Below are 131634 nucleotides of genomic sequence, written 5' to 3'. Positions count from 1 at the left end.
ATCGGCATCACTCTACGGTCATTTATTTTTTGGTATATGTCGATGATGTTGTCACTGGATCAGATCCCCACGCCATAACACAGCTTTTTCAATTGTTAAGTGTTGAATTTCCTTTGAAGGACCTCGGTGAACTTCACTATTTTCTTGGTATTGAGTGTCATTGAAATCCCAATGGCTTATTTTTGTCTCAGAAGAAATATGTCTTGGATCTTCTTAAAAAGACCAACATGACCAATTGTAAACCTGTGACCACTCCCATGTCCCCTTCCACAAAGTTATCTGTGTTTGACTCTACTTCCATGGAAGATCGCACACTGTACAGAAGTGTGGTAGGGAGCTTACAGTATCTACTCTTCACCCGACCTGATTTGGCATTCTCTGTCAATCGCGTATGTCAGTATATGCATGCTCTGTGCATTTCTCATTGGCAAGCTGTAAAGAGAATCTTACGATACCTAAAACACACTTTGCATTATGGTCTGGTTATTTCGTCTTCCACTTCACCTGTTCTAGCTGCCTTCTCGGATGCCGATTGGGCCGGGTCTCCAAATGATAGGAAATCTACTGGCGGTTATTGTGTGTTTTATGGTGCTAATCTCATTTCCTGGAGTTCAAAGAAGCAATCTACCATCGCCAGGTCTAGCACAGAGGCTGAATACAAAGCCTTAGCTAATGTCACGTGTGAACTCATATGGGTTCAAACATTGCTATCTGAGTTGGGTGTTTTTCTTTCTAAGCCTCCAATTCTTTACTGTGATAACTTGGGGGCTACATACTTATCAGTAAATCTTGTCATGCACTCTCGCACAAAGCATGTCGACATCGATTATCACTTTATTCGGGACAAAATTCACAATAAAACTCTTCAAGTTTCATTTCTATCAAGCAAGGATCAGATAGCAGATGTATTCACAAAGCCACTGAGCACAACTCGTTTTGGCACACTCAGGTCGAGCCTCACAGTCCTTCTAGGACTGCTGGACTCGCAGGTGGCTATAAACAATATCACCACACCATCAGAAAATAAAGAAGGCACTTCAGCAAATGGACAACGCTGCAAATGATGTCATTCGGAATAGTATGGAATAGCTATATGTGTATATATGTCCCACGAATACCTTTCTGTTATAGAGAATATGCTGTACTCATTTGTGTATAAATAGACTACTGTGCACTGCAGAATAAATAGGAAAAATACATTTGAATTGTTTCTCTCAAGTCTACTTTATTCTTTTATTACTCTGCTCCTCTCTGTTTGTCATCACATCGAAACCTTCAAATCCCCGACACCCTTCCCTCCATGTTCCTTCAAACCCTCAACAAGCCCCCCTCCAATGTCTTCCAACATTGTGGCTGAATCGGTAGTCAACTTTGTGTGTAGGTGGTATCCAAAGTTTTCTCAAACTGAGTTCTAGTGTTTGCAAAAAGTAAGCATTACATAGAATGTAATAATTTTTTTTTTTTTGGATTACCTGGATGCAGAGTATGCATAAAACTGGATCGTAAATTTGACTTGTAATTAGCCAAGACACGTACATGGGATTAACTTTCTGTAGTTCGCTAAGAAAAAATGAAAATGTTCATCACTAAGACCAACCTTTAGACCAAGCTTTTATGGAACTGAATTTAACTTAGTTATTGGATACCATTGTTGGGAAATGAGAATGCAGGAGAAACTAATAAGATGATTTTCAACTTAATTGACTAGCTAGCTTAAGAAGAAAGCCTTATGCTTGTTAAATATTTAAAAAGAACTGATGAACTGGATCAAATAGGAATGAGTTTTGGGGGCAATTGAATGGGGCACTAGTTTGGAGAAAATGAAATGGTATTATTGGGGGAGCGGAAAAGATGATGGTCATCGCGGGAAGCAAATAAGCAAATGAAAAATCATAACAAAGAAAAGGAAGTTAAAATACTAATAATAATAATAGAGGAGGCAAGTGGGTGTCTATGTCAAGCAGGACTTCAAATTGGAAAGAACAAGATGGTTTCTTAGAATTATTCTATCACCCAAAAAGAAAAAAAAGGGAAAAAGCAATAGGAAGAATTCCCATTAGTGGAGGTTCCTTAAGCGAGTTTCGAGCAATTGCAAGGCGTGCTTTTTATGTGTTAAAAAAATGCATAGACAGTACAATAACAGTAATTCAAATCCCTTTTTTCCTTAATGTGTTAAAAAAATGCATGCAAAAAATAATAATTACACAATTTTTTTTTAAAAAAAATTATAGATAAAATACACTAGTGGCAGCCTGAGCCCCTGGGAAAGCTCCCGTGGCTATAGAGCCACCCCTAAACCAATACTTACACGGTGAAAGATGACGGAAATTCTCTGCATACTACTACATATAAAAGAAGAGAATTGTTATAGGTACACAAAAATTATATAAAATAAATTTATAAATAGATATTATTTTATGAAATTTTTTAAATTTATTTTATAATAAAAATAATTTTATAATTTAATATATTATATCAATTTATAAATTTTTTTATATAATTATTTTACGACTAAGATATTTTCTTTTCGAAGAAGAAAGCACCGCGAAATGGCATATCAAGTTGGGCCAAGCTGGGATGCACATGTGCTCTCATTATAGGTGCCAATCGAAGAAGAGAAGGAAAAAACGCCTTCCCGCCTGCCTTTTTAGAATCTTCCTCTCTTTGATTAGAGGCTTGTCGTTGTGCCCCCACGCCTACGGACCTAAACTCAATGACTCATAAATGTCCAACTGTACTAGATCTTGGACACTTCGCGAACGACAAAAGGGAAATTACTTGGTAATAATGCCTCTCCTTACCTTTATCGTCTCATTTATTTTAATTGTGCAGTCTTAACATAATTGAATAACTCCTCGCAAAAATGAATTTTATGATTTCAACAATGATATTGATTTTATTCCCAAAAATGTATTAAATTTATCAATAAGTTTTTTTAGAAGCTTCAAATGTTATTTTTCTTTTGAAAATTCAAAATTTATTATTTTTAGTATATCAATAACTGACATATTAAGAAATGAATTTTTTGTAAATTTTTCTTAAATACATTTTAAAGGACAAGTTTGGAGAGTAAGATGAAATGAGAATTTTGTGAATAGTAATAAGATAATTTATAAATAACAGTAAAATAGTTTGAATATGTTTTATGAAGTTTTGGAAAATGATAGAGAAAAAATTGAATAAAAAATATTATAAAATTAAAATATAGTTTTCTAATATTGCTTTTATTTAAAAATTTAAAAAAGTTGAATTATTTTTTATTTTTTATTTGAAATTTTGAGAAAGTAGTAATGATTAATTTGAAAGTATATGTGTTTGGGTTGGTTTGGATACCAAAACTCAAACTATCTCAACTCATCTTATCTTATATTATAATTACAACTTTTATAAATTTTTACATAAATTATAATAAATAATTTAACTTTTTTAAATTTTAAAATAAAATTAATATTAAAAAATTCTATTATAATAATATTTTATTTAATTTTTAATAAAATATTTTATCTTATCTCATTCGAATTGTATAATCAAATAAGATTATTTGAAAATTAAATAAAATAATATTAAAAAAATAAAAATTTTGAGATAAAATCTTTTTTCAAACAAATCCTTAAGATTTTCTATTTAAAAATATAAGTTATAGGGAGGACCGAGAGGAGTCAACGTGGACGGAAAGCGCGTAACGATCTGAAACCGTCAGTTTCCCATTTGAAATCGGACGGCTCCAAAGCTTACAAATACTGACAGAACATTCTCGAACTTTAATCCTTACACTATATAAGCTGTGCTCAGCCCCGCTCGCCTCTCTTACCTTCAAACCTATCCAGCTCTTTTCTACCATATTTTTTTAGCTCTTACTTTCCTTCTTTCGATTTTATTCTTTTCGTTCCGTCGGCAGAGCCATCATAATGGCCGGGAAAGGAGAAGGCCCAGCAATCGGGATTGATCTCGGAACTACGTACTCGTGCGTGGGAGTTTGGCAACACGATCGCGTAGAGATCATCGCCAATGACCAGGGTAACAGAACAACGCCTTCCTACGTTGGCTTCACCGATTCGGAGCGTTTGATCGGTGATGCGGCCAAGAACCAGGTCGCCATGAACCCCATCAACACCGTCTTCGGTGAGATCTGAGCTCCTGCGTCCTATTCCCTTCGCTGATTCTTAGATCTTAATTCCTATGTTTATGTTTGCTGATGTATTTCTAGATGTGTGTCAGTTTGCCGAACGCATATAGATCTAGCTTTCTTAATTTGGTTATGTAGGCAGTACGTTCGCAATGTTTTTTCTATCTCAGCTTTTCTTGTTTTTGACTTGTCAGAAATTTGCTCGTTTGCAGTCGGTAAATCGATATTTGTTTTAGGCTATTTTCTCTTTCTTTATAATCGTTCAGATTTTCATTGCTGAGCTAGTATTCCCGTGGACTTGTTTTATAGATTAGCAAAAATCTATCTGCATAATAGTGAAGATTAGTTTCTTTTATTATGTGTCGTTTGAAGAGGTAATTATTCATAATTGATAAGTTGTCACGCGTATTACATGGTTAATGCTATTGCCTCGGTTTGGCAGGAGCAAGTAAATAAGGAAATATATTCGAGAATAAATAATTGATAAAATAAAAGTCGTTTTACATTTATGTGAAATTCTATTTCTTATCTTTTTGTTGTTTAAACTGCTTGTTGAATGTGGAATCGTTAAGTTCTAGCTAGCAATTTCCAGGAGGAAAATTTTGATTTACATCTGCAATTATTTAACTGAATGATGAAAGTTATTCTCGTTTGTTTTGGTAGTGTATATTTTCTTCATATGAAGAATAATAAACTATGATTCATCGAAACTGAAATGTCTAATATTCGCAATTACCTATCTCTGCAGATGCAAAGAGGTTAATTGGCCGGAGATTTAGTGATGCCTCAGTTCAGGGTGACATGAAATTGTGGCCATTCAAGGTCATTCCTGGCCCCGGTGACAAGCCGATGATTGTGGTCAACTACAAGGGTGAGGAGAAGCAATTTGCTGCTGAAGAAATCTCTTCCATGGTTCTTACGAAGATGCGCGAGATTGCAGAGGCTTACCTTGGTTCGACAATAAAGAACGCTGTGGTCACTGTACCAGCATACTTCAATGATTCTCAGCGTCAGGCTACAAAGGACGCTGGTGTCATTGCAGGTCTCAATGTTATGCGTATCATTAATGAGCCCACTGCTGCTGCCATTGCTTACGGTCTTGACAAGAAGGCAACCAGTGTTGGCGAGAAAAATGTCTTGATTTTTGATCTTGGTGGCGGCACGTTTGATGTCTCTCTTCTCACTATTGAAGAGGGTATCTTTGAGGTGAAGTCTACAGCTGGTGACACCCATCTTGGTGGCGAGGATTTTGATAACAGAATGGTGAACCACTTTGTTCAGGAGTTCAAGAGAAAGAACAAGAAGGATATCAATGGCAATGCAAGGGCTCTTAGGAGGTTGAGGACAGCATGTGAGAGGGCAAAGAGAACTCTTTCTTCCACTGCCCAGACTACCATTGAAATTGATTCTTTGTATGAAGGCGTTGATTTCTACTCCACCATTACTCGTGCCAGATTTGAAGAGCTCAACATGGATCTCTTCAGGAAGTGCATGGAGCCCGTTGAGAAGTGTCTGAGGGATGCCAAGATGGACAAGAGCACTGTCCATGATGTTGTCCTCGTCGGTGGCTCGACCAGAATTCCCAAGGTACAGCAGCTTTTGCAAGACTTCTTCAATGGTAAGGAGCTATGCAAGAGCATCAATCCTGACGAGGCCGTTGCTTATGGTGCTGCAGTCCAGGCTGCTATTTTGAGCGGTGAGGGTAATGAGAAGGTGCAGGATCTCCTGCTCTTGGATGTCACCCCTCTTTCCTTGGGTCTGGAAACTGCCGGTGGTGTCATGACCGTGTTGATTCCTAGGAACACTACGATCCCAACAAAGAAGGAACAGGTGTTTTCTACCTATTCCGACAACCAGCCTGGTGTGTTGATCCAGGTCTACGAGGGTGAGAGAACAAGGACAAGGGACAACAACTTGCTCGGTAAATTTGAGCTGTCAGGAATCCCTCCTGCTCCCAGGGGTGTTCCTCAGATCACAGTATGCTTCGATATTGATGCCAATGGTATTTTGAATGTATCTGCGGAGGACAAGACCACGGGTCAAAAGAACAAGATCACCATCACAAATGACAAGGGTAGACTCTCGAAGGAGGAGATCGAAAAGATGGTTCAAGAGGCAGAGAAGTACAAGTCTGAGGATGAGGAGCACAAGAAGAAGGTGGAGGCCAAGAATGCACTGGAGAATTACGCATACAACATGAGGAACACGGTGAAGGATGAGAAAATCGGTGCCAAGCTTGGATCAGATGATAAGAAGAAGATAGATGACGCCATTGAGCAGGCCATCCAATGGCTGGACAGCAACCAACTCGCGGAGGCAGATGAGTTTGAGGACAAGATGAAGGAGTTGGAGAGCCTCTGTAACCCAATTATTGCCAAGATGTATCAAGGTGCTGGTGCTGACATGGGCGGCGATGTAGATGATGATGGTCACGGTCATGCCGGAGGAGGTGGTGCCGGCCCCAAGATCGAGGAAGTTGACTAAACTCTCTGCTGGGCCCTTCCGTCTGTCTTAAAGTTGTTGTCGATTCGTAGCTTTTTATTATATTTTTCCTTTCACCTATCGAATTTTGGGGCTTTGAACTTGATCGGTATTTTTGTTCAAAGCCAAAGTTTTATATGTCCTGTGCTACTTCCATTGATTTAATTACTGTCCCAAAAACAAAAAGTTTAGTAGCCAGGCTAAGTTCTATACTTATGGAATATCAAGGTCGATTCTTGCCCGTATATGGTTTCTTTGTTTTCTTTATTATAATTTCACCTTTTGTTTGGAGGTTTCGTAGTTACCATTACTATTATATTTTGGTGTTCCACAGATTTTGCGTTTTTATGAGATCTTTTCATTTTATATATATAAGCTGCATGTGGCAGTCATAAGTTCCAAGTTTAGTATCTAACAATTTCTTGAGAGTATTTTTAGTAAATAGGAATACACTTGATCGAATATATATGCTCAAATGGGGTCTTTAAAACATAGTTTGTCTATTCTAAAGGGAGCCAGGCTGCGGAGGTTCAGCCTCCCGGCCTACAAATTACTAATTCAACATCCAACCCCAATTTAAGAGGCGGCGCAACCTATGTTGCCAGCCCAGTCTGGAGCTAACAATTAGACAAGTCTACGAGATACTATGGAAGTTTTAACTTTTTTGGTCGACCGACATTAAGGTGATTTTATATGATTTATGAATAATAAATAATAATAAAATATTTATAAATAGTAATAAAATAATAAGAGTGGAGGAGATGCTGTTCCTCTCACCCTCTCCTTTCTATTCATCATTCACTTTTTGGCCACCTCCCAGCAATATGTGTTGTAACTTGTATCATCATATTCTCTCAAGTTGTAATACAAGTTGCTGCGTTGCAAAAAGGGGAGAACGTGTGCCTCCCACGTTGCCCACCGTCAGAGCTCCACACGCACCGAATCTTCAAAACTTATCAGCCACGCCCTTCCACAGTCGATGCACGAGTCTCATGGTTACTGGTTAGTAGATATCTAGTTGCTTTTCAAAATTGGACAAGAAGTCAGGATCTGAGAAGGCAAATGTCTCACGTTAAGTACGATATTAGATTGTCCCAAAAACTGGAACTTAAATAACTTATGACTAAATACATTCATCAAAATTGGAAAAGAATTGGTATATTTATGAAAACATCTTATAAAAATAAATCTATAAATTGACTTGTCTTAATCTCTTTATGTGATATCTTAAATTTATTTTACAATAAAAATATATAATTTTATAAAATAATATATCATTTCAAATTACGTCAATTTTATGAATTTATTTTTACGATATATCTTTATAGTTAAGATAGATGAATCTAGTTAAAATATCAGTAGTAGACTCAATAAAGTTTGATCAAAATTTAACTAGAAAATTTACTTTTATAAATTTAGTTAACCACTTTTCAACAACACCAAATAATAAACTCAATAGGTCTATCACTATTTTATTAAAATATTAATTTTGACCTTTTCATTTATTTTAATTTTAATTATAATTTGAATATTTATTCGTTATTAAAAAATTACATAACATTTATATTATTTCTACGGATAAAATTTTTTAACGGTCATATCTCTAAAATGGATATCTTTTTTTAGCTTTATTTTTTCCGACAGTTATATTTTTAACAACTATATTTCTCCAACATATATTTTCTTAAGGCTATATTTCTCCGACAGTTATATTTTTTAACAGTTATATTTCTTCAATAGTTATATTCCTCCACTATAAAACATAACATTTCTTCAACAGTTTCATTCACTATGAAACCTTTTTTTTTTTCATTTTCTCTCAATGGATCGCTTGATTGTTCACAAAATGATACTTATCGATTCAGATTCTGATGAAGAAATTGAGCTAGCAAGACAATTTCTTTTGGAAGAAGGATCAAGCTCACATAGTTCTTCTAAAAAATCATGTAGATTCATCAGACATGATCGATTGCAAGTCTATCAAAATCTTTTTCTCGACTATTTTGCTGATCCTCCAATCTATCCTCACAAAAATTTTCGAAAGAGGTTTCGAATGATTCTTTCTCTATTTCTTCATATCCAAGTTGCGGTAAAAGTCCATGAATCTTACTTTATCCAAAGACGAGATAATTCTAGAAGGTTTGATTTTTCTTCCCTTATCTAAACCGGTGGAAAAACATTACCATATAAACATATATACATATAGGCAGCAGAAAAGGAACGAAAAAAGAAAGCGAGATTGAGAGAAAGCTGGAGCCGAGATTCACACCTTTCTCTCCAGCGAAACTTGACGGAGAGATTTGTTTTTTTTCTAAAAAGAAGTCACACCTTCTCTCTCTATTACTATTATATTTTGGTATTCCATAGATTTTGCGTTTTTATCAGATTTTGTCTTTCTATATAAGCTGCATGTGGCAGTCTTTAAGTTCAAGTTTAGTATCTAACAATTTCTTAAAAGAGTATTTTTAGTAAATAGGAATACACTTGATCGAATATGCTCAGATGGGGTTTTTCAATCTTAGTTTTGGGATTGAAATAAACCTCGTATTTTAAATTTTGATATTCCGATTTATCAAAATAATTAGATTGATTGAAACATAGTTTGTCTAGTCTAAAGAGCCAGACTGCAGAGGTTCAGCCTCCGGACCTACAAATTCCTACCCCAAACGCCCAAACCCCAATTAAGAGGCCCAACCTATATTGCCAGAATAATGATAGGTTTTGTTACTCTCCTATCATCTTTTTATTATTTTTATTTTTATTTTATTTTATTTTATTTTATGATTAATGAATTGATTTTTTACAACTCTTTCAGTTTATTTATTTATTTATTTATTTTTTTACTTAATAGTTAAGAAAGTGATTATTAATAAAATTATATATATTTTTTAATTTTCTTCTTAATGATTAAAAATATTAAAAAATACTCTAAAAAATAATTAAAAAAATAAAAATTTTAAATACATTATAATAATAAAATAGTAGTAAACGGATGGTAAGTGCATGATCATCTATATGGCCAACCCATAATAGTCTCAAGCTAACAATTTGACAAGTCTACGAATATTTTGGAAATTCCAATTTTTTTTGTTGATCAACGTTAAGTTGATCTTAGATAATTAATAAATAATAATAAAATATTTATAAATAGTAAAGGATTAATATGAGTGGAGGAGTAGCTGATGTTCCTCCCACTCCTCTCCTGTTGAATCGGTTGATCAATCACTTTTTGGCCACCTTGGGCAAAATGTGTTGTAACTTATATCAGACCATCTTCTCAAGTTGAAATACAAGTTGCGGCGTTGCAAAATGGGGTGAACGTATGCCTCCCACGTATTACCCACCGTCAGAGCTCCGGATGCACCACTTCATCAAATTCATATGCCTTGAGATAATCAATGCCATACGACGCCGTTCTCTTGCCTCCTACAGTCCTACGGCTCTACAATTTGAATTCGAAAACTAAAAGCGATTTCAGCGCGATATGACCTGCCGTGCCCGGTGCCCAGATCCTTTTTATAATTCTCAAAAATGGCTTCTCAAATCCCTTACTCTGTCGCCGACGACAAGGACCTCGACGACGCAGCTTTGTGGGCCGTAATCGATACCGCCGCAGCCTCTCACTCATCCTCCAAATCTCGCAAGCCTCTCGCAATCAAATGTCCCAATTTCCAGCCAGTATCACCAATCTCTAACCCCGCGCCGCCGACAAAGTTTACTAGAAACCCTAGGATCCCTAACTTTGCTGACTCCGACCTTAGGATTTCTTCCGAAGGCGAGGTGGTGCAGGAACCATGGATTTATCGCCCACCACGCAAGGTGGCGAGGACTTGCGCTTCCGTAGTGAGCGAGAGTAGTCCTCTCCTCGTGGTCAGGAATGTGCAGCGCACGCCCACCACGCCTGCGTATTCGTCTCCCGAAGCGCATTTGTCTCCGGATATTGAAAGGTTCGGCGTGAAGGAGATTAGTGCTCGTTCGGAGGGCTCCCCGGGGAGGTGTGGGTGGAGCGAGGACCTAAATATGAGGCATAGCTTGTCTGGGAGGTTCCCTTCGGTTTCCCTGTTTAAGGAGTATCAGAATGCAGCTATGGCGGTAATTAGTTTAATTTAATTTAATTTTTTTTCAATTGATTGTTTTCAGACTGGTATTCCTTGCATACCTGTTAATGTTACATGTGCAAATAATTTTTTGTTATGCTGAATTGCTGATGTTAATTATGAGAAATTGGGTGTTTATTTAATTTTTTAATTGTTGTATATTATAACAGAGTAATGAATCTAATAAAATGATCGATTTGGTGCTCTGCAATGGTCCTTCGCTCATCACGATCTTTATAAATGTGTGATATCTGTGTAAAATGGTACACTTTTTCTTCTTCGGTTCTGGCAAGGAAACTTTTGAAAGTTGAGCAAACTTTTCTTTCCGTACTTAAACTCTTACAGGGATAACTTATCACTTTTCTGCATTTTCAGACGTGTTCTGCAGCGTTTAAAGTTTGAGGTTCTGAGTTTCTGATAGTTATTTGTAAGGAATGAACTCAATGTATCTGCACATGCACAACATAGTGACAATTGCTACGCACTCTCAAAAATCACATGCCACAAGTAAAATAATCCAATGGAATCCCGGCATATTGATGTAGTCAAGTGCTGTCTTTGTCATTCCATGGACAGATTTTGGAGAAAACTGATTACACAATGATTTCTGGGAATCCTTTCATAAAAAAATCAGGTAAAAGATTATGGGTTTCTCCTTTCTTGCTGATTAAATATGAGAACAATCAATGTAACATGGGGCATCTTTATTAAGCAGGCTGGAGGAAGATATCATTCTATTTCAATCTCTCTTTTGAAATCAAAGATAAGACAATTGAATTTGATGAGAACCGTAATGTTCAGCGTGCTGAATTTGTGGTTCGGGCATACATGCAGTATGTTTTCTAGCTCTTAAGGATAAAGCAATACCTTCTCTACTGTATCTGATAACCTTCTCTACTATATCTGATATATTTTGTTCCGTAATTACTATTTTTCTGTACTTTTTTCCCTAGAGGTGGTAGGTTCTCAGATGGATGGGGCTCGTGTGAGCGGCGTGAGAAGAGGTTCGTAAAACCAAATCATGATATACCAAGTACAGCAGAGACCAGAGCCAAAAATAAAGCATGCCAGGTGCATATTTCCTTCTACCTGTTGGCTTCTGACTAATTTTGTTTTCTATTCAACAAACAGTTCTTTTTTTTTTTTTTTACCCAAATGACACAACTACACACAGTAAGCTTTGATCAAGTTCTGTTGGTGGCCTTAGGTGGTGAAGCAAGGGTCCTGCTTCACCTTTTGGCTGTTAACCACATTGTTATGTGTAATAATTTACATAACAAAAAGTAGCTTTGATCAAGGTGAGCTTACCCTAATGTCATAATCATGCGCTAGAATTGGCCAGCTTAGCTCACTTAGAGTCATATAATATTGTTAAAGAGAAATGATATTTACAGTCGTGATTGTGCAAGCGGCGTGCAGTCGCTTTGAAAAAAATGAATTACTATGGGACCCACATGAAAAAAAAACTAACTTTTTAATCGTGGACCCCACTCTTTTTCAAAACGATTGTGCGGCGTTTGCAATTCCACGACTGTATGTAGTATTGCTCATTGTTAAATTGCACCTTTGATGTTATTTCTTCTCTTTTTGTGAATCCTGATAGATTCTCTAGGTGAGATGGACTGAGTTGTATGGGTTAGTAACTTACATTTAGGAGTGGGATCTTACTCCAACGAAGTCGGAATCCAGGACTCTGAGCTTCTATTCTATTGTGATTCAGATTCGTTTCTAGACTCTGACTCCAAATCATAACAATTTCAACTATGCTCCGCATGCTTGGAATCATAATGGAGTTGGAGCCACTCTTTAGAGTTGATCCAAATAAAAAAAAAATTGCGTACTTGCACAAAGGCAAACCCAAAATCCTAAATGAGCAAAAATCAAGCATGCAAAGCAGAATTCACAAGCACAAAGCACTGATCACACAAAATTAAAGCCACAAATTTAGCATGCTTCAGTTCAGTTCCATGGACAAATAGAAAGTAAAAACTCGCAGAATTTCAAGACACAAGAACAAGTAAAACCTACAAATTAGATTTGTTAAAACAAAAATAAAAAGAAGTCTTGGGTCTTATGAAGGATGAGGAGAGAACTTGCTGATAAACACCATGAGAAGGGGATCACGAGTGGAAGCTGCGGATTCTGCAGCTATTCTCGGTGTGAAACCAATGCCCTCATGTGGTGGCATTCAGTATTTGGCATCAAAATCAATGCCCCTCATGCGGCAGCTTTCGGCGTTCAACATGAAACCAAAAGTGTGTACATATATATATATATATATATAGAGAGAGAGAGAGAGAGAGTGATTATGTAAATACAAAAGTGTGATTATGTATTGGGCGACAAATGGTACTAATAGACCACCTCATAGAAATTCAAAAGCATGCTAGTCACTACAACATTTCAAATTTTGTTCACTGAAGCAGCATTATTAATACACAGACACATGTAATAAATTGTTTTCAAATAAATTGGAGTTGGGGTTCAGGTTTTTTTCCGAGTCTTGATGGATTCTGAACTTTGTCACCCACTTATTTTTAGCAGAGCTTCTAAAATTCCAACTCCTCTCTAAACAAAGTTAGAATGGAGGTTCAAGTAGAGTTGGAGTTTTGCACAAACCTACTTACATCGTAACTGAATTGATGCTTAAAACTTATTAAGCTGATTGTCATTGATCACTTCATTTTTTGATTGACAAAGACCTTCGCTCCTTGTTTATTTGGGACTCCAACCTTCGCCTCTTGTATATGGGAGGGAGGAGATCCCATTTGGTCCAAACTCCAAAGACCATTGACTTTACCATTGGTCAATGTCTAGTCAAGTAGACAGAATTAGTAAATTTTCTTCCCTGGAGAAGAGTATCCTAGACATAGAAGTATGTGACTTGATGGGTTCTTGTGTAGAAACTTTCTCATTGTTTCTTAAAGCTTGCTTTCTGTCAAGTGTAAACTTTGTGTTAAAAAATTGTGATAGCCCCACTGTGTGAAGATAAGTTAGAGCTTTGTTGCAACGATTATGGATGGCGCACTAATACAATGATTTGGGATAGATTTTTAGACGCAAAGATGACGATTTAATATTATTAGTTGAGAAGTAATGCAATATTGCGTTAGATGTTTCCATGCCTCAAAACTTCAGTGGCTGAACTGTAGTTGGCTCAAATACTTAGCTGTTTGAAAGAACAATATGAGGCCGTCCCACTGATCTCATCAACTAATTCTCTGTGCTTTGACCCCAAGGTGTGTACACTTGGCCAGCAAGCTGAGCTTGCTGGTTTGAATTCCCCATCCCTCCTCCCCTAGGACCACTCATCAAGAAAGAAAAATGGAAATGAAAACACCTAATGCCTCGAGCTTCGCCATCTTCTCCTTAGCCAACCAGCAAGCTGAAAATGGAGCTTCACCATCTTCCAGATGCGCTTTTTAATTTCCAGTCCTATTCTTATGGTGATATCCGTTGTCACTTTGCAAGCATGATTTGTATTATTCATGCACTGCTACTTGCTGGAAAGTTATTTGTGATGATATTAAAATATCTTGCATACAATTGACATTGTTTTGTTTTGTTCTTTTGTTTTGTTTTGTTTTTCATAGCACACTAGAGGCTGGCCCGCTCTGTACAATTTGAAGCTTCCTTAGAATCACTTATAAAGTTCAATTTCACCTATTAAGTACTATAGGACTTAGCACCCATAACTATCTTTATAACTACCCACTGTATCTGGGTTATTCATATTTCCCAATGTGAAATTCAGGTGTTACATAATGGGTTATGGATGGATGTACTCATTCAAACAATGTTAAATTATCTCATTGTCAGTATTATGGAATATTATTGCATGAAGATTAGAATCCTCACATTTGCAGGACCTGCTTGGAATTGGAGAATATCGACCCGGTGCAAGCCAAGTCCAGCGATGACAGGATCAATCTTGTATCCAGTTAGCATTTCTAGTTTACTGAATCTTCGTTGCTCTAAAACAAAGAAAAAAAGGGTCAGATTGCATGTGGCATTAGCAAAAAGCTCTCGGCAGTCAAGAAATGTGCATTGAATTTGATTTGATCGAGAATTGTAAAGGAAAAGCAAGCAAAAGTTTCAGTCTCCATGTGCTTGTTGAATGTGGAGAACGCTGCCTAATTGCTTCTTTGTGATATTGATGACATTGAAGCAGAAATATTTTCTTTTTCCCTTTTTCCCCCTTTCTGGGTAGCTAAAAGTACTGGGGGGTAAGCCTGGTTTTTAATTCTTTTTAACTTTTTATTACTAACTGTCTGAGTATTCAGCACATTTTACGACGTCGGTGGGAGGCTGAATTAGGAGATACCGACCGGAGTTTTTGTCGGATCAAAAATGAAAAATAAAAGGAGAGAGAGAGAGAGAGAGCTCGCGGGACAAAAAAGCAAAAGGTGCCGTTACAAACACCGGATGAAACAGTCGATGTCTACCAAAGCAGAACGGTTTCCTTTTCAATTTTTCAGTCTTTAAGCGTGGTGTCTTCTCCTCCTTTCGCTATCAAAAATGATAAGGCCAGAAAAACCAAAATTTTAAAACATAATAATTTTATTTTTATGTAAAATGATTTATACAGTTCGTTCTGTGATCTAAACGAAAAGACCAACATTTTCATGGTGTACTTTATTTTTTTTGTTTGTAAGGGAGTGTGTGAGACTTGTGAACTTTAAATGGTATTTAGCACAATTTTTGTTTTTAGTTTTCAAAAAAATTAAAAAAAAAGTAATATTAGTTATAGTCATGAGTTGTATAAGTTTTATACACTTTTTTTGTTAAAGAGTAGTTTATTCTTAAAAAAAAATTATTTTTTTCATGTGAATGTTATATTTATTCATTTTATTCAAAAAGAGTAAGTGATACTTAAATATTTTATAATTGTAAATGTCCTCTCTTTAAAAAAAATGGATATGAAGGATTGAGAAGAATTACACTTACTAGGTAACTTTATTGAAGGTTAATTTCTTTATGCATAAATTCATTTTAATGGAAGTGTAAATTGTTATAAAGAATGGTAGTTTTAGCACTGAATAAATTGCAAGAATTAATTGAGTGTTTCTATATGGTGTCAGAACAGGTTAACCTATAATCAATGATGGGTTCTTGCGATTTACCCACGATGATGATACAATATATACTGGCCCACACGTGAGGGGGCGTATTGAAGAGTCCCACATGACTTAGGAATAAACTCATCCTGAATTTTATAAGGAGTTACTCTATTCCTCCTATTAGGCCTTTTAACGGAAGAAATTGGGTGTTTCTATAGTGTCGATTCAAATATATTAAAAGAAAATGGTATGTAGCAAACTTTTATTCAACTCTTATATGGTTTGGTAGTAAGATGAGAATTTTGAGTTTTAAGATGAAATATTAAAATATTATTATTGTTTTAGGATTTGAAAAAGTTAAAAAAAAGTTAAATTATTTATTATATTTTGTATGAAAATTTAGAAAAGTTATAATAATGAAATGAAAATTTTGAATTTGAAATGATCAACCAAACCGAAAATTTACTGTCTGTCGTGAAACAATTCTTTTTAATGACAAATCAGGTTGTGTCCAGAAACAATTCAAATCAATGGATTAATAATAAAGCCTTTAATTTCTCCAATATCATGAATAGAGAGTATAATCAATAATGTAGGTATGTAACATATTAAGGATGTGATTTTGTAGAGACGTATTAAAAATGTATTTAGATAGAAGAAAATCTATAACTATTTTTTATTATAATTTGACAAATTACTTGAGTTGTCTTGATTTTTTATATTTTGTGAAACGTCACTATGATTTTAAATTATTTTTTTTATATTAAGTTGTTTGGATTATGAGAAATTATTTTAGAAAAATTATTTATTTTCAAACATTATTTAAATTCTAATTTTTTTTTTCAATATAACCTGATGACATATAGTCCAATTCAATATTTCGAAATTTTTTTTTAAATATAAGTCCATATATTGCACATCACATTTTTTTATTTTTTATTTTACCCAATATTTAATATATAAATAATGAGTAAAAAAATTTAATTAATTAAGAAGAATAAATTTAAAAATTTTTTATAAAATAAAAAAATATAATATATAATGTGTAAATTTATACATAGCAAAAGTAATATTTTGAAACCTCCACCCTTTTATTAAAAAATCAAAATCAAAATCAAAATCAAAATCAAAAACCTTTTATGGGGGTAATATGGTAATTTAGAGAGAGAATTTCCTGCCACCCGGTCCCCACCCTCTCAGTGTCTGAGTGGCCCACCTCTCTGGCCCTGGGTTCCCTGTAACAAGGCGCTTCCCTTTTTATCTCACTCCCGTACAAAGATTATTCGCCCTTCTGTGATCACCTCCCTCTAGGCCATTCTGTCTGCCCAACCACGATTTCGTAGAAAGAAACGGGTACAGACATCATTCTCTCCATGAATTTTTTTTTTTTTCCTTTTTTTGTCTCGACTCTATTGTGCTTGAATCAGGCAATGCGATTTTGAGCACAGCTTGCCATTTTCAACTTTCTTGTGCATCTTCTTCTACTCTTCATCCATCTATCGAGTCCCTGCATTCTGTTCTTTGCCACTCGCTTTCTTGTTCTGTATCTATGGAGTAAAATCATTGTAATTTTTATTTATTTATTTACTTTCATGACCATCTTTTCTATGTTATCCTCTTCTTTTGCTTTATTCTGCTATGACTTGTCAGAATAGGGAACGATGGTACTGGAGTGGAAATGACAGTTCATTCTTTTCTCTGAGGTGACCTCGCTAGACTTCTCATAGTATATCCGATCTGTCCCAGCTTTCCAAATCCTTCGGGCTAGCTTGAGAATCATGGCTCGTCAGGTATCTCTCCCTCTCTCATACACAAACACTGAGTAATGATACTAGGTTTAGATCAAGTGACTGGTTTTGAATGCAGGAAGAGGGGTGGCCTCTGGGGTTGAGACCACTGAATGCGAGAGTTGGGTTGGCGAGAAATAGTGATTTGTCTGGATCAATCTCCTTCAGCACTTTGTTCACCGGTTCTCCCACTTGTTCCTCCCTTTCTTCTTCAGATCTTGATACCGAGGTCAGTATGATCTTTCCCAACTGCAACTCCTCCAAAAAGAAAGACAAAAAGAACATGAGAAGAAACGAAAACCCAACATGATTCTTTAACCTATACCTGGAATTATCCCCCCTCCACGATGACTTGTGGTATGCTTGTTTCTTCCATGACTGTTTTTCTTCTGCTTGCAAACAGTTTTTGACGGGCATGATATATATAATACAATAAGAAGCCAAGTTTTCCCTTTTATTGGTATGTACGGTTGTGTCTACTGGGAAAATTTTAGATATATATGTTGCTCGGATTTGACGCTAGCTCGTAAAAGAAATACACTTTATATTTATTAATTGTTGTACATGTAAATTTAAAATTTTCAGACAGCATTTAACGCACAATGAATGACTTTTAGTGTGATTTGGATAGTAATAAAAATGAGTGATTTTTAAAATATTTAAAATGAAATAAAATATCATTAAAATATTATTTTTTAAATATTATTATTGATTTAAAATTTAAAAAAATTAAATTATTATTATATTTTATGTAAAAATTTAAAACGTTATAATAATGAAATAAAATGAGAAAGGATTGAAATTTAAGAGTATAAATCCAAATAAGGCCTTAACGAGTAGTGAATTTTTCATGCTTAACTATTTAATAAATCTTTTATAAATACGTGTTAATTAAATGAAAGGTACTCTTGTCAAATAATAATGCTTTTACAACTAATTTATAAAAAAGTCTCTCTATTAAAAACTAAATAAATTAATAAAATAGATTTGTGTCTATTAAATTTGCCTATCTCATATGCATGTCTCTATGCCTCTCTCTCTCTCTCTCTCTCTCTCTCTCTCTGAAATTGAGGATCGGAGATCTCATCATGTATAATTACCGCACAGGCTATGGGTTTTTATTTTCAAATATATATCATGACTACAATAAACATCTACGTTTCCTACGTGTGCTCATGTTCATGTATGTGTGGATATGTGCAGATAATTTATCAGTCTCCTGGTCATTATATATATATATATATATATGTAGTACTTTACTCTTTCCACATGGTTTTCTATATATGATGGCGTTTAATTAATATATGTATACTTGAAATTAGTGTTACTTTAGTCTTTAGATATGAATCTCATGCTTTGCAGTTTGCATTAAAAAAATGTGTAGTGCTACGTACGTACGTTATGCTTGTCAATACTCGGCTTCAGCTTATAAAGTTCAATGTAACGAAAACCCAAGCAAGATACCCAAGTTATTTTCATATTTTTACAGACAGTAGTGGCCCAGCTTTTCATAGAAAATCCCGTATGAAGATCAGTATTGTTTTCCAACAAACATATTTACCATGGTTTTTTCTATTTCTGACCCTCTTAAACATTGTACACAGTAATGTTTACATGAATGATCTGTACCATTATTTCCAAGCCTATGGTAAAATGTGCATTAATTAACTTGATACCTGAACAAGATAACAAAAATGACGATGTACATCAATCTAGACATGATCATCACTACAACTTGGAAATTAAACTACTTTTGTGTCTATTTTATATGGAAATTATTAGATGCTAGGATTGATGACAATATTATTATGAGTTTATTTTTATAGAATTTCTTTGTCGATAAAGCATTTTTCTTTACGTGACTATGTTGTCCACAAATCTTATGTTGTCCAAGACTATCTAATAATGATATTTGTTTGATATGGTCTTCCATGCGGTGTTTGCTCTTCAATGTGATTGTTTTCAGTCTACCGGGTCATTCTTCCACGAGAAAAGCATCACGCTTGGCAGCCTGATTGGAGTTTCTAGCATTTTAGAGCTTCCACGACGATCAACGAGGGGAAGAGTAGCAGAAACCGTGAGAGACAGAAACAACAAAAACGTGTACAAGCCCAAGCTATGGCTGTTCTCACTCTGCTCAAAACTCAACACTGATGCCGTGAACGCCAGCAATAACAGTACTCCATCTCTTGGTCACTTTCTAGAAGCAGAGAGGAGAACGGCAGGCATATACAGAAGGAATCTGCACAGCCCAACCTCCATTGATACTAATGCACCTTGTGATTTCTCATCCACCCTCCCCATTTCCGATGCAAACTCGTTGTTTGTTGGTGGCCAAGTTGCTCCTCAATCAAGTTTTCCATTGGATGAGAAAGGTGGTGGATCAAAACAATCCAAAAATGATTTTTTAGAGGCCGGCAATGGGTATGGGATTCCATTACTATTCTCCTGCTTGCGTGGATACCTCATAAAATGATAGACTTCAATCTGTCAATGAACATTACATTTTGTTGTATGTTTGTCTTGGGTCTAGCTAATTGGTTCCTTAATTGTCGATGCGTCGGATTCAGATGGCGGCGTTTTTGTTGTCAGGAGTACGAAATTCTAAGGCCCAACATGTTGAAAAGGAGGGTTTTTTTGGCTTATTTATATGTTAACGTGTGAGTAGGCAAGCGGCAACTTTGACAAAGAATTCCGCATAGCTTTAAAAGTAGTATATATTGTTGAATAGGCTGTCTTTCAAAATATTCTTGGTGCTTTGCCCATTGGAATGCGGCCTAAAATCAAAAGAATGGAATTATATAGGGGAAACCAAAAACGTTTTTAAAAAGAATCAAAGCAAGTAAGTAAATTTGAGATCATATGAAAATTTTTATTTTTTAATGGTGAATTTTATTTTATTTTTTTAAAGACAACGTGTACAGCTCTAAAGTAGAGCCAAAAACTATCAAATTATCAATGGATCAAAATATAAAATTCAAAAGAAAGTGTCACATCAGGCGTGCATTCATATATATATATATATATATATATATAGATATATATATTTGTGCTTGAGGCATGCATGCTTAACCAGCTTAGAAATAAATAGAAGGGAAAAAAGGAAAAGAAACTGAAAAAATAAATACACTAGCTTGGAAAGAAATAGTAAGTCCAGATTTTCGGACCATTAGGAATAAAAACGTGCATTGTTCATGACATGAATGAAATCCATACACTTTTCATTGCTTTGAGCTCCACAAAGCATTGCAGGAGTAGAAATCAGCCCTAGAGATGAGTAGATAAGCATTGCTGTAGCTCGGCTGTTTCAGGTCTTAGACCCCATTTCTTAGTGGATTAAACAGAATCCTCTCCCGGCCAGTTTCCATCAGTAGGATATACAGTAGGTCTACTTCTCGGGAGTTGTCTATTTTGAATTGCCCAAGATGGTTGAGCAATCAAAGAAAATTGACTATATTTTCTAGGAAAAATAGATTCTGAATACTTACCTCATGATGAACATCGACGCGGACTATAATAGTATGACTTGAATGAAGCTCATCTTGATAGAATGGAATTCATCAACCTAAACTTACCCAAGGACCCTTAACTGCTCTATTCTCATATTCTTTTAGAATATTATGATATATATGAATTAAAAATGGTGTTTGATATTCATACCCCATCCCCATGTGGGTCTCAGTTCCGAAGCAACTTCAGGATTTCCATACTGCCCCACTCTGAGAAACTAAGTCCTTGAAGTGGTTGCTATTTCAAGGCTTGTCAATCACCACGTTGCACTCAGCAGCAATTTTTCCTGGACTGATACCACCCAGTCTGGTGAATGAGCCCATGGCAGATAAGCTCTTGAAACTGCTGCTGCCTTCACTGAAATTTGACTTCCTTGATCTCCTTGGCTTCGAGTTCGAGGGACTAAATTCAAGTTCTAAATCATTGCTAGTTTCAATCTCGGCAACTACCAGTTGGGTAATGCTACTTCTGCAAAATGGGCAAACTGGGGCAGTGGTGCAAGCAGCCGTAGGGTTGGGCTTCTTGTGGCAGCATAGGGCTAGGATGCAATGAGCACACATTTGATGACCACATGGTCTGACCTCAATTGTGCATAACTGGTCAAAGCATATGCAGCATAGCTCCACATCGCTGGCCTGTTTGAGAACATTTCACCATTAAATAAGAAGCTACATGCAAGGCTTAAGAAACATACAGCTCCATAATTCACTACTTCAGAGGTAAAGCTATGCTGATAAATGTGCTTCTCCTGCATCCTGGGCATTCCTTCATCGAGTCCATTTAAAAAAAAAAAAAAAAATGGTTCTTTACAATGTTAACAGTTGAAAAACACACAAAATGGAAAAGAATGCTGATTGGGAATTTTTACAGCATTTGAACACAGTACTTGCACTGCCAAAATTCTGCTAGAAACGATTTCCATGCAAATTGACTCAACCTTAAGAATCTATTTACAAAAATGCAGCGTATTTACAAAAATGAACAATCTCATTCGCTGGTGTTATCCAAAGATCCTTGGTCAACTTGGATTATTCATACTCGTACAAATTAAATCAATGCATATTTATTGATGTCACATTTCTTCAAATTAATTGTAAAACATACACCATCTTAAGAATGGATAATTATACATTTTTATACAAACATTCTCAATAAATTCTTTGTTGTTTTACAAGTAACATCCTGAATAAATTCTACCAAGAGTTTTAGGTTTTCGTCAAATGATGTTTTCAAGGACTAAAATACATAGAATTTACATCACAATTATCCTTCTACCGAAAAAAGGGGATATTACCTCAGACGCAGTGTCATCAGCTCCAACAATAGAATCCAGAGATGGAAGTGAGTACACAGTCTCCTTTAATAGGGCCTTCTCCCTCTCCATGTTTGCTTCCTTCAAGGCCGTCTCTAACAATGTTTTTGCCTCTGGATTGAGCTCACTGATGAATTTTAAAGGTGATGGCCAGACTAGAGGCTCTGCTGATGAAGGATCCAATAAGGCTGCACAAACTCGATGCTTGTGTTTCAGTGCAACCGTGTATGGTATTCTCCTGCAAAAATCATTCATTTTCAAGTTTCTGCAATAGACCTTCAAAACCAAAAATTCTCAATATGATCATTATACAATGCAAACTTCAAAAAATTTAGGACAAAGGTAAACCACATGGGAATAAAATCAAGTCAAACTCCAAAAAGTGTTCATAGCACAAAATCATTTTGAGTGCATTTTTGTGAAAAATGAATTATTAGTTGCTGCAAGGCCCATGAGGTTCAAGTCGGTAGCCTACTCGTAAGAAAACAAATTCACACGCTGCCACTCTCCTCATTACAAAGAGATTTCCTGTATTTAGAGAGTTAATACATAGAAAGCACGAATCAGCTTTTGGATGATACTAATTGGCAAAGTTTTTGACCAAACTAACCCATTGATACAAACAGTCCAATGGCAACAGGCAATTTACTAAAGCCTTGGATAATCAAAAGGGAGAACTGCTAGTTTTCAAAAAGTAGAAATTCACCCTAGTCACTATGAATATCTTATTTGTGCAGTCCATAGTCCATACAGATATGGTCCGAATTCTTAATAGAATAGCTTCTTGGATGTATTTTTCTGAAATATAAAAGTACGGCCCCAGGAGAGGGTTTTCCAACCATTGAATTAATAATCACTGTATTCAGTTCTTCTAAAATACCCTTTTGACCCACACATGTGCAAGGAATCAAGAAGATCGAATGGGAGTTCCAACAAGGCAAGCAATAATTACAAACATAGCATTAAGAAGCAAAATTATAGTTGATCCAAAAATTAAACAAGCTCATAAGTTAGGTTAATCACAGTGATTGATGAATCCTACCCAGACGAATCTACTTGATGCCTATCTGCTCCCCAGGCAAGCAATTCGCGGACACATTCCAAAGAACCACCACGAGCTGCTAAATGAAGCGGTGTACTTCCTAGGTAGCTGCAGATCACGTTACCTTCATCAATCTGAGTGACAAATGATAGCTATTTAGTCACAGGGATAGCAACGCCTCAAGTTAAAAGCATTACCCATATCCACCAGTTGAAGCACAAACAAGAGCCCCACTGTCTAAAAGGATATGAACGCACTCAGGCCGGCTTTGCCGAGCAGCTAAATGCAGTGGAGTTGCACCCCCGCCATCTCTTATGTTCACAAATCTTGCAAATCCCCTGCCCAAATATCAGCCAATGAAAATCAATCAGCAATGATGTGAATCAAGGACACAGAGAGACACGCAGAGAGCGACAGACAGACAGCCAGACAGAGGGTGGAGAGACGAACCAAGAATCTGAAACAGGGGTGGAATGAGCAGCAGAAAGAATAGCTTGCAGGCAATCTGAATGGCCATAGTAAGCAGCATAATGCAAGCAGGTTCTTCCATGTAGAGAATCAAACATCAGTATCTAGTAAATTACACAAAAAACCCATGATCAATACCGATTTATTTTGATGCTCAAGTAAGAAGTTTTACCGAGAAAATTCTCATAACTAAAATAAGAAGCAACATACATTCGCTCCTGCTTGAATAAGCTTTTGCACGCAAGAAATCTTCCCATGCATTGCCGCCAACATCAACGGGGTCTAATCATTCGCAAACAAAAAGAATATTTAAACAAAGCACGCAAACACACACTTTTAGTATGAGACACATTAAAGGATAAAAAGCTGAACCTGTTTATAGCGGTTCAATATATCTGGATTAAGGGACAGGTCCAAAAGCGCAGAAACAACCTATTTTCACATCAGTTCAGACCCAAAACCCAAATGAAACCATGAAAATTCTCCCAAGAAAATGAAAGATAAAAACCATAAACCATCAAAACAGAAAGAAAAACGAGGAAACCACCTAACCCACCTCGATCCGACCATTTGAAGCCGCCACATGCAGCGCAGACAACCTCCCATACCCACTAGTCTCTTCCAGGACGCTTGGGTCTGCGTCTACCATAGCCTCAAGGCGCTCAACCTCACCTTTCCCAACCGCACCGAACAGCCCACTCTCTTCACGTTCTCCGCAGCTCAGCGCCTGCCCCATTCCCTCTCCAATCCTGTTTTCTTCGCTCAGCACATGGAGAGGTTCTCCCGGGACGTTGGTGACGCTGGGCAAAGCAATGCAAGACAGGGAAAGGAAGGGAAGGGCAGCAGAGAACAATTCACCGGATCAAGTAAAGAAACGCAATCTTTTTATTGGAGTAGCATCGTAGTTTGGACCTGCCCGAATAGATCTCGGGTAGCTACACCCCGTGTGAGTGATTGACTGTTCATGTCAGAGATCGGGCAGGTTGTCAGATATTTTCCTCGGTCAATTTTCACATTATTTTATTTTTATCCAATAAGACTCTGCCGTCTGTACTTCTCATTTTTCCAAATTTGACTGTTCCCTTATTTTCCAGCCCCAATGTTTTGAAAAAAAATCACATCCGTTGATCTTCCACCCGTTGTTGTTCATAGCCGCCAGATCATTCTATTCCGTAACATGTAAAAATACATTTATTTAATATTTAAAACGTTTGAGTCTTCAATTATTTTTCCTCACATGTTATTACGATATAAAAATAATAAAATTCGGAAGAAATAATAAAAAATGGATATTAAAAAAGAGAGGAAAAATAAAGACATTGTTAGTCTTAGGTATCAACTTTAATTAGTGTTGGACAACAACCATCCTTTCTTTATAGACTTGTTCCTCTTTCGTGTTTGAAGAAAATCATCAACCTTGTTGTTTTATTTTTCTCTTTTTTCTATTTCATTCTTCGGTCAATTAATTACAGCTCTAAAGTAAAAGGTGTGTCATATCAGGCATGCATGCTTCCTTGCTTTTTATTGCTTTTCTTTTTTTTCTTATTTATTTATTTTAATTTTTTCGATGTGCCTAAGGTGGTCGTATGGGCAGTTTGGTGCTTATAATATCATATAGTTTTCAAGTGTTGTTTTGTTAGGAAAAATGAATGAGAGATTGTTTCGTATAGAATAAGATAAGATATAGGAATATTATTATTTGCACTTATATCAATGCTACATACAGTCGTGGAATTGTAAATACCGTACAATCGTTTTGAAAAAAAGTGAGGTCCACGATTAAAAAGTTAGTTTTTTTTTTTTATACAGATCCTATATTAATTTATTTTTTTTCAAAGCGACTGCACATCGCTTGTACAACCATAATTGTAAATATCATTTCTCTTTACACTTATTGGTAGGTGATGAGGAGAATCATGTGTGTCAGTGTTGGCACTAGGAGGCCATATTCAAATGTCACAAATGTCAAAGCTGGATTTTTTTTTTTTTTTTTTTTTTTGTAGATGTTTAAATATAGTTTGGATAGTGAGAAAATATAAAATAGTTTTAAATAAAAGTTAAATAGAATATTATTTTTTAATATTATTATTATTTTAATATTTAAAAAATTGAATTGTTTATTATATTTTATGTAACGATTTAAAAAAATTATAATAATGAGATGAAATAAAATTAATTACCTTCACTATCCAAACGGGGCTAAGGAGGTTTGAAACTTACACCAATAAGAGGAAGCTTGCCATGTGTTGTTAGATTTCAATTTACACTAATAAGAGAGATTAATTTGATGGTTTTTTTAAGAATTTTAAGAAACCCAATCTATATTTGAATTTTGCCAACTCTAATTTATTACTAATTATTACATCCATTATTATCTCACAAACATAAAATTTAATTATTTTAAAATTTAATTTAACCCAAAATTCATGATCTCAATTTCCGGCTGCTTTTACATTTCTAATATCAAAGCAATCATAGTATCTTTTTGTCAAATGTTTCGTCTTATTTTTTTCACCTAATGGCTAAAAACAAGAGAGAGCAATACACATCCATTTAAAAACAAACAAAAGGCGAAAAAGAGAGAAATTGTGCCATGTTAGCAACAGTACTTACAGCTCGTCTAGCTTTGAAACTTTTCCAAACGTATCGTTCAACTAGTTATTCAGTTGATTATGACCAATTTCTCGTAGATTTCTTGGTAATCTACCAAGTAAAACTGAATCGAAACAGGTTCAAGGTTTATATACAGGTATTTGAGATGAGTCGTATGAGAAATTGAATATCACCACCACTACTAAAGCCATTGTGAGAAAGATCTCTCCTATATCCTATGATAAGGATGAAGATCCCCTGTCTTAATATAAGGCTTTCCTATTACATAATTCATTAACCCGTGATTAGTGTAGTCTAATTTTTTTCCATTTATTTACTTGATTCTTTTCATTCATATGTAATCAATCTCTATATGTAATTTTCATACATAGATGTGTAAATACAACTATATAATGCAATAGACTCACCAACTCAAGGTGTGTGGTTTTCAAACATTCTCATGATATCAGAAGACCTTGCGGATTAACCTCCATCGATCCTTCTCTTCAATGGCTGCCGAGTCCACTCTTCTGCCCTTCAACACTCTCATTCACATGGTCACAATAAAACTTTCCTCTTCCAACTATCTTCTGTGGAAGAGCCAGTTGCTTCCTCTCTTAGAAAGCTAAGAATTAATCGGTTATGTGGATGGCATAGTTACGCCTCCACCTCGTTTTGCTCCTGTAGATTCTCAGACGCCAAACGTCAAACATGTGTCGTGGAAGAACACAGACCAATAGCTTCTAAGCCTTCTCTTGTCCTCTCTCACTGAGGAGGCTATGGTTGAAGTAGTGGGCCTCTCCACCTACCGCGAAGTTTGGGTTTCTTTGGAGAACACTTTCAGCCACCGTTCCAAGGCCCATGAAATCAAACTCAATGATGATTTAAAATTGATGAAACGCGGCACTAGGTCTACTTCTAAGTATGCCCATGCCTTCAAAGCTCTTTGTGATTAGCTTCACGCAATTAGTCGACTTGTTGATGGCACTAACAAGGTGCACTGGTTCTTTCGAGGTCTTGGCTAGGAATTTTAGAGCTTCTCTATGGCACAAATGGCACTTACTCCCCTCCCATGTTTTGCAGACTTGGTGCCCAAGGTAGAGAGTTTTGAACTCTTTCAAAAATTATTGGAACCTACAGCTCCCACTCCGGCAGCGTTTACTACCACTAATCTCACCTCTGCGAAACTGACTTACAAGAACTTTTCTTTCCACAATCAACAAAGTCGCGGTGGTGGCCATGGCAAAGGACATGGGCGTTCCTTGTGACGCCCCCAAATTCCGTTTGGGATTGGACGGACATTTGAAGCGTCGAGACATGCAACACAAGGTTACCTGCCCCCGTTCATGACATATAAGATGCAATAATCCTAACATGCATCTAACATTATGCAATATTCGCAGCGGATAATTTTTTTTCTTTAGCAATACTATGCACCAAACTGAAAATATCCCAATACTTAAAACATACTTCATACATAAAGATCCATTGAATAACTAAGATCACAGCACTATTCCAAAATAGTTATGATCCAAAAGTACTGGAGATGCAACTCCATTGTACAAGTAGTAATTTAACTACTATATTAACATTAACGACGCACCGTCGTTCAGTCGACTGTGTCTAGTTGGTCAGCTCCTGATCCTCCTTCAGGTCCTGTAACAAGATCTACCATACGGGGGGAATGGTAGTTGGGACTACCACGGTGAGATTTGATTACAAATCTCAGCAAGTTAACAAAAAACTTCCATACAGACTAATGATGCATGGATGACAGTAAAAGCATAAATGCATAATCAAATTCATAAGTAATTAAAGCATAACTTAGTGTACAACATAGCATAATTGACATAGCTTAAATTGAATCATGAAGTGAACTTGACTTAGCATGAACTTGCTCTGAAACTTGAATTAACATGAAAAATACATACTCCACAGTTGTTGTGGCCCCATGTATTCTACGTGTAAATACATACTCCACAGTTGTTGTGGCCCCATGTATTCTTCACAAACTTGACTTAACATTAAAAATACATACTCCACAGTTGTTGTGGCCCCATGTATTTTACGCATCACATTTGTAGTTAAATACATACTTCACAGTTGTTGTGGCCCCATGTATTCTACACAACTTGACTTAACATTTAAAAATACATACTCCACAATTGTTGTGGCCCCATGTATTCTACACAAACTTGACTTAACATGAAAAATACATACTCCACAGTTGTTGTGGCCCCATGTATTTTACGCATCACATTTGTAGTTAAATACATACTCCACAGTTGTTGTGGCCCCATGTATTCTACATAAACTGAATATACTCAAGATGAAACGTGACTGGATTATGAAAGGACTGAAGCCCTGACGTAACATAACGTGACTTGAACATAATTTGAAATACATAACCAACTTGAGATAGTAACATTTCGTAACATGGCATAACATATAACATACAACATATTTAGCATGACATATTTGTAATGTATAGTAATACATGACAGAATATATTGTGTAACAGATAAAAATTGATGACAGAATAAATTCTGTATAATAGACAATTACATGATAACTTGGCATGGCATGACATATATGATAACATACATACATACACTGTAATTCTTTTACTTAGCACACATACACAGTAGACTCCTAGTAAGTTAAAAGCTAACTTACCTCGATCTCCGCGTTTCTTATAAAACCTCAAGCGCGATCACGAGGAACTGTAATTAATGATTCTAAAAGTTAGTACTAAATCACTAATAATTTGAAATATGGAAAAATACTAACTTAAAGAGTAAAATTTCCATTTTACTTTCTACATGTAGGAAAATGACCGTTTTACCCATAACTTAAGAATTTTGCATACTAACTCCAAAAGTCACCAAAATTTACATGCCTCATGTAAATTTTATCCTCAACTCAAATATCAATTTAGAAAAATTTAAAACTAATCACAACTATTAAAACTCCATAGGGCCGAAATTCTCATATGCTATTTCTATTGATTTTTGTTTCCAACTTGTTTTGATCAACCTTTTGATCTATGACTTATAAATATGTGATCTTCAAACCAAACCATCACATGGTTTAAAAAGATGTCCTAAAACATATATAAGCTTCTAATTCAAGATCACATGGTTAAAAATTAACCAAAACATAAATTTAGCCAAGAACATCCACACTTTGGCTTATTTGAATATCTCTTTGCATAAAATTTCATATCTTTGAAACTAATATCAAATATCTTCAAAATAATAATATAACATGTATATAAGATGCTTAGGATCCTCCAATAAAATTATCAAAGTCATTAGAATAGGTTTAGACCACCAAAGAGTTAAACTTTCTCAAAATAGAAACTGTTTTTCTTCTTCCAGTTTCTAAGTTTCTAAATCTAAGCAAATATTTCATCAAAACCTTCAATCATGCAAAAATCCTCAACCAATAGTCATATATACATGTTAACAATACTCCATAAAAATTTCGGACCAATATCTATCCATTAGCTTGGTCAAAAACTCCAAACTATAACATATTCTCCAGTTTATCTTCCAGAATGACCTTTTTATAGTTTACACAATATTTGACTGACCAAATGATCTTCAAATGGGGCAAATAAGATATCCATGTAAACTAGACTCAAAAAGGAACAACTTATATGAAGGAAACTTTATGATAAAACACTTACAACAGCTTCGAAATGGGCATGCAAAAGAACTCCTAAAAGCTGTCCGAGAGAGAATGTTTGATATTCTTTTAAAGAAACGTGTAAATGAAGATAAGTTCGTGGGTGATGGCTGGAGATGCTTATGAAGAGATAAGGGAGATGATAAGGCTGGAGTTGAGAGTTGAGTGTGGTTTTCTCCTACCCAAAATATCTATAAAATATTATCTCAAAATATTCTATCTAATAATATCTATAAAAATCAGCTCAATATATTTTCCAAATATGGAGTAGACTTGGAAGAGTAAGGTGGCTAAAATCTTTCTATGTGTATTTTAAATCTCTATTCTTAAGATATTTTCCAAATGTGTATTTTGCTTAGGTGTCATGATCTCACACCTTGATTTCCTTCACAATTCCATCTAATGGTTTCTCTTTATGCCAAGTATCTAATACTATTCATTATATGTGGTTAAGATCTTGCCAAGTGTCCAAATAAAATATCGCTATCCTAATTTGGACATTTCACACTATGATTTTGAAAACACTGCGCTCAGTACATTTACCGAGGTTACTATTCACTCCAAAAATAAACGTAATAAACTTAGTACTGAAAAATTCTAAATATTCAATTAAGTCTAGTGGTGTAGACTATAATGTATTCTAACACTTTTAACTATCTCAAATAATTAAAATCGCATTTCTGGCACCATAGTGAGTGATAACACTAACTATGTTGACAGGCTAAAATTTATGCGATTAGTCGATTCGTGTAAACTTACAGAGTTTTCACGAGGTTCCTAAAGTCAATAGAAATTCCTTAATTGAATTTCTAGCGGGCTGTTACATTCCTCCTCTGGAAGGAGACCACCACGCTGCCAACAATGTTACAAGCACCATGGTCAAACCTTAGAAGCTTAGTCAGCTGTAGCCCTCACTTCCTCATGCTCGATCTCAGGGAACGATACCTTAGACTGGTACTTAGACACAAGGGCTTCGGCCCATATGACTCCAGCCCATTCCATCTTGGACAAGTTCACTTCATATACAGGTAAGGATTGTGTTATTGTCGGGAATGGTGCATCCCGTCCCATCACTCACACTAGTAAAACTTCTCATCACCCTGATTTTCAATTATTAGATATTTTGGTCGTTCCTCACACCACTAAAATCTTTTGTCTATTAGTCAATTAACGACTGATTTTCTATTATCCGTTATATTTACTAATAATTTTTTCATTGTTCAAAATCGTCAAATGGGAAAGGTGGTGGCAATCGATAAACGCGATGGTGGCTTATATGTGCTAGAATGTAGAAATTCCACTTTTGTTTCTATCCTAAAAAATAAATCTCTTCATGCTTTGTATGATTTATGGCATACTCACCTAGGACATGTGAACCATTCTATTATTTCTTTTTTGTATAAAAAAGGACAACTCTATCTTACCTCTTTATTGCCATCGCCTGTGTTATGTGGAGATGCCAACTTGCAAAAAATCATCGTTTGCCTTATTCTCGCAATGATTGTCGCATGTCCAAAATATTAGACCTCATTCATTGCGATATAGGGGGTCCCTCACCTATCAAGTCAAATTTGGGTTTTACCTATTATGTTTTATTCATTAATAATTTTTCTCGCTTCACTTGGCTTTATCTATTGAAATTGAAATCTAATTTCTATAATACTTTCCTTCAATTTAAAAAATTTGTAGAAAATCCACACTTTGCACGCATCAAAAATTTTTAAAGTGATGGTGGTGTAGAATTCACTAGTAATTGTTTTCAAGCGCACCTTCGTAACTCAGGCATTCATCAACAACTCTCATGCCCATACACACCTACACAAAATGGTCATGTCGAAAGGAAACACTGCCACATGACTGAGACAGGCCTCACCAGGGGCGGAACTAGGATTTGATGTTTTGGGAGGGGGGGGGGAGGAGGCGATTGACAAAGTGTATGGTATATGTGAGTGTAAATAATATGTATTTTTTACACATGACTATATAAAAAATAATAATCATACATCATCAAATTGTACATAGAAAATACATGTCTATAAATCATTTTATAAGATAATTTTTTGTAAAATTTTCGTAATTTGCTAGAGACTATTACAAAAATAAAAGAACATTAAATATCAACTTATGATGACCCCTTCAAATTAAGCTCGACGACGATTTTTTATGGAATAAAATTAATCTATTATATTCTCTAAAGTGAAATTCTTGACAATTTATTTCTCAATATAAACTAGGAAATGAACTGTAAGAAACTCATTTTCCATTCGAATATGCAATCTAGTTTTTACAAGTTTCATGGCAGAAAATGCTTGCTTAGTAGTAGCAGCAGAAATAGGAAGAGTTAATACTAGATGAATTAAAATGTCAATCAAATAATAAATTTTTGACTTTTCTGAAATTTCTAATCCTCTACATAGCTCAGATAATGTAGACATATCTTGAAAATCTAAATGCATCATCACATCAAGCTTATAATACTGTAATTGAATTCTCAAAAAGAATTTTTCTTATTTAGTAAAATCCTATGGATAAAACTTCTCAACCAATTTATATAGATTATCAATTTTAAATTATTTGAATGCACCTTTAGGGTTTAAAGCAGTATTAAGAATGAGAAGTTCCATTGTATAGTCGTTAAATCTATTGTTCAATTCTTGCAACTGAAAGTCTATTGTAGTAGTAAATATATCAATCCTAAAATGATGCTCCATTGTTGTCAATGACTTATCAACTTGACGACAAGATTTGCCTCGAGCTCTAGTATATTGGTCATTCATATCAGGAATATTCATTTGGCATTTTTCACAAAATGGTTTAACATCAGTAAGCAAAGACTCCCGCCCATCATCTCTAAGCTTTTGAATAAATACTTTTGTTATTGAAACTAAGCTTATGGCACTCACAATATCTTGAAAATTTTGTTGCAAAGATTGGCAAAGTGCATTAGTGATTCCCATGATTTTTTTATTATATGTAATATCAGAATAAATTCAAAAGATGTTAATACCATGTAGGCCGCTTCAGCATCACCACGTTGAGAATAATTTGATCCCTCATTTGAGATAGTATTGATAAATGAGCAAGTAACACCGAACATCCTCACCAAGCTACAAATAGCTAGATTGAAAACGAGATCCCCACCTAGTATCTCCAACTTATTGTAACGTACCAATTTGATTTGCCCATTTTCCAGTCTTAATCTCATTGGAAGATATCAAATTTTCAATTTCAGCATCTTGAGCATATTGTAATTCATCATTACGTTTAGAAGAACCAACAACAATATTGATAATGGATGTCAAATGGACAAATAACTTATGAACATGTTTGGCTTCTCTAAATGCTGCAATTAAAACTAATTATAGTTTATGAACCTAACAATGCACATAATATGCATAGGGACAATATTTAAGAAATAAAGCTCATAATCCATTCCGTTCACCAAGTATATTATTTCCTCCATCATATTCCTAACCGTAACGAGAAAACAAAACACATATCTCATTTTTTAGAATTAGTGTCATAGTATCTTTGGCATCCACAATATGAAAAAATTAATAAAACCATCTTTATCAACAAACCTCAAAATGATAGTCATTTGTTCTCTTTTAGACTCATCCCGAACTTCATCAACAAGAATACAAAATTTGGCATTCTCGATTTCTTCACGAATCACATTTCGCACTTTATTTACAAATATATGCAAAATTTCCTTTTAAATTTTGGATGATGTATATTTGACATTCTATGGAGCATTTTTCATGACAACTCCATTAACTTGATCATTATAACTTGCCAGAAGTTTTATCAGCTCAATGAAGTTACCTTGATTTTTAAGTTAGAGCTTTCATCATGATCTCTAAAAGCACAATCTTGGAATGTAAGCCATCAAACACTATCTATCAAAGTTTTGAGCCCACAACTGATTATTCTTGCTCTCTTGTGATACTTGTTTTTCAACTAACTTGTCAATATATCTTGACTAATTTATTAGATCCTCACAACATTTTATAGCATTTTTATGTGGTGAATTTGGATCTCTCCCCACATGTCCTATTAAAAGAAAATTTATTCTATCATTCACTTTTTTCCAAATGTCAAAACCTTTATTGGTAAATGCATCTGATCCTGGATAACCCCTCGATTTCTTAGCAAAAACATAGTATGGAAGATAAAATACAGTATTCTTCGATGGCAAGTACTCCAACCAATTTGAATATCTTTGAAACCAAGAAAATTGAAATCAATGACGTTTATTGCCTATTCCTAAAAATGGATATTTTGGGTTGATATGGACTAGTTTTAAGATAGGCACGTCAAATCTCATCTTGTAGGTTAGTAGGAAATTTTCATATTTGTAAACGTAATCCTGGATCACATTCCAAAGAGGTAACATCCATCTCTTCAAGTTGGATTCTTGAAGTTTTAGAGAGATGCTCCTCAGTGATAGAAGTATCATGTTCCATTGTTACCGAATTCTCTAAATGTATATTACTCTCATAATTGTCCACATCTTTCTTTCTAAAAAAAAGAATCAATTGTTCTTGCCTTACTCATATTTTTATATATTTTATGAAAAATTGATAGATCAAGAATAAACCTGAGAAGTACGTAATAAGTAATAATATCAGGCTATCAACAATAGAATAATCATCAAGATAGAATTGGAAAATTCATATGTTTAGATAATAGATTAAAAGATTGATTGAGCCACTATTATAATCAAAATAAAAGAACAAACAAGCTAGCATTTCCAAAGTTCAATGTTCACTACAAATCATTTCCCTGATCAACAACGAATAATTAAGAATATGAATAAGAGAAAGTAAAAAAATCATACCAATTTAGGTTCCATAAGCAAAACAAATAAAAAAACTCTCAACTACCAAGAAAAAAAAAAGCCCTTAATAATAATCTTCTAAGGAATTTAGGATTTTTTATGATGAGGAACCAAAGACTGTGCAAATATTTTACCCAGTCTAAAACATTTAGGATTAACAAACTAAAATAGTAATTCATCTGCTAAGAGATAAAAATAAAGATAATGATCAAACTTACTATATAAACATAGATTTAAACACACTAGAATTAGAGATTTAGATGTATATATCTTCAGTAATGACAACTAGCTCAAGCTAAAAACAACCCATAATTGAAAAACCAAAAGAACCAAACCCAAACAAGCAAATCGATTAAAAAAAAAAAAAACTATAGGAAATCAAAACTTGCGAGCAGCAAGTAGAACACTCACCTTGATTGAGAAGGCTTAGCAGCGAGGCGATAATGTATAAAGTAGTTGGAGGATTACGAAATGTTGAAATGCTTTTGCTCTCTGCTTAAGAAATGAAAAGAAATTTACATTAATCTCTCTCTCCTCTCTCTCTCTCTCTCTCTCTCTCTCTCTCTCTCTCTCTCTCTCTCTCTCTCTCTCTCTCTCTCTCTCTCTCTCTCTCTCTCTCTCTCTCTCTCTCTCGTTGTGATGTGTTATCTATCTAATATTAATGGGTACTGCACTACAGATTCCAATGAATTTTGTAAGAGACTTTGAGCGTTTCATTTTCGAGGTTTGTACTTTATTGGTAAGAGCAATGTAAGATTTATGTATCAGGTGAGGTGAAGTGAAAAGCTAAGAGTGGGCTTACCGTTACGAGAGTAATAAGATTTTTGTTAGGGGGGCACAATTTTAGTTTTGGAAGCTTGGGGTGGCAGTTTTAATGATATAATGAAAAAGTATAATTATTTACCCTAGCTTATAACTAGTTTTGCCCTTGTGTCTCACTCTTCCTTTCCTTTCTCACATACCTACTCTTTTCTGGGTTGACCCATTTAGCACTGTAGCTTACATCATTAACCGTTTGCCCACACCGCTTCTCGAAGGTATGTCCCTCTTTGAGCTCCTTTATGGTTCCTCTCCCAATTATGAAAATTTTCATCCCTATGGTTGCCGTGTTTATCCATGTTTACATGATTACATGACTAATAAATTTTCTCCGTGCAGTATTCCATGAATCTTCATGGGTTACAGTTCCTCTTACAAAGGATTTCGTTGTCTTGATCCCACCACCTCTAGACTTTATATTACCCGCCATGCTTATGCTCAATTTGATGAGAACCACTTTCCCTCTCATCATACCTCTTAGGCTCAACCCGTCTCATCCCTTCAAATTTCAAATGTCCTAGAATCTAGTCTTACCCATATAGAGCTACCTGTGTCTTCCCCTGCACCACTTTCTCGACAAATTCCCCAATCTGGATACACCTCGTGTATTATTTGTACTGATCATATGGATGAGTCTTTGCAGGTCTCTCATTCGCATGCAGGTCCATCTTTGCCGCTTCTTGTAGAGGATCGTTCATTGGCTCCTCTCGAGCCCACTATTGAGTCACCTATCATTGCTCGACCTTCCATTGTCACTGCTCCATTGGGTTCTCATCCTATACTTACACGAGCCAAAGTTGGTATTTTCAAAACTCGTCACTCAGCACATCTTAGTTTTGTGGTTTCCTCTGGACTTCTTATTGTTCTCCTTGCATCCATTGAACCCAAAGGATTCAAATCCCCTGCTAAGAATCTTGCTTGGGTTGCTGCCATGGATGAAGAAGTTCCCACCTTGCAAAACAATCGCACTTGAATTTTGGTTCCTCGGCTCACAAACACCAACATTGTGGGTTCTAAATGGGTGTTTCGGACCAAATATCTATCTAATGGTTCCATCGAGTATTTCAAAGCCCGTCTTGTTGCCAAGGGCTACACACAGATACCTAGTCTTGACTATACTGACATTTTTAGCCCTATCATCAAGGTTACTATTGTTCGTACTGTACTTTCTCTTGCCATAGACCAACAAATGGCCCATCTGTCAACTTGATGTCAAAAATGTATTTTTCAATGGCCATCTCATTGAAGATGTTTATATAGAGTAGCCCTCGGGGTACATTGACCTTCGCTTTCCTAATCATGTTTGTCAACTGAAGAAAGCTTTTTATGGTCTCAAGCAAGCTCCTCGCGCCTGGTTTCAGCGCTTCAACTCCTTTCTCATTCAACTTGGTTTTTATTACAGTCGTGCAGACACATCACTTTTTGTCTTCCACAAGTAGAATGACATGATCTATTTCCTTCTCTATGTTGATGACATCATTTTCATAGGCAACAACTCCTCTCTTCTTGACAGCTTTACTCGTAAGCTGAATTCTGAGTTTGCCACTAAGGATCTGGGCTCTCTCAGCTACTTCCTTGGTCTTGAAGCTACATCCACTACTAATGATCTCTTTATCAGTTAGCTAAAATATGCATGAGACATTCTTGCACGAGCTCAGTTACTTGACAGCAAACAGCTCCACACTCCCATGGTTGTTTCTCAACATCTATCTACTGATGGTCCTCTGTTCTTGAACTCTACACTTTACAGGTCGCTTGTGGGTGCTCTCCAATACTTGACAATTACATGTCCTGATATTGCTCATGCTGTCAATTCAGTCAGTCAATTTCTACACTCTTCGACTGAAGCTCACTTCAAAGCTGTCAAACGCATTCCTAGCTATGTTAAGGGCACACTACACTTTGGACTTACTTTCCATCCATCTGCTATTCCTGGTACTTTAGTTGCCTACTCGGATGTAGATTCAGTAAGATGCCCTAATACTTATCACTCTACGTCGGGCTATTCCATTTATCTTGGTGACAATTTGGTCTCTTGGAGTGCCAAGAAACAATCACTATCTCTCACTCCAATTGTGAATCTGAGGACTATACATGCCCTAGCTCTCACTGCCGTTGAAATTCTCTAGCTCACACACCTCTTTCGTGATCTTAAAGTTTCCTTTCTACAATGGTCTCTTTTACTATGCGACAATAAAAGTACAATCTTCCTGAGCTCCAATCTAGTTTCTAACAAGCAAGCAAAGCATTTTGAGTTAGACTATCACTTTCTTTGTAAACTTGTTGTCCCCGACAAACTTTGCACTCAATATGTGCCCTCTCATTTGCAAGTTGCGGACATCTTCACCAAAAGTGTATCCAGACCTCTCTTTAAATTTTTTCAATCTAAGCTTCACATCTAATCCAAACTGATGCTTAGCTTGCCTGGGGGTATTGAGGATAAAGATCCCTTGCCTTAATATAAGGCTTTCCTATTATAGAATTCATTGACCCGTGATTAGTGTAGTTTAATTCTTTCTATTTATTTACTTGATTCTTTTCATTCATTTGTAATCAATATCTACATGTAATTTCCATACATAGATGTGTAAATACAACTGTATAATGCAATAGACTCACCAACGCAAGGTGTGGTGGTTTTCAAACATTCTCATCCTATAAGCTGCAACCTACACTTGAATATAGGCAAGTAATGAATGAGAGCAAACTAGGCATGCCAGCGTATAGTAGATGTTACAGTTAAACACATCAATTGATATATAATGAGAGATCGATTCTCGAGAGTTTTGCTCGACGAGAGTGAAAATTTGTTATCCCTCTACAGTAAGGTCATATGGTTGCTAATATGTGATATCTACGTGTCACACCTCCATTAGAGGGTGTTATTTGGGAAAGATCGGTTCAACTCATGATAAGTTATTCTCTTTAACAAAAGGGAAAAGTTTCAAACCAGCTAGGGTATTAAGTAGAAGTTTACACCATCCAATAGAGAAAAAAAAAAAAAAAAAACACGTAAGCTTTTCATTTTGTTTACCATGAGTATGACTGCATAATATTATCCTCTGTTCTATCTCCTTCCCCAAAATCCTCCCACAATCCTCTCTTTTTGCTTTTTTTTTTTTTTTTGGTTAGCTTTTGTTTTTTTGTCCCTCTCCAGTGCGGTCATATGGTTGCTAATATGTGATATCTAAGTGTCACACCTCCATTAGAGGGTGTTATTTGGGAAAGATCAGTTCAACTCACAATAAATTATTCTCTTTAACAAAAGGGAAAAGCTTCAAACCGGCTAGGGTGTAAAGTAGAAGCTTACACCATCCAATAGAAAAAAAACACGTAAGCTTTTCATTTTGTTTACCATGGATATGATTGTATAATATTATCCTCTATTCTGTCTCCTTCCCCAATATCCTCCCATAATCCTCTCTTTTTGTTTTTCTTTTTTCTATTGTTTTTTTTTTGGGTTACCTTTTCCTTTCACTCTCTCTCTCATCTCCAGTAATTCATCTTTGTAAAATCTTAAATTGTCAATGCTTTTCAATGAAGTCAAGCTCCATTGTTAATAAATAATTAGTTACTAGGCGATATGGGTCCCGTGAATATTAGTCAAAATGAACACTCACTTATTTTTCTTAACCCCTCTCAATTCACATCTTTTTTAATATATATGCATAAAAATGTGCTCCATGAGCATAGGTTGCAACATCTGGCAGCCATGGCTAGGCTTAATGCATGTCCCTATGATTCAGTGAAAGATGCGAGGGAGATTGATTGAAGGGTGAGCTTCCTTACTTCGGCCTGAGAAGAGCGAGAGTGATATAGGGGAGCCGAGAATCAGGGTCGAAAATAAGACATTGAGGGGCGAGAGAGAGAGAGTTGGGGGGGGGGGGGTGAAAGAAGATACAAAGGGGAGGGGAGAAACCGAAATCAGGAGAAGGAGAGAAACACTTCAACTAATTTTATTTTTTCTCTACAATCAATTTTATTTTACACTTTTTAAAATACATACGTGTTAAACTATAATTAGATGGTGTAAAATTATATTTTTCACCTAATCCGCCTCCCAAGCGCTCCCTTAAAAAACTCCAGCACTAATAGCACTAAACAGCAAACAGTCTCAGCCTTTTTCATTCTGCAACAATCTCAGACAAGCAATTATTATGCTAAGAGCATTTCCTACGATCGCTTAAAAAGGGAGGCTGCTATTCTTTCAGATTTTGAGGCCCAAAAATTAAGATGACTGGAGTATTTCTTGAAGGTGAGTGATGAGTCCAGTGTTTGGGAAGCTGCTAAAGCTCTCACCCCCATTTGACCCAAAAGATGTAATTGATATTTCTGCTTTTGCAAGTGGGCTTTATCATTTGAAAGTGGGCCTTACTATCTGAAACTGGGCTTGATTGATATGGACCATTGGTCATCTCTGAGCAGCAATTTTCTTCTTCTTCCTTTTTTATTTTTTTTTAATTAACCTATAACCCGACCCAAATTTCTCAATCGGCATTTTATCTCCCGTTTGGACATTGAGTTAAGTTAATATGAATTGAATTTTTTATAAATTATAATAAATTGAAATGGTATAATAAATTTTATAAAATTTATTTAAAATAAATTTAGATATATTTATAAAAAATAAAAAAAAGTTATAAGTTATATGTGTAAAAAAGTTTTAAATTTAGATCAGTTGAATAATTTGAAAATTTAATATTTAGATGTTAAATTTATCGTAAAATTAGATTGAATTAAATTAATTTCAATTAAGTCTAAATTGTAAATGGAAGTTACAGTTCAGCCCAGCCATCCAATATTTATTTCTATTTCTAATCCCTATACTGCTATACATCACAAAAATTATTGAATATTTTCATAAAAAATTTATTAAGTATTTTCCCGATATAAATGATATAATTTTAATTTATAATTATTAAAATTTTACAATGTGCAGAAAATATTTTTAGTTTATTTTTTATGAATAATATTATTTAAATTTTTTTACACAAAAAGTTATTTATAAATTATATTGTCATAATTTAATTTTTAAGATTTAAAATTTAAATTTTAAAATAGAATTATTGTTATATTTTTAATTCTTTAAAAATAGACCGTACCGGACCTGATAAATAGTCCCTAAAATAAATTAAAAAGCTGGTTATAAAATCCCCATTTTCTTCCAAAACCCCCACATTTCAATCGCCTACACTAAAACCCTAGTGGAGAAACCAGCCGCTCTACTCACAGTACCTCTGCCGAGCCATGTCCGAGATAGAGCTTTCTCGCTCGGAGAAGAAAAAGAAGAAGCACCGCTCCAAGGATGAGACCCCGGTCGTCATACCCGAGCCACTCTCCTCTCTGGGTTCGGAGCCCACTCAGAAGGGCTCCGACTCTGGGGACTTCATGATCAAGCCCCAGAGCTTCACTCCCTCCATTGATACCTCTCAATGGCCCATTCTTCTAAAAAACTACGACCGCCTCAACGTTCGTACCGGACACTACACTCCTCTCCCCTCCGGCTACTCCCCTCTCAAGCGTCCTCTCGAACAGTATATCAGGTACGGTATTCTAAATCTTGATAAACCCGCTAACCCATCTTCACATGAGGTAGTTGCCTGGATCAAACGGATCCTCAAGGTCGAAAAAACGGGTCACAGCGGTACCCTCGATCCCAAAGTCACTGGGAACCTGATTGTTTGCATTGATCGTGCCACTAGACTCGTCAAATCGCAACAAGGCGCTGGGAAAGAGTATGTTTGTATTGCTAGGTTGCATTCTGCAGTACCCGATGTGTCTAAGGTTGCTCGGGCACTCGAAACCCTCACTGGAGCTGTTTTCCAGAGGCCGCCTTTGATTTCTGCGGTGAAGAGGCAGCTCAGGATTAGGACTATATATGAAAGTAAGCTTCTTGAGTATGACGCTGATAAGCATTTGGTGGTTTTCTGGATTTCTTGTGAGGCGGGGACTTATGTGCGAACGATGTGTGTGCATTTGGGTCTGATTCTTGGAGTTGGAGGGCATATGCAGGAGCTGCGTAGGGTAAGGTCGGGGATTTTGGGTGAGAAGGATAACATGGTTACCATGCATGATGTGTTGGATGCACAATGGATTTACGATAATTATAGGGATGAGACCTATTTGAGGAGGGTGATTATGCCGCTCGAAGTGATTTTGACGAGTTATAAGAGGTTGGTTGTGAAGGATTCTGCTGTGAATGCTATTTGTTATGGTGCGAAGTTGATGATTCCGGGGTTGTTGAGGTTTGAGAATGATATTGAGGTTGGAGAGGAACTTGTGCTCATGACTACCAAAGGAGAAGCAATTGCATTGGGTATTGCAGAGATGACAACTGCGGTGATGGCAACTTGTGATCATGGTGTTGTCGCAAGGATTAAGAGGGTAGTGATGGATCGGGATATGTACCCAAGGAAGTGGGGGTTGGGGCCGAGGGCATCGATGAAAAAGAAACTGATAGCGGATGGGAAGTTGGATAAACATGGGAAGCCAAATGACAATACCCCTCAAGAATGGATGAGGAACCTAGTTTTACCCACTGGTGGGGATTCTGTGGTTGCAGGCCTTGCAGCTGCTACAGAACCTGCTGTAGTGAAGGAAAAGAAAGAGAAGAATAAAAGTAAGGATGATGATGATGGGGAGGGGCGTAAACGGAAGCTGGATGAAAGCACCAATACCCCTGTTCCCCTTCCTTCGAAGAAAGCTAAAGTTGCTGAAGTTACAGAGATTCAGAAGGAAGAGGGAGTGAAGGTTAAGAAGGTCAAGGAAGAAGAGGCAGAGGTTGAAGTTGAAAAGAAAGAGAAGAAGAAAAAGAAAAAGAAGGATAAAGAGGATGGCGATGCAGAGGCTTTAGGTGACGAAAAGGAGAAGAAGGAGAAGAAAAAGGATCACGGAGATAAGGTTGAGGCTGGTTCACCTGAAGCAGACAAATCTGAGAAGAAGAAAAAAAAGAAGAAGAAGAAAGAGGCCGAGGATGGTGGGGCTGCAGCGCTTACTGGCATTACTAATGGTGCTAGTGATGGTGAGGCTAGTGTGAGTGAGAAGAAGAAAAAGAAGAAAAAGAAGCATAAAGATGCCGAGGAAGAGTAGAAAGGATTATGATTTTGGTCTCTATCTGGTAGAACTCTTGAATGTAGCCCTATCTGTTTGTCATTCATCTGCAATGAGTCCTTTATAGTTTTGTGTAACTTTTTGATGCATTTCCTGTAACTGCTTTTCATCGTTTCTCTTTGCATGAATTATCCCCTCCCCCGCCCCCCAGAAAAGAACTGTTGCTATTTGCATGCAGGCTATTTTCTTTATCTCATTTAGGTTTGTTAATTTGTTATTGTTAACATTTTGTCGATTCTTTTCTAACTTTGACTATGTGCTAATAACGTTTGTGATTTTTTCTATGGAATTAAATGTAGTGGTCTGGGGATATTGGGACTTTTAGTCAATGTTGGAGTTATATGGTTTTGAAATCATCTTGTTTAAGAATGAAATAGGTTAGTAGCATCTGAAATGAAAATTAGGCTTGATTATGTGCCTCTTAACATTTATTGGCTAGCCTAGTTTCCAAGTGTTAGTCGCCGACTCGCCATCAGAATGTTAGCTTTACATAGAGCCATCCGTGCCCTTTGTGGTGTTAATAATCTTTCCCAGCCTTGAAGTCGTGAGAAGATAAACATCTCAAATCTAGTTGGAGACTTGTAGTTCTGTTTCAACTTGATTAAGTTGAGTTTACCTTTGCTGTTCTATTGGTTTCTTCTGCAAATTCATTATGCTAATGATCACAGATTTTGCTAGATAGCTTTTGTAATTTTTTTTCAATTCTTGAGTGGGTTTCAATTTTTTTTTTATCCGAGAGCATAAATATCCCTCTTTCAAGTTTCATTTTCTCTCACCACACTTCACCTCCTGTGCCTATAGCTTGACCACAGCCTTGAAATTCCTGCAGCAATGCTTCCTCTACAAAGCTAATGTAGCCCACAAATCGAAGGAGAATGGTTGGACCTTATGATGAGAAAAAGGAAAGGAGGCTAGGATGGTAGTGCTGCATCGCCCACGGGCTTTTTTACTGGTGCTGGTGAAGGTGATAATGAGGCTGAAATGAGCAAAAGAGAAGAAACAAGAATAAAAATGAAGAAGAACAGATTAATTGGTTTTGATGTTGGTTTTTAATTAGCAGAACTCTAGAACGTATATCTGCTCTTTCTCCAGCAGTGATTACTGCATAGTAGTAACCATTTCATCCATTTTTCTGGAGAACTACCTTTTGCGGTTTAGTTCCGTATGTTAATGATGTTTTCTTAATTTGATATTCTTAATTTACTATAAGTTATGGTTTTTGAGTTGTTTTCCAAGTTTCTAACATGAAGGTATGATACACTGCACTAGTATGTGTTTGATGTATAACTACAGAACCTAGTATATAGACATGGGCACATTTAATCAAATGTTCACTTTCACATGCTAATATGGTTTTAAATAGCTTGGTAGAGGGATTGAAATAGTCGATACTTTTTTGGAGGGGCAGGAATTAGTTAGTGTCTGCGTTGTAGAAAGATTAACTTTTGCATGCTCTCTGGTTGATTGTAGAAAGAGTTGTAGCCTGTGTTGTATATTTTGATGCATATTTTGATGTTCATGAAACTTCCCAAATGTAGTTGGAGATGATCGGATGAGGTTTGGATTTGATAAAATTGAGTTGCATCTACATATTTTCTCGCGATGGATCGCCAGTTTTCTTGATACCTACCGCAAGTTTGCATTATTCCTTAATTGGTTCAGCTGCAAATTGTTGGTGGACAATTGGTACTCACATTTATTAGGTATTAGTAGGTATTTATGAAATATGGGCTATTGGTACTCACATTTTATCACAGCGTGGGGCTTCTACCCCCGCCCCCCATTTTTGGGCCCTGCCCTGCCTCCGTTCCCCAACATGGCCCTGCCCTGCCCTGCCCTGCCCTGCCCTGTCGGAGCTTTTTACTTATCCAATAATAAATGGAAATAAATAAACATTTATTTTTATATCCAAGATACTTAGTTTGTGAATTTATTTTTATATTTATTTGTGGATGAAACATTTTTTCATAAAGCATAACTCATATGCAGGGACCAATATATTAAAAGAAGGCTTTTTATTTCCCTAAGCATAGAATGTCCATATCCAATAATAAATGGAAATAGATAAATATGCAATACTTTTTATAATACATTTTACAACTGTGTTTTAAAATGAAATGTATTTTTATAAAACATCTTGTAAAAGTAATATTATTTTATAAAAGTACTCTATTTTAAAACATAGTTATAAAATGTGTTGTAAAAAATGTTGCATATGTATTATTAATTATAATAAATATGAGCCAGAGACTCTTTTACACCAAAATTTGATTTAGAAAAGAAAAATTACAAATTTGAAATGATTATTGTGCCAAGATTCTCACTTAACAAGCAACATTTAGAATATTTATATTTATCTTTTTTTTAAGAAAATCTTAAAAACGGATGCAGTGTAAATAAGATCTTGACGCCATCCAATAGAAGGTCAACACATTATCTTATAATTATTTTCACTACGTGCTGAGAAGAAGTATTAGATTTTCTCTCATTTCCAAAGTGTCTCCCTCCCGGTCCCTTTTCTTCCTCTGAAGCTGCTCATTGTAAATTTTGAACACAGAATCGATTTGTGGCCAATAAGATAGGGGTGGTAAATTGTGTTTTCGAGTTAAGTTCGTATCAAGTCAAGAACATTAGATTATATAGGTTAACTCAAACTCAATCTATTTAGCTAAAGTTATCAAACTTCTAAATCCAAACCCAAACCCAACTCAGTTGGATAATAGGTTGTGTTGTGTTATCTGTTTTGAACCGTTTAATATTTAATTAAAAATATATTAACACGACACAACTTATTTAAACCTATTTGTTTCATGTAAATAGGCTAAACTACAACACAATTCATTTGACCTAATTAACATAATTTTATATAAAAATTAAAATTTACATTTATTAATAACCACAATATCTTGAAAAATATGTAGTAATATTTTTAAAATTTTAACATATAATAAGACCAATATTACAAATCATATAATAACAAATATGAGCATATAGGTCTAAAATTACATTTTCAACAATAAAAATATAAGCATATTGAGAAATACCAATATTACAACTTAACAATAAAAAATATTTAATTTTGAAATAAATTCTAAACGAAGTCAATACAAATTGACTTCGTGTTAAACAGGATGACCCATTATTAGTTTGTTTATAAATTATGTCTTAACAGATTAACTTGTTCCAACCTGAACCCATTAACATCAAAACCAAACCAGCTAATTTTATGTCGTATTCATGTTTGGTTTACCGTGTCATATATTGACACCCCTACAATAGGACCAAAGCAATGACCTTCGCATTTGGAAATGTAGAGCCCCTCGTAGATTTCAAAAAAATACTAGATTTACTCTAAGGATTTTATGAGTTTTAAGTAGACAATAAATACTAAAATTTCCTTATTTCTAAGAGTAATTTGATGTTTGGATTCTTAAAACTACTACTACTACTACTACTACTACTACTACTACTATTATTATTATTATTATTATTGGGTTGTTTATACGTGATAATTTAAGTACTGTTGATCGGAATTTTAATTTGTCTAAAATGTTATATTGAAAGATAAAGAGTTTTTTAAGTATTTGATTCAAAGAGGATAAAATTTTGAAATTTATGTGGATAAAAAGAAAATAAAAATATAAAAAATAAATAAATATTTTTCATGGAACCATGGTGTGAGGAATTGCACAATGGGATTCTAAGGAAGAGACACACAATGCATAAGGCTTCACATTTGTTCAAAGAATTACAAAACGGATTTTAAAGAGATGGACAGCTAGAACATGTAGATTCATGTGTTTGATCAGAACTTGATTTATCGGCATCTCTTTGTATAAACACACATCCTTCATTCTACAAGAATATGATCTTTTACTCCTAGAACTCAACCTTAGTTAATTGGTGGTTAATCATTTAGATATTAAGATGAGATAAAAAAATCTGTAAATAGTAATAACACGATTTGAGTTAAGATATTTTAAGAGATATTGGAAAATGAAAGAAAACAAATTGAATAAAATATTATAAAGTTAAAATATTGTTAAAATATAATTTTTACTTTGGAATTTGAAATTTTTTAGTTGCTGTTTTATATTTTGTTTAGAAGTTTAGAAAAATTGTAATGATTAAATGAAAAAGTTAAAGATTTAAAATTGAAAAGTATTTGAATTTAGCACATGTAGGAGAGGAAAAAAAAATTCATTGTCAAGCCTATTTATTTAAACACAAAATAAATTATTAATATATATGCTTGCTACACAATACTTGTAATTATTGCATAAACACCTATCCTTGATCCCACAAGAATAACATCTCTTAGGGCCTGTTTGGGATTGCGTTAGGAGTCTTAAAAAGTACTTAAATATTCTTAAAAGTTCTTTAATGAAAACATTAGGTCGTTTGAGTGTTGCATATTAAAACACTTTTAATCTCAAATAAGCTAAAAAGTAAGTTTGAGAATTTTGATACTTTTTCTTAAAAGTACTTTTCTGGATAATGCGGAATATAATTCAAATTTTAGAAAGACTGTCAATGAACGAAAATATTCATACAAGTTTACGATAATTACAACTTTCAAATTTTCTGATCATAATCTTTAAAAATTCAAATAATCGTCATTTCTACCTCAGAAAATACTTTCTGTTTCCAAATAAACGTAACATGTTTGAAAGTGTTTTAAATATATGATTACCAAACAGTAAATAACTTTTTAAGAGTAGAACTTATTACTTAAATTATAAGTTATAAGTCTTAAAGTTATAAACTATATTTCCTACCATAATCCCAAACATGCACTTACTCCTTGAACTCAAAAACACTTAATTTGATAGTTAAGGTTGAAGCAAATTCAAACAAAAAGATTTATTCTAAACCTTGCTTATTGAAGTGTAAAATACATTATTAATGTAGAATATCTATTCTATTATATAAGTTGCTAGCTAATTGCTATAGTGATTTTTTCTTATTTTTCTGTTAGTTTTTATTCTCTTTCCGTTAACTTTTTTGTTTTCTCAATAACATGTAATAGTGAATAAGATGCAAAGCAAGTTGACCTACAACCCCAAGGGTCATACTGTGCACACCATGGCCGTGTTGTTACTATCCAAATTCAAGGAGTCGTTTTGCCGTAGAGAAACTCAACAAATTCCAAAATATAGACATTTGTTTAATTTTTATCCAAATGGTGGGTTCCATGAGAGAGAGAGAGAGAGAGAGAGAGAGAGAGTTGTGGGGAGATGGAAGAGGACGAGGTGGGGAGAGTTGTGAGGATGTTGAACCCAAGGTTTTAAGTTTCATGTGATTATAAATCTACACATGGATTTTGATGATAACAAATGACTTCAAAGAATAAAAGAGTTTCAAACTCAAGTTGTTCACACAATAAAATCAAGCACATCAAAGAACCAAGCATGAGCAAGAAGGAAACAAGTTCACATTAAAGTCATAGAGTAATATTGTAAATCTCTTAAAATTCGAAATTAGAATTAATGCTCAAAATTAATATTTTATCATAAAATATTAAAATACATTTTTCACATGTGCATGAATTTTTTTGAAAATTAAATTTGAAAATTTTGAAAGATGATTGATTGTCATCTTTTGCATGTGCATGTCTTGATTAAAGGGTTGAACTTTGAAAATATTAAAGATGATTAATTGTCATCTTTCACATGTGCATGTTTTATTTGAATATTTTCAAAAGTGATTGATGCTTTTTTAGACTTGTACAAAAGGTAGATGATTTTGTTTGAAAAATTTGAAAAGTAAAGTGTGCTCATTTTGTCATATGCAAAAAGTAAAAGATTAGGTTTGAATTTTTTGAAAAGAAAAATGTGCTCATTTTGTCATATGCCAAAAGTAAAAGATTAGGTTTGATTTTTTTGAAAAAGTGAATGATGTTGTCTTTGACAATTGAAAAAGAAGAACCTTTTATTTGAATTTTTTGAAAAAGTGAATGATGTTGTCTTTGACATGTGAATCTTTTTAAATTTGAATATGAAGTCTCATATGCCTATAAATAGATCATTTGAGAGCTTCACATTCACAACACCAAGAGAATACAACATTCATTCAAAGCTTTCATTCTCTCTTCTCTAAGCATTGAGCATTAATCCTTGTTCATTTTGAGAGATATAGTTTGCGCTGTATTGTTCTTATTTCATTCATTGAGGAGTGTTTTCTGATAACCTACCCACTATCAGCTTTTGTATCAGAAAAATGGTGTGTATAACCCTTGTGCGTGTAGAAAGTATTCTACACGGGGAATAGTTGAATCACCACGTGAAAGGTGATTGCAAGTGTAGAGGGTGTTCTACACGGATCCTTTGTGACGGTATTGTTCAAAGGTGTAATATGTTTCTATCTCCACCTGAAGGAGGTTGAATAGTGAATTTGGGAATCCTCAAGGGGTAGCTTGAGGCGAGGACGTAGGCAGTGGGGCCGAACCTCGTTAACATACTGAGTTTACTTCTCTCTTACCCTTACTCTTTATATTTATTGTTATTTCATATTTTGTTTATATTTTATATTATATATTTGATTTAAATTGTTATTTTTTTTAAATACAATTCAATTCACCCCCCCTCTTGTGTTAGTCATCTGGGCAACAGGGGAGATGGAAGAGTACGAGGTGGGGTGGGAGGTATCGAGGTGAGGTGCGGTAGCAGCGGTGCGAAGTGGTGGATGGTGGGCAGGGTTCTCTGCAGCAAGAAGAAGAAAGGGGAGAGAGAGGCTGGGGAGTGTGACGCGCAGGAGGTGGGAGATTAAATAAGATAGGGTTTTCACCCTTTGGTTAAAACGACAGTGTTTAAGAGGGGCTGGGCTCACTTGCCATATGTTGGGCTTGTTCTCCACCCCCTTGGCCCAAAACAATTCACAACACAAAAAAAACTCTATCCTAACCCACTACGCAGAAAGCCCAAATCTAAAAAGCGAGTAATAAACAATAAAATAAAATAAACAATAAAAATACTAATAAATAAATTAAAACACACTAATTTTTGGAGTCTCACATTTTGCATTGTTCGTCAGATTGTCTTCGAATTTAATTTACCTTTTGAGTCCAATAAAACAAATCTTTTTATTTTCTAATCTATCAAAACATGTAATTATTAAATTTCACTAATCTATCATTATCTAAAAATATTTCCTAAAATTACTTTTTTTTATGAATTAAATTATTCATTAATTAATTTTTTTTGTTAAAAATCATATATATTTTTGTTATTAAAGACCTTGTCTCATCCAACTAGACAAACGTGTTTTGCCCGTTGTTCCAACCTAGTATATATATATATATAAATATATATAATATTATATATCCTTCATTCCACAATAATGAGATCTCTTATACCTAGTCCTCATCGACATTTAATTTGGTAGTTGAAGTTGAAGCAAATTCAAGAGAGAAAAAACTTATCCCAAAGTTTGCTTATTAACACAAAAAATACATTATTAACATTGAAGCTTGCAACAAAATACTAGTACTTGCATATCCTTCAATCCACAAGAATAGGATCTATTATTTCAAGAACTTAATTACATTTAATCTGGCAGTTAAGGTTGAAGCAAATTCAAGATAGAAAAATAACATATTCTAAAGCTTGCTTATTTACATATAAAATATATGATAAGGGTTATAGTTACAAAAAGATTTTATAAAAGTAAACTTACAAACTGATAAAAATTCATATATTATGTTAGTCGTTAGATCTACTTTACAATAAGAGTAACTTTTCAATTTAACGTATCACATCAATCCATATCAATTTGTGAATTGACTTTTATAATATATCTTTATGACGAAAACATTTCTCAAAATACATTATTAATCCTAAAAATACATATATCTCTCTTATAAACATGTATTCCTCGTTAATAGGATCTCCCCTCATCTCACAAGAATAGGATCTACTACTCCTAAATCTCAACCGCACCTAATTTGATGGTTAAGGCTTAAGCAAATTTAGGATAAAAAGATCTATCACAAGTGTTTTATTAACTAAAAAAATACATTATATGGGGAAACTTTTCACCTATTTAGCATAAAAAACATTTGTGTTTTTTATTTTTATTTTTTGTAATTATAATAACAAACATAGAGATGCAACTATTGCAAAATTTTTACACAATTATTCAATAAAATATTAATTTATTTGGTTTTTTTTTTATTTGGTTTATGAATTAAAAATAATAAAATATTAGAAAATTAAGGTTTTTTTGAATTAAAAAAACTAATAAAATATCAGATAATTAAGAAATTAAAATAGTGGGGACACTAATATAACTATTTAATGTACTAATCCCAACTTTACAAAACAAAATCCGTACGAAAATAGCGTCTCCCTCTCCCTACTGTGCTTTATTAAGTAACCAATAAGACCAACCATAAAAGGATGAAGCACCAACGCCTCCTCCACTGTCCTTCCGCACTTTGCTCGTTCACAATCTTTCGTTTCCAATTTCTGAGCCCATTCCCGTTCTCCAGCCCTTTATTCTGCACTGCCGTTGGATTTGAAGGCTCCGGCTTGCTTCCTTTTTGGGGTTAGTTTGAGTTTCATCAGCATGGACAAGGAGGAAAAATCTTTGGTGCTACGGAAGCTGATCGACGTTTCCAACGAGATCTCTGAGATATCGGAATTCAAATGCGTGATCAGGAAGCAGTGTTCTGACCTCTCCAGGAGGTTGAGGCTGTTGACGCCTCTGTTCGAGGAATTGGGAGAGACTGAGGAGAGAGTCTCGGAGGAGGCAGGCAGAGCTCTGGCTAATTTAAAGGATGCTCTGGAGAAAGCCAAGAATTTGCTTCAATTTGGCAGCCGAGGCAGCAAGATTTACATGGCGCGTCATTTCTTCTTCTTCTTATTTTCTCTCCCTCTCGCTCTCGCAGTTAGCACCATCTATTTTTCAAATTATTTACTTGGTTGGTGAGAAAAAGTGACCGAAAACTGCAATTTTTAATCATACTATTTTTCTCTATTGGGACCCAAGAGGAAAACAAAGAAAGCCAGCGGCTTTTTCTTTTTCCAAATGTAACTTTGGTTGGGGTACTTGATTTCATCGACATGCCCATTAAGTAGATTCTGTGTTTGTATCCCGAGATGCGGGTGTGAAGCTCTGCGATTTACTCCTTATATATATTCGCTTCATCAGTATAAACACTGGGTTGCAACTTTTATGGTATGTTTTTCTATCCTTGCAGGTACTGAAGGGAGAGCAAATCAAGTCTCAATTTGAGGAACTTAGAGTTCACTTTGAACAAGCCTTGGGTGATGTTTCCTACCACGATTTTGACATTTCAGTTGAAGTTAAAGAGCAGGTGAACGTTTACATTTTCACTCTATTTTTTTTATTGCTGGACAAGACGAGCTTGCCTTGGTCTAATTCGTCCACACAGAATGTCCGCTTCTATGCATCCTAGTTTTATACAAAAATAACTATTAGTGTTTCCAATAGGATGAAAAAACCACGTTTTCTTGTCAAGGAAACTGTAGTCAGGATTTTATCTATTGTTTTTTGTTAGCAAAGACATAAGCGAATTTTGCAAGCGCTGATTTGTTTGTTATATATTTTTATATATAGTATATATATTTGTAATTAAATCCATATTATTGAAACCCAAATCGTTCAAAGTAACCTACAAAGGACTCATTTCCACCAGTCAAGAGGTTGGATTACACACTGACACATAATAGAATACAACACCCTCTGAAATTCCCTACTCAACCACAATTAGATAGACACCCAGAAACAATACAGTTACAGCACAATTGGTAGAAGCACACCTATCAAGGAAATACAACTGGTAGCCAAGTAATTTGCACAAGCTCAAGATGCAACGCAGCAGAACAACTCACTCCACGATTCAAACGCAATTTGCACGGATACAAAATCCACTTGGTTTCGTACCTTATGAAACCAACTTGACCTCTTAGATGGTTTAGAGAAAATAGAAACCCAAACTTCAAACAAAAAGCTTTCCTTCAAATAAACTTCTCAATCTCCCAGCGTTGTGGTAACTTGTATCAGTGTCTCTCACCATACTGAGGAGTACACACAAAAAATAGCTTTTTGCCAAAGTAGTTTCATCTATACACATCAAAAACATTAACAACACAGAGGCCACAAAAATAAGTTAATCTCCAAAACACATATCTTTCTTACAGTCCTCTTATCTCCAAAACACAGATCTTTCTTACAGTCCTCTTAAACAAGAGGCAAAGCCACAAATCCATTGCTGTGAATCTTCCACAAAAACAAAAAATGTATAAAAAATAAAGCCGCGAAGCACACAAACCTACAACATGGATTTGGCCACAAAATCGTTTCTTTTCAAATATGGGAGAGACCTCCCTCACAGACACACAAGCTTGGATCCCATGAAGGAGAACATTGAAAGACCCATAGTTGGAGAAAGAGGCCTCTCCTCAGATCTGCACATGGCTCATTCAAAGTTGGAGAAAGGACACATCTTCCAATGGATACCACATTGCAAAAAAGTCTGCAGCAGTGCACCTCCACTGTGCTAAGCCCCTTACACGGAGAGTCCTTGCTGCTATTGAGGGTTTCCAAACAGGCCCTCTCATGCTGACTTGGAGCCCAAAGTGGGGTCGTTTTAGTTTAGAGAGTCAGCATATGGCCCAAAATGGGATCTTTATCAAGCACCAATTCTCTCATGTTTTAGCTTAACAAATTTGCAGTCATGTCTAATGGTGTTTTATCATTTTTTTTAAATGTTAACATTCATTATTCAAATGTGCTATTTTCAGGTTGAGCTTTTGCATACTCAATTTAAAAGAGCCAAGGAACGGATTGATGCACCTGACTTGGAGCTGTACGAGGAACTTCTATCCATCTACAACAAGAGCAATGATATAGATATTGATGCAGGGGCTGTACGTATATTATGCGAGAAGCTCAAGTTTATGGAAATTGAAGACATCAAGGAAGAATCACTAGCTCTACTGCAGATGGTTGGTTCCCATGATGAAGGCGTAGATGATACTGTAAAGAAGATGTCTATGCTGCTGAAAAAATTTGAACATTATCTGCAGACAGAATATTGCAACATTAGTCCATCTTCCAGTAATAATAATTCTGCACGTTGTAGTGACCAGGAATGCACTGAGAAGTGTACCCAATCACCAGTTGTACCAGAAGATTTTCGTTGCCCAATATCACTGGAGTTGATGAAAGATCCTGTCATCATTTCCACAGGGCAGGTTTGTAATTAAAATAAAGATTTGAGTAATTTATGTTGGTTCCTAGTTCTATTCTTTTGTTGTGTTGGAAAGGTTTTCTTTATGTATTTTCTTCTGGGAAAAACTCTAATAAGAAGCCAGTGAGTGTAAATGTTAAACTTCTCTATCCAGTGACTTGTGCTCAATGTGTACTTTTTTTTTTTTAACAAATAATTATAAATTCTCATTTCTGGCTGCTCATTTTTGGTTACAAAGTTCCGGAGTTTGATTTTTAAGAGTTGCTGATTTTACTTATAAACTTCTCACGAAGCTCTTTCTGTTTTTGAAGACTTACGAGCGAGCTTGCATTAAGAAATGGCTTGACGCAGGACATGGAACATGTCCAAAGACACAGCAGATCATTTCCAATTCCATCCTTACCCCCAACTATGTTTTATCTAGCCTAATCTCCACATGGTGTGAGGTGAATGGGATGGAATCTCCTAAACGATCAGGCAATTCACACCAAGGTAGGGTTGCATATGCTGGTTCAATTGAAATTGTGGAGCTTGAAGCTCTCCTGAGCAAGCTAACCTCTGACAATATCGAAGACCAGAAGACTGCTGCAGGTGAGCGTAACAAAAGTTTGAACATCTTGGGCTTTCCCTCCGAATTTCTATGATGGAAGATATGGTTTACTCTTATTTGCAACTTTTGCTAACACATGCCTCCTTTTCTTTTGAAATGTTCCTGTCTGTATGTCTCTGCTGTTGAAATATTTGATTTTATCCAGCAATGACTTAAAAATATGAATAGGTAAACGTTTGAGCAAGCGCTCTTGATAGTAGTAAAAGATATAAATAAATCTGCCATTCATTTTATATGTAATTTTTAGAGGTGGAGTTGCTGCACGTGGTAGAATAGAATGAAGAAAAGGAGAACCAATCAAGTGAACCTTGTTATCCTTCACGTGTTTAGGCAGTAAATAACCCATGAATTACAACAGGTTTTGACTTGTCAGTCACCTATATATATATTATTTCTTTTGCAATAGTGCAAAAGTAACATTCATCGGCGCATCACCACTGCCAGTGTTCTGTCATTCTCTCTTTGTTAAACATAAGTTTAATAGAGAGAGAGATTTTTCTTTATCAGACTTCCTTTTATCCAGGACTCAAGGACGAGCATTTTTAATTCCTCACTGAGGTCTCTGAAACCTTTCATAATTTGATACATTACATTTTATATAACAAGTTCTAAACTTGTTGTAGGCGAGCTCCGTCTTCTTGCCAAGCACAATGGTGATAACCGTGTGTTGATTGGTGTGGCTGGTGCCATACCCCTCCTTGTTGGCCTCCTATTTGTACCTGACATTCGCACCCAAGAGCATGCAGTTACTGCTCTATTGAACCTATCTATTTGTGAGGTTAACAAAGGTAGCATAATATCCTCTAAGGCCATTCCTGGAATCCTCCATGTGCTCAAGAATGGGAGTATGGAGGCACGAGAGAATGCAGCAGCCACTTTTTTTAGCTTGTCTATGGTGGATGAGTACAAAGTAGCTATTGGTGCATCTGGAGCAATCCCGGCACTGGTAACACTTCTAATTGAAGGTAGCCAGAGGGGGAAGGCAGATGCAGCATCAGCACTATTCAATTTGTGCATATATCAAGGGAACAAGGGGCGGGCAGTCAGGGCCGGTGTTGCACCCATTCTGATGACACTACTTACAGAATCTGGTGGTGAAATGGTGGATGAGGCATTGGCCATTATGGCACTACTGGCTGGTAACCCTGAAGGAAAAGTCGCCATTGGAGCTTTGAATGCTGTGTCAACTTTGGTGATGTTAGTCGAGAATGGATCTCCTAAAAATAGAGAGAATGCAGCCGCAGTGCTGGTGCACCTTTGTGGTGGAGATCCTCAGCATCTCTCGGAGGCTAAGGCACTTGGTGTAATTACTCCCCTCGTGGACCTGGCAACAAATGGTACAGAGAGGGGCAAGCGGAAGGCTGAACAGTTGATTGAGATTATAGGTAGATCTGGAGAGCATCATGAACAAACTCAGATGCAAGCCAGTGCCCATCCTCTGGCTCAGCCATCATATCAGCAATCTGTAGCAAATGGCACAGATGATAGCTAAGGTCTTAATTTCCATTTTGTTTCGTGTCAAGCATATTATTGTTCATTATGTTCTTCTTTTAGGGAAAGTCAGTCAACTGGCATTATAATGTGGTAATTTATGTTAGGTAGTCGATAGGTGTGGTAAATACTTTTTTTTTTTGGTGTGAATGGGTAAGGTTGAGGCGCAGATATAATTGTCTATTAATGCAACTCTGCTGATGAACTAGAAACTTCTGCAGTGGAACAAAATCTATAATGGAAAGTATATTTGCCTACATAATTTGGAGTCTGCATTCATACGTTTTCTTGTACCATATCTCCATCTGGATCCCAACCTGGCCCATTGGATCTCAGTCTGTATGCAAAATTGATCTGTTCATAGGGCTACTACAGTCGTTGCTTTCTCGAACATCAACTATTAACTTTTCTTCTTTTTTGTTTTGTTTAGGCAGTGAGGTAGAGATAAGAAATAGAAGGAAAGGTTACCATTTCAAAACAGTGAGATTCTGAATAAAAAGGCAAAACCGATTGTCATTACATAAGGTGGTGCTAATTGTTTGAGAGTAGTGCTAATCAGTGTCAATCGGAAAAGAGAGAATTGCCAATACATTGAGCGTCGAATATTATGTGGTTGATAAACCAACTTTTTGGTCGTCAATCCAACAAGGCCCCAAAAAAATCATGTGGCGAAGAGAGGCCTTTGTCTATTCCTTAAAGGTCGCATTTTTATCCAAGTTTTTCTCTTTCTTTTTTGAAGGGGTTTATCATTCAACTACACAAGCAGCCAGCCCTTTCTCCAAAAGAGAAATTTCCAAGAAATTTCGAGCGTTCTCTTTGGACAACCAAGTTGGATTTGCAAGATGTTTGAATGGGCCTCTCACATGTCTCAGTGCAGGCTGTAGGATATAGGACCATGTAAGCGAGTGTGTATTATTTGTAAAAGAAAATGTAATATATCTGTTAAAAAAATAAGAAAAAAATAAAAGAAAGGACAGGGAATCCGTACTGTATGCACCAGATGCATGGAAATTGACCTTGTAATTTGTCTTGACTTGAGAAATATTGTGAAGGTGTTGGTGCCAGATTAATGTAATTTATTTGTGTGCTACCAACCCTGGTCTTGTTCTTATTTTGAAGTCAACACTAAAGTCAAGGAACAAGATAATTCCAAGATTTGGTTGGTGGCTAAGGTCTTCATTAATCACGATTTAAGTGGTTATAATGTTGGCTTTGAGTTGGGGTTCACTTTGAATTTGACCTATGTGGGCGGAACACTGTTGCAGGTTAGACAAAACTCATATGATTCAAACATTCTCACAGTACTTAGGACACGTTATATAGATTAGATTGATCTACTCCATCATTCTTTAATATTTAGATAATCACTACAAGAAAAACGGGCAATTGCGACCAATTTATAGCAACGAAAAGAGTATTAGCAACCAAAATTGGTTGCTAATACTCTTTTCGTTGCTATAAATTGGTCGCAATTGCCCGTTTTTCTTGTAGTGAATATTACTTGCGAGCTGTATTTAATATAAAAAAATCATATGCTTTCCTTTTTTATTTTATTTTATTAAATCACAAAATGATGTGATTTAATTAATACATTATATTATAAAATTATTATTAAAAAATTTATGTATTTAAATATTTAAAAAATAAGTGAGATTGAACTAGAGATGTATAGGTTTCGCAGTAAGAACGCCGTAGAAAGATTAGAGAGAGAGAGAGAGAGTGGGGGCCAGTACGTACCTGACAGATAGAGCGTATTCTCCGTGCTCAAAGACCGACATTGACGAGGAATTGTTTTTGCTTATGGAGCTCAATTATGTTTCAATTAGATAAAATAATATGTGTTGCTTCTTAATTAAATCATCTGCTGCGTATATTCTATTGTTTTTGTTCTGCTCAAGGATCTTACAAAATCTCTCTTACGGCCACCAGATTGATGCGTTTGAAAAGGCTGGCTAGCTAATTTAAATATATATCATATATCGATAGGAGTGCTTCCTCACGCAAGAATCCATTCCATGCATATATATATATATATATACATACATATGTATGATATATATATATATATATATATATGAAGGGATTAAAGAAATGAGAAAAATCCACCGCATTATATGTATTATAACAAAGAATATATATAAAATGGCGTGCTCATAAACAAACTAATTTGTATATACAGTAATTTTTATATATTTATTATATACTCTATTAATATAATTGATTATGTCATTTTTTTAATAAAAAATAATTAATTTAATTAATGATATTAATAAAATATATAAAAATAACTGTATTATAAAAAATCTGATTTTTAAATATGACAATAATATATCATAGACGCTGTTGTTGACAATTAATGTCATAAATTATTATTATATTTAGCGGACAAAACACATCAAGTACTTTGTTTTGCATGAGGACTACGACACCGCACTTCGCAAAAGATCATACGACACCGCACTTCGCAAAAGATCATGATATCCTACACCTATACATGCTATAGCTGAATACTTCTTCCAGCTTTCTTTTTTTTCTCTCTGTTTTGTTTCATTGATATTGTAAGAGCGCATTAATTAGCTAGCTAGCTTTGAATAAGTATATATATATAATCAACAAATTTGAACCCCTAGCCTGATCTTCAGCTTCCATAAGATGATGATTTTACCAAAGTTTATTATATATTTTTATCAATATGATCAGGGTTGTAATTTTAATATGAAAGATCCCAAATTTCAAATACCTAGAAAATTATAGATTTATTATACACGATGGCATACAATTTTTCTTTTCGGTACGATATATATATATATATATATGGTTATTTTGATAGTGAGATGAGATGAGATATATGATTTTTTATGAAAATTAAAAGTGGAATAAAATATTATTAGAATATTATTTTTTAATATTATTATTATTTTGAGATTTGAAAATGTTGAATTATTTATTATATTTTATTTAAAAATTTAAAAATTTATTAATAATGAGATGAGATGGATTGAAAGTATTTCTCAATCCAAATAGCCTCTAATTATTTGGTACGACAGAATTACTATAATTTGAATTGATACACGTGAATGTGTGGGAGTGATCATGAACTAATGACAAAGCATCCATGATAATGTAATAGCTAAGTACTATAGCAGCTAGGACTACTTTTCTTTAGAATTAATCTTAAAATAATGCCTATATAATATAATAATATATGTGTCATAATAATTGCTGAATTAATGGCCATCTCATGCTGCATGCACAGAATTATATATGCGCGCCATTCAATTCATGCATCAATTAAGGCTTTTTTAGTTTTACTAATCATCACTGATCGACTGCTAGCTAACACAATGCAATATATACGCCACAAATATCACACATGATATTGTTGCAAAAGTAACTTCATTGGATGCTAATACATACATATATATAAAATTAAGCTAACCTACAAAAGCTGGTAAAGATAGAGCGTTAATGTTTGGCCCACAGGCAGGGGACCCTCCTTCCAGATTATTAATTTGATCTTATTCTGGAAAGCATTCTGTGTGGGACAAATCTTTAAAAAAACCTTACCAGATTGAACTTTCTCATCGTTTATAAGGAAACAATTAAGCTAGTTCGCCAGTTTCATCTTGGTCGGGAAATTTAAATTTGGTATTCATGAAATGATCTAGTGAGGAATCTAAAATCTGGGATATGCATGTGCTTGATTAAACACGTGGGAGAACGTGATCGATCACGAGGAGATCAACTTGATCAGAAGCAGCTCGATCTTGGAATCTCAGAATATCTCACTTTCTTAATTTCTCCACGACCTCTTACGTTCATGGAGATTGTCTAAAGAGATATTAAGAACCATACAAAAGTAAAGCTGTTGTGTGTGCGCGCGCGCGCGTCTGAGCCACATAGAGGGAGGACTCGCGCATGCACATCGATCTATGCATGAGGGTTGAAGGCATCAACATGCATGAAGAGATGATATTGTTGAACAGTAAAAAATAGAGAGAAGGAATGCCGGCAAGAGGTCCAGGAACATTTTAACAGATTTGGCTTGGATTTTCGAGCCTTCAAATCCTTCTAGTACCAACTACTCTATAATTTCGTTCGTACAGTTAAGTTCCTTCTTTACATGGCCGGCCAGCGCCTACTATCTTTGCAGATCATATATACAGTTTGAGATATAATATTATTCGTACGTAATTAAATACCCGCATTTCAACATCGACAATTTCGGATCACTATGATCATTACGTACCCCTCCCCTTGATTACTGAACAAATGCATGAAGGAACCGACAGCCCAACCGTGAGATAGACCAAGATAGTCAGACGTGACTGTGACTCTGTGTGTGTGTGTGTGAGAGAGAGAGAGAGAGAGAGAGAGAGAGAGATTTATTTATTTATTTTTTTTTGACGGTTTTGAATGTGCTTTATTCGTTCCTGGCAAGCAGCCTTGGTTCTTGCAAAAAGCAAATCCAAACACTCCCCAAGATTCCTTTCTTTCAAGATGGCCAACCCCCAAGTTTGGAATATATATATATATATATATATATATATATATATGTGTGTGTGTATGTACGTATGAATACAGTACTCCATCTTTGTATTAATATTATTAATATTGCGGCTATATCTCAGAAGTTTCTTAAAGACTGAGATGACGTACGTGTTCTTTGTCATTATTTTATTGCTTTTAAGATTAATTAGCTGTCACTTTTTTTTTTTTTTTGGTAATAAGCATGCATGGTGTATAATTTATCATGCAGCGACCCACTAAATTCATCAAACAAAGAATATTGTTATATAAATATATATATATATATATATATATATATAATATTATACACTCAATAAAACGTTTTAAAAAGTTATAAGTTCCATGAATTCCAACTTCAAATCTGGTCGAGTATCTTGATCTTTTCTGGTCACCTTATTCATTTTTATTTCTATGTTAGTAGTGGATGATTAGTCTCACAAACTTTTTTCTTGTTATATATATATATAGTTACAATAAAATGATGTTATATTCACAAAAAGATATCATTAAAATAAATTTACAAACTAATGTGAGCTGGTGTGATACGTTGAATTGTAGTCATGTCAGTTTATAAGCTTATTTTTTTAAAATCTATTTATAGATTAAGTATTTTTTTTATATCTACAAAAAAAATTTATAAAAATAATCTTATAAATTGAGATGATCGATTTGATATGATATGTTGGATTGTAAACTTTTTTTTCTTTTAAATATATTCAATATATATCGTAATAAATCATTTCAATTTATAAATTTATTTTTATAAAATTTATCCGTGGACGAAGCATTTCTCTTAGATATTCGATAGTTCCAGACAATTCTATCCAACTTTTTGCCTATATATTTCAAAATTTATCGCCATAATTATAATCATCTAAAAGACAGGCATTCTGAAATACGAGATCTTGTACTTAATTATAACATGAAACCCAGCATTCAAATTCCTAGAAAAACTCATGAGCAGCAAACCTCAAACAAACCAACATATCAACCAACCGGCCTGAAAGTGTTCGCAAGTGAAGTCCTTGATGTTTGGACCACTCTGATCAGTTAGTGTCAGAAACATGAGCGATTACATGGGAGCGGAGTATATAACAATAAGGCAGATTCAAACTTCCACGCTGCTATGGAGCGCGTGCACAACCGGAAAAAGACACCACTGTCAGCTTCCTCATACTGACAGAACAGTACCTTGTTTTCATGTGAGTCGTGACGAGACACTAGTCCCTCACGCGATTGGAAAACGCAAAAGGGTCAGACATTCTTTGACTCACCAGTTTGCATAGGAGGCAGGTGGTGTTCTTCCCTCCATATCTCAACATTTATATTCTTCAGCAACAAAGTTCGAGAATTCTGTCTTTAACAGTTTTCAAAGACGACCCAAATGTCCTATTTATAATTATTATGGCTTTCCTTTTTCTTCTTTGTTTATGAGTTTTTCTTTTTTTGGGTCATGGTTTTGAGTGGCATTTTGGCGTCTTTTGAGACACACCCTTTGTCTTACTCCCAAAGGACTAATTGGCAAAGCTATAAGCCTAGATAGATGGAAGCTGAAGAAAGTGAAGAAAGTGTTAGCATATGAAAAGTAATTTAGTCACAAATAAATTATATAAAAATAAATTTATAAATTAATATATTTTATTAATTTATAAATTTATTTTATATAAATTTTTTATATCTGTAATAATTTTGTTAGTGTATATATAGCTATCAAAATCACGAAATTAACGCTTCATGACCTCATAGTCTTGGAGTCTTTGTTCTCACCCAACAATAAGTACATCTACAAATTATTACAAAATCATTCCATTTACTATATATATCAACCATTCTTACCTACCCAGATGCAGTCCCATGATCATTACTATTTATTGATTTGAACTCTTTTGGTTTCAGGGAACATATATAATAATTAATGCTCTTTCTCATGCAAAAATAATAATTAATCAAACATGCATATATATATATATATATATTGAAGAATTTTGCTTGTTTGGAAAGTCAGTTGGAAGTCACTAAAGTTGTCGAGGTGGAAAACTGCAGGGATTTTGGATCTCAAACACTATATCCGAATCCCGTTAAATGATTAACTTCTTGGACTTTGTGTATGGCTGCACAAGACAAGATGGTAGAAGAAACAGTCTATATTTTTTTTCCCTCTCCTCCAGAATTTGAAGTTATTCTGAAATATTCCAATCTGATCTCCACTATTACAATAGTTTGTGATGTCGGATATATTAGTAAAGCCATGAGATCGACTTGGGATATTAATGTTCAGTACCGATGATCTGCAGATCATGATTATCACGGAGAAAAAAAAAAAAAAAAGGGTCCATTTTCTGACCTATATCGGACTGTCAATTTAGGACCAGACGCACTGCAAAAATAGAGTAAGACCGTCTCTAACTCCGATAACGATGACTTGGTCAGATCGTATCAGCAAAAGGTGGTCGCCCCCGCGGTCGTAAGGGTTTTCTGATCACTGTCAAGCGTTCTTGCATGCTGTCGCGCGCATTCCCCATGACTGAATGTCAGCTACAACACCGCGCAATTGACTGCATATAATAATATGATAATCCAGTGTCGTGCTTACAGTTTCTTAACAAGGGATCATGTCCATATATATATATACATATATATATATATCCACACATGATCTCTGGTCAGGTTTGTTGAAATTCATTCTGATCATCCATGCATTCTCTACTTTCGACCCGACAAATGTCAGATATCAAAAGAACAACGGATGAGTAAGAACCTAAGAGCCGACAGGTACGTAGTAGAAGCGGAGCCATTATTTCGAGTAATATTAATACATCTGTCGACGGGTGATCTGCTCTCAGACTCTCCAGTAATATTTGATGAGAAAGAGATGAGAAAGCGAAGCAGATGGAGACAGCTCAATAGCAATATTTGATAACTATCAATTTTGCAATACCTGATCGAGATGAAAGCTGATTGATGCAAGATGAATTACCTCACGTAAGTTACTAAGTTGATTAATGGTTGACGTAATCGTCAAAACAAGAATCAGTACCAAACATATTTAAAAAAAAATAAAAAAACATCATCTTAATTGGTAGTTGACATAGAACCCACAACTAGGGGCCATAAACGTGATGAGATATCCATTCCTGACCTTTACCATAGCCAGCAGAAGCCATGCATATATGCTTCATTCACGTTTCTCATTAACATTAATTTATCTATCATGTTAACCCATCCGTTTCATGCCGTTTGATCTGCGTTCTGTCTGTTTCCTGAATTAGAATGGAAGTAATTATATCCTTAATTCCGACCATCACACACATGATATATCTAGAAACAGTTGAGTAGAGTGAAACGAATTAACGTCGTAGAATATTAATTAATTACTGTCTATTCGTGATAATGTTTCATTACCCAAATTGAAGTGTATTCATGATCAAGTACTGTTAATTAGTTGGTTGTATGTTAAAATCCTCTGATCATGCATGCCTAACTAATTTTAAAGTGTGCATTAATTAATGTATTAAAATCACACTAACGTATCAAAGTTAGTCAAGTTGGCCTTTACTATTCTCAACATTATGATATTAGAAACTTGGTAGAAACTGTACCAAGATTTCTCAGAACAGCATTCTTTTATTAGTTACATATATAGTAACCGACACGAAACTTTGACAATGTTGTAGATATATACGAAAAGTGATCGAAACACTAATTAATTATATTAGAAAAGGTTCGTGAGAGTCATCTTTACCCAAAAAAAAAACAAAAAGGATCGCAGGGATGATCGTCAAATTAGAAATTACATGAACTGTTTGACCAAGATCGGCTTATAATTAATGAAGGTCAGCTGCTAATGAAGTATTTGTAATCTGTAATGAACATATATAATGCAAGGTCAATCGTATAACCACAGAATTAGTAGATGCTATTTATATATATATAAATATTATATGGGCCATTTTGTCAGCATAGAAGTACTTAAATTAAAATCCTTGATCAAGACAATGCTTATGATGACAGCATCATGTCCGGTTGGTTCAAAAACCTCAGGATCTCACAACACTCACTATCGTAAACATGTTCATACACTCCAATCTAAAGCTAAACGAGAAATGAAAAGAAAACCAAAAATGTAAAAGATCTAAGTGGAAGAAACCAAAATTAAATAATAATAATAATAATAATAATAATAATAATTAACCTACCATATTTCTAGGGTTTTCAGTTCATCTGGAAACAAGGACGTCCTCGGGATCCGTCTCAAGTTTCTTCATCTTGGACAAGGAACTTAAAAGGTTCGTACGTAGATGCTATGGAGTTGGATGAAACTACGTCTTTGAAGTTAATTTTTGGATCTTTGATTGCAGCCACACTAACAAAAAGAAACCAAAGCTTCATCATGGAGATGAGCTTCTTGATCAAACCACTTGGAAGCTAGCAAAACTCTATAGGGGGTTTCTGGTAGTGGAGGAAGAGCTAAAACCAGAAAGATCTGTCCATGCAGTAGTACTTGTATTACCACTCCAATACTGTTCACTGCCAGGGATTCCCAAGAACTGCCTCGACAAATTCAGTTCCTGATTTTCTTCCATTTTCACTGAAGCCGCCTGCTGATTAACTCCCGAGCTAGACGCCTTGACTCGGCCCTGACTCGCTCCACCCATGTAACTTGATGCATCAACACCACTCCCAAACAACCCCGGTACTGAAGGATCCAAGCCACCAAAGAAGGGAAACTGCTGTGTTTGCTGCAGCCGCCACTGCTCTAAACCCCCACTCGATAACAAGGATCCTCCTCCATCGGTACCAGCACCTCCTCCCAAAGCACTTCCTATGTGGAAATTCAAGTCACCAGCCACTCCCATTGGTGCCGAGATCGGGCCGTAATTCAAGCCATAGTTCAAGCCGATCTCGCTTGCAGCAAAGTCGTGAGTGAGTTGATGCAAGTTAGGAGTCATGAAGCGGAGCTGGGGCATAGTCGGGCCCAGGCCTATTATATCCCCGGCGGTTCCACTATTAGAGGGAATTGAGCTGGTGGAACCAGCACTACCGGATTGGCGATCGGCGCTGCTTGCTGGGGACTTTGAACTGCTCCCTTTGCTCCTTTTGTTCCTCCTGCAGCCTCCCCCCACGGGGACATTCCTGAGAGCGCCACCTCTAGTCCAGTACCTTCTGCAGGTCTTGCAGAAGTGGCGAGGTTGGGTGAGGCTGTAATTGTTGAAGTAGCAAAATTTAGTGTTTGTAGATTCGCATCTTGGGCATTTTAATGCGGTCTCAGGCATCGGTATGTTGGCCATGCGAGCTCGATCAGCCATTGAGCCAGGCCGGATCGAGCCGGAGCTTCCGCCTCCATGAGGTTGTGGAGGTGGCGGCGGTGGCGGTGGAAGAAGCTGTGAGCTCGCAGCAGCAGTAGTTCCAGCGGGATGATTTGGTTGCTGTAAAACACAAAGAAAGAAAGTAGAGGAAAACAAAATTCAAATATCTGGTATATTCAAGAAGATATTACAAAAGTAACAGGAATATTTATCTTTTGAATTTTCGCTTTTTTGGCAAAGAAACCATAGGAACAAATTCAAGAAACCCTTACCTGTTGCCAGTTGGCTGGATCAAGATAAGCTGGGATGGAAGAAAAAACCATGGTTCTTCTAGCTCTTTCTCTTTTGTAAAGGTTGGATGGGTTTTTCGGGAGAACTGTGTTGGAGAATCAAATCAACAAGAGAGAGAGAGAGAGAGAGAGAGAGAGAGAGAGAGAGAGAGAGTTTGCAGAGAAAGAGAAAGGAAGAAAGAAAGAGAGAAGATAGAGAAAGGAAGGTGGGGGGAGGATCGATGGAAATGAGGAGCAAAAATAAAGGAGGTAGCTAGGACCCTTTTATGTATTTATATATGTATATAAATTTTAGTTTATTATTGTTCCTTAAGACTGGACTGTTTTTGTTCTACTTCTGCTTTTTGGGGGGTTTAGAGAAGGCTATCCTGTTTCTTAACACATAAGCTTCTTTGGGATTCTCTCTGGGAACTGTGCTTGGAGAGTGAGAGAGAGAGAGAGAAAAAAAGAGAGGTTAGTGGTTCTCCTCTTGCATGAAGAAATTAAAGGTGATGCATGAATCTCTAGAGTCCAGAGCAGCAACATTCATATAATTAACTAGGTACTACTCTAGATAGATATATGCATGCCCATATACATATATATCATCCATCCATCCATCATCTATGGGGGCAATACCAAGTTTAAATATGATTACATCGTCATCGTCCGGGATTTGTATGTAGTGTGTCTATTTGAGATTTGAACTTAGTATTTCTGACAAATCTTAAAAAAAAAGTAGATCTTATCTAAAAAAATTATATAAAAAAATCATTTTTTATTAATAAAATCTACTATTTTACAAAAAAATTTATATAAAATTTATCTTATTAAGACTCCTATCTAACATTACTCGACCCAGCAACCCTTTTCCTTTGTATGCTCTGGTACGTCCCCCATCCCTCCCATCTTTTTACTTTAAAAACATTTATTGCATGGGAAATATTATTATAACTCACTGCCTTCTCCACGCGCCCTTCAAGGCCGTGCTTCCACTAATCCATCTTCTTCGTTTATATATATATATATATATTATATATACACTAGTAAGGATTCTATGCGCAAGGGCCACGCACACCCAGTTTGAAACGCGTTACCAAAATAGAACAGTAGATATGATAAATAAATAAATAAAACTAATAATAAATTAATGCATAAATTAAAACCTAAAAATAAAGAATTGCATTTTGTAAAATAGGAATAATATTAATCCAACAAATATTATTTATTTTTATGAATTGTTGTAGAAAATAAAATGAAGATAATTGCTATTTTTTTTCAATAATATTATATAGGAGTAATAATAATATTTTCCTATATAATATTATTTTAAATCTAAAAAAATTATAAAAAATATTTTATGAATTATTATATATAGAGTGCTCATACCAGGGCAAGCAAATAGTACTCACAACCTAGGTCGAGTACATGTAACCTAGGGCAAGAACTTTGAATAGTAATAGTGCTCGCCCTAAGACGAGCACTGCAGAAGTGTGAAGCTCGCCTCCAAGAGAGAAATCACGCCCAAGGGAAACATAAGTATTTGCACATGAAGCAAGCAAAGATTGCTCACATCGGGTGAGCAACAACATCTCGCATCGAGCAAGCAACAAGTGCTCCCAACTTAGGAGAGAAGAAATCCAATGCGAGCACTCGTTGTGAGCAACATTGTGAGCACTCGTTGCTCCTGGGTTGTGAGCACTCGTTGCTCGCCCGATGCGAGATGTTGTTGCTCGCCTGGTGCGAGAGCCCTTTGCTCACTTCATATACGAATACTTATGCCAGCCTAAAGCGTGACTTTTTTTCTCCTAGGATAGAGCTTCACACTTTTGGAAGGAAAAGTTTTTTTTAAAAAAAAAAAAGTGTAAATGTGCCAAAATGAAGATATCGAGATCCTTGAATACAGAGCAAGCAAAACGACCAAAACTGGCCTCGAAGGCACATCTTCTATTGCACAACTAGGGGTATTTTAGGTAAAAGTCACATTTTTTCACCTCCAATAAGGATAATCACGCCATTTTAAGTCTGCCATCATAAGGATACTGTTGGGGGGATTTTCCCTACGGCCTCAAGCTTGAAAGCACAGGCCTAGTCCGAGTGGCTGAAGAGCCTTCCTTAAATTAATAAAAGCCCGAGAAGCTGGGCAAAGCACCCCGGGGTGCTGAACCCAATAAGTACTCTGGCGGCCTAAACAAGGGTTACCGACTTGAACAAATTGAATACAGATGCCTGATTAGGGACAAGTTGTGGTTCTAGGAATACATGGCTATTCAGACGAGGGAAGAGGGAGACACGCCAACTTGATAGGACTGAACTCTAAGGCAACACCAATCACGCTACATTAATTACTTCATCAGAAAGCCACACCTCATTGAATGAGGCTGGTATGGGAGACCCCATGAGTACACCCCTCCACTCAGTCGCAGGTCATAGGCCTCTAACCCCAAACTAATGTATAAAAACAACTCCCAAACACCGAAAAGGATGGGGACTCTCTAAACTCTACTTGTTACAATTAACCTTGGATTTTTCCATTTTGACCTTTACTGACTTAAGTATCGGAGGCTCTGCTAGGTTGCCACCCTAACTGCCAGACTTAGGAGTTTCTTTGTGTTTACAAGTTCAAAATTGAAGCCCCAAGCTGGCGAGAGCCTAGCCCAAAAACGTGTGAAACACGATGTCAATAGATACCTTCGGGCAAAGCAAAACAGACACATCACATATACAATATACAATACTTTCATTATATCATAAGAACTATACTTTTTCAATTCTTGAGAATTTGCTGATAGAAATATAAAAGTTGATCAAATTTTTCAAAGAATGCAAAATTTAACTAGTTTAGAGATTGAGAAATGAGGCAACTCGCTTGCCCGTTATGCTTGCAATATTGAGAATATTGAAATGTGGCAGGATGATGTCCTAATGTTTGTACCCCAAGTTATATTGCTTGACAAGAACAATTTATAATGTTTTCTGTTAATGATATGTGTTTTCCTATAATAAAAAAATACTAATTAAAACTTATAAAAACAATTTTTAAAAACATGACATTTGTTTTAATAAAATGGGACCATTGCGTCATCCATTCCATAATTAAGGAGTATTCAATAATTTTCTGGATCCCTTGTTATGTCGTCGTCCAAGACATTTGAAAGAAGTATTGCGCAAAAATTAGAAATCCTTGAAGCTTTTTACTTTACTGGGCAGGTTTGGTAAATGAGAATTTTTATCTCAAACTCAAAGTTCTCATATAATTATTACAATTTTTCTAAATTTTCACACAAAATATAATAAACAATTCAACTTTTTCAAATCTCAAAACAATAACAATACAAAAAAAATAATATTTTAAAATTTTATCTCAAACTCAAAATTCTCATCTCTACCCCATAAGTGTGGAACTCAAGACTAATCTTACAATGATCACCAACGTTTTAACGCTGACTGATGCTGAAATCTCCAAAACATTTTAAACAATTAGGAATATATACACATTGGTAGATTCCCTTTTTTCTTTTGGACAGCAAATGTACTTATATTTCAGGTATAATAAATTCATTTGAGATGTGTTTCAGAGTTCCAATGAAATGGTTTGGTGCCTCGAGGTGTGACTGAGCTTGAAGACGAGTGAGCAGAAAAACTTTGAGAAGCATCTGTACTTTCTGGCTGTTGGTTGTATCTCATTAACTCCAGAATATAAGCATCATCATGCAATGAGAAAGGTGTACTGTCAAACAAAAACAATGTAACAAGTCTGAGATTCATGGCAATCAAGTTCTCTTCCCTGTAAGGAAAATCAATGGTGTACCTATTGAAGTCAAAGTGAACCAATTGCATGTCTTCAGAAATCTCTATCTCAACAGTAGCATGAGGGCTTGTCTGGAGAGAGAGAGAGAGAGAGAGAGAGAGAGAGAGAGGGGGGGGTTAAAGTCAGGCAATGCACCACCCACATCAACAGAAAGCGTAGAGATCAATTCCTATCACCTAAAATGTATATCTGTACATTTCCAAAATCAATAACTTGACTTTTACATGCATTTGATTAATAACATGAAATATTTTTTTTTTCAAAGAGAAAAGAGAGAAAAATTGATTTGTAGTTTAAGGGGAATGAAACTTTCTAGAATCTTCAACAATTTTGCAAGGAAGAAAAGAACAGGGACTCATCTTTATTTATTTAACTTAAAATCAATACGCCTAACTAATTTTCGGTACATCCTAATCCATAAACAAAATAAGCATGTACTTCAGAAATAGAATCAGATGGGAATGTAGACAGTAAGGCTATACATTTCTCCTTTAGACTAATATGTAACAAACACAAGGAAACTGATGGTAGAAAATATATACCTGAACCAGAATAAATGGCAAAGAAAATCCTTCTGGAGATGCACTTCCACACTTGAGTAACCGACAATTGCGCGTCAGCAAATCTTGGAGACCTACAATCTTTATTTATTTTTTTTATAAAAGTCGAAACATTCAAATACAGAGAAATAATACATTTATGCCACTTAAATGATTAAGAAAGATAAAATACAAACTTTCCTTACAAGAATAGAGAACATGAAATCAGATCAATCCATAGAGTTCAATACTTGACCTACCCTCTCATCCAATTGCCATGAATGTACACGTTTAACACAACAATATTGCTATATATAACCCCAATATCATATGGATATAGGTATAGCTTATAAATTGTGCATAGTGTTGTTAATCTCCTATTGATTATAGCTTCTATCTAAAGTCCAAGGAGCATCTCTTGGCTAAAATATAAAGCCCTACTTACTGGCCATTTTGTTTAGCTTTTGGAATAAAATAATAAATTCAGAAAGTACTCCACTCACATAATGTATGTCTAAAGATTGAAACAAACTAAGAAAATCAATTAAATGCTCCTAAATTTACACTGGAGACCCCTTCAAAAATATAATTACATTGCAGACGTAATTATTTATTTCTCTTTTAAAGCAAGGGATCTCGAGATCATACTAAGTAGTACATATGAAGACAAGGATGAAAGTTAATAGACTTTATGAGAGAAATTAAATGTCCAACATAGATACCATTATTTGTTGAAAGAATAAATAAAACTATTTTTTTTGGGCCTCGGGTGTCCGACTAATCCTAGGGATGCACAAGCACTGCAAGGAGTTGCCCACAAGTGCACTTTAGATAATTCAAGGGGAAATTCTCCAGTCAGATAACCCTAAGAGTGTGAATGCAGAGTTTTGAACCCAGGACATCCAGTTTATGCGGCTTGCCCTAGGACCACCACGCCACCCCTTGGGATTGAAAGAATAAGTAGAACACTGACACAGGAAACTTCTTGTAGGTAACGGGAATTTAACAGTAATTTCCATGGCACTGCTACCTTTTCTTCTAGACCTTTCAAATAGGCCACTTTCTTTCCAATCTTTTTCACCAGCCTAAGTCGCAATGCCTGTGAAGATCAGCAGCAAAATTAACATGATTGGATTATAGAAATATTATGGGGTTCTTTAGTACATTAATGTTTATGTGACAGAGAGGGAGGAAGAGAGATCTATAATTGTTGTATCACTCAAATGGTCGAGGAGGCTGCACACCAACCTTAATCTCTTCCAAATCCTTTATATGTGTATTTGGTAGTCCCTTCCAATGGATTTCCTTTTTGTCTCCGGCAATAATATCCAGTGCCAGAAGAACATTTAATGCATCATACACCCGTCGTCTTATGTTCTTCTCATCAGACTGATTAACCAAAAAGATCATTTTGCAACACAATCATAAAGCTTCAAGTGAAGCAAATGTTCAAGAATAAATATTTAGAATTCTTGAGTTGAATTGAACCTCTGAAGATGCTGCTGCATCATCACGTGCTCCGGAAAACTCTGCAACGATTTCATCTGCGACCTGAACCTCACCAATCAATTCACTAAATTCAAAAATTTAAGGCACAGGAGGTAATCGATCAAACAAGCAAGACTCTTCTACTAATCCTAGTGAAAACAAAAGGCCAACCATTGTTGGCCAGTCATTTGGCGTAAGTTTATTTAGAGAAGTGGAAAACATATTTCCACATAAGGTCTCTCTTCTCTTTTCTTTCTGCTAGGTCGCCAGAAGGCCCATTGCTTGATTTATAAAGGAAGAAAAACCAAAAGCCATTTATATTCTCCATGATACATTACCCAGCTGTTTGAGGACAACACACAACAGTCTACAATCCTAAGTGAACTCCCACAATCACTGTACAGTTACTAATAAGATTCAACTTAAACATTACAATTCAGGCTTTCAACCAGAACTATATTTTTTTTTATTTGGATAGTCATAGTGAACTCCCACAATCACTCTTATATCTTCATTGCCAGAAAATGTTTTTTGATAGGTAGAGCTAATAGTGAACTCCCACAATCACTCTTATATCTTTGCCAGAAAATAAGAGCTTATCTAATTCGATTAAGGAGACAATTAGTGCATAGAGCAGCTCTTAATTCTCTTCCATAAAGCTTCTTAAATAACTTTAATTCAAAATTCAAATATAAATTATACCTCATTATATGTTGTTCTAACCTTGCTCTCCAACTTCTGACAAACTGGAAAAGAGGAAAACGATGAATTATGTGCCCAGCAAAGATTTACTTGTAGCACCATTGACCATCATTACTAAAACATACGACCATTGGAGTTCGACATTCCTATTTTGGATAGATTTTAAAGCTGAACTGAGAGAATAGGCTAAATCACGAGATTTAAGAAACACATACGGAAGAAAATCATTTTGGGCTATACAAACCAATATTACTGAACTGGCGCAGTCCTCCACCCTTAAGTCTTGATTCTCTTTTCTTCTTTGCTGCTATGCTTCTGTTTTTAAATAAAAAGAAGAGAACACAATCAAAGCTGATAAGAACACAAACAAACAATTAACTTGTTCCAGTGTAGGCATGCCAATTATTGTTTGTCACGCAAATTCTTGAATCAAAATACTCAAACAGAGTCACTTCTTTTAACTGAAAAGCAAGATGCTAACCCCTCATTCAAGCTGCTGGCATTCTCATGATGGGAAGCCATATTTTTTGTTCCATGGTTACTCTGGCAATCAGTTGACACATTACCACAACTCATTGAAGATGCACCTGGACCTTCTCCACTGGATGTTTTCTGATTCAAGTGGCCAAATTGTATCTGGAGTACCTATCTTCCATCAGATTGCAGAAGTTACTTTACTCACCCTCACTCCTCACTCCCCAAGCAGTATGTTGTAAGGAAGAGCTGTATATGCTATGTTTTCAATCTCTTGTTTCAAATTACAATTTAAGAGGAAAATAAAAGGCGAGAAAGGAATTTGATGATAACAAATGTTGTAATTATGTTCTTTTCTGAAAGGTAGACTTCTGGTTGTGTATTGGAATTTGACGGATTTAAAGGTAATTTCATAAACAAAGCAGTTCAAAATGCTTTCCGGTCTCTTGTATCCCATCCACATTTGGGTTGAAACAAAAATTGGGCCTTGAGAGGAATGGAACTGATTCCGAAAAACACTTGTATACGAGGGAATGGTGGGTTCCATTCCTCCATCTCCCTTCCCAAACAACATGCAAATTGGGTGGTGAAAACGTGACTTCTATAGAATTTTTCTAAAAAACTTATAAGGAGTTTCTATTGATAATAATAACTCAAAAAAAGTTGAAAGGAGGCCTTGATAGCTGGCACAAAAAGATAAGGATCTAAACTTAATATACTCCAATACCTACAGAGATCATGCTTTTCAAGTCTGGGATGATAGAAGTGGTCAAGAATATCTCTTTGTTTGAGATAACGACGTTGTTTTCAGTCCCCTGTCAATCTCCTCCCATCCGAAACAATTTGCACCTGAAAACTGGTGGTGCGGCCGACAATGATCTTCTTTTTTTCAATGGATTTGATTTGGCTATATTCCCATTAATATCTTGCACATTTCCACATGGCTCATTGTAGAATTTGTTCTATTGGCAACTCCTACAGATGTCCCAATGTGATCATTTTACTCTCGGAATAAAAAAAAATAAAAAAAAAAAATCGACTAACTCATTATCAAATGAATAAGTGTTCCCTTCACCATCCTATTAGCCTACCCAAAATTTGTACTATTGTGGCTGATCATGATCTATCACCATTAGAACCATTGCCTAACATGCCTCAGTCTCGAGCTTTCGGAGATACAAACCAGTAGAGGGGAAAGAGAACCCAACTAACCAGATTCCCGGCCAAAAAGGAACGCCATCGGAGACAAGATAGCGTGTAGAGAGAAAAACAGAGCAGAGCAAACTCTGTACTTGGAAATTCCAAATTTTAAATGAAGTGAAAATCTTCCGAGAAAAAGAAAAAGGGAAACCCTAAACCACATGGCATCCATGCAAATATACGTTGCGGTTAAATTTTGAAAAATATATAGACGAGGGAAAAGAGCGACGTACCTGACGATCAATGTATTCGTTCTCCCGAAAGATGGAACCCTAGAAACGTTAACAACATGTTCTTATGTCTTCCCGCTACCCGCAAACTACGAATATATCCCACCGGAAGCGTTCGAATTCAAAATGGCACGGTGCTCAACGACATGGCCAAATTGTTCCTCTGGATCCGTTTGTATTGAAGTTTTGGCTAAAGTTCAGTCAACTTTTTTTTTTTTTTTTTTTTTCAGTAATGTTAGATATAAGAAAGATTTTATTTATAAGTGAATACACACTATATATTGTTGTTGATGTGGTAAATTTTGATTTGTTAAAAAAATTTATAAATTTAAATTTTACAAATTTACATTATGTCACATCAATAATATGGATAATATATTATATCTATTGTATTGTGAATAGAATGACCCTAAATCTTTTTTAATAAGTGTTATTTAAAAAAAAAAAAAAAATTGTATACACATTTGATCATGATATATGCTCATATAAAAAGTTTAGAACTTATATAAACTATAGTTAAATTTCATACTATACTAGTATGTATTAATCAGTAGAAAATAATCATGTATTTATATTATAATATAAATATACTAATATTTTAATATATGTAAACATCATATCATTAATAACATAGATAATACGTAAAACCGAAAAAATCGAACCGATCCGATATCGGTTCTTAAATTTTCAAAATCGGTATATACTAGTTTGAATGTATATAACTTAGATTTTACACCAAATCTTGACAACAACTACACTCTTAACTTAATGGGGAAGCTGAGAACTTGGAAGATAGAACAAATCAACTTTTTGACGTTTTCATTACCCACTTCTGCATTTGTGTTTTGAGTAATTATCTACATGACCGATTTGTTTAAATGACTTTTCATCTTCATATTTGACCGATTTTATGAATAAAACACCTGCATTGAATTGGTTAAAGCCTTTTTATATCAATTTTAAGCTACAGTATTTTCATCTCTTTTTTCATCTTTAAAAAGTCTTGTAGCACGTCCAAATTCTTTCTTTATTATTTTGGCTCCTCTCTCCCGCGGTCCTCTTCCCTCCCGCGTATCACAATTCACATCCTTTCTTCTTCCAATTTTTTTTCTTCTTTTTCTTCTTCTTCCGTCTCCCGTGTCTCTCCCTTCTTGCTTTTCTTCTATTTTTTTTTTCTGTTCTTTCTCTTCTTCTTCCCCCTTCCTGGCACGCAGCTCTTCTCTTTCATCTTCTCTCGAGCACGGCACCGCCACGGCTTCACTCCAACGCCGATCGCCCAACAACACGGTAAAATCCGAAACCCTAACCTTGATTCTTTCATCTTGATTTTGTTGTTTGGGTTTGATTTTCTTGATGTTGTTGGGATTTGTTTTGTGGCATTTTACTCTGGTTTTATCAGTTAAGGCATATCCATTCCGTATAAAAGACACCGATAGCCGTCTAGACCTTCGAACTTCTGCTAAGCCTGTTCTCCAATCTTGATGCTTCCATAGAATTCCATGGTCCTCTTCATGCAAACATACACAATTTTCAATCGTTTCAACACCTCCGGTGAAGTTGGTAAAGTGGGCATCAAAGTATTTGATATATCCCAAACAATCACATCCCTGTGAATCATAGTATTGTTTCATACCAATCAAGTTACACTAGAGGAAATAGTAAACTTTCATAGAAAATAAATATGCAATAAGTAACAACTATAAACCTTTTTAAGAGAGTGTTCATTTTTTCCAAGGCCATCTTCCCCTGCATCAAAGGCATTTTTTCTGTAATGCGGATCATTGGGATCTCCATTGCATCCAACCATCTCCACAAAACTCAACCTGTGGGCCACAGGCCTTCGACTTCGACTACCATCAATGTATGCAACAGAATATATAACCAAGCCCTCTCTAGGAGTGAAACCAATGCGGAAGCTCCACTGCCAACAACAACAAAACATAGGAACTTTACTTGAGTTTTTGAACTTAGAACAACAAAAGTTATATTTTCCAACAAAAATTATATATCATAATCTGGAAAAACAGCACCTGCCTTCTGCCATTAGTTTCTATGTCATTAGTTCTGAATTTGTTAAAAATGTGTTTCATCAAGGTGGCATCATCAGTACTACCTTCTCACACGTACACAAAGACAGAAAAAAAGGAAACTTAAAGTTAGTGGTAGTACACATATATAATACTTCCTTAGATATCCTTGCAAAGGAAAGTTAAGAACATCTAATATTTCAAACTTAGATTTCCTAGCTAAGCAAATATTTCATATTTATATTTCCTAACTAGTCATTTTTGTCTCAAATAATCCTAAACAAACATTTGTTTTTTTTTTTAACTGACTAAGTGATTCAGCTAATGCTTTATACTTAGAAAGTCATGTGCTCCCAGTTTCTATATAGTATAGCTTATGTGGTATTTACCTTCATTAATCAAGCTGCATCGATCTTGGTTGACATAAAGGAGGTACTCTAAGTTTTTTACAATGGGTACTCTGAATTTGTTGGTTTAACGTGGTCTAGCCGTGCGTGGTTTTGATCTATTTTGGTTTGATGGTGGTACCAATTTGCAAGTGCACTCTCTTTTGATAGGTAATCACCATAGACGTATTGGGACCATCTTTCATATTGTTTCAATCTAAGAGTTGTCCTGAAGGCCTCTTTCTCCAAGAAGGTAGGCCTCTTTGATAGGTATGTTATTTTGTATTAAACTTTGGACAACACTTTATGTACTGACCTGTTATTGGAGTTATGAGTCTAATCCTGATTTTGTACATGAATATTTGAATCCAGGATGGAAACCACATTTGATGAAGATCCCTTTTTTACCACTCTGTTGTAAAGTGGTGAACAAGGAATCTCTAGTACCCTGATGACTAGCAGCCATGATAATGTTGGACTCCAAACAACACAATTGGCAGGTGAAAAAAGGCCACCTAGTAAGAAAACACAACGAGGTGTGTCTTTCACCGTAGAAGAGGACAATCTGCTCGTGTCAGCTTGGCTCAATATTAGTGTGAATACTATCCAGGGGACAGATCATAAATAACAAATGTGGGAGAGAATTAGTGATTATTACAATGAGTATAAAAAGCCTAGCATGGAAAATCGTTCTAGAGGGTCATTGACCAATCGATGGTCGGTGATCCAAAAATGCACAAATAAGTTTTGTGCTGCTGTGGCCCAAGTAGAATCATTGCATCCAAGTGGTGCAACAGAGCAGGACAAGGTATGAGTTTCTAACTAAATTTGATTCAAGAATTTTTTTACTGAAATTTTATTATCACATTCTCACTACATTCGCATATTTAGATTGAAAGAACCAAAATCTTGTATAGAGAGACTGAGAAGGCCACATACAACATGGAACATTGTTGGTGTCTATTAAGACACCAACCAAAATGGTAGCAGCATGTTTCCATATTGTCAACAAGGAGGAAACCACATGGGAAACGCGCTGTGTGACGCCCCCAAATTCCGTTTGGGATCGGACGAACATTTGAAGCGTCGAGACATGCAACACAAGGTTACCTGCCCCCGTTCATGACATATAAGATGCAATGTTCCTAACATGCATATAACATGATGCAATATTCGCAGCGGATAATTTTTTTCTTTAGCAATACTATGCACCAAATTGAAAATATTCCAAATGCTTAAAACATACTTCATACATAAAGACTCATTGAACAACTAAGATCATAACACTAGTCCAAAATGATTATGATCCAAAAAGTACTAGAGATGCAACTCCATCGTACAAGTAGTAATTTACGTTAACTACTATATTAACATTGACGTCGCACCGTCGCTTAGTCAACTGTGTCTAGCTGATTAGCTCCTGATTCTCTTTCAGGTCCTGTAACAAGATCTACCATTCGGGGGGAATGGTAGTTGGGACTACCAAAGTGAGATTTGATTACAAATATCAGTAAGTCAACAAAAAACTTCCACACAAGCTAATGATGCATGGATGACAGTAAAAGCATAAATGTATAATCAAATTCATAAGTAATTAAAGCATAACTTGGCGTACAACATAACATAATTGACATAACTTAAATTGAAACATGAACTGAACTTGACTTGACATGAACTTGATCTGAAACTTGACTTAGCATGAATTTGCTATGAAACTTGAATTAACATGAACATGATATGAAACTTAATTTATCATGAACTTGTTCTGAAACTTGACTTAACATAAAAAATACATACTCCACAGTTGTTGTGGCCCCATATATTCTATGTGTAAATACATACTCCACAGTTGTTGTGGTCTCATGTATTCTACACAAACTTGACTTAACATGAAAAATACATACTCCACAGTTGTTGTGGCCCCATGTATTCTACGTGTAATTACATACTCCACAGTTGTTGTGGCCCTATGTATTCTACACATCACAATGCAGTTAAATACATACTCCACAGTTGTTGTGGCTCCATGTATTCTACACGTCACAATTGCTGTGTCTCATGTAGTGTATGCGTCACAATTGTTGTGACCTCATACTTCGTGTGCCACAGATGTTGTGGACCCCACGAAACTGAATGTACTCAAGATGAAACGTGACTGGAATACGAAAGGTGAAGTCCTGACGTAACATAACGTGACTTGAACATAACTTGAAATACATGACCAACTTGAGATAGAAACATTTCGTAACATGTCATAACATATAATAGACAACATATTTAACATGACATACTTGCAATAGTGAATATTATATGACTTGACATACATGTAATAGATGACATACTTAGCATGACGTACTTGTAAGGTACAATAATACATGACAGAATATATTATGTAACAGATAAAAATTGATAACAGAATAAATTCTGTATAATAGACAATTACGTGATAACTTGGCATGGCATTACATATATGATAACACACATACATACACTGTAGTTCCTTTACTTAGCACACATACACAGTAGACTGTTAGTAAGTTAAAAGCTAACTTACCTCGATCTCCGCATTTCTTATAAAACCTTAAGCGCGATCACGAGGAACTGTAATTAGTGATTCTAAAAGTTAGCACTAAATCACTAATAAATTGAAATATGTAAAATACTAATTTAAAGAGTAAAATTTTCATTTTACTCTCTGCATGTAGGAAAATGATCGTTTTACCCATAACTTAAGGATTTTGCATACTAACTCCAAAAGTCACCAAAATTTACATGAGGCATGTAAATTTTATCCTCAATTCAAATATCAATTTAGAAAAATTTAAAACTAATCACAACTATTAAAACTCCATAGGAACGAAATTCTCATATGCTATTTCTATTGATTTTTGTTTCCAACTTATTTTGATCAACCTTTTGATCTATGACTTATAAATATGTGATCTTCAAACAAAACCATCACATGGTTTAAAAAGATATCCTAAAACATATATAAGCTTCTAATTCAAGATCACATGGTTAAAAATTAACCAAAATATAAATTTAGCCAAGAACATCCACACTTTGGCTTATCTGAATATCTTTTTACATAAAATTTCATATCTTTAAAACTAACATCAAATATCTTCAAAATAATAATATAACATGTATATAAGATGCTTAGGATCCTCCAATAAAATTTCATATCTTTAAAACTAACATCAAATATCTTCAAAATAATAATATAACATGTATATAAGATGCTTAGGATCCTCCAATAAAATTATCAAAGTCATTGGAATAGGTTTAGACCACCAAAGAGTTAAACTTTCTCTAAACAGAAACTGTTTTTCCTCTTCCAGTTTCTAAGTTTCTAAATCTAAGAAACTCTTTCATTAAAGCCTTTAATCATGCAAAAATCCTCAACCAATAGTCATATATACATGTTAAAAATACTCTATAAAAATTTCGGACCCATATTTATCGATTAGCTTGGTCAAAAACTCCAAACTATAACATATTTTCCAGTTTATCTCCTAGAATGACCTTTCTATAGTTTATATAAAATTTGACTGACCAAATGATTTTCAAATAGGACAAATAAAATATCCACGTAAATTAGACTAAAAAAGAAACAACTTATATGAATGAGACTTTATGATAAAACACTTACAAAAGCTTCAAAATGGGCGTGCAAAAGAACTCCTAAAATCGGTCCGAAAGAGAGTGTTTGATATTCTTTTAATGGAAAGTGTAAATGAAGATAATTTCGTGGGAATGGGTGGCTGGAGATACTTATGGATGAGATATGGAAGAGATGAGGCTGGAGTAAGAGTTAAGTGTAAGACTCTCTTACCTGAAGTGAGAGTTAAGTGTGGGACTCTCTTACCCGAAGTGAGAGTTAAGTGTAAGACTCTCTTATCCAATAATATCCACGAAATTAGCTTAAAATATTTGAATCCAATAATATCCACAAAATTAGTTTAAAATATTTTTATCCAATAATATCTACAAAAATTAGCTCAAAATATTTTTATCCAATAATATCTACAGTTTTGAACAGACGTTTCGTCCGAAAATATGAAAAAATGTTATTGCGCCATAAGACCTTAAATAACCCTCCGAGTCTAATGGCACAAATCATAATACATTTTGACACTTCTAACTATCTTCAATAATCAAAAATACATTTCGGATACCATAGTAAATAATAACACTAACTATGTAGTTAGACTAAAACCTATACGATTAATGGATTCGTGAAAACTTATAGGGTCTTCACGAGATTCCTAAAACTAATAAAAATTTCACAATTAAATTTCTAGCGGGCTGTTACACGCTGCCATTGCGGACTTGACTCCACTAGGAGACGACACTTTAGATGACAATATAGAGGTCATTTCTGAGAGACCTCCAGGCAAAAAGGTTGCGAAAGAAAGTGAGAGAAAGAGGAAGGCTGGAGAAGCTTGTGATGCTGAATTTGCTGAGGCCTTAAATGGCATGAGAAATGACAGAGCCATATACATTTCTGAGAGAAAACAAGAGATTAGCAAGAGTAATTCTGTGGCAATAGCTTTACTAGTGGAGAAAAAGAGGAATAATGATATGTTAAAAAGGAAGATCGATATGAAGTTAATGAAATTAGATCTTGCTGGGATGAATAGAATGCAGCAAGAGTACTTCTTGAATATTCAAAAAGAGATCTTCAAGGAATCACAGAAGCGATTTTCATCTACGTCTTCACCTCCATCTCCACCTCCATCTCCATCTTTTGATTTTAAAGATGTGTAGTCATCTTTGTTTCAACATGTTATTATCTACTTAATATTATTTTGTTAATAGAAACACAATTGGTTTTAGTAGTTGGGCAGCCACATGTAACACCACATGTGGCTGGGCAGCAACTATTGCTAACTATTTTGTGGCTTTTTGTTGGACTGTTATGTAGGGCTGTTGGACAGACTTTATGTTAGAGATACTTGTATTTTGTAGGGCTGTTGGGCCGTAATTATGCATGTAGATGCACACAAGTGTTGTTGGAGTTAGAATATTGTCAAAAATCTGATGTTGCTGATGCACATAAGTTGGGTTGTTATTTTGGGCAGCATTAAGTTGTCACATATAAATGTTGGGTTGTTATTTTATTATATGCTGGTGGGGGGTTATTTTCTCATGTTATTTTATTATATTTTGAGTTTATTATATTATAGAAATGGGATTATTATGGATTGTGTACATATGGAATTTTTTTTTTACATATGAGATTTTGTCATCTATATACATATAAGATTATTATATTATAGATTGTTTGATTATGAATATGAAAAGGAATATGATTATTGGAGGTTATATCACATTAGAAAAATAAAATAAAAAAGTAATAAAAAAATAAAAATTATAAAATAATAATATTTTATTATTATAGAGAATGTGATAGCTAATCCAATGTAGGTTTTAAAAGTTAAGTGATTAGCTAAAAAATAAAAAGTTACATATTTTTCAAATTTCGAAGATTAGGATAGCCAATCCAATGCCAATGCTCTAAATCTTTTTTAATAAGTGTTATTTAAAAAAAAAAATTGTATACACATTTGATCATGATATATGCTCATATAAAAAGTTTAGAACTTATATAAACTATAGTTAAATTTCATACTATACTAGTATGTATTAATCAGTAGAAAATAATCATATATTTATATCATAATATAAATAGACTAATAATTTAATAACATCATATTATTAATAACATAGATAATACGTAAAACCGAAAAAATCGAACCGATCCGATATCGGTTCTTAAATTTTCAAAATCGGTATATACTAGTTTAATAACATCATATTATTAATAACATAGATAATACGTAAAACCGAAAAAATCGAACCGATCCGATATCGGTTCTTAAATTTTCAAAATCGGTATATACTAGTTTGAATGTATCTAACTTAGATTTTACACCAAATCTTGACAACAACTACACTCTTAACTTAATGGGGAAGCTGAGAACTTGGAAGATACAACAAATCAACTTTTTGACGTTTTCATTACCCACTTCTGCATTTGTGTTTTGAGTAATTATCTACATGATCATAATTTTTTACAACATGGCATTTATTTACATGATGGGTATATCATATTTTCAAATTTTAAAATTATTTAATAATTATTATCAACTAATTTTAGGTGCCAATGACAGCCCTACAGTTGGAGAAACTGTTTTTTTTTTTTTTTTTTTTTCAGTTGAAGGAATGCAAAAGCAGCACTTATGACCATCTTCCGAGTGAACCAAGACCTGATTAGATATATCTTCTTATATATAAAAGTGTTAATCTGTGAATGAACAGTATTTTATATTACAACATTTATTCCCATTTTGCCTCTACATACATTTCCAGATCCCCGTTACCTCCCTCAAAAGCCTCAATCCGATGAATAAATGGCCTTGAGACCCACCTTTATACCAAGTAATAAATAACAAAAAATTCATCACAACGACATGCAGTACTAAAGTAGTGGTGTGACTTTTATTAATTTAAATAAAGAAAATAATTTAGTCAATTATGCAAAATTATATTAAATTATAAAATTATTTTTATTATAAAATAGAATTAATGGATTCTATGAAATTATATCAATTTATAGGTTTATATTTTTGTTTAAGTATCTTGTCATTGATATAGATAGTGAATTTAGATGAGATCAGTTGAGATAAAAGTTGAAAATTTATTATAATATTAACTTTTGATATTATTATTGTTTTAAGATTTGAAATTTGAAATTTTGTATTATATTTTGTGTTAAAATTTATAAAAATTATAGTGATAAAATGAGATAAATTGAGTCTCTCTCAATCCAAAAAACAAGTACAACACAAAATTTAACGTGATATCTATGCATTCCGTAACCAAAATAACGACATGACTTACAGATGTAAATATTTTTCTCGTACTGTAAAAATAATGTTTTCTTAACTTTAACAAACTTTTAATGTACATACTATTCTAATTCAAAACTTACCCTTAAAGAATTCATGTGATACTTTTCAATATAGTTTAGATATATGTTTTATATATTACTCTTTAATATCTACATACGGAAAACTTGTTTCATATACTTTTTTTTTTTTTTTTTTTATGTGTGAATTGCATGTATTTATATCAGTCATTGTATTTGAAATAGTTGATTATTTCTTTATATCATGATATAAAATTTCTCTAAAAAATATTAAACTTCAAATATTTCTGTACAAAAAATACTATTATAATAATACTTTTCAAATGGTTCATCTATAATGCTTTCCTGGCTAACTACCGATCCCAGGTCCTATATTCACAGGGTATATATGCCTTGCACATAGCCCTTTTACCAGTATACATATATATATATAGATAATCGTTCAGGCCCATCCAAAACAATAGCCAGCCACTGGAAAGAAACAAAATTTATAGAATCTTCTCAACACCTTTTACACCAAATTGTTGTATAATTCCACAATGGACCTCTTTTGCAAAGCATGTTAGACCCAATTAATCCCATTATCTCGATTAGTAGATGGGATTCTTGTTTGCTCAGGATATATATGAAAGCATAAGGAGGCCTCAATCCCCTATCATGGATGAGGATTTATATTTAAAATGAGAAAAGATGGAAATAGGCACTAGAAAATCATTATACTCCTCATCAGCTGTTTCACTGCATTCAATGAGAAAGAACCTGTACACATTCATTTCACTGAAAACAAAGTAGTTCTCTAGATAATAGCCCAACATTGCAGGTTGAATAAAAAATGGTGGGAAAATTTGAAGCATTGCAAGATTATTTACACTGTTTAGACCTGAAATTTTCTAAATCAAGAAGTTTCACTAATAGTTTTTCTAGTCTCTTTGACTTTACAGTTGGTTTAACTGCATTAGGATTTCCGTAAAAAACACAAGGATCTTTACCTAATACAGATCTCCCCACACACCAGCCACCTGGTGTAAACCGTCCATCTGATCTCCTTAATATCTCTTCATCGATTTTTTTGAGAACAGGATCATCTTTGGCAAACCTACGTGCAAAAGGAGCACCACTCTGGAGCATGTCATTGAAGTGTTCTAGTGTCAAATTCATCGGGTGTTCCTTTGGCGGGTTGTCCCATTTTGCATATCGCAAATCATGGTTTACTGTTGTGTTCTGATAGTCTTTGTGGTTGCAAGCAACAGTGTGAAAGTAGCCCTCAGGCGATGAAAGGTAATTTGTGTAGTACATGAGCAAAGTGCGAGGAAGATTATCCCATCCCCAAATACAAAACTCTAGAAACGATTTGGTCAGCACCACCCATGCAGAACCTGTCAAATAAAGTTTTGGGTTCAGTAAAATAGCATCCAAGCATCACAGATTCACATCTTAAAAAGAACAATAAAGAAAAAGCTCAGTATCATTCTTGTAGACATTCATGGAGGGAATCCTTTCCTTCATTCATTGATTTACAACAATCTATATATACTACATACAATTGATGAATATACCCTCACCCTGGTTTGGATACCAAACCCAAACTATCGCATATCATCTCATCCCATCTCATATAATCATTATAACTTTAACAAATTCTCATACAAAATATAATAAACAATTTAATTTTTTCAAATCCCAAAACAAAACTAATATTAAAAAACTATATTACAACAATATTTTATTTAACTTTTAACAAAACATCTCATCTGAACTTTTAACAATATTTTAGACTTACTACAACCATGTCCTCTAATGCTCCCCCTCAAGTTGGGGCATTTATATATCATATAAACCCAGCTTGAAACAAATAAGTTTTAACCAACTTCAACAATGACTTATTAAACATATATGCAATTTGATCTGCAGATTTCAAAAAAAGTGTAGAAATGTCACCACTTAGTATCTTATCTCGAATGAAGTGACAATCAGTCTCTATATGTTTAGTCCTCTCATAGAACACAAGATTACAAGCAATATGCATTGTAGCTTAATTATCCACAAAATAACTGAAAAGGGACAAAAGCTGGAAACTCAATCTCTTGAAAGAAGTGTTGCGACCATGTCAGCTCACTAGTAGTGTGAGCTATTACCCTGTATTCGGCTTTTGCACTAGACTGAACTGCTACTACTTGTTTCTTACTTTTCAATGTAACCAATTTACCTCCCACAAAAATACAATATCCAGTAGTAGATATTCTATCTAAAAAGGGATCATACTCAGGCCTCGTTTGTTTACCAAAAACATCTCATCTCATCATTATAATTTTTTCAAATCCCAAAACAAAACTAACATTAAAAAATTATATTATAACAATATTTTCTTTAACTTTTAAAAAAAATCTTATCTCATCTCATCTCATCTACGTAACCAATTAGTATTTGAAAAGACTTTAACCTTAAGATGTCCATTTGGTCCATACAACAATCCAAGGCCAGAACCTTGCTTAAGAGAATGAAGAATATGAATTACAAAATCTCAATGTGAGACCCTGGGCATTTGTAAAAATTGACTCGGTACACTAACTGCATATGAGATGTCTGGCTTGGTGATAGTGAGTTAATTCAATTTTCCAACAAGTTTTTGATACTATAACACCCTGCTCCCTAAGTTTAAAAATAAAGTCACTTTTACAAATTCTTGGGAGCCAGAATGCTACTACTGAATATTGACTTAAAAATATTTTCTTCTATTCTAAAGGAAGCGCTTGGTACAGAGATTCTATAAATAAAATAATTTTTTATTAAAATACTAATAACATAAAAGAGAGTGCGCAGAAACACTTATTAAAATTTTTCAAAGCCCGTACCATAAAAATAGAAATTTAAAATCTCTGTATATGATCTAGACCACTGTCACGCCTCCTTGGACTAAGCTTCATCCTACAACTTCACCTTCATAAATAATCTAACCTAGGATGGTTTAAAATAAATAATAATAATAATAAAACTAAAAATAAAAAACTAAAATTAGTCAATGACTCAGTAAGAAACTCATCATAACTTAAACATACTTAATATAAGGTTTTTTATAAACATTTAATGTTGAGAACTTAAAATCATGTTTGATCATGATGATGCTTATGCTATGCATATAACTAATTTATCTGAATTAACTAACTGAATTGACTTATCTAACTGTCCAACACACTTAACCCTGTGTGCAAGGTTGTACACTAACTTCCCCTGCTGCAACAAAAGAAGTCAACTGTGCAGTATTTTGACATACCATGCATTTGAATGACCATCTAATTAACTGTTATGAATTTATCTTATATTTGATCTTATGAAAGTTTACGTGTTTTATGCAACGTGAGATCCATAATACATACATAAATATAATATGCAAAATGAAACATGATGAATGACGTTCTTGCAAATATCATGACATGTGTTGTACGTAAACACTAGTTCGAAAGGACTTTAATAATAATATACATAACTAGCTATTATATGCTAATCATAATTTATGATCAAGCTACTTACCTTATAGTATTGCTTCATAAAATTTCTGACACAAAATCGATCACGATATTAGATTGGGAGATTTATGACTTTTTTTTTTTTCCAAATAACATGCGAAAGGGATATATTTATAAAGAGATTTTGGAGAGTGACAACCGGTTTGAGTTGGACTCAGTTAAAGAGTTTTAACATGAAGATGACTAACAAAGTTGTACCTCTATTGGAATACGATGTCGACGAGTTCAAGTTGGAGTTGGAGTTGGAGTCAATCAAGATCATTCAAGAAGTGAGTTTGAATTTAAAGACATGATCTAATAGTTCATTCAATGTGGGATTGGCAGTAACTGAGAGTATGTAGAGACATCAATCAATGGGGATTTTAAATTAAAATAAATTTCTAATGTCCGATCTTTAAATTCTAAAATGAGTTTAAATCATTCAATAAATAATAAATCAAATTTAACCTAATTATTGAGCTTAATTAAAACTCCTAATCAATTTCAATAATTTATCACTTATGAGCTTATCTAATATGACTCATTAAATATAATTTAGGTCTAATAAAAATTATTAATATCTCGACATTAGAATTATTGGGCTGGGTCGTTATAGAGATCTACCTGGATCTCCAAACAACTCACATTCATTTTTCAAGAATTTACGATTTAGATCCATAGGAGTGTCAATAGGTCGTGCACCTAACATGTTAGTTTCATCCAAAAAGTCAAGTACATATTTCCTCTGAGATAGGTTGATACCCTTTTTAGATCTACTGACTTTAATTCAAAGAAAATATCTAAATTTACCCAAACCTTTTATTTGAAACTAATCATGTAAAAACTATTTTAACCTAGCAATTCCAGCAGTAATTCTCAATAATTACAATGTGCTCCACATATACAACCAATAAAATGTAACCTGCATCACCATGTAAGTGAAATATCGAATGGTCTATTTGGCATCTATGAAGACCAAATGCCAATACATCATAAAAAAAACCTCCTAAACCATGCTCGAGGAGATTGTTTCAAACTATATAATGTCTTTATCTTGCATACAGTACCCTAATACTCCACCTAAACAACAAATTTAGATGATTTTTCCATATAAACTTATTCATGCAAGTCACCATGTAAAAATATATTTTTAACATCCAGCTTAAATAAAGGTCAGTCTAAATTAGCAACAAAAGATATCAACACTTGAATAAAGGAGATTTTGGCGACCGGAGAGAAAGTCTCATCCTAATTAATGCCATATATTTAATTCTAACATTTAGCAACCATTTACAGCCAACAGGTTGTTTACCAGATGGTAGTAGAACAAGTTCTCATGTCCCATTATGGTAAAGAGCATACATTTCTTTTTTCATAATTGTTCTCTATCCCAGACTAGATAAAGCATCATTTTTTAATCTTAGGAATAGAAAATTTTAAAAGCTGAGAATTAGGAGTGTAAGTTTAAACTGAAAAATCAGAGAACCAGCTCGAATCAGACCGGTTGGCTTGATTTTGAATCAATCCGGTCTGAAATCAATTCTTGGCTTTTCAGTATTGGACTAGACCGAACTTGACCGATTTATAAAATATATAATAGAATTGGTAAAACAAAAGTAGCAATTTAGGAGAATAACGGATTCGAGATCGGTTCTTGAAAATGCAAAACTGATATATATCAATTTGGTCCCAAAATTTGTACAAGATCGGACTAGTTATACCCTTATTGAGAACTAAAACATGAGAATGAAAGAGATAAGACATGATATGAGACAAATTGGCTAATCGGATATTAACAAGAATATGTACTTTTCCGGAGAAGTCTAAAGTACTTGTAACTCAGGATCTAAAGATGGAGACAAAGTTGAAGGAGGCATGAGAGTCGACAACCGCAAGCAACATGAGTAAACTTGTAAAAGAACTAGGGAATGCACTAAGGAGGGTTGCGTAAGATTGGGTGAGTGCAAAGGAGAAAGTGTAAAAGTAATTATAGAGAATCACACTCACACTCAAAGATGTGTCAAAAAAATAGGGTATTGACTCAAGGAAGGAAACATTAGCACTCGTAAAGTAACGTCTAAGAACAAGATTATAGCAACGATATCCTTTTTGAGTTTGGGAATAGTACCAAAAAAACACTTCATAGAATGTGGACCAAAGATTTTTATTAGAACTTGTTCGAAGACAAACGGGTCGTTAAATGTTCATTAGCTCCTGAATCAATGATCCATAGATTTTGGGTGGATGAGACAAGCCATGTGGCAGTTGTATCTGAGCGGGCAAGAGTAGCTATGGAAAATGAAGCCCATATGTGACCCAAAAACTAATCATACTCATCCTTTGATATGCTAATCATATTGCGGTTGGGTTGTAACTCAATAATTGTGATATAACATCTTGGCAAATGGCTTGATTAGCAGACCCAAATGATCTACCATGTAAATTCCAATAATAGTCCATCAAGTGGTTAGTGCAACCACAATTGGTGCACTTGCGAGATTCTCAACCTTGAGCTTGATTATCTTTGACATCACGACCCCCACGTGGACCTCTACCCCTACGTCAAGTGACATTAGGTGATTGTGGCTCAAATTTAGTTGTCATGGATGCAGGAAAAAGTCACAATTCAACTTGGAGACGGAAAATTCACATAGAATATTAAGTATGGATAACAAAACCGAATAATAAAATCTAGAAAATAAGAAATCCAGCTTAAGTACCCGAAAAATCAACTTGAAAAACTAAATTTCGACTCTGTATCGAGCAAAATCAATCTGTATCGGCCAAAATAGTCATGTATAGGCTCGAATTCAACCAGTATTGGTTCCATATCGATCTTTATCGAACAATATCATGTCTGAACCGGCAAGTATCAATTTTGCATCGACTTGTATCAGACAGTATCAAGGTCTGAATTGGCCAATATTGGGCCTGAATTGTATCAGCCAGTTGCTGTCCTTAACCAAGGTTTAGGTTAAACTAAACGAGAATAAGTAGTCTAGGTATTACTGTTGAATCAACCCAAGTATGAAGGGCTGCACATGCACCGTTTTCTCTCTTGGTTTATTAGGCACCGTTTGGTGCTTTGTTTTATTAGGCACCCTTAATTTCTGCAGCAGATTGCTGCATCGTAAGTAGCCTGCTCTCCTATAAATAGGAGAGTTTAGATGTGCAGAAGTGAGGCGCGGCAACAGCGGTGGGGGAGAAAGAAAAAAAACAGAGAGAAAGAGGGACGTGGGGGAGAGATGAGAATTTGTAGATTTTTTGTAAATCTTGTACAAATTCTATAAAAGAAACTCCAGTGGACGTAGGCAATTGCTAAACCACTTTAAAATTGTCTTGTATAATTTTCGGACAGGCCGAAGGCGCAACAACTAGTATCAGAGCTCTGGTTCGAGCTGTCCGAAAATTCAAGTTGGTCAAAATCAATTTTTGACAACTCCAAGGTGTTCCTCGCGTTGAGACGAATCCGTTGCCGCAAACAGAATCCAAAATAGAGGTTGGACGAGCCCACATGCGCCCCTAGAAGATCGGCGCGTGCATCTGTTGCAACCCACGCGCATCGGAGGTTGAAGACGAGTGATCCACACACGCCAACGCGCCCCCACGCTCTCCAGAGGAGGAAGACGCGTGTCAGACACGCGCCCACGTGCTCTCACGCGCCCTATAGAGGTTGAGCGCGTGTTATACACGCGCCTCATTCGCTCCCCACGCGCACACAGAACTATAGCGCATGTGATCCACGCGCCCACGTGCCGCCCAGACGCCCTACTCCGCGCGTGCATCCCACGCGCCAGACAGATCAGAACCGTCCATTTTTCAAATCTTTTTTGGGCTAGATCTAAGCCATTCGGAGCCCGATTTCAATGATCAAATAGTGCTTTCCAACTATTTGGATCATTCCGGACTGTGGGTACTGTCGATCTGAATTGTCTCCTGGTACTGTCGGTACTGTCGATCTGAACTGTCAAATGTGGAGATTCACCATCGGTACTGTCGATGAGTTGCAGATCATTTTAAGCTAGATCTATGCCAGTTGGAGTCTAATTGTGATGATCAAATGGCGATATCAAACTATTTGGATCATTCCGGACTCATCCGTACGGTAGGAATGTTGAGATTTGCCATCGGGACATTCGATCTGAACCGTCCACATTGCAGATCATTTTGGGCTAGATCTGCGCCAGTTGGAGTTCCATCACGATGATCAAATAGTGCTGACAAACTATTTGGATCATTCCGGACTCATCGGTACGATGGGAATGTTGAGATTCGCCATCGGTACTTTCGATCTGAACTATCCACGTGTTGCAGATCATTTTGGGCTAGATCCACGACATTTAGAGTTCCATTGCGATTATCAAATAGTGCTGATAAACTATTTAGATCATTCCGGACTCATCGGTACGGTGGGAATGTTAAGATTCACCATCGGTACTTTCAATCTGAACCGTTCATAATTACAGATCAGTTGTGGGCTTGATCGTAGCCAGTCAGAGTCATGATGGACTCATGTGTTTAGGGCTTGATCGCAGCCAGTTGGAGTCATGCCGGACTCATTTATTTTGGATTGATCTCAGCCAGTTGGAGTCGTGCCAGACTCATTGGTTTTGGGACTTGATGTCAGCTAGTTGGAGTCCAATGTTGCCGTACTCAGTACATCCAGGCTTGATTTAAGCCAGTTGGGATCGTGAAGTTTGAGAAGCAAACTTCAGATCATTGGACGATGCTGATTAATTTGTTATATCAGCAGGTTTTGGCAGTCATATAACTCATGGAGCATAATATTATTAAGAAGAGAACCGCAACGGATCTCATTGTGGCTTTCTTTGAAAAGCCAATTGCAAATAATAAAGTGCAGATGAAGATACAGTTCAACTTCAGAAAAGGCAGAAGGTACTATTGTTGCCCAATAACATTTGACATTGTGGTCAAAAAGTTGGGAGGTCATGAGAATGGTTATGAGCAATTCTGCAAAGAAGTCGAAGTTGAAGTTTCTCAATGTAAGAAATCTTATCCTAGATGAGGAGGTGCGCAGAAGAGATTCTGGCCAGATCTTGAGTTGTTGGTCCTGAATGTTGATAGTAAGGACAGAGGCAAGTCAAGATCTGAACAACAAATGACTCGCTAGAAATTGTGGCAAGACAGGCTACAAGAAACTGCTAAAATCAAGAAAAAATTGTGAATGATGCTGTGAATATGGTAACTGAAGAAATACATGGCATTGCATTTCTTGCAGTGCACAATGCTGTTAAAGACAGCTTGAAGACATCAGTCATTCAGTAGTGTTTTTCTCAAAAAGACATGGAAGGTCACGAATGATTCATTGGTCTTGGCACGTGGTAATGGTCGTGTGAATTAGATGAGAAAGTGAAAGGAATTCAGTTTTACTTTTCCTCATCTAAGTTTGAAGAAATCTCCCTAGACCACGACATGAAGTAAAGGTGTGAGAGATGAGAACAAAACATCAGATGTTCCAGGGATATCTACACCTAAAGTTGATGATCACATAACTGCCAAGACGATCAGACCTCCATGGTGGTTACTACCTTAAACTATATCCGGCTGAATGAAGGTAGTGAACTACAGTATGAAGAAATCTTGCAAGAGTGGAGATTATGCAAGTTGAAGTTAGCAAAGGCTGCACACAAGATGGGCACATCGACTGAAGACAGAATATGTTAGCAGCAGGATGAGGAGTCAGTCACCCAGGTCAGAGATGGAGACCTGTAACATACGAACCTAGAAGTTAGATTAATTCAGTTAGAAATTATTTAGTTATGTTACTATTTTATTTATTCTTTTATTAATTACTTATTTATCTTTCTTCAGATGCTTATAATTATTTATTTGTTAAATAAGTTAATAAACCAAATTAAGTAGAGTTTTAAAGAGGTTTCCTTTATCTTGTATTCCTTGTTTTTATCGGATGGATTTCAAATTGTTTTCAAAAAGATTCTGAGATCAGAACGACACTCAAATCAGATCCTATCTGAACTCCTTCTGAAGACCACGTAAATAAGAAACCCTTTCTCCATAAAACCCCACATTACTCAGACTCTTCACACACAAAGATAGGCAGAAAACTCACACCAGCCCAACGTAACAGCTCCTACAAACGTGGAAAATCACTCTCACAGCCAACCAAAGCAGCCAACTCGCCGGAAACTGCCACAGAAAGTGCCGACCAGCCCAGTCCCGTCGAACCCACTCCCTTCCGGTAAGCCCACGCCGGAATCTTCTCTCTCTCTCCCTCTGTTCTGTGTTTCGGTTTAATAGATTTTCTCTCTCTTTTTCTCCCTTGGTTTGCATCACCATTCCGAGAAGACCAGTGGTGTGGCCGGTCACTTCCAATCAACCCAGAGCTGTCATCGCCTCAGCTTCCTCTCGGTAAAGCATCGCACATCCACTTGCTTTTCTTTTTCTTTCTTTGGTTCCAATGTTATGCGTGAGCCATTCCCGTAAGCCTCTTGGACTCTTTCATTTGCTTTACTTTAGACTTTTCCAATAGCCCCTCAAATAAATTCTTATATTACCTTTATGCCATTTAAAGCCCCCGTAATCATCTTTTTGAAGAACCTTTAGTTAAAATTACAATCCTGCCATTAAGTGCCTATGCCTTATTTTATGTTCCTATACGTGGGCTGCCCCTCACTTAGGCCTTGGGCCTCCTGTTTTCTTAAGTGGTTGCTATCATATTATTTTAAATTAGGGCTTGATTTTACTACATTTCAGCAATTGTTTTAGTGATTTTATTGGACAGATTATATTTTCAGAAAAAAAAAAAAAAAAGGAAAACATCACCTTTACAGAAACTTTATCTACTTAAATAAATTAGTCTTAGACCCTTTTTATAGAAAATATTTAAGGGCTTTTAAGCATACTTTAAAGAATTCTTTTATATTGTTTCAGCTTATTATCATAGTTCATATTCCAATTAACCTTTAACTAGTTTTTATAAAATTATTAAGTTATGTGTTTGCACAAAATATTAAGTATCATTATATGAGTTTTGGAATAATATTAGCTTATTTAACCTTTATTTGAATATTTATTAGATTATCTATATGGTAAGATTTTAAGTAATTAGATTGCTACGACACGTTTTCTAGAAAGATTAGTAACGTCTAGTGCCTCGTATAGGTCACGAGCTACGACGTGAGATTTCGGAAGCAGCGCTAAGAGGTAAATAATATGATCATATAAATGTATGTGTAATGTAAATATTATAATTGGGTATGATAATATGATATGGTTTTGATGGTTATCTACGTTGCGCTAAGAGCCAAGTCAAGGTTAGATCGCTTTCATGAACTTCTATGAATTATGATGATTTACATGAAAGTAAGCCTATATATGTGTTATGCTTTTATGGATTGTTGATTGATGGATTGAATGTTACTAAAATCACATGGAAGCCATGATATGATCATATAATAATTTAAGATAGGTATTCTATGAATTAAAATAGCCAGATCATGCATGCTTCATTCATGTAGTGCTTAGACCATGTATGCCATGTATTGTTCATGCAATAACTTAAGTCAAGCATGCCATGTGATAAATAGCCAGATCATGTATGCCATATTCATGTAGTTTTGAGATCATGCATGCCATGAAATGTCATAAAATGATTAAATCATGTTAGGCCATGTCATACTATACTATACCATGTACAAGAATATATCATGTTATGCCATGCCATGTACAAGAAGATGTCATGCTAGAAAAGTCTATGAAGTCCAAGAAAATTATCATGCATTAAGAAAGATAAACATTTTAGGGTAGCACGGACCCAAGCGTGTTTACCATAGTCATGCTAAGACGGTACCACGGACTCAAGCGTGGTTACCACAAGTTAAGTGAAACACGGACTCAAGCGTGTTTCACTCCATGTCATGCAAGTTAAGTGAACATGGACCCAAGCATGTTTCACTTCATGTCAAGCAAGATAAGTGAAACACGAACCCAAGCGTGTTTCACTCCATGTCAAGCAAGATAAGTGAAACACGGGCTCAAGCTTGTTTCACTCCACGTCAAGCAAGATAAGTGAAACACGGACTCAAGCGTGTTTCACTTCATGTTATGCAAGTTAAGTGAAACACAGACTCAAGCGTGTTTCACTACATGACAAGTTATGTGGTGCCATGGATTCAAGCGTGGTTCACCATGAAATAAGTACAATTCAAGATAAACAAGTTACTCATGCATTCACGCTTCATGTTGCCATGATCATGAATGTTTCCGTTCATGTTAATCCATGAATGTTATATGAAAGTTAGATAAGGCTTTAAAAATCAATTTTATGCTAAGCTAGATAGTATTTTACGGTATGATGTATTATTTACTGAGTATTCGACTCATTTTTGTTGTTTGTCTTTTTGTTTTCTTCTATGTTGATTGCCACAGATGGTGATTATGATGATGCAGAGCTGGATGGCCAGGAGTAGATGTAGTATAAGGACTTAGAGATGAATAAGTGTCTTTTACACAAGGATTAAGTTTCTTTTATGTCATTTCAATAACTAGTCTTGTTTAAGACTAGCTCATGTTTTGCTTTATTCAATTTTAAGTTTCAAGACTATTTATATCCTTTCAATTAAGTTTCTTTCAATAAATGAGGTCTTTCAGAGTAATGAGTCTCTTTACCGGACATTTTATCATGTTTGTTAGTAACGTCTCTATCCTACGGGAACGGGGTGTTACAAGACCTCAGCAACAGGTTCTCTGATATGTGTCAAGGTCCGTGCGAGACCATTGATTCCCAGTGCAGTGGGAGATGTGTTGCCCTATATAGATGTGTTAATTAAGGGCATTGTACGTGATGAACTAAAGTTATGCATCACTTTAGTTAGTCTTCTGACATGAAGACATGAGCTGTAAAATTGAATAGATAATAAGGGATCATGCTGGAGATAGAGGCTAGCATGTTGAGAACCAGTCTCCAAGTTGGAGATTGGTGTAATTGTAGGATTATGGAGCCTGGTTTAAAAGCTGTAAAGGCACCAGATAGATTGTTCGCTCAGTTGTGGCTCGAGCGAAGCTCAGTTTGCTCAAGATGTACATGAGTGCGGACTCATGGACTCAAGTAAAAGAAGAATTCTAGAGAGTTGAGATTGTGCAGTAAAGCACTTGTAAATCTCCTCTAAAGAAAATCCCTTGCAAGCTACGTGGATGTAGACGATGCTAATGCATTTGGAGAGGCATCTGGACATCCATTTGAAGACGTACCTGCAGATGCATTTGATAGCAGAAATCTCTCATGTCAAAGAAAGAGGTGCATTTATTTAAAGATTGAATCAGTTTGCAAGCAGCCTGGTATGACACACTTGGGTGGAGTGGGTGATTGTTGAATCAACCCAAGTATGAAGGGCTGCACATGCACCGTTTTCTCTCTTGATTTATTAGGCACCGTTTGGTACTTTGTTTTATTAGGCACCCTTAATTTCTGCAGCAGATTGCTGCATCGTAAGTAGTCTGCTCTCCTATAAATAGGAGAGCTTAAATGTGCAGAAGTGGGGCGCGACAGCAGCGGTGGGGGAGAAAGAAAAAAAACAGAGAGAAAGAGGGACGTGAGGGAGAGATGAGAATTTGTAGATTTTTGTAAATCTTGTACAAATTCTATAAAAGAGGCTCCAGTGGACGTAGGCAATTGCTGAACCACTTTAAAATTGTCTTGTATAATTTTCGGACAAGCCGGAGGCGCAACAATTACCTTATCCACATTACCAAATAGGTATTATTACAAATAGGGACACATTCTTACTCCAGATTGGAGTTATCCGCACTTGAGGATTGGATAGCTTATACTTAGAAGCAAACACTCTAAAGCTTCGACATTGCCATCAATGAAGAGCCCTTCTAATGACTAATGTCGGTATGAAACTCGTCGAGATGCACAAAAGATGATGGCAAGTTCAACCCTAGTGCCCAATATTGGAAATGACGCCGAAAACTCATGGGAGACCACTTGAAACTCCTTCCGGCTACCGACAACTAAAAGAGATGTCACCGGGATGCACGAAGGATGACGATAAACTCAAATCCGGCAACAGAAAATATTTGTGAGCTCAGATCTAACGACAAAAATCAGATAGGACACTAAAAAACACTCCTACGAGCTCAAACAACAGTGAGCTCGGCGCTCCTAGTCCTAGCTAAACCAATGCACACCACTTACCACCGACCGACTACTCATTGCTCTGATACCATATAGACATTCATGGAGGGAATCCTTTCTTTCATTCATTGATTTACAACAATATATATACTACATACAATTGATGATTATACCCTCACAAGTTACACTTATTACAACCATGTCCTCTAACAATTCTCAATTCCCAATCACTACAACCCAGTTCATTCCTATCATTTCCAAGTAACATTCTAGTTCAAAATCAAATTTGAGGTATTTAGAGTGAAGAACTGCAGAGCATATTGTAAACAATGGCTCCCTGTTCTAATGGATGACCAAAATTAGATGACAACCAACACCATGATACAAATATTAATCAAACACAAGCAAGACGCCAATGTGGAAGTTGGTTTTGGGTTGCCAAAGCAATCTTTATACAAGACAATATCACAACACCATAAAGGATAGCACTCTTTGAAAACAATCACAAATGACTATGAGATTTTATTTCTTGAAATGAAAACTCATATTATCAAGTAAGCTTTTGCAGAAGAACCTCTGAAATATTATAAATGTATCAGGCTTTAAGGATCTTGACATAATCTTTATATCTATGTTGCACAGGAAGTTAGCAGAATGGTAAGAACTTGAATTACTTGAATCTGAGAATAACACGAGGTTCTGTCCATTTTAAATTACATAGTTTCCTATCAACTACAATACAAAACTACAACAGTAGAACTGAGAACCTGCCTAACAGATTTCCACAACCTTAGTAGGTTGCCATCAGAATATCTAATGAGTAATACCTCTCATGCCCATTTATATCTGATAGGAACTCCTTGGTACCAGTCTACGTTAATTCAGCCGTATAGCATATGCAAAGAAAACTATCATTGCATTCTTCATACTAAAATATCAAAATAGAACATCACTTGAATAACCAGATAAGTAATTCAACAATAAGACGGTCGAGTATTACCTGTGAATAACTTGAAAGAAGCAGGAATAGACCTTTTCTCCTTAGCCCAGAAAACACCAGATTTCTTGGCATGATACAAACCAGGATCTATTATGATAGGTCTTGCTCTCTGATTTCTGTGAGGATAAAGTAAGTAGCACATATGTATAAGGACAAAAAGATATTATAACCCCGTGATCGACAGAGACAAGATCAAAAGAAAGAATGGTAGGCTCACTCTTTCCATCCGATATCACTTGCATGCTCGAGGAAGTTCAGATCCTTAGGCAAGTATGAGAAAATATGCAAGAGATCTATTATCAAGATGAATAGAAATGTTAGAAAAACATATTAGTTTTACATAGTGGGGCAAACACAAATCTGAATAAATTTATCAAAAGCAAGAATATGCCAGTGTGGGACAAGCACAATTCACGTCATCTCTCAAAATGTAACCCATCAGCTGGGACACAATGCAATTATATCCCATTCCTACTCCCAGATTTATATTGTTACAATTCACTGTCACACCATTTACAACTCATTTTTCTTATTCAATTAATCATAAAAAACATTACACGTCCATTAAATGTTCAAAGTAAGCAAAAGTAGAAGCGTAGAACAAGACATTACAGGAACCCACAGATTTAGTTTCTATTACAAGCTATACAAAAGATGGCCCAATCAACAACAAACACAAATCAGATGAAAATCAATCAGCACTAAAACGATACATAAAACCAGAAATTTGAAAATTTAGCATTGGCATTACCGTCTTGCGCCACGAGAGGATAATCCGAGGCGCTGAGATTAATAAACCAATCCCAATCCTTGGCTCGCTTCAACAGTAGCGCAATCGCGTGCAGAGTGCAAGCAATCATCGTCGGGCCCTTATGCGTGACCAAATTGGCCTTCCCAACCACCATCACATTCCTGAATTCCCTAATCACATTCTCCGATTTCACAAACTTGGCAAGCTCAAGCCTTTCGGCATCAGAAGCCTCCAGATCAAGATGCAGCAGATAATAATTCCTCGGGTGATACACCGCCTGAAGAAGCCGCCTCAGGCGCGGACCATCCCCGCTTGTGCCCGATAACAAGTACGCCAATCTCGGCAACTTCGGAAGCCCTAGCCTGTCATTCCCCGACCCGAAACTCCGGTCCAGAGCCAAGAAACTCGGCCGTTCATAAGAAAAATCGGCCGCCGAAGAAATCTTACTCTGCCCTAGGGTTAGCATAGCAAGAAGTATGACAGAGAGTACGGCAACAGTAATCAAGGGCATAAACCATTTTCGATCCAGGTAAGACGGAATGTGATTTTTCTTCATTGCTATAATGGGGAATCGGAAGCTCAGAAAAAGTAGATTTCGGCACAGAAAAGCGTAACCGAAGCTCAGAAAGTGTAAAGATTTGTGAAGGGTATCGTCGTTGGGATGAATTGGGGAGAGAGGAGAGAGTTGTTGTGTCGGCAGTGGCGTAAAGAAGTTAGTCTGGTTATGAGTGGGTTTGAATGGGGTTATCAGTAGGTGGAGAGGGGGAAATCATAATACGTACGCGGTTTCCTCGAATTAAATTTGAAATTTTTGCTAAAAAGAGAAATGAGTACGTTGTCGATTCGGTCGTACCATGGTCTGGCCTTGTTGAACGCAGTTGAATAGTTCGTACAAAGATGTCGCATAGTAGAAATCGTTGCCGTGTACTCTCCAAATTATAAAAAATTATTTAAAATTATAGAGTAAATAGACTTCGCATAATTTTTTTAAAATAATTAAATAAATATAGAATTTATAAAAAAAATTAATTTTTTAACATACATTTTACTCTTTTTAAAAATAATTATATAATATTTATGTACTTTATAACTATATGTAATATTACTTTCTAATTTATTATTGTCAATATCTTCGTGTGGTTACGGTTCTTTTGTTTGGGACAAGGTAATCCTACATTTCTTTTTAAAAAATAAGAAGTATGGATTTTATATAAATACCAAATTTTTTTTTTTCTAAACAAATGATATTATATATATCAAACTAAGCGGTTACAAGATACAAGATTTCAGAGGAGTGGAAGTCCTCAACAATCATCCCAAAACAAACAAAAGCAACACCAAATAAAATAAAAAAGTGGGTTTCAGAGCCAAAAACTTGACTATCACCCAATCCCACTAAGGGAATGCTGCTTAAAGCGGTTTTTAAACTACGACGTAAAATTGTAGTTGAGAAATGTGTGCTGTTTTTTGTTAATTCAGTCTGACTGAAAGAGATTTCCACGACCAATTTATATTAATCTTTGGTTACGAAAAAAGGAAACATAGGGATATAGCTACTAAATGATGTGCCAATACACTGACGAAAGACCGTCACCGGCGATGGTGGTGCATGAGGTATACGCACCACCCTATGCAGAAAAAAGGTAATTGGTTCTTCAGAATTGGGGCCGCTAACCCAAACGAAGCTGCGTGTGGCAGCAGGGGACTCGCCCCTTCATGGCCGTGCTTGGGTTTCACGGGCATAGGCAAGAGCGCCTGAGAATAATGCGCCACACTAATCGGCAAAAATCTCCTACCTTCCGACAGATCGGCGGCTGGGAAGTCCAGAGATAGGGTGTGTATTGGTCTTCGAAGTCCAGCGAGCAGCAGATTGAAATACCATTGTGCTACTGGCAAAAGTTTGAAAAAAACCACAGAAAAAGACTGTATAAACACAGCCTGAGGAGGCTGGACAGGTGGAGGGGGGAAGGAGTTGAAACTCCACCCCCCTGAGCGAAGCGGTTATGGCTGATTGACTGGTTACTAGATAGAGAACGCTTCCTTTCTTCGGATTGGGCGAAGAGCTTGAGAAGGACTCTTTTTTTTTTAATAAATACCAAAACTTTTGATAACATATAAGCATGTTTGCTTACAATAGATGAAAAATTCATATATGATAATGAGATAATTTGTAAATAATAATAAAATAATTTAATTTAAAAGTTGCATGAAAGTCTAAAAAATGAGAGAAAAAATTGAATAAAAAATTATAAAATTAAAATAGGCTTAAAATATAATTTTTTAATATTATTATTAATTTGAGATCTAATAAAATTGAATTATTATTTTTTATTTAAAAATTTTAAAAAGTCGTAATGATTAGATAATAATTAAATGAAAATTTTAAAAATTTTAAAATTAAAAATTAAAAAATATTTGAGATGAGATAAAATATTTTTAAATATTTATGAAACCAAAGCAACCCTAAATGAAATTATTTTTAGATTGGCAATGACATGCCAATCATTCTTCTAATTAGATTATAAGAGAAAAAAAATTATTTATCATCTTTTTCGATTACAAATAATTTCACTGTCTTTTTTTATCAGGTATCAAATTATTATCAAATAATTAAAAGTTAATAAATAACTTTTCACTCAATTTGCCTCTCAATCTAATCATGTAATATTTCCTAGAAAATGGAGGAAATATATTTGTATTTAATTTTATTTATAACTTGATTGCAGAAAATTCATTATACATGATGTTTTTGTATTATTGAACCTAACAGAATACATAAATGAAAAAAAAAAAAATTATCGACAAAAGAAGATGAAACCATAATAATGAATAAAACAGTAACAGACAAGAAGTGTAAGAGTATTTTCATCCAGTTTTCTATAATATTCTCTAAAATTTGGTTAGAAATCACACATCTTATAATTTTCTCTTAAATTATCTCATTTTTAAAAAACCTCCTATATTTTATTTCTTATCATTTATCTATTCTATTAAAATAATCTTTCTATATTCCTTCTTTATTATTTTTTTCCTCGCGCTTCCATTTATATTCTATTAAAATATAAGTTTGGTATAAAAACAAAAAAAACAAAATCAAAAGAATGATTTAAAAGTTTGGGGAGCAATGTATAAATCCTAAAATCAAAACTTAATTTAGGGAACCGAATGTAAATGAATTTTCTTCACTTTTTATACTTTTTTTTCTATAATTTAGTTAAGGATTAGTTTTAGAGATCCGGATAGAAATGTTCTAAGAGGAGGATAACAAAATGTCAATAAAAGGGTACAATGAACAAAACTATAGTAGATACAAAAAGTAAAAGACAAGTAATAAAGCGATAATAACAAGACAAGTATACTTTAACAGAAACTGCAATTTCCCATAAATGAGTTTTGTGGTAAAAAGCAGACTTGTTACGGGATATAAAATTTCGTTATGGAAAGCTCGTGGGATAAAATTCGCTAGAAAAAGTATTATAGCCCACGAATTACAAGTGAGGAGATAAAAAACATGTAACCTAGATTTGTATGATCATGAAATATTGTACAATAAATTATTCAAAAAATAGAGCTTAGACTTTCACAAAGATTCATTTTTTTAAATACACATGCTGAAATTTACCGACTTGAAAACTCATAAATGCACAGCCATGTCCCAATGTCTGCCTTTATGGTATGCAGTCTTCTAGAGGTCTAGTCTATCTTGAAACATGATACTTCTTTCTATATTAAAAAATATGAAGCAATATCCTTATACGGGGTAATTGTGATAAGCACATATATGCGTAGATGGTTGTAAGCTTTGCCATCCTCATGGATCTAATACAAAATAACCTAGGTGACAAACAGAAATGCTTATGATGCAAGTGTGGCTAATCTCATTGTTACAAAAAATTCAGGTATACATGACATTGTTAACTCTTTTTCTCTGCACAGAAAATAATTACCCACTAGAATATTTAGGCATTTCATATGAAAAGCAAAAGTACAAGTCAAATAATCCAAAGAAACTATTTTAAGGAAATAGATTCATCTACATATTGCTTGAGGCTCTCAATCCCGAATAATGTGGCGTGCTATTTGTAGACAAAGGCATATTAACTAGTAAGGGTCATTTCAGTTAAAAAAAAAAAAATCAAACTTTGTATTTTCACCCTTCATCCTTTGACAACAAAATCACAACATAACAGATTAATAGAAAACACCCACAAGTGGTAAACCAAAAATCATAACAAAAATACAAAGCAAAATAGAGATAGAGTCATAGAACTCGATATGAGGAAAACAGAAAACTCACAATGTCACCCTTCATGATAGAGGAACACGACAAAGTAATATAGAAAAAATTTCTAAAATAAATTTCTAAAATCCCAAAATCAACAACCATCATACAAACCCTAATTCTAGAACCTCATAAAATCAACCCACCAAATTGGATAAAACCAAGATAGATGCAAAAATAGTATACATGGAGGCATTGTTGCATTGTTCCTTACCTTCGATTAGTGTTTACTGAACCTTGTAGAGAAATATTCCACGATCCAACCCATGAAGAGAGCGAGCGCGAGACATCAAGCCTTACAAAGAACAAGAATAGTTAAAATCATGAGGGGAGAGAGAGAGAGAGAGAGAGAGAGAGAGAGAGAGAGAGAGAGAGAGAGAGAGAGAGAGAGACTCATAGAGAGAGAAGATAGCGATGGAAGAAGAAGACTTTCACTGGCCAAGTGAGGCGCCGACAGTTTGTCAGTTGGCAGATGACGTGGGGAGGGCATGAGAAAACTCAGGTCTTAGAGGAGAGAAATAGGGCATCGTCGGGGTGGGGGGTGAGAAGAAATAAGAGGTAATGGAAAATGCACCATTTTGCAAATTTTGAACTTTTGCGATGACATGAAATTGTCGAAAAAAGTGATTTTCTTGATGAATTTTTGTTCGTCGAACCTGATTTTCTGACAAAAGGTTCCCCCCCCCCCAGTGACGGTGTTTGTAACATCACCAACTTATGTCTTGAAAAAATAACTTGTGGGAAATAGGCAAATTTGTTGTAGTGGTAATACGCAAATAATGAATTGGTAATGAAGATTACTAAATGTTTGCAAGAGTTATATTATGATCATTCAAATTTTAGTATTTTACTCTTATAATTTAAGGTGCTCCTCTAAAATAATTTAAAAATCTAGTGGAATAAGTTCTATATTGGACTTTAAATCAATAATACCCAAATAAACATGCTAGTGCCTAAAATCTGACGCATAAGAAGGATTCCTTTAGCAACCAAATACTTAAAAGAGTTTTTTTCTTTTTTTTTTTTTAAAAAAAGAAAGAACTACAAAACCCAAAAAATAAAATAGTAATATTAGATACAAGTCTTAAATAGACAAGCTGCATGTAAGTTTTTTGTAAAAATTTAAATTCTAATAGTAAAGAATATTTTTTTTACACTTTTTTAATATGAAATGTGTGGTGTATGGATTTCTACATGACTCTTCGATTAATAATAGTTTAAGACCCACAAAACCCAATTCCGAAAACGCCCTTTAAAAACCCACTAATAAAGTGCTCTTTGATTCATATAAAATGAAAATTAAGCAATTTTTAAAAAGGAAGTGCTAGATTTATAAAAGGGTGTGACGTCCCCAAATTTCGTTTGGGATCGGACGGACATTTGAAATGTCGAGACATACAACACAAGATTACCTACCCCCGTTCATGACATATAAGATGCAATGTTTATAACATGTATCTAACATTATGCAATATTCGCAGCGGACAATTTTTTTTTTTAGAAATATTATGCACCAAATTGAAATATCCTAAATACTTAAAACATACTTCATATATAAAAACCCATTGAATAACTAAGATCACAACACTGGTCTAAAATGGTTATGATAAAAAAAGTACTGGAAATGTAACTCCATCGTACAAGTAGTAATTTACGTTAATTACTATACTGACATTGAAGTAATACCGTCGCTCAGTCAACTGTGTTTAGTTGGTCAGCTTCTAATTCTCTTTCAGGTCCTGTAATAAGATCTACCATTCTGGAGGAATGGTAGTTGGGACTACCACAGTGAGATTTGATTACAAATCTCAATAAGTTAACAAAAAAAACTTCCACACAGGCTAATGATGCATGAATGATAGTAAAAGTATGAATGCATAATCAAATTCATAAGTTAAAGTATAACTTGACGTACAACATAGCATAACTGACATAACGTAAATTGAAACGTGAACTGAAATTGACTTGACATGAACCTGATCTGAAACTTGACTTAACATGAACTTGTTCTAAAACTTGACTTAACATGAAAAATACATACTCCACAGTTGTTGTGGCCCTATATATTCTACAAGTCACAATGCAGTTAAATACATACTCCACAGTTGTTATGGTCTCATGTATTTTACGTGTTACAATTGTTGTATCTCACGTAGTGTATGCATCACAATTACTGTGACCCCATACTTCGTGTGCCACAGTTGTCGTAGACCCCATGAAACTGAATGTAACTCAAGATGAAACGTGACTGGAATACAAAAGGACAGAAACTCTGACGTAACATAACGTGACTTGAACATAATTTGAAAGATATGACAAGCTTGAAATATGGCTTTATCATAATATGACTTAAACATGTAACACACAATCTTTCATAACATGATATCATATGTAACGAAAACGTAATTAACCTGACATACTTGCAACAATGAACATGACATGACATACATGTAATAGATGACATATTTAACATTATCTATTTGCAATATATGACAAAATATCTTGTGTAATAGATGAAACTCATGATAGAATAAATTCTGTGTAACAGACAAATATGTGATAACTTAGCATGACATGGCATATATGATAACACATACATATACTGTAGTTCCTTTACTTAGCTCACATACACAGTAGACTGCTAGTAAGTTAAAAGCTAACTTACTTCGATCTCCGCGTTTCTTATAAAACCTCAAGTGCGATCATGAGAAACTGTAATTAGTGATTCTAAAAGTTAGTACTAAATCACTAATATTTTGAAATATGAAAAATATTAAATTAAAAAGTAAAATTTTCATTTTACTCTTTACATATAGGAAAATAATCGTTTTACCCATAACTTAAGGATTTTGCATACTAACTCCAAAAGTCACCAAAATTTACATGTCTCATATAAATTTTATCCTCAACTCAAATATCAATTTAGAAAAATTTAAAATTAATCACAACTATTAAAACTCTATAGGGCTGAAATTCCCATATGCTATTTCCATTGATTTTTGTTTCTAACTTGTTTTGATTAACCTTTTGATTTATGAGTTATAAAGATGTGATCTTCAAACCAAACCATCTCATGATTTAAAAAGATGTCCTAAAACATATATAAGCTTCTAATTCAAGATCATATGGTTAAAAATTAACCAAAACATAAATTTAGCCAAGAACATCCACACTTTGGCCTATCTGAGTATCTCTTTGTATAAAATTTCATATTTTTGAAATTAACATCAAATATATTTAAAATAATAATATAACATGTATATAAGATGCTTTGGATCCTCCAATAAAATTACCAAAGTCATTGGAATAGGTTTAGACTACTAAAGAGTTAAACTTTTTCAAAATAGAAATTGTTTTTCCTCTTCCAGTTTCTAAGTTTCTAAATCTAAGAAAATCTTTCATCAAAACTTTTAATCATGCAAAAATCCTCAACCAATGATCATATATACATGTTAACAATACTCCATAAAAATTTCAGACCAATATCTATCCATTAACTTGGTCAAAAACTCCAAACTATAACATATTCTCCAATTTATCTCCTAGAATGACCTTTTTATAGTTTACACAATATTTGACTGATCAAATGATTTTCAAATGGGACAAATAAGATATCCACGTAAAATAGACTAAAAAAGGAACAATTTATATGAATGAGACTTTATGATAAAACATTTATAAAAACTTTGAAATGGGCATGCAAAATAATACCTAAAAGCTGTCTGAGAGAGTTTGATGTTCTTTAAATGAAAGGTGTAAAAGAAGATATTTTTGTGGGGAGTGGCTGGAAGTATTTATGGACAAAATATGGAGGAAGATGAGGCTGGAGTGAGAGTTGAGTATAGGTCTCTCTTACCCAGAGTGAGAGTGGAGTGTAGGTCTCTCTTATCCAGAGTGAGAGTTAAGTGTAGGTTTCTCTTACCTAGAGTGAAAGTGGAGTGTAGGTCTCTCTTACCCAGTATGAGAGTTAAGTGTAGGTCTCTCTTACCCGGAGTAAGAGTGAAGTGTAGACTTGGAAGAGTGAGGTGGCTAAGATCTTTTCATGTGTCCAATTAAAACTTTTCTAATTATCTCTAATAATCAAAAACACACTTATGATACCATAGTGAGTAACAACACTAATTATGTAGTTAGACTAAAACCTATACAATAAATAAATTCGTAAAAACTTATGAGGTCTTCATGAGATTTCTAAAACTAATAGAAATTTTACAATTAAATTTCTAACGGACTGTTACAAAGGATATTATAAAAAAAAGTTATAAATTGATAAAGTTTAATATAATAGGTTATATTTATTTTTATAAAAAAAATATTTTATAATTTAACGTAACATATTAAAAGAAATTAATATATAAATTTATTTTTATAAGATTTTACTTTATTTAAGAAATATGTATTTTTCTATAATAGAAGAAAAGATCATAGAAGTAAAACATATTGTTTTGGACCCCACGGCACCAACCATGTGGATCCCACGTGTACACTACAAAATAAGACCACATGATGGTCACATGTTCAGACAAGTGACATTAGGAAATTTCCTCGTCTAGGCTCTTAACTAGTCACATGTAAAGACTATATTGAATATTTCGAGTAATATTGCATTAAAAAAATAAGTAATATAAAAACTTCATAAACTTTAAGAGAAGAGAGATACTACTTTCACCGAATTTGTCTATCGAATTATATTATATTTTATTATATTTTATAATTTTTTTTATTTCAAGGTTAAGAAAATATTTTTTTTTATTAATTTGTAAATTTTATTTTTTAAAAAATGTTTAAAATAAATTTAAAAAATGTTGAAAGAAAAAACAAAAAAAAAATCGATGTGAATGGCACCGCTCGTACTTTAATTCTGATTTACGTACAGCTAAAGTAACCCAAACAACTTTATCTTTATGCAATACCGTGTTGTTATGACAATCAACGAGGATATACTTCAAATTAATGACATGTTTTTAAAAGGGAGCCTAAAGAATGATGTCTTTCCGTTATGGAGGAAGAATTAATGAGGGAAAATGTCAACAACAACTCACATCAAGAGAAAAAGAGGGAAAAAGTGGAATATAGTGCCGAGTGGAGGCTGCGGTGGAGGGTAGTTAGAGTTATAAGTAATGTGTAATTACTTTGTAAAAAAATATAAATATGAGATTCATATAAAAAGAATTATTTTTTTAATAGTATATTTTATTTTTTTTTAAATAATTGTATGATATTTGCACAATGATTATATATAGTATAATTTTTTAATATTTTTAATAGAATTTGAGAATTTATCTATTGAACAACTTAATATTTAAATCTATATCTATTTCTTTTGGATTATTGGCTTAGATTAGGATTGATTTGAGATGATCTTGAAACAATTTTTGTCGTGTCAATTGATAATGCAATGATTGTATTTTGGGTAGGGATGCAATTTGGATCCATGAGTCATTTGTGTTGTGTCAAGATATGGATATCATGTGACTACATGGCTTAACATTAATATGATATTTTTAATTAAATCCGTCTAGTTCTTTAACACTTACATTACTAGTTATTGTTGCGTTGTATTGTGTTACCTATAACTCAAATAATAAATCGGTTATGTTTGATTGATTCGAACACTACATGTATCATTTCATATCAATTTCTCTAATAAAATTAACAACATATTTTCATAGATGACAAGAATAATGATATGAATTATAGGAATTCTCAACTAGATTAATGACAAAATCAATTTTAAAAATCATTATCAATAACCATCACCAATAGACATATCCATTTCTAAGCACTAACCTAAATATCCAAAAATCATGTTACATTTCAACAAATACATGATAAAAGCTAGCTTCCTCACTAAGCATCAATATAATGAATTATTAAAATTTAACAGCAATCATTATCAGGTCATGTTAAAACTTATCCATCTATACTTTCGATATCTAGGATGCTTTAAAAGTTACATATGAATGATGACACCTTTATATGAATTTGTTGTCCAGGCTATATTAATGGATGGGCAGCCCTAGAGCCACCGACAGTGGCTCCTCACACTGCCCACCGAGAAGGCTAAATGTCTTTTATTTTTTATTTTTTTGTCTTTCATGCATCTTTTTGTATCTTTAAATATTTTAAAAATAATAATAATTCACAATACAATTAAAAAAATACTTATTTAATCACTAAAAAAAAAAAAATACAGTTAGAAATGCTTGGCCAAAATGAGACCCTAAGCATTTCTCTTAATGGATCTATGAGTAGTAGTAACTGGTGATAGTACTTTGTTTGGTGAGTGAGAAATTTAGGTGGCAATGATTAATGATGAGTTTTGTGATGTATTTTCTTGGGGTTTAAGGCTCTATCTTGAGTGGTTGTGGTTCATTTTCAGGAACAGGGTGGAGTAAGGGATTGCAAAAGGCCGGGGGTACAAAACAACGCAACTGAATTGCATGGAAGGGAGAAGGGGATCGAAAGGGACGTGAGGAAAATGAAAGACGATACTTTTACAAATCTTTTGTTATAATTTTGTTTTAAATAGAATATATTTTTATAAAATAATCATACTTGCTCTCAATTTGAATTAGAAGGGTAAACATACTATATATAAAAATAGCATATATTTATCATCTGACCGTCCAATTAATACACGGTATAAATTATAAGAAAATGCTAAAGAAACCAATGGGTTGCACGATATATACTATCGTGTATTTCATTGGTGCAACCCTTTGTCTTTGTATAACCCTATAAAATTACATTGATCATGATCTCTAGGGACGAAGTCATCACTCGAATTATTGGAAAACAGATGCAATTTTCCTGATCAAATCAAACACTTTCCTGAAACTTTAATTTAGAAGAACTGGGTGAGCTGTCTGCTAATCAACTTAATTAGCTTTTTTTCTCAGGTTTATAGGGGTTTTTCATAATGGTACTGGTCTACCTAAACGAGACTTTGGAAGCAAGAAAACTCTAATGAATGAGACGTCCCACTTGCTCCTCTCTCCTAGTAATCATGCTGTCTTGCCTTTGTGATAAGATTCCCATACTCTCTCTTCAGTGTATGTAGGGGCCACCGACTGCAAAGGCTTGATTTTAGGGTTCTTCTCCAGAGAAGTCTGATTCTACTTGCCCATTGCCATTTTTACTATTTTCTCTTTTGTTTAAACTCTGAACAATTAGGAAGGAAGCAGATAAATATGATTTCAACATTAAATACAGTAAAATTTGGAAATAAACACAGTGATGTGGCACTGTATAAGGATCTTTCTCAGTGTTCAATCATATTTTGCATCTCAAGAAGCTATGCAGAAGTATGAATATTAATGCCACTTTGCAGATGTTCTCCATTTATTCAAGTGGGGTGGAAAAGTAGGACAAAAAGAAGTGGCAAAAGAGTCCAGAAACTGATTTGGCTCTTTCCCAGTAACGTGTCACTGCAATTTACAAGCATCCATAATTAATGGTGAACATGAAACTTGAGATCCATATGGAGATATTTCTGACACTTGGATGAGATTTTAGAGCTGGGATTTCTCCGAGTTCCATAACTATGGGATTTGCACACGCTTCCTTCTCTTCCATTTCTCAGCATCCTCAGCATTAATGGCAGTTTTTGTTCTTTATCGATCTGAAGTACCCTGTTTACGACATTAATAAAGCTTTAGTGCCCTGTCTTCTTCTTCTTCTTCTTTTTTTTTTTGGATTTCCCACTGATCAAATATATTTGATTCTCTGTCCAGCTATCTTGATGTAAAGGGCTTCAAACTTGTTATTTCTCAGTGTTAGAACAGAAATGATTCAGGATCGATCAAAACAGAATGTCAGACATCTGTAACCCTAATTAATTGCCTGCCTTGAATTCCCCCATCTTCTTGGTGCTCGAAGCCTCTCATAATTCCAACACTATAAACTACATTTTTTTTTTGTTGGTGAAGTGGTGAAAAAGCAAAAAAGTTAACTGCCTTCTCGCCAAACAAAAAAAGCACTCACTTTTCCAAAAGAAGAAAACAAATAAAGAAGATGAAGAAAAAGAGGAAGACCAAGAATAATCTGGGTAAATACTGTCAAACCAAGGCAGAGGCATCCGGCAAACCTTGCTGATTATCTTCATCTCTGGCCGAGGCTGTGACTTTAGGACGCTTAACGGCGATAGAAGCACGACAAACCGGACAATTAGAATGAGAATTGAGCCACAAATCGATGCAAGGAGCATGGAAAGAGTGTTTGCAGACGCTCAGCTGCTTCACTTCTTCGCCATCGGCAAAGACCGACAAACACACTGGACACTCACCTTCAATGTCTTTGACATGGGTTTCCTTCTCAAACTTCACATCCGAAACCACCTCTCTGCTGCTGATATTCCCATCGTTGTCGCTGGAGAGTCTCCCGGAGAAGCTCCTGTGGCGTCGTCGAAAAGGGTTGGGAGGGCACTTCACGGCGAAGAAGAAGGTGTAGACCAAGGCGGGGATGGTGACCACGGCGACGAGAGCGAGGACGAATTCAAGCGGGGACAAATCGACGCTGCGGGGCGGTGCAGGGAAGGGAGGCGGTGGTCGGCTGAAAATGGTGGGGGCGCTCTCCATGGCGGAGGAGAGTGGTATTGCAGCAGCTTATGCTTTTGAGTTTTTTTTTTTTAACCCCTCAGGTTTTTTTTTGGGAGCTTAGAGTTAGAGATGAAGACGTTAGCATCTGCGGAAGGTGGGGTTCTCTGGAATTTTAAGGTGCAATAATTGACGGAAAAGGTGGGGGATATAGAAGACAAAGCTCACGTACCATCATGGTCATTGATCGCAACACCCCAAAACTCCCTTACCTAAAATTTATATTTCTGTGCCACAAAAAGTAAAAGAAAAAGAAAATATATATATATATATTTATATATATATCTGTAATAATACAACCTTTTTTTCTCACATCAATATTGTAATTTGCATCGGCTATTTTCCTTAAATTTTATCATTGGTGTCCTCTCTATGGGTTCAAGACACAAGTGATTGGGCTAAGCTGCCCTTATTTTCTTGAAGCAGTTGTGGGTTTGTAAGACCCAGAGCAGAATGCCATAATCAGGTTGTGAAAGGCTACCTGGGCTGAGTCTTAGACCTCTAATATAGATTCAGACAAAGGCCCTTTTAAAGAATCTTCTTTGCCTGATAAAGCATCATTGGGTCGGACATGCAGGACGATACTCTGAATAGATCCAAAGTTCGCCTAATATCTGGATTCATCACTTCTGAGACTATCAAGATTAACAAGAATAGTTTTTCTAGGAATGAAGATTAACGGATTGCGGAAATAATTAATACCAAAACGTATATATGACGATGATTTTAACATGTTTGCAATTGACCAAACGCTTACCTCTATCTTTCAAATGAACAATCTACCTATTGCCACGAGCAGTACGTACAGATGTCCAAGCCGTTTAACTACACATTCAATCGTGCTAACAGAATTGGCTGGCTTGAAATGCCAAGCCATCTATCAATCATTTGAAGAAGAAAATCAAGCTCCAGAATCCTGCAAGCCATGTACCTCCGGAGGCGGCCTTGCCGTAATATTTGGCAAAGACAAGATCGCATGCGGCGAAGGCATAGTATCAGCACGACAAAGGGGGCAATTAGAGTGGCTGTTGAGCCATGTATCAATACAAGTAACATGAAACAAGTGTAGGCATTCAGGCAATGCTCGAATCTCCTCGGCTTCCTTAAACTCACACAAACACACAGAACATGTTTCTTGTTCAGTTTCTTTGCAGTATCTGAAAACTGGAAGGAGTTGTACCATTGAATTGCTTGTGCTGCTAGGCCTATTTTCTTGGTTGGTTTGAGGGGCTAAATGGTGTCTGCTAGGTGGGCTTGGTGCTGCCAGCCTCCGGTTGCAGCAGGCAACAGCAATGTAATGGTATGTTGCAAACACAATTGCTCCTGCAATAACACCAAGAACTCCAATAAAAACTGGGCTAAACTGAAACTTTCGGTGGTAGTCTCCATCCATGAGGGAAGAAAGAACATTATCTTGTTGAAGAAACCTAGGTGACTTAAGGGTTCATGCTTGATCTTTTTATAATGTTGTTTCTTTGTACATTTGCCTATGTTAACAAAAGAATACTCTTTGTCACTTGTTTTCGTGGGTGACACGGACATTTGCCTATGGTCGAATTAAGGGAAGGAAAATGACCTTTAATATTTATATTTTGGCATAAGATCTGGTTCTGTTTCATTACATTTGTTGATGAAATGCCCTTAAAATGGTTTTATCGAAAAGGTTTCGAGTCTAAAGGCGATTAAAGATAGAGGTCAAGTCTGTGGGCCAGCAAGAGCAACTTTTCGTCTTCTTTTACCCTATAAGATACCTTGGCCATATCCTTTTTTTGTCAACTGTATGTAAACCCCACCCCCTTATATCTGCCAAACCAAGGTAAGAACACAATCGCTTCTGTTTTTCTAAGGGGCAAAAAATAACATCATGTAATGCAAAGCTTCAAACAGATTTGAATGTTACATAATTTGCTCACAAAACCGAGCTTCAATTAGTTGTTTTTTCTTCATAAAGGAGTGGATCTAAACAAGCCGGACGAGCATCTTGTACATGCAAATTATTCAAGGGGTATAGAATCTTTTATGTTTCGGTCGATGGTATTGGATTGCGGCTCATGGGCACGATCCAAAGCTAACATGAACTTAATCGCCTTTAGAGATGACAGCGAGGCCTACCAAATGAAGATTGGGTTGGATGAAGATTGGGTTGGGTAATAGGCTCAATACCTATCCCATTTCTTGGGATCGAGTTACTTAGGTGTACCCTCGATTAACCATCATAAACCAAGAGAAATTTTTAGTCTACACAAATATCATATAGAATAAAGTTTATATACGGACATGATTTAATGTAATCTATCAGTATTTTTTTTTTGTTTAATAGATTTGACATATTACTAGTGTGTAAATATCCTTATATAAAAATTTTTGTGTAGACTTAATATTTCTTGTAAAACTAAGTACTACCTGGCCTTCATTTGAAATAAAGTTATAAATATAGTTATAAAATGATGCTAGTTTATTATTTTCCTTCTCTCGTTATGGTACTTAGGTTAAATGAATCTCCTAACCTATTAACTATCATGCCTTTAATTATCTATGCGCACATGGCTACTCTTTTACGCATTTTTCATGTATTTTTAAAAAGAAAAAAAAGTCATTGGTGGAGGGAGGAGGTGATATATGCTAGGGGCAAACAATAAAAAATTAGAAATAGTGCAGACTACATTAATCATTTATACCCATTGTAAGTGGAGGGACGCCCGCATGGACAAGCCCCCCCTTTCTCCTTAATGGTCATTACATGCTAAGAAGAAAAGTGCCAATGGTCACTTTAATACGAGGATTGAAGGTTGGCCTTAAGTGGTGCACATGAAGGCTACATATAGCCCCCATCTCAGGTTCCCACATCTATCCTAGATCAGTATAGAATCTCTCTATTTTTGTTTTCTCTTGAGTGAGAATTTAGGCTGTGGAGTTAGTTGAGTGTTACTTTAGTTTATTCTACATAGTATACTTTACCATTAAGAGGAGACGCTTGAGGTTTGTTAGATTATTTAGTCACATTGTATAAACTTGTGGAACAACTTGAAAAAGGGTGCCCACAAGGGCAGACTCCCTCCTATGCTGTAATGACATGTAACATGTTTAAGAAGAAAAGTGGCAATGGCCACTTTAATACCATAATTTAAGGCTGGCCTTAAGTGGTGCACAGGGAGGGCTATATAGAATCTCTAATATAGAATCTCTCTATTTTTGTTTTCTCTTGACTAAACATTTAAGCTATGGAGTTAGTTGGGTGTTTCTTTAATTTATTCTACATAGTACACTTTACCACCAAGAGGAGACGCTTGAGGCTTATTGGATTATTTAGTCACACTAGATAAACTTGTGAAGCAACTTGAAAAGTTGTGCTTGAGGTATTCTGCTGTGCACTCTAACATCGGTATCGAAGCATCTTTTTTAATAGTTGCTTCTAGTTTACCAAAAGCCTATTTTTCTTTTCTCACATATATTTTAACTACGATGAGTGCTATTTATTGTTTTGAGTTTTAAAAACTTTGTGTTGGCTAAGCCACTGCAAGCATCAGCGGTGTTGCGTGCCCCTGGGAGTTGCAACTCACACCAAGTGCATCGACAGTTGTGCTACGCGCCCCCCTAGGGGGGTAGCACACACTTGAGTGCTGGAGGAAAGCCGAGATGTGATGGTTGTTGCGGTAGCGTGTGTGTCTTGGCGGCGGCAACTTGTGTATGCATACTGTTTATATTAAAAGTGCCCTAATGGAGGTTGAAGATGACTTATGTCACCTGAAGGCAATGGGCATGGCCCTACGACCCATACTTCTTAAAAAAAAAAAAAAAAGAATGGTAGGCCAATTTCGTGGCCCAGTGTTTTTTTTAGCTTTTTAACATATGAAATAAAACTAAGAAAGTGGCACATTGGTTTTCAATCCAAGACTACCTCATAAAACAAGAGGTTGAACCTACCATTGGATTGCGTTAATAATGGAATGTAATGGTCTTAAAAGGACCATCATTATAGACTGACCTAATAGGTTATCGTAGTTTGAGTAACTATCTTTGTACACTAGCCCAACAAGTTATCACAATCTGAGTAGCTATTCTTGTAGACTAACTTAAAAGGTTACTGCCATTTTAGTAAGATCTGTCTTTACATATGACTAGGCATAAATGACTACTTAAGATAGTGGAAGTATGATTGAGATTAAGGAGGATTTGATCTCCCATATATCTATATATATATATATCTTTTAAAATTTGCTCAAAAATTGGGTTAGAAATTAATAATTAGACATTGTGGCGCAAGAGATTATTATAAAGCCTAGTGGATTTTCGATCTTTCGACGTGTTTATATTATTTTTCTTCTAACTTAGATGAATGTGGCAAATTTCTTAGGTGTATGTGTAATATCTAATTTTATATATTTTGTAGTGAAATGACATCCAAGAATATAGTTGCCGATTTGAACAATGAGGAAAAATTAGATGAGGAGAACTATGATATTTGACATCGTAAGATCTAATATGTCTTAGATAAGTAGGAGATCTTATAGGCCTTAACTCACTCCTTAACTAAGCCCGATTAGGGGGACTCAAATCAACACAAGAGAGATCATGAAGCCTATAATGAATGGGCTAAGAAGAACCGTTGTGCGCACAGTATCATATTAAGCAGTATGCATAATGATTTCATGTGTGAGTTCGAAACCTATGACACTGCCCAGAATATGTGGCAAGTATTGAAGATAAAGTTTGGGGGAACTTTAACCACGAGGTTGTGTAAATTGACTATGAGGTTTGACTCCTACAAGTTGCACTTTGACCACACAATGAAGTAGCATCTTAAGGCAATATCAACTATGATCCATGAACTCAAGACAGAAAGAAACAACCTAACTGATGAGCAACAAGTCCAGGTAGTGATACGCTGGCTACGAAATTCTTGGGAGACAATGAATCAGAATCTAATGCACAATGAGAACATTAAGGATTTTGATGATGTTTCGCATCATTTGAAACTTGAGATTGAGTACCTAGAGGTTGCTAAGTCCAAACATTTAGCCTATATGGCTAAGTCTGGTCGTCTAAGGCATCTGGCCTAAGCGCAAGAAGTCTAAGATAGGAGTAGCTGCTGGACAAGTCAAGAAAGGGTTAGAATCTTCTTAGCGTAACACGAGAGGCAAGTGCGGGAAGAATAAGTCCAAGTTAGAGTGCTTCAACTGCAGAAAAAAGGCTCTTTCGCTCGTGACTGTACGAAGCTGAAGAAGGAGTGGCCGAGCACATAGCACGAGATTGAGTTCGATTTGTGGAGTGTCGTCAGACTCTAGGTGGGAGTTGTGATATCAAGGAATGGATCTGGCGTGGAGGTGCTCGGACTTGGTACCTACAAGTTGGACTTGCAAGGCAACTACACTCTATTTCTCCACTGTGTGCTATACGCTCCTGAGATCCGACAAAACTTATTTTTTGTAGTTACTTTATTATGACTTGGTTTTTGAATTGTTTTTTAAAACAATGGTGTTTCCTTATATTTGGGCAATATTTTTTATGGTTGTATTTTTCTATCAAACTGTTTTATGATAATGGATTTGGATTATTCAAGTATGAATGAGACCATTGTTTTTCTTTCTGCATCTGATAATTTGATTCATATAAATGGCATGTTGGCTTGGTCATATAGGCCAAGAGAGAATGACTAGGTTCTAGAGAAGGCCTTATAGGCGATCTTGCTAAGGTCATGTTACCCACATGTGAATATTGTCTAATAGGAAAAGTTAAGAGAAGACCGTTTGAAAAAGTCACAAGGGCATCTTTTCCATTACAATTAATCTAATTAGACATATGTGGCCCAAAGAGTATGAGGGTAATACACAACGATGTTTACTTCATCACATTTATAGATAATTTTTCATGTTATAGTCATGTCTGCATAATCTCCCGTAAGTCTGAAGCATTGGAGTGCTTTAGGCTATATCTTAGAATGATTGAGAATCAGTTAGACAAAAACTTAAAAGCTTTGAAGACTGACTGCGAACATGAATATCTATCTGAGCAATTTAAAAGGCTCTATGATCAAAATAGTGTGACAGAAAGGAGAAATCAGACACTGCTTGAGATGGTTAGGTTAATGATAGCGCAAACAAACCTAACAATTTCATATTATGGGGATGCATTTTTTTGCTGCTACCTACATTCTTAATCGAGTGCACTTCAAATTAGTACCTTCCACTTCATATAAACTATGGACCGATGAGAAATCCAATTTGAGTAAGTTGCAATCATAGGATTCAAAAGGTTTTGTACACAACATTTCTTATAAATATGGGAAGTTAGGCCTTAGATGAAAAATTTATCTTTATAAGATATCCAAAACACTCTTGTAACGCCCGTCCTTGTGGTGAGACTTTAATAAATAATTTTAGAAAACGAGTATGGAATTATTAAACATTTTAAAACTTTTTATTTTCCTTCCTAGGATATAAAAGATTATAATTTAAAATTAAAACATGCTTTGCAATTAAAATAGAGTTTACAACAGAACTTTTAAAATTAAATTAAAAAGTCATTTTACAAAAATTTACTCTTTCATACATTGCATAAACATTGCCCAGGCTTCTGTCATCCTGCCCTTGGGCTATGTCTATCTTGACGCTCCATCCTCATTTTGTTTCTAGAAGGGGGAGGATACATAAAAATAAAATGAATTGAATACTCAGTAAGCATTATTTTATACTGTAAAAATATACTAAGATAGGTTTTTATTCATGCATTCATAATTCCTTTACATACGTTATATAAAATATTCATTTCATTTGAAAACATTGCAAGGTAAGATTTTTCTTTAAAAAGGTTATCATTTCTCATAAAATATTTTCCACACCTTGTACATTCTTTCATAAAGAGCTAAATGATTACATAACATTCAATTTAATTCATCACTTTTCCACTAGCCGGTACACACTATTACACACTATAACGGTCTTTTGAACCCAAATTCTGCCCGTGGCCACAGGTTAGGAATCTTTTTCAGTTAGGGGGTCACATAGTGCACTACCAATACTACTTACCTGACATTGCAATATGTCTAGTTCAATGGTACCATCATTCATTCATTCAATCATGGATGTTACATAGCTTCATACTTAAAAAGCTTATTCCTTTCATTTCATTCATTTCCTTTTCATTCATCAGTCCATTTCATTTCATAAACATCATTTCAAAGCATAAGCATAAAAATCATCAGTAAATATCATTTCATAGTCTCATTTAAATATCATTTCATAGCGTCATTTAAATATAATTTCATAGGCTCATTTAAATATCGTTTCTTAACATCAAACATAAATCTCAAAAATTCATTTAATGGAATATAAATACAATAAACACTACATATAACATCCATTCACATACATATGACTATTCTTTGAGGTGCATCAATAGTGATTGCCTAAAAAGGCCATTACATATATATATCTTAAAACATTAGTACTTAGCATACTTTCATAAACATCATTTCATTGCCTTCATTGCATAAAAGAATATTTTTCAAAAAAACTTTTCATTTTCCATTTCATATCATTTAGAAAACTCTAGAAGAGTACGAACATAATACTTACCTAGATTCTATGCTATTTTCATTTCATGTAGTCCATTCATGTGTGTGTCAAATGACAACTTATATGCATATATAACTTTACATCATTCCTTTTCTCAAGTGCATAAGCAACTAAAACTTAGAAAATGAATAACTACTCTCGATTTAGACTTTCTTCATTTAGATCCATTCAATTATCAAATGCATCCTCCATGCATTCCTTTATCACCATTCTCTAAATTCTCAAACCTGTAGCTTGAGACCCACTTGAGGTCATTTTCCAAACACATAGCATTCTACTTGATTTTCTTATCCTTTAAAGTGAGCCTCCTTGATTCACTTTAAAGGTTAAGACACACTATCACCTTCATCATACTCTTCTTACAAAACTATCTATTTTGATGCATAACTTGAACCAACCAAGTCATACATCTCAATCCTAGTCAATAATACCCCTTCCTTCATTCATATACAATAATTAACATTTTATCCTAATCTAAGCCAAGCATAATACACAACTTTAAGTTAACTCTAAGAATTAAACATTGTATACTCATGCTTAAGACAGACTATCCATTACATATGGTAAATCTGTCTGGCACATGCGTCCAACCATTTTATACATGTACCTTATGTAACAGCCCGCTAGAAATTCAATTAAGGAATTTCTATTGACTTTAGGAATCTCGTGAAAACTCTGTAAGTTTACACGAATCGACTAATCACATAAATTTTAGCCTGTCAACATAGTTAGTGTTATCACTCACTATGGTGCCAGAAATGCGTTTTTAATTATTTGAGATAGTTAAAAGTGTCAGAATACATTATAGTCTACACCACTAGGCTTAATTGAATATTTAGGATTTTTCAGTACTAAGTTTATTACGTTTATTTTTGGAGTGAATAGTAACCTTGGTAAATGTACTAAGCGCAGTGTTTTCAAAATCACAATGTGAAATGTCCAAATTAGGTTAGCGATATTTTATTTGGACACTTGGCAAGATTTTAACCACACATAATGAATAGTATTAGATACCTGACACAAAGAGAAACCATTAGATGGAATTGTGAAGGAAATCAAGGTGTGAGATCATAACACCTAAGCAAAATACACATTTGGAAAATATCTTAAGAATAGAGATTTAAAATACACATGAAAATATTTTAGCCACCTTACTCTTCCAAGTCTACTCCACATTTGAAAAATATATTAAGCTGATTTTTATAGATATTATTGGATAGAATATTTTGAGATAATCTTTTATAGATATTTTGGGTAGGAGAAAACCACACTCAACTCTCAACTCCAGCCTTATCATCTCCCTTATCTCGTCCATAAGCATCTCCAGCCATCACCCACGAACTTATCTTCAATTACACCTTCCAATAAAAGACTATCAAACACTCTCTCTCGGACAGCTTTTAGGAGTTCTTTTGCACGCCCATTTCGAAGCTGTTGTAAGTGTTTTATCATAAAGTATCCTTCATATAAGTTGTTCCTTTTTGAGTCTAGTTTACATGGATATCTTATTTGCCCCATTTTAAGATCATTTGGTCAGTCAAATATTGTGTAAACTATAGAAAGGTCATTCTGGGAGATAAACTGGAGAATATGTTATGGTTTGGAGTTTTTGACCAAGCTAATGGATAGATATTGGTCCGAAATTTTTATGGAGTATTGTTAACATGTATATATGACTATTGGTTGAGGATTTTTGCATGATTAAAGGCTTTGATGAAAGATTTTCTTAGATTTAGAAACTTAGAAACTGGAAGAGGAAAAACAGTTTCTGTTTTGAGAAAGTTTAACTCTTTGGTGGTCTAAACCTATTCTAATGACTTTGATAATTTTATTGGAGGATCCCAAGCATCTTATATACATGTTATATTATTATTTTGAAGATATTTCATGTTAGTTTCAAAGATATGAAATTTTATGCAAAGAGATATTCAGATAAGTCAAAGTGTGGATATTCTTGGCTAAATTTATATTTTAGTTAATTTCTAACCATGTGATCTTGAATTAGAAGCTTATATATGTTTTAGGACATCTTTTTAAACCATGTGACGGTTTGGTTTGAAGATCATATATTTATAAGTCATAGATCAAGAGATTTATCAAAACTAGTTGAGGAAAAAGTTTCTGTTTTTGGACTAAGTGTAAAACCAAAAACTTCAAATGTTATTTTGTGATTTTGGTGACTTTAGTTTGATGATTTAAAGCATTGTTGATGTTAGGATGATATTATGAATATGTTAGAAGTAAGACTTGATTTTTGAAATTCTTGGAGATGTTTTGATTTAAAGTCAAAACTTGTGATTCAAGTGCTTGGATCTTTTTACAAAAAAGTTTGGTGTTGATTATTAAGTTTTTCTAAATAGATGTTTTAAGTATGGTTTTGAACTTAGGATTGGAAGATGTTTGTTGCAAAATGTTGATTTAAGCATGAGTTTTGAAGTTGGAAGGAATTGCAACAAAAATCAAGGGAAATGGCCTATGGATTTTTTGGCCATAGTATGTTTTCCATAGTTGTGTTTTGTTTTAAATTTTTCTGAGTTGATATTTAAGTTTATGACAAAATTTACATGAGGAATGTAAATTTTGGAAACTTTTGGAGTTAGTATGCAAAATCCTTAAGTTATGGGTAAAACGGTCATTTTCCTACATGCAGAAAGTAAAATAGAAATTTTATTCTTTAAGTTAGTATTTTCCATATTTCAATTTATTAGTGATTTAGTGCTAACTTTTAGAATCACTAATTACAGTTCCTCGTGATCGCGCTTAAGGTTTTATAAGAAACGCGAAGATCGAGGTAAGTTAGCTTTTAACTTACTAGCAGTCTACTGTGTATGTGTGCTAAGTAAAGGAATTATAGTGTATGTATGTATGTTATCATATATGTCATGTCATGTCAAGTTATCACGTAATTATCTATTATACAGAATTTATTCTGTCATCAATTTTTATTTGTTACATAATATATTCTGTCATGTATTACTGTACATTACAAGTATGTCATGTTAAATGTGTTGTCTATTATATGTTATGCCATGTTACGAAATGTTTCTATCTAAAGTTGGTCATGTATTTCAAGTTATGTTCAAATCAAGTTATGTTACGTCAGGACTCCAGTCCTTTAGTTTTCTAGTCACGTTTCATCTTGAGTACATTCAGTTTGTGTAGAATACATGGGGCCACAACAACTGTGGAGTATGTATTTAACATCATTATGATGTGTAGAATACATGGGACCATAACAACTATGGAGTATGTATTTACACGTAGAATACATGGGGCCACAACAACTGTGGAGTATGTATTTACACGTAGAATACATGGGGCCACAACAACTGTGGAGTATGTATTTTTCATGTTAATTCAAGTTTCAGAGTAAGTTCATACTAAGTCAAGTTTTAGATCAAGTTCATGTCAAGTCAAGTTCAGTTCATGTTTCAATTTAAGTTATGTCAATTATGCTATGTTGTACGCTAAATTATGCTTTAATTATTTATGAATTTGATTATACATTTATGCTTTTACTGTCATCCATGCATCATTAGCATGTGTGGAAGTTTTTTGTTAACTTGCTGAGATTTGAAATCAAATCTCACTGTGGTAGTCCTAACTACCATTCCCCTCGAATGGTAGATCTTGTTACAGAACCTGAAGGAGGATCAGGAACTGACCAACTAGACACATTCGATTGAACGACGGTGCATCGTTAATGTTAATATAGTAGTTAAATTACTACTTGTACGATGAAGTTGCATCTCCAGTACTTTTGGATCATAACTATTTTGGACTAGTGTTGTGATTTTAGTTGTTCAATAGGTTTTTATGTATGGAGTATGTTTTAAGCATTTGGGATATTTTCAATTTGGTGCATAGTATTGCTAAAAAAAAAAAAAAATTATCCGCTGCGAATATTGCATATTGTTAGATGCATGTTAGGAACATTGCATCTTATATGTCATGAACGGGGGTAGGTAACCTTGTGTTGCATGTCTCGATGCTTCAAATTTCCGTTCGATCCCAAATGGAATTTGGGGGCGTCACAGGGTGGTATCAGAGCAATACGTCTCTGGGCAGTAAATTCACATGTCCTTAGAAAATGCACCAAACATTAGGCTTGAAATTTTAGTCGTCAGTAGGCTTGAATTTCTTAAGGTTTGAAAAATAGTATGTGGTTTTAATACATATACTCGTGTGTTGCAAGAAGGGACACATGACTCGTGGTAGAATACCTCGAAATCCTAAGGGAGATAACAATCAAGAGGATCAAAATTCCCCAATGGATGAAGGATCAGCTGAGGTGGTAAGTTTGCTGACCAATGTGTTTAGACATCCACAACTGTGACAAGTGCACATACCCATTAGAGTATATGCTGTCACTCAGAGAGATGTAGATGCTGGCGCTCCAGGAACTGCAGGAGCTGGTATCGTCACTAGTATTTTACTAGGACCTATGTGTGGTTAAATATAGTTAAGGTTGATCCGATTGCAATTGATGGTAGTATTGCATTATTGTTCTTTTGGAGTAGGTCAAGTCATTGGGGTTGGTAAATTGTATATTGTTTGATTCAAACGAGCCATTGTTTCTATTAATTGTGGTAGTACTTGAGAATTCAATTTGGAAGCTGAATTGTTACCCTAGTGGTAAGAGTAACAATTTTCATTAGAAGTATTATTGTTCATACCAATGTAGATATAGAATACCTTTTAATAATATGAGAAAGGATATTTAGGGTTGATGAATGGTATTCTACATATTTGGAGAATTGTTTTGATTCTGAGAATACGATGGAAATTGTGTTTGGAAGAGTAATTTGATTAGGAGAAGTTTTAGCCATAGTAGGATTCATTTATGATAATAGTTTTACCACGCCGCCAGTAAATGATCTCTGGCAAAGCACTATCTTTATGGATACATAGATTGATCTTCTTTTTGGAGACTATTATATGGGGAGTAAAATCTTAGTCTTGAGGATTTATGTGAACATTAGGAACAAATCATTTAGAGTTAGAATAAGTGATAACTCATGATGGATAGAAGAGTTATGACAATCATAAGAGAAAAAGTCTCAAGTTTAAGTTATTAACTGGTCAGTTATCGAAGTACTACCTAGGAAGAGGACTGATTGTTGCGACTATAAAGAAGTAAGTTAGTCCTAGACCAGTAGAACTCCTTGAGGTTTTTATTAACTTGAAGATTACCGAGAGTTTGGATATGCATGATTAAATGCATATTTATATGAGTCATTGGATCATATCATATATATGAAAATCCCTGAAAGAAATAAAATGGAGCACATAAAACATCTACCAGAAAATAGAAACACAAATATGAATATTTGTGAAGTTTTATTTTATTATCTTAAAGCAAAATTACAGAAATTTGAGGCTCTTTGCCTCAATCCTTAAACGCTCTTGCTCTTCAAAAATCTGCATGCCTTTCCTATCTAAAGGAGTAGCCACTTGAAAAGAAGAGTTAAGCAAAGATTTTAAATCTCTGTTCTCTTGCTTTACTGCTTCTATCTTCATGTTGGATTCCATAAGAAGCCTCTGAAGGATAGAAATACTCTCGTGGAGTTTGTCAATCCCACCAGTCCTAGATTGCAGTCGCTGAGAATATGCGACAATTGCTGATGAGTATCGAGTACCGAGACTCACAAGCTCGTAGATAAGTTCATTTTCTGACTTATTAGTCATATCATTATTAGATTGTATAATAGCACCTACGGAAGAAGCAGAAACAACTGGTGAACGAGGTGCAGAATACCTCATGTATTGGTAATGAGAAGATTGCTGAGCCATTGCAAAATGAGAAAGCAGAAAGAGATTGCAGAGTAAGAATGCAGACTAATTTCAGAAAAGTGAAGAAGATGAGATGCGAAAGAAGATGAACTGAATAATTCTTTTATAGAGAAAATTATGACGAATCATCTCTCGTGAAGCATTTCTGTACAAGAGATAAGAGCAATGTAGTATCATAGCTGCGGTGCCTGACAACTACAGAAGAACAAAGTAGTGTCATAGCTATGCGGCGCCTGACAACTACAGAAGACCTATAAAAATCATGCGGATCAGAGTTGTCTGGTCTAAAATAGAGTGCCACCGATTTTGTTAAAAGAGAGAGAGAGAGAGAGAGAGAGAGAGAGAGAGAGAGAGAGAGAGAGCGAGAGAGAGAGAGAGAGAGAGAGAGAGAGAGGTTAACGGCTTAATTTTGATGAATTCTCTACTAACTATGGTATTTACAAGAACATTTAAAGTATATCACCTATGTTTTTCTAAAGAAGAGTTTCGGAAGATTAATTACTTAAAGTTTTAGGTTTGGAAAGTATGTCGTTACAACTTGGCCAACCTTGTGCAAAGAAGTATAATCTAATTGTTGATTAAAGTAAGAGAGTTAAGGAATGACATAATCTCAAAGGCAAATATATACGGGATAGACAGTAGGTTGGTAAGCAACACCTCCTCATTAAATTGCTATTTCTTATTTAATTCGATTTCGAGGACGAGATCTTTTTTTTAGGAGGGGAGATTGTAACAGCCCGCTAGAAATTCAATTAAGAAATTTCTATTGACTTTAGGAATCTCGTGAAAACTCTGTAAGTTTACACGAATCGACTAATCACATAAATTTTAGCCTGTCAACATACTTAGTGTTATCACTCACTATGGTGCCAGAAATGCGTTTTTAATTATTTGAGATAGTTAAAAGTGTCAGAATACATTATAGTCTACACCACTAGGCTTAATTGAATATTTATGATTTTTCAGTACTACGTTTATTACGTTTATTTTTGGAGTGAATAGTAACCTTGGTAAATGTACTAAGCGCAGTGTTTTCAAAATCACAATGTGAAATGTCCAAATTAGGTTAGCGATATTTTATTTGGACACTTGGCAAGATCTTAACCACACATAATAAATAGTATTAGATACTTGGCACAAAGAGAAACCATTAGATGGAATTGTGAAGGAAATCAAGGTGTGAGATCATAACACCTAAGCAAAATACACATTTGAAAAATATCTTAAGAATAGAGATTTAAAATACACATGGAAATATTTTAGCCACCTTACTCTTCCAAGTCTACTCCACATTTGAAAAATATATTAAGCTGATTTTTATAGATATTATTGGATAGAATATTTTGAGATAATCTTTTATAGATATTTTGGGTAGGAGAAAACCACACTCAACTCTCAACTCCAGTCTTATCATCCCCCTTATCTCGTCCATAGACATCTCCAGCCATCACCCACGAACTTATCTTCAATTACACCTTCCAATAAAAGATTATCAAACACTCTCACTCGGACAGCTTTTAGGAGTTCTTTTGCACGCCCATTTCGAAGCTGTTGTAAGTGTTTTATCATAAAGTCTCCTTCATATAAGTTGTTTCTTTTTGAGTCTAGTTAACATGGATATCTTATTTGTCCCATTTTAAGATCATTTGGTCAGTCAAATATTGTGTAAACTATAGAAAGGTCATTCTGGGAGATAAACTGGAGAATATGTTATAGTTTGGAGTTTTTGACCAAGCTAATGGATAGATATTGGTCCGAAATTTTTATGGAGTATTGTTAACATGTATATATGACTATTGGTTGAGGATTTTTGCATGATTAAAGGCTTTGATGAAAGATTTTCTTAGATTTAGAAACTTAGAAACTGGAAGAGGAAAAACAGTTTCTGTTTTGAGAAAGTTTAACTCTTTGGTGGTCTAAACCTATTCTAATGACTTTGATAATTTTATTGGAGGATCCTAAGCATCTTATATACATGTTATATTATTATTTTGAAGATATTTCATGTTAGTTTCAAAGATATGAAATTTTATGCAAAGAGATATTCAGATAAGTCAAAGTGTGGATATTCTTGGCTAAATTTATATTTTAGTTAATTTCTAACCATGTAATCTTGAATTAGAAGCTTATATATGTTTTAGGACATCTTTTTAAACCATGTGACGGTTTGGTTTGAAGATCATATATTTATAAGTCATAGATCAAGAGATTTATCAAAACTAGTTGAGGAAAAAGTTTCTGTTTTTGGACTAAGTGTAAAACCAAAAACTTCAAATGTTATTTTGTGATTTTGGTGACTTTAGTTTGATGATTTAAAGCATTGTTGATGTTAGGATGATATTATGAATATGTTAGAAGTAAGATTTGATTTTTGAAATTCTTGGAGATGTTTTGATTTAAGGTCAAAACTTGTGATTCAAGTGCTTGGATCTTTTTACAAAAAAGTTTGGTGTTGATTATTAAGTTTTTCTAAATAGATGTTTTAAGTATGGTTTTGAACTTAGGATTGGAAGATGTTTGTTGCAAAATGTTGATTTAAGCATGAGTTTTGAAGTTGGAAGGAATTGCAATAAAAATCAAGGGAAATGACCTATGGATTTTTTGGCCATAGTATGTTTTCCATAGTTGTGTTTTGTTTTAAATTTTTCTGAGTTGATATTTAAGTTTATGACAAAATTTACATGAGGAATGTAAATTTTGGAAACTTTTGGAGTTAATATGCAAAATCCTTAAGTTATGGGTAAAACGGTCATTTTTCTACATGCAGAGAGTAAAATAGAAATTTTATTTTTTAAGTTAGTATTTTCCATATTTCAATTTATTAGTGATTTAGTGCTAACTTTTAGAATCACTAATTACAGTTCCTCGTGATCGCGCTTAAGGTTTTATAAGAAACGCGAAGATCGAGGTAAGTTAGCTTTTAACTTACTAGCAGTCTACTGTGTATGTGTGCTAAGTAAATGAATTATAGTGTATGTATGTATGTTATCATATATGTCATGTCATGCCAAGTTATCACGTAATTATCTATTATACAGAATTTATTCTGTCATCAATTTTTATCTGTTACATAATATATTTTGTCATGTATTACTGTACATTACAAGTATGTCATGTTAAATGTGTTGTCTATTATATGTTATGCCATGTTACGAAATGTTTCTATCTCAAGTTGGTCATGTATTTCAAGTTATGTTCAATCAAGTTATGTTACGTCAGGGCTCCAGTCCTTTAGTTTTCTAGTCACGTTTCATCTTGAGTACATTCAGTTTGTGTAGAATACATGGGGCCACAACAACTGTGGAGTATGTATTTAACATCATTATGATGTGTAGAATACATGAGGCCACAACAACTGTGGAGTATGTATTTACACGTAGAATACATGGGGCCACAACAACTGTGGAGTATGTATTTTTCATGTTAAGTCAAGTTTGCGTAGAATACATGGGGCCACAACAACTGTGGAGTATGTATTTACACGTAGAATACATGGGGCCACAACAACTGTGGAGTATGTATTTTTCATGTTAATTCAAGTTTCAGAGTAAGTTCATACTAAGTCAAGTTTTAGATCAAGTTTATGTCAAGTCAAGTTCAGTTCATGTTTCAATTTAAGTTATGTCAATTATCCTATGTTGTACGCTAAATTATGCTTTAATTATTTATGAATTTGATTATACATTTATGTTTTTACTGTCATTCATGCATCATTAGCATGTGTGGAATTTTTTGTTAACTTGCTGAGATTTGAATTCAAATCTCACTGTGGTAGTCCCAACTACCATTCCCCTCGAATGGTAGATCTTGTTACAGGACCTGAAGGAGGATCAGGAGCTGACCAACTAGACACAGTCAATTGAACGACGGTGCGTCGTTAATGTTAATATAGTAGTTAAATTACTACTTGTACGATGGAGTTGCATCTCCAGTACTTTTGGATCATAACTATTTTGGACTAGTGTTGTGATTTTAGTTGTTCAATAGGTTTTTATGTATGGAGTATGTTTTAAGCATTTGTGATATTTTCAATTTGGTGCATAATATTGCTAAAAAAAAAAAAAAATTATCCGCTGCGAATATTGCATATTGTTAGATGCATGTTAGGAACATTGCATCTTATATGTCATGAACGGGGGCAGGTAACCTTGTGTTGCATGTCTCGACGCTTCAAATTTCCGTTCGATCCCAAATGGAATTTGGGGGCGTCACACTTTACATTTTTATCACCTAAGATAAATATATAGTTTACCCAAAACACCAACTTGCTTTTATAAGCTTCCTACCAACCAATTTAATCACAACTAATACATCATTGTATACAGCACACCCAAACTACATAGTTAATCCTGACACTTCACACGACATACAACCACATCATAATTACACCACATTCCATCACTTCACACAGTTCACAACCACTTTCCAAGCTGCACAGTAATCCCATCACTTCACATGGAATCCGACCACTCCACAGACTGCATAATGATCCATAATTAAGCCTATCACTTCACAGATCGTAACCACATCACAAACTTCACATTAATCCCATCACTTCACATTCATAGTTCACAACACAGAGCACATTCACAATTTACAATTCACAATTCACAATACAAGGAACATTTTACAACATTTCATCACTTCATAGCATACCACCATTTCACAACTACACAATCTCAGCTTCACAAACATACTAATTATCGAGATATGTATATAGAAGTAATACCATGATTAGGGGTTGAACAAGGCAGCGGTGCAACCACCTGAAGGTGACAGTGATGCAGCGGTTCAATTTTGGTTGCATGTGGTGCTCTACTCTGTTTATAGAAACAGAGTATAGCACCATTGAAAAGCATTAAAGAGGATTTTGAGATATCTCATGGGAAATGCGGACTATGTGTTGTGCTATTAGGGTTCAGATTTATAGCAAAGAGGTTACAACAATGCTGATTGAGCCAGTGACCTAGATGAGCGCAAATCAGCCAGTGACCTAGATGAGCGCAAATCAACCACTAGTATGTCTTTCTTCTCAACAATGGCGCCATTACATGGAGCAGCAAGAAACAACGTTGTATAACCATATCTACCATGGAAGCAGAGTATATAGCTTGTTAGCAGCAGTTTAAGAAGCTATTTGGTTACGAAAGTTCCTTAAGCACCTAAACATTGGCATGAATACTTCAAATCCAGTGACAATATTCTGCGATAGCATTGCAGCTCTCGCATATGCCATTGACTCAAAGTATCATTGAAGAACCAAACACATAGGATCATATATCACTATATCAGAGACATGGTGGCGCAAAAGGAAGTAGTCTTGAAACACCTTTTTATGAGTCGCATGGTTATTAATCCCCTGACAAAGCCTATAGCAAGATATGCTTTTGTGGCTCATGTTAAGAATTTTGAACTGAGTAGATTGTGCATGTAATTTATGTTTCAATTGAAATTGAGATGTAAAATTTTCTTTGAGATGTTAATAGAATATGATTTTATTCGGTTATTTTCTTTATCGTATTGTTTTCTAGATGCACACACACAAGGTATGTCAATAGGCTTAGATTGGCTCATTTATACGAGCGATCGCCTCTAGCGCTTGAGTAATGAGTGGAGATGCGACATTGTGTCCCTAGGTACTTGTCCAAGGGGATGTTGACATAAAGATATATCACCTTAATGGGAGCTAAGATGGGGTCTATTGTATTGAGAGGACCATGCATGGGTACCCCATAATCCATGTAGCCTATGGTTAGCCAAATGCGAGATCCTATTTGGCACCTTAGAGGCAAATAAATAGAGACTCGGATTATATGCTTAAGAAGCGACTAGACTAAGATTTGTACGATATTGATATAGACATATGTA

General features: G+C 34.9%; 12 protein-coding genes across 25 annotated transcripts; 6 read left to right on the top strand and 6 right to left on the bottom strand.

Moving 5' to 3' along the window:
- Positions 1 to 3800: 3800 nt before the first annotated feature.
- On the top strand, positions 3801 to 6852 carry LOC122276378 (heat shock cognate 70 kDa protein 2). The gene is made up of 2 exons (XM_043086034.1): positions 3801 to 4122; positions 4875 to 6852. The coding sequence occupies exons 1-2, from the start codon at positions 3909 to 3911 to the stop codon at positions 6608 to 6610; spliced, it is 1950 nt and encodes a 649-aa protein (XP_042941968.1). The 5' UTR covers positions 3801 to 3908; the 3' UTR covers positions 6611 to 6852.
- Positions 6853 to 9826: 2974 nt separating this feature from the next.
- Positions 9827 to 14971, top strand: LOC122276380. Of its 2 annotated transcripts, none has more exons than XM_043086037.1 (5): positions 9827 to 10699; positions 11281 to 11338; positions 11420 to 11537; positions 11658 to 11775; positions 14298 to 14553. In XM_043086037.1, the coding sequence occupies exons 1-5, from the start codon at positions 10139 to 10141 to the stop codon at positions 14340 to 14342; spliced, it is 900 nt and encodes a 299-aa protein (XP_042941971.1). In that variant the 5' UTR covers positions 9827 to 10138; the 3' UTR covers positions 14343 to 14553. The 2 variants fall into 2 exon arrangements, with proteins under 2 accessions (XP_042941971.1, XP_042941970.1); XM_043086036.1 differs by lacking the exon at positions 14298 to 14553 and adding an exon at positions 14571 to 14971 and having other exon boundaries at positions 9832 to 10699.
- A 2051-nt stretch (positions 14972 to 17022) lies between these two features.
- On the top strand, positions 17023 to 20196 carry LOC122276381 (uncharacterized protein At3g17950). 4 transcript variants are annotated; one of them, XM_043086040.1, is made up of 4 exons: positions 17023 to 17117; positions 17420 to 17554; positions 17631 to 17780; positions 19518 to 20196. In XM_043086040.1, exons 2-4 carry the CDS (start codon positions 17543 to 17545, stop codon positions 20025 to 20027), a joined length of 672 nt encoding a protein of 223 aa, XP_042941974.1. In that variant the 5' UTR covers positions 17023 to 17117; positions 17420 to 17542; the 3' UTR covers positions 20028 to 20196. The 4 variants fall into 4 exon arrangements, with proteins under 4 accessions (XP_042941974.1, XP_042941975.1, XP_042941976.1 ...); XM_043086041.1 differs by having other exon boundaries at positions 17034 to 17117; positions 17415 to 17554; XM_043086042.1 differs by lacking the exon at positions 17023 to 17117 and adding an exon at positions 17124 to 17329 and having other exon boundaries at positions 17468 to 17554.
- Positions 20197 to 20685: 489 nt separating this feature from the next.
- Positions 20686 to 24753, bottom strand: LOC122276379 (putative E3 ubiquitin-protein ligase XBAT31). The gene is made up of 8 exons (XM_043086035.1): positions 24440 to 24753; positions 24256 to 24315; positions 24094 to 24165; positions 23866 to 23987; positions 23613 to 23753; positions 23416 to 23523; positions 22356 to 22611; positions 20686 to 21696 (listed from the first exon to the last, which is right to left on the bottom strand). Exons 1-8 carry the CDS (start codon positions 24617 to 24619, stop codon positions 21304 to 21306), a joined length of 1332 nt encoding a protein of 443 aa, XP_042941969.1. The 5' UTR covers positions 24620 to 24753; the 3' UTR covers positions 20686 to 21303.
- Positions 24754 to 37512: 12759 nt separating this feature from the next.
- LOC122277071 (uncharacterized mitochondrial protein AtMg00810-like) lies at positions 37513 to 37953 on the top strand. Its single transcript, XM_043086958.1, has one exon. It carries the CDS (start codon positions 37513 to 37515, stop codon positions 37951 to 37953), a length of 441 nt encoding a protein of 146 aa, XP_042942892.1.
- A 3029-nt stretch (positions 37954 to 40982) lies between these two features.
- LOC122276244 (H/ACA ribonucleoprotein complex subunit 4) lies at positions 40983 to 44152 on the top strand. Of its 2 annotated transcripts, none has more exons than XM_043085821.1 (2): positions 40983 to 42941; positions 43764 to 44152. In XM_043085821.1, exon 1 carries the CDS (start codon positions 41072 to 41074, stop codon positions 42911 to 42913), a length of 1842 nt encoding a protein of 613 aa, XP_042941755.1. In that variant the 5' UTR covers positions 40983 to 41071; the 3' UTR covers positions 42914 to 42941; positions 43764 to 44152. The 2 variants fall into 2 exon arrangements, with proteins under 2 accessions (XP_042941755.1, XP_042941756.1); XM_043085822.1 differs by having other exon boundaries at positions 43736 to 44152.
- A 7161-nt stretch (positions 44153 to 51313) lies between these two features.
- LOC122276446 (U-box domain-containing protein 13-like) lies at positions 51314 to 56512 on the top strand. Its single transcript, XM_043086168.1, has 5 exons — positions 51314 to 51772; positions 52134 to 52250; positions 53701 to 54153; positions 54461 to 54740; positions 55383 to 56512. The coding sequence occupies exons 1-5, from the start codon at positions 51500 to 51502 to the stop codon at positions 56249 to 56251; spliced, it is 1992 nt and encodes a 663-aa protein (XP_042942102.1). The 5' UTR covers positions 51314 to 51499; the 3' UTR covers positions 56252 to 56512.
- Positions 56513 to 64736: 8224 nt separating this feature from the next.
- On the bottom strand, positions 64737 to 66748 carry LOC122275330 (dof zinc finger protein DOF5.1). Its single transcript, XM_043084347.1, has 2 exons — positions 66359 to 66748; positions 64737 to 66206 (listed from the first exon to the last, which is right to left on the bottom strand). Exons 1-2 carry the CDS (start codon positions 66407 to 66409, stop codon positions 65217 to 65219), a joined length of 1041 nt encoding a protein of 346 aa, XP_042940281.1. The 5' UTR covers positions 66410 to 66748; the 3' UTR covers positions 64737 to 65216.
- A 2898-nt stretch (positions 66749 to 69646) lies between these two features.
- On the bottom strand, positions 69647 to 74976 carry LOC122275361 (transcription factor-like protein DPA). 9 transcript variants are annotated; one of them, XM_043084373.1, is made up of 11 exons: positions 74803 to 74976; positions 74101 to 74344; positions 73377 to 73540; positions 73140 to 73210; positions 72896 to 72939; positions 72194 to 72256; positions 71954 to 72094; positions 71736 to 71804; positions 70709 to 70807; positions 70167 to 70237; positions 69647 to 70085 (listed from the first exon to the last, which is right to left on the bottom strand). In XM_043084373.1, the coding sequence occupies exons 2-11, from the start codon at positions 74107 to 74109 to the stop codon at positions 69914 to 69916; spliced, it is 903 nt and encodes a 300-aa protein (XP_042940307.1). In that variant the 5' UTR covers positions 74110 to 74344; positions 74803 to 74976; the 3' UTR covers positions 69647 to 69913. The 9 variants fall into 9 exon arrangements, with proteins under 9 accessions (XP_042940307.1, XP_042940308.1, XP_042940315.1 ...); XM_043084374.1 differs by having other exon boundaries at positions 73377 to 73531; XM_043084381.1 differs by having other exon boundaries at positions 73377 to 73544; positions 74097 to 74344; positions 74803 to 74975.
- A 9863-nt stretch (positions 74977 to 84839) lies between these two features.
- LOC122275806 (beta-glucuronosyltransferase GlcAT14C-like) lies at positions 84840 to 100349 on the bottom strand. Its single transcript, XM_043085068.1, has 4 exons — positions 99521 to 100349; positions 98987 to 99062; positions 98770 to 98885; positions 84840 to 85522 (listed from the first exon to the last, which is right to left on the bottom strand). Exons 1-4 carry the CDS (start codon positions 100074 to 100076, stop codon positions 85008 to 85010), a joined length of 1263 nt encoding a protein of 420 aa, XP_042941002.1. The 5' UTR covers positions 100077 to 100349; the 3' UTR covers positions 84840 to 85007.
- A 10763-nt stretch (positions 100350 to 111112) lies between these two features.
- On the bottom strand, positions 111113 to 112522 carry LOC122275807 (RING-H2 finger protein ATL33). The gene has a single exon (XM_043085069.1). The coding sequence runs from the start codon at positions 112379 to 112381 to the stop codon at positions 111863 to 111865; it is 519 nt and encodes a 172-aa protein (XP_042941003.1). The 5' UTR covers positions 112382 to 112522; the 3' UTR covers positions 111113 to 111862.
- Positions 112523 to 113015: 493 nt separating this feature from the next.
- Positions 113016 to 113807, bottom strand: LOC122275808 (RING-H2 finger protein ATL51-like). Its single transcript, XM_043085070.1, has one exon. The coding sequence runs from the start codon at positions 113790 to 113792 to the stop codon at positions 113301 to 113303; it is 492 nt and encodes a 163-aa protein (XP_042941004.1). The 5' UTR covers positions 113793 to 113807; the 3' UTR covers positions 113016 to 113300.
- Positions 113808 to 131634: the final 17827 nt, after the last annotated feature.

The sequence above is a fragment of the Carya illinoinensis genome, chromosome 9 (genome assembly GCF_018687715.1).
Source record: "Carya illinoinensis cultivar Pawnee chromosome 9, C.illinoinensisPawnee_v1, whole genome shotgun sequence".
Lineage (NCBI taxonomy): Eukaryota > Viridiplantae > Streptophyta > Magnoliopsida > Fagales > Juglandaceae > Carya > Carya illinoinensis.
The sequence above is the reverse complement of the archived record's forward strand: the minus strand, read 5'-3'. Positions and strand labels throughout refer to the sequence as shown.

Excerpts from the sequence above, each read along its gene's own strand:
- LOC122276378 (XM_043086034.1), top strand. The coding sequence starts at position 3,909 with ATGGCCGGGAAAGGAGAAGGCCCAGCAATCGGGATTGATCTCGGAACT. Across the intron at positions 4,123-4,874 it reads CCCCATCAACACCGTCTTCG|ATGCAAAGAGGTTAATTGGC; the intron begins GTGAGATCTGAG and ends CTATCTCTGCAG.
- LOC122276380 (XM_043086036.1), top strand. The coding sequence starts at position 10,139 with ATGGCTTCTCAAATCCCTTACTCTGTCGCCGACGACAAGGACCTCGAC. Across the intron at positions 10,700-11,280 it reads ATCAGAATGCAGCTATGGCG|ATTTTGGAGAAAACTGATTA; the intron begins GTAATTAGTTTA and ends TTCCATGGACAG. Across the intron at positions 11,538-11,657 it reads GTGGTTCGGGCATACATGCA|AGGTGGTAGGTTCTCAGATG; the intron begins GTATGTTTTCTA and ends TTTTTTCCCTAG.
- LOC122276381 (XM_043086040.1), top strand. Across the intron at positions 17,781-19,517 it reads CTTCAGATCTTGATACCGAG|TCTACCGGGTCATTCTTCCA; the intron begins GTCAGTATGATC and ends GATTGTTTTCAG.
- LOC122276379 (XM_043086035.1), bottom strand. The coding sequence starts at position 24,619 with ATGGGGCAGGCGCTGAGCTGCGGAGAACGTGAAGAGAGTGGGCTGTTC. Across the intron at positions 23,524-23,612 it reads GCTTCAACTGGTGGATATGG|CTACCTAGGAAGTACACCGC; the intron begins GTAATGCTTTTA and ends CGTGATCTGCAG. Across the intron at positions 21,697-22,355 it reads CTGATGACACTGCGTCTGAG|GCCAGCGATGTGGAGCTATG; the intron begins GTAATATCCCCT and ends GTTCTCAAACAG.
- LOC122277071 (XM_043086958.1), top strand. The coding sequence starts at position 37,513 with ATGGTTGTTTCTCAACATCTATCTACTGATGGTCCTCTGTTCTTGAAC.
- LOC122276244 (XM_043085821.1), top strand. The coding sequence starts at position 41,072 with ATGTCCGAGATAGAGCTTTCTCGCTCGGAGAAGAAAAAGAAGAAGCAC.
- LOC122276446 (XM_043086168.1), top strand. The coding sequence starts at position 51,500 with ATGGACAAGGAGGAAAAATCTTTGGTGCTACGGAAGCTGATCGACGTT. Across the intron at positions 51,773-52,133 it reads GAGGCAGCAAGATTTACATG|GTACTGAAGGGAGAGCAAAT; the intron begins GCGCGTCATTTC and ends CTATCCTTGCAG. Across the intron at positions 52,251-53,700 it reads CAGTTGAAGTTAAAGAGCAG|GTTGAGCTTTTGCATACTCA; the intron begins GTGAACGTTTAC and ends TGCTATTTTCAG.
- LOC122275330 (XM_043084347.1), bottom strand. The coding sequence starts at position 66,409 with ATGGTTTTTTCTTCCATCCCAGCTTATCTTGATCCAGCCAACTGGCAA. Across the intron at positions 66,207-66,358 it reads ATCCAGCCAACTGGCAACAG|CAACCAAATCATCCCGCTGG; the intron begins GTAAGGGTTTCT and ends TGTGTTTTACAG.
- LOC122275361 (XM_043084373.1), bottom strand. Across the intron at positions 73,211-73,376 it reads GCCAGCAGCTTGAATGAGGG|AAGCATAGCAGCAAAGAAGA; the intron begins GTTAGCATCTTG and ends ATTTAAAAACAG. Across the intron at positions 70,808-71,735 it reads TGAAAGGTCTAGAAGAAAAG|ATTGTAGGTCTCCAAGATTT; the intron begins GTAGCAGTGCCA and ends AAATAAATAAAG.
- LOC122275806 (XM_043085068.1), bottom strand. The coding sequence starts at position 100,076 with ATGAAGAAAAATCACATTCCGTCTTACCTGGATCGAAAATGGTTTATG. Across the intron at positions 99,063-99,520 it reads TCCTCTCGTGGCGCAAGACG|ATCTCTTGCATATTTTCTCA; the intron begins GTAATGCCAATG and ends TCTTGATAATAG. Across the intron at positions 98,886-98,986 it reads AGTGATATCGGATGGAAAGA|AAATCAGAGAGCAAGACCTA; the intron begins GTGAGCCTACCA and ends TTATCCTCACAG.
- LOC122275807 (XM_043085069.1), bottom strand. The coding sequence starts at position 112,381 with ATGGAGAGCGCCCCCACCATTTTCAGCCGACCACCGCCTCCCTTCCCT.
- LOC122275808 (XM_043085070.1), bottom strand. The coding sequence starts at position 113,792 with ATGGATGGAGACTACCACCGAAAGTTTCAGTTTAGCCCAGTTTTTATT.